The sequence below is a fragment of the Pongo pygmaeus genome, chromosome 2, assembly GCF_028885625.2.
Source record: "Pongo pygmaeus isolate AG05252 chromosome 2, NHGRI_mPonPyg2-v2.0_pri, whole genome shotgun sequence".
Taxonomy (NCBI): domain Eukaryota; kingdom Metazoa; phylum Chordata; class Mammalia; order Primates; family Hominidae; genus Pongo; species Pongo pygmaeus.
Window position 1 is genome coordinate 174,017,847 of NC_085930.1, and position 144,179 is coordinate 174,162,025.

General features: G+C 31.9%; 1 protein-coding gene across 1 annotated transcript; it reads right to left on the reverse strand.

The window, feature by feature from the left end:
* Positions 1-10,967: 10,967 nt before the first annotated feature.
* On the reverse strand, positions 10,968-109,017 carry SI (sucrase-isomaltase). The gene is made up of 48 exons (XM_054482007.1): positions 108,954-109,017; positions 106,407-106,524; positions 105,048-105,184; positions 101,448-101,568; positions 101,092-101,201; positions 99,701-99,852; positions 97,630-97,801; positions 95,814-95,913; positions 94,708-94,820; positions 92,291-92,416; positions 91,557-91,688; positions 91,348-91,467; positions 87,574-87,687; positions 82,171-82,255; positions 81,503-81,620; positions 79,178-79,349; positions 75,402-75,518; positions 73,268-73,422; positions 72,234-72,318; positions 71,422-71,478; positions 70,231-70,355; positions 68,639-68,727; positions 65,655-65,704; positions 64,778-64,948; positions 63,003-63,158; positions 55,848-56,054; positions 53,515-53,669; positions 51,895-52,063; positions 50,263-50,359; positions 50,054-50,166; positions 49,840-49,965; positions 48,240-48,368; positions 47,417-47,527; positions 45,281-45,343; positions 41,591-41,707; positions 40,222-40,309; positions 39,159-39,297; positions 30,799-30,932; positions 29,003-29,037; positions 28,800-28,916; positions 26,131-26,279; positions 24,197-24,281; positions 24,061-24,117; positions 23,228-23,352; positions 19,211-19,299; positions 15,076-15,125; positions 14,321-14,488; positions 10,968-11,507 (listed from the first exon to the last, which is right to left on the reverse strand). Exons 2-48 carry the CDS (start codon positions 106,522-106,524, stop codon positions 11,439-11,441), a joined length of 5,487 nt encoding a protein of 1,828 aa, XP_054337982.1. The 5' UTR covers positions 108,954-109,017; the 3' UTR covers positions 10,968-11,438.
* Between the last annotated feature and the right edge of the window lie 35,162 nt (positions 109,018-144,179).

A 144,179-nucleotide genomic window follows, 5' to 3' on the forward strand; every position in this document is an offset into this window, starting at 1 on the left:
ATGAAGACAAATTAAGATGATATTTGAAAATTATTAGCATACCACGCGATCATCATTTACCAGTTGGTGAAATATGGATTCAGAAACAGAAATTCTGATTTCACAGCCACCATCCTTAACTCACTCTCATAGCTTCAGGTTGCAGACAGCCTCACATAATGGCTCTTTCACGATGGGCTAACAGTTTTAGACTTTAACTGTGTCACAGAGAAATGAAGAACTTTTCAAGTATGGTGAGAAGTAAATGAGGAATCATGACAGTGAAATCTGGGGACAATTTATCTGGAGGTAGTGTTTAGGGTGGATTACAAGATGAAGGTTTGAAGGCAGGGAGTCTAATTACAAATTGTTTTCAATGATACAAACGAGGTAGTGAGGGTCTTCATTATGTGATCGTTGTTGTAAAGAAAAGGAGGGACAAAATTAATAAATGCCATTGTGCAAAAAAAGGATGAGGTTGGATGGGTGGGTGGAAGAAACTAAAAACAAATAAAAAATAATGTCAAAATTTTCAAGGGCCAGGCATGGTGGTGCACGCCTGTAATCGCAGCACTTTGGGAGGCTGAGGTGACAAGGTCACTTGAGTCCAGGAGTTCAAGACCAGTTTGGGTAACATAGGGAGATCCTATCTCTGCAGAAAAATTTTAAAATAGCTGGGTGTAGTGATGCTTGCGTGTAGTCCTAGCTACTCAGGAGGCTGAGTGGAGAGGATTGCTTGAGACCTGTAACTCAAAGCTGCAGTGAGCTGTAACTGTCACTGCACTCCAGCTTGGGTGACAGAGTGAGACCTTGTCTCTAAAATAATAACAATAATTAATAATAATAATACATGAATAAATAAAAATTCGAAGCATCTGTCTATAGAATTGTGAGTATGCAATGAAAGAAAGGAGGAGGAACTGTCTTGGGGGAAAGGTGAGAGTAAATGTGCTCAGTGACCTGCAAACATTCTCTAATCTTAATTTTATGACTTATAGATGTTACATGTTCAATTTCTGATTGAGTGAGTTTCAGAAGACTAAAGCACATGCCAGTCTGACCATTTGTGTAACTTAAAGGGGGTTGTGGTGGAAAAGAACATGAAAATAAGTTTTCTTGAATATGTATGAAATATCCACAGTGGTATATATAAGAAGATGATACATTGCTTGTAGGACAAATGAATACTTAGTGCCAGGTGTCTGAGAGAATAATTTCACTACTTATTTTTTTTAATTTTTGAGCCATGTGACTACATTGACATATAATAATACATTTTAAGAATTAAAAAGTATACCTTACCTCATAGGAAGATTAAAACATGAGTTTGAAATTGAGCACTAAAAAAGTATGGGGGTTGCTTATGTGATAGTTGTTCTCATTAGGAGGATACTTGAAACCAAAAGAATTAATAATATCATCAAGAGAGAACATGAAGCAAGAGACCAGCAGAAAACTATCTTCTGAATCTTGGAAAATGTCAAACTAATTTGGAATAAAATGACTTATAAAAAGAACACCTATCAGGATTTTATTGTATATTGTCATATGGTTTCAGAAACAAGTATATTTACTTCTATTCTACAGTTATTGCTGTTAAGATGATCTTTGTCCTAGATATAAAATTTAAGGTTATGGAGCGTGTTATGCTTATGTATTAACATTTTTTTCACATAATAAGACAAGGACTCCTTCAAGAAAGAATACACAGGAACTAAATATAAACCACCAAACGTGTTTCTATTTAACTCATCTTATAAATCCCTCAATTTTAGTAACTTTTTATTAAAATGTACATATAAAAATGCATGCAAATAGTAAACTACATGTAGAGCTAAAGAAATTTTTGCAAAAAGAATCCATCTTTCTTGCTTGCTTGCTTTCTTGATTTTTGTCACTATTTATTTATTTATTTCAACTTTTATTTTAAGTTCCAGGTACAATGAATCCATCTTTAAAACTAATAATGTAATCAAGAAAAATGTTACCAACACTCAGAAAGCACCTCTGTGTCTCTCCAGTTACTACCTCCATGAAGGCTGTCAATCATGGCTTCTATCACAATTAGTTGGTCTTGCCTGTTTTTTTATCTTTATATATTTGGCATCATATTGTATGTTTGCTTTTGTATATGACCTCTTTTATGGTAAAATTTACACTTTAGGTGTGCAGTTCTGCAAGTTTTGAGAAACTCATACAGCTGTGTAACTGTCACCAAATTAAAGATATAAAACTGTTCCATTATCTGAAAATGTTTTTCTGTGGCCTTTTGTAGTAAACCACTTACCATACTCCATTCCCCTGATAACCCTGGTCTAGCTTCTGCCTCTATAGTTTTGCTATTATATAATGTTTTCAAAAAGGAAATCATAAAGTTTTTGGCGTTTGAATTTGGCTTCCTACACTTAGTGCAAGCCATTTGAATTTCCAGGATTTTACAGGATTTTACAGGTATCAGTAGCTCATTTCATTTATGGGTGTATAACAATTTATTTTTTAAAATTTTAAATAGTTGCTTTATTAGAGCATATTTTTTTATTATTATTATTATTATTATTATTATTATCATTATTATACTTTAAGATCTGGGATACATGTGCAGAAAGTGCAGGTTTGTTACATAGGTATAAATGTGCCATGGTGGTTTGCTGCACCCATCAACTCATCATCTACATTAGGTATTTCTCCTAATGCTATTGCTCCCCTTCGCCCCAACATCCCGACAGGCCCCGGTATGTGATGTTCCCCTCCCTGTGCCCATGCGTTCTCATTGTTCAACTCCCACTTATGAGTGACAACATACGCTGTTTGGTTTTCTGTTCCTGTGTTAGTTTGCTGAGAATGATGGTTTCCAGCTTTATCCATGTCCCTGAAAAGGACATGAGCTCATTCTTTTTTATTGACAAATGGGATTTAATTAAACTAAAGAGCTTCTGCATGGCAAAAGAAACTATCATCAGAGTGAAGAGGCAACCTACAGAATGGGAGAAAAATTTTGCAATCTATCCATCTGACAAAGGGCTAATATCCAGAAAATACAAGGAGCTTAAACAAATTTATAAGAAAAAAAAAAACATCAAAAACTGGGCAAATGATATGAACAGTCACTTTTCAAAAGAAGACATTTATGGAGCCAGCAAACATATGAAAAAATGCTCATCATCACTGATCATTAGAGAAATACAAATCGAAACCACAATGAGATACCATCTCACGCCAGTTAGAATGACAATCATTATAACGTCAGGAAACAACAGGTGCTGGAGAGGATGTGGAGAAATAGGAACACTTGTATTGTACACTGTTGGTGGGAGTGTAAATTAGTTCAACCATTGTGGAAGACAGTGTGGTGATTCCTCAAGGATCTAGAACCAGAAATACCATTTGACCCACCAATCCCATTACTGGGTATATACCCAAAGGATTATAAATCATTCTACTATGAAGACACATGCACACATGTTTATTGCGGCAGTATTCACAATAGTAAAGACTTGGAACCAACCCAAATGTCCATCAACGTTAGACTGGATAAAGAAAATGTGGCACATAATGGCTTATTTATGGATCACCTAGTTGAGAGACATTTGGGTGGTTTTTAGGTTTTGGCAATTAGGAATAAAGCCACTATAAGATCTTACACATAAATTTGTTCCTGTGAACACATGCTTTTGTTTAAGTTGGATAAATACATGGAAATGAGATAGCTAGGTCAGATAGCAAGTGAACACTTAATTTTTAAGATTTGCGAACTCCTATCCAAAGTGGCTGTACTATTATTTCCTTCCCCGAAATACATCCTTTTTTTTTTTTTTTTGAGACACTGTTCACTGCAACCTCCACCTCCTGGGTTCAAGTGATTCTCCAGCCTCAGCCTCCTGAGTAGCTAGGATTACAGGCACCTGACACCATGCCCGGCTAATTTTTGTATTTTTAGTAGAGACTGGGTTCTAAACACATTTTAAAAAATTATTTACTTTGTAATTTTAATGGGTATGTAATATACGGATATATTTATGGGGTTCTTGAGATATTTTGATACAGGTATGAAATGTGAAATAGCCACATCCAGGATAAATGGTGTATTCATCACCTGAAGCACTTATCCTTTGTGTTATAAACAATCAAATTATACTCTATTAGTTATTTTCAAATATATAATAAATTATTATTGACAGTCATTCTGTTGTGCTATCAAATAGTAGATATTATCTATTTTTCCTAACTATTTATTTTTACTCATTAACTACCCCCACTTCCCCTCGACCACCCGCCTACCACCCTTCCCAGTCTTGGTAACCATGGTTCCTCTCTCGACTTCCAGAAGTTCAATCGTTTTAATTTTCATCTCCCCAAATAAGTGAAAATATGTGAAGTTTGTCCTTCTGTGCCTGGTGTATTTCACTTAATATAATGTTATTCAATTGCATCCATGTTTCAAATGACAGGATCTCATTCTTTTTTGTGGCTAAGTAATACTCCATTATGTATATGTACCACGTGTTCTGTATTTATTCATCTGTTGATGGACATACGGCTTGCTTCCACATCTTGGCTACTGTGAATAGTGCTGCAATAAACATGGGAATGCAGATATGTCTTTGATTTGCTTTCTTTTGGGTATATACGTAGCAGTAGGATTGTTGAATTGTACGAGAGTTCTATTTTTAGTTTTTTGAAGAAACTTTATATTGTTCTCCATACTGGCTGCACTAATTTACATTTACATGAATAGCATAAGAAGATTCCCCTTTTTTCACAACCTCACCAACATTTGTTATTGTCTGTCTTACTGGGATGAGATGATATCTCATTGTAGTTTGGATTTGCATTGCTTTGATGATCAGTGATGTTGAGTACATTTTCATATGCCTGTTTGCCATTTGTACGCCTTCTGAGAAATGTCTATTCAGGTCTTTTGCTCATTTTCATCAGATTATTAGATATTTTCCTATTGTTTGAGATTCTTATACAACCTTGTTATTAATCCCTTGTCAAATGGATAGTTTGCAAATATATTGCCCCATTCTATGAATTATCTCTTTGTTGATTGTTCGCTGTGCAGAATCTTTCTAACTTGACGTGGTCCCATTTGTCTGTTTTTTACTTTGATTGCCTGTGATTGTGGGATATTGCTCAAGAAATCTATGCCCAAAGTCCTAGGGAATTTCCCCAATTTTTTCTTTTAGTAGTTTTATTATTTCAGGTCTTAGATTTATGCCTGTAATTCAGTTTGATTCAATTTTTTATGAATGAGATTATGTCTTTTGCAGGAACATGGATGGAACTAGAGGCTATTATACTTAGCAAACTAATGCAGGAACAGAAAATCAAACACCATGTGTTCTCACTTATAAGTGGGAGCTAAGTGATGAGAACTCATGAATACAAATAAGGGAATGACAGACACCGAGGCCATCTTGAGAGTGGAGGGTGGAAGGAGGGAGGAGACGAGAGAATGAGAAAAAATAACTATTGGGTACTAAGCTTAATATCTGGATGATGAAATAATCTATTCAACAAACCCCCATGACATGAGGTTACCTATATAACAAACCTGCACATGTACCACTGAACCTAAAATAAAAGTTAAAAAAAGAAAATACTTTGAGATGAATGAGAATAAAGGCAAAATATAAAATTATGCTTATGGGAGTCTGTTACAACTATGATTAGAAGGAAATTGATACCTGTAAATATCTATATTATTTTTAAGAAAAGAAGAAATACTTTAAATAAATTATCTAACATTCCATCTTATTATGTTAAAAAAGGAGAGAAAAACTAACCTCAAAGCATACCAAAATAAAGAGATAATAAAGAGTGGAATGTAAGTGGAATAAAGAGTAAAAATGGAGAAAAATGTTTTGAAAAAATTAAAAAGCTGCTTCTTTGAAATTTCAAAAAGTTGATGAATCTATAGCTAGATTGACCAAGAAAGAAATAGAGAAGACTCAAATTGGTATCAGCGGAAGATATACGAGTTACTTCAAGTTATTGGCAGCCTATCCTTTCAAATCCGTAACTTTAGTCTTGCCTCCGCAGAAGAAATAATTCAAGTGAGGTGCATAAAGCAGAAAAAGAGGCTGAGGAAAGTTCCAGAGCAGGAATAGAAGTTTATTTTAAAAGGCCTTAGAACAGAAAAGAAAGAAAGGCGTGCTTGGAAGAGACCCAAGTTGGCACGTGAATGTTAAAGAGAGAAGGTCAAGTGCCCTGTTTAACTGTGATCCTAGGACTTTTATGAGCTCTCCTCTTTCCCATGATTCTTTCCTTAGGATGGGCTTTCCACATGCTTTGGAATTGAGCAAAGCCTTCCTTACCCTTTGGAATTGAGCATGTGCGTCATGTTTAGGGAGTTATGTAAATCCCCATCTGAGGCTTTCTTCCCTTTTCTGGTGTAGTGTGCCACCAGAAGATCATACTTTATTATTTTTGTCTCTTAACATGCATGCCCAGGAAGTTGCTTTTTCCTGAGGTCTGCATTCAATTAACATTTTGATGTTAACAGGTGTGGACCATCAGGAAATTGCCTCTCCCTGGCACTGCCAAATTATTTTTAGAGAGGTAATTTGATAATTGCCGAACCATCACCTGACATTCTAGTGGGTTGGGAGGGAGCTCTTTCCTGCCCTGCTCATGCCTAACTACCTGTAACAAAATTACTAAACTCAAGAAGGAAAAAGGGGGCATAACTACTGACATTATAGCAAGAAAATAATTAAAAGGAAATACTAAGAACAACTATTTCTCCACTATTTGCCAACCTCTCTATAACCTAGATGAAATGGATAATTTTCTAGAAAGACAAAAGTGACAAAAGCTGACACAAAAAGAAAAAGAAAATCAGAGTAGACCTCGTATTAGTACAGTCTCATGCTGCTATTACAGACATAACTGAGACTGGGTAATTTATAAAGGAAAGAAATTTAATTGAGTCACAGTTCAGCATGGCTGGGGAGGCCTCAGGAAACTTACAGTCATGGTGAAACGGGATGCAAACACATCCTTCTTCACACGGTGGCAGAAAGAAGTGCCGAGCAAAAGGGGGACAAACCCCTTATAAAACCATCAAATCTCATGAGAACTCACTCACTATCATGTAGCAGCAGCATGGAAGTAACTGCTTCCATGATTCAATTACCTCTCACTGGGTCCATCCCATGACACATCAGGATTGTAGGAACTACAAGTCAAGATGAGATTTGGGTGGGTACACAGCCAAACCACAACAGACCTATAAGCTGTAAGAAGTAAGAGGTAAGATAGTAATAAAAATATTGCCCTCAAAAGAAAGCTCAGGCCTAGATGTTTTCATTGGTGAGTTCTACCAAACATTTGAACAAATAATACCAAATCTGCTATCATTTGTGTATTTTTCCATTCCAAACTCATGTTGCGATTTAATTCCCGATATAGCAGTATTGAAGTAGGACTTTTAAGAGGTGATTTGATCATGAAGGCAGAGCTCTCAGAATGGATTAACCTATTTATCGAGTAACGGATTAATGAGTTATCATGGGTGTGAGACTTGTGGCTTGATAAGCAGAAGAGAGACAGGAGCTAGCATGCTTAGTCCTCTTCCCAAGTGATGCTCTGTGCTACCTCAAAACTTCAGAGTCTCCACCAGAAAGAAGACTCTAACAATATGCCGCTCATTGATCTTGGAGTTGTCTGCCTCCACAAATGGAAGAAGTAAATTTATTTTCTTTATAATAGTTTTAGATATTCTGTTATAAACTATGACTAATTTGGGTTTCTCCCAGGAATACGATTGTTTAGCCTCCAATAAACAACCAATGTAGAACACCATATTAATAGAATAAAGAACAGAAACCATATGATAATCTGAGCAGATACAGAAAATGCACTTGACAAAAATCTCTTAAACTTTTACGGAAAAATACTCAATAAATTAGGAAAAGAAAGGAAATTTGTCAATCCGATAAAGGGCACCTACAAAACAAAAGAAATGCTAATAGTTATCATACTTAATAATGAAAGTCTGAATATTTTTCCCTTCACAGGAGGAATAAGACAATGATATATGTTCTTACCACTTCTATCAATATTGAAACGAAGTAAAATTATCTCTATTTGCCGATGTCATAATCTATTTTGTAGAAAACTCTATTACTTCCAATAAAGCTGTTGTAACTAATAATATACAAAAATCAATTGTATTCATATACACTAGCAGTATATAATCTGAAAATGAAATTAAAAGACAATTTATTTTACAGCACAAAGTGAATAAAATATCTTAGACTAAATTTAACAAAAATAAATTGAAGATTTATATACTGAAAACTACAAAACATTGTTGAAAGAAATTTAACACTTTTAAATAAGTTGAAATCCATCTTATGTTTATGGACGGGAATGCCTAATATTGTTAAGATGGCAGTACTTCCCCTACTGAGCTAAAGATCAACACATACTCTATCAAATCCCACCTACTATTTTTATAGAATTTTACACGTTGATTCTCAAATTCATAAAAAAATCAAGAGACACAGAATAGGCAAAACCATTTTGAAAAAGAACAGAACTGGAGGACTTGTACTTGCTGATTTCAAAACTTAACCACAATGCCAGAGTAATCAAAATAATGTGGTACTAGCATAAAGGTGGACATACTGTTCAATTGAATAGAATTGAGAGTTTTTAAATAAACCCATTAATTTATGGTCATTTGATATTTAAAATTGTGTTTATAATTCACACATAATAATTGTACATGTTTATGGAGTACAGAGAGATATTTCAATACATATATACATTGTATAGTGATCCAATCAGGATAGTTAGCATGTTCATCATCTCAAACTTTTATTTCTTTGTGGTGGTAACTTTCAAGATCTTCTTTTCTAGCAACCTTGAAACATGCAGTTGATTATTATTGGCTATATTCACCCTACTACCTGATAGCACACTAGAACTTATTCTTCCTAACTGTAAGTTTGTACCTGCTGACCTATCTCCCTTCATACCCCCTTCATTTCTCCCATTCCTAGCCTCTGATACCCACTATGGTACTCTTCATTTTTATGAGATAAGGTTTTTTTTTTTTTTTGTATTCTCTTAATAAGTGAGATTATCGAGTATTTGTCTTTCTCTGCCTGATTTATTTTACTTAACACTATGTCCTCCAGGTTCATTCACGTTTTCACAAATGACAGGATTTCATTCTTTTCCATAGCTGAATCATATTAAGTTGCATATATATACCATTTTTTCTTATCCATTAATCCATTATGGCCATATAGGTTGATTCTTTCTCTTGGCTATTTTGAATAGTGATGCCATAAACAAAGGGGTACAGATATCTTTTTAACACACTGATTTCAATTTTTTTGAACAACCAGTAATGAAATTGCCAAATCATTTTGTAGTTTTACTTTTAGTTTTTTAAGGACCTTCCGTACTGTTTTCCATAATTGCTATATTAATTTATATTCCCACCAACAACGTAAAGTGTCCCTTTATTCTGTATCCTTGCCAGGATTTGTTATTTTTTGTCTTTTTTATAACAGACATTCTAACTCAGGTGAGATAATATCTCCTTGTGGTTTTCATTTGCATTTTCGTGATGATTAGTAATGTTGGACATTTTGTAACATATCTGCTGGCCATTTGTATGTATTCTTTTAAGAAATGTGTATTCAGGCCTTTTGCTCATTTATAAATTGGATTATTTGTTGTTTTGGTATTGAGTTGTTGGAATTCCTTGTATATTTTGGAGGTGGACCTATTGTCAGATGCATAGTTTGCAAATATTTTCCCTCATTTTGGGGAATATCTTTTCACTTTACTGATTGCTTTCTCTGCTATAAAGATAATTTTTAGTTTGATATAACTATATTTGTCTCTTTTTGCTCCTGTTGGCTGTGCTTTGAAGGTTCTATCCAAAATTTCTCACTCAGACCAATGTCATAAAGTGTTTTTCCTATGTTTCCTTCAAGTAGTTTCATAGTTCAACTCTTTAAGTCTTTAATTATTTTGAGTTCATTTTTATATATGCTGAGAGATATGAATCTGGTTTTATTCTTCTGCCTGTGGGTAGCCAGTGTTCCCACCACTATTTACTGAAGAGACTGTCTTTTCCTCAATGTGTGTTCTTGGCACCTTTGCCAAAAATCAGTTGGCTCTAAATGCACCAATTTATTTCTGGACTCTATTCTGGTCCATTGGTCTGTGTGTATTTTTTTTTTTAATGTCAGTACAATGCTATTTTGGTTACTATAGCATTGTAGTATATTTTGAAGTCAGGTAGCGTAATGCCTCTAGCTTTATTCTTTTTGCACAAGATTGCTTTGGTTATTCTGGGTCAATTGTGGTTCAATACAAATTTTAGGAATGCTTTATCTATTTCTGTGAAGAAAGTTACTGGTATTTTGATAGAGATTGCATCAAATCTGTAGATCACTTTGGGTAGTATGAATATTTTAACTTATTTTTGTATTCAATTTATAAGCATGGGATATCTTTCCACTTATTTGTGCTTCCTCAATTTTTTTCATCAATGTTTTCTATTGTTACTTGTACATATTTTTCCCCTGCTTGAGTAAACTTATTCCCAGAGGTTTTTTGTTGTTGGTGGTGGTGTGATTTTTATGTGTGTGTGACTATTGTAAATGGAATTGTTTTCTTTTTTCAGATAGTTCACTATTGGCATATAGATGTTCTACTAAATTTTGCATGTTAATTTTGTATCCTGCACCTTAGTGCTCTTATAAAAAGAGACATGAGAGAGTTTGCTTCCTCTCTCTCTGCCATATGAGGATACAAAAAGATAATTGTCTGTAAGCCATAAAGACTGCCACCATCAGCACTGGATCTGCTAATGCCTTGATATCAGGCATCTCAGCTTTCAGAACTGTAATAAATAAATGTTTGTTGTTTAAGCCACCCAGTCTATGATAAATTATTACAGCAGTGCAAGCTAAGACAATTTCCATTGGGAAAATAAAGACAAAATGCACATTTTATACACTTACATATTTTATTCTCTTTTTCTAATTAAATGTACATACTAAGAAATAATTAAATCTTGAGATAATTGTTGTTACATATCTTAAATCTGCTAAACGTTGAGAAAAATATAGTATATAATTTATAATTACATAAAAATTTTATTTAATTTAAAAATCATATGTTTAAATTATATCTTAGCTATTTACATACATGTTTAGTAACTACTTTACAATTGTAGCTGATACTTAATGAGGATAAATAGGGCTATTCAAATTTTGTTAAATATGCCTTAAAATTGAATCCAAGTCACATTACTGTAATAAAATTAGCATTATCATTGATGTACGCTATGAAATAGCTTTTCGATGTTATGAAAGCTATATTTTGTAAAGTACAAGAACCAAGTGAAGAAGGAAAGTTGTAAGTGCTGTGAAACTTAAATCCTGGTGTTTTTTCCCATTGACAACTGAAATTGATGGTGATCTTCATGACCAGTTGATTTCTATTGGTTCTTCTAGAGTAACATTGTGTGTGGTCAGATCAATATTTAATATCTAAAAAAGTAAGATGATAATTAGTTGTTTAATAAGAACCACATTTTTCTTATTTTCATGAATGCTATTTCAAAAAAAGCTTTCTAATAAATAGTATATACCTTTATTTTCTTTTATATCTTGAGAAATTTTTACTCTCAGAAAGTTTGCAACCATTTCAGCAACAATTTCACCCAACCTATCCGTTTTACCTAAGGTTAAAATAAATCTCAGAAAGGTGAAGTTGCTGTCAAAAGATACTGAAAAACCCAAAACTCTCAGCCAATTTTATTGATTTCTATGACTTTACTCTTCACATAATTTCGAAATATGGAGTTATTTATAACTGCACTGCCTGAATCACAATGCATCCCTTTGTCAAGTATTATCCAGTCATTTTCAGCCAAAGTTTAGATTTAAAAGTGTTATTTTACCTCAATCAAAAAAGATTTTATGATGCTTCATTTATTGCCAATGATTCAATTTTGCATGTGTTACTTTATTTCACTGGAGATAATCTGAAGTAGACTCTAGAGAGATTATTATCTCTATCATGGAGATTATTAAGTTGCTGTAGTCAAATGATCTTCTGTCATAGTTTTATGATATGATGATTTCAGGAGACTTTACCATTGCTGCTTTTTGTCCAATGAACTGACAAGATTTTCTGTGTTTTAGCTCAGAAAGTTTGGATTCAGTCATCAAATACTCAAGAGAAGGGGAGGTGAATCCTTTACCACCTACTACATACCAGGCCCTTTCATAAGGGCTTTATAAAATTTAATCTTCCTTAAAGCACAGCATATTTGGATTAATTTACCACATTTGATAAATTAATTTAAAATGTAATAGTTAAATAATTGAGTGTTCGTTAGACAGGTTTAAAACAGACCTATCTTATAACGAAACCTAAACTATTTTTTTAACTTAAATGTAGAAAGCAAAAATACACCACATAGATTTTAATACTTTTTACAAAAATTAGCTGGATATAATTGTTACTAGAAAAATGTTTTTAAAATTATATTGCTAGAGCAATTAAATAATCTCTTGCATAAATTAAAGGACAAGCAGGGTGGAGAAAGAAACTGACCATCCTCTCTTCCTTTCCTATGTATCTATGAAGGCTTGGAAAACAGTAATTGCTCATAAATATTGAGTTTATTTAAATGCACTTAGAAGGAACTGCCCAGAGTTGTTGGTTAAAGTAAATGTATATTTCTTCATCACTGAGGTAATGAAATGCTGTCAAATATTTGTTCTCAACACTTAAAATTCTTTGTGAATGTTTTTAAAGAGAATAGAAAAAAAATGATTTTTAATGGTTTGTTTTTATGCTACATATTTGATCAAAACAACCTGGAAATAACACCCCAAAATATTAAAATATCTTATTTGGCATTGTTTATTTACTTTATTTTTACCATAAAAGTTGTAAGCTTAATTTTCACCATTGTAATTTAGTAAACAAAAGGTAAGATATTATTGAAGCCAAACCATCTTTTCTTTATCTGATTGAACGTCGGACCATGCAAAAAAGTGATTTCTAATTGTGATTGATAACTATTGAGTAGTTATTCTGGGGAATTAATTTCCTTCTTTGGGGACCTAATTTCTTTGTCAGCCACGTAAGACTACTGGACTAAATCAGGTATTCTGGAATTTTATAAACCAGTCAAATTTTAAAAATAAAAATATGAGTGTAAGGCACTAGGATATTAAATTTTATTTTAGCAATGAAGGACAATAAATATGTCAAAATTGGGAAATTATATTTTATATTTCCCATCCTTGATATAGTTTTAAGAAAAATAGCGAGTTGTAGTGCAAAAGCAGTAGGAAAAACATAGTTCAATATTAAACGGAAACCCCACTTGTCAACAAAACAGCAGTAGCAGTAGGATGGGTGCTAAGTTTCAAAAAGATGGAACAGACTTTCAGGTGCTGTTTAACTCTGACATCCTCTGACACCTACAAGGACCTAGGACTGTGTCCAAGATGCATATATATATATATTTTTTTAGGTTCAAGTTAGTCAAACAACTGACAATTTTAGAACTTAAGTTCATCTAAAGTGACTGATTAATGGCTCTTTGTTTTTATCCAAGTGTAAACAATTAAGGGTGGGAGCACACACATTTACACAGTTTTAGTAGTGCATAAGTAGGCTTAAACTTAAAATGAACACCTAAAACAGTTAGCTGTTTTCTAGAACATGTGTTTGAAATTCACCTTTGCAAGCCATGGATTCACAGAATTTAGAACTGGAAGGAGCTTAAGAGATTGATCATTTACTTGCATTTATTTAATTCAATTGGATAAAATAATAGGCCTAAAATTTTTTGTTCAAAGTAAAGAGCTAAATACTCGCAGCAATGATGCTTTAACACAAGAATCCTGACTCTTTGTGTAGTATCTGTATCATATGTATCACACTCCTGTATTAATGGGTGTTGACAGTTTTAGTAAGTTTGCAAGAATTTTCAAATACGTTTTCAAGACATAGTCAATGTGTAAATGCAGATATCTTGTTTTTAAAAAGTATTTTCTGAGGCACTTTATCATATAGGGATAACAGTTATTTAAAGTTTTAATTTAATTTTGTTTTGATTGTATCATAATAAAAATAAAATAGATGTCATTAGATTGATTTGTATGACAGTTTACTAAGGATAATAATAAGGAAATAAATATGGAGGCCTAATGAAAAGGAATATATGAAGAATGTCATAATTGACTCATAATTATGTTTCTTATGGATGAGGGATATAAGAAGTCCATGTAGATGCTTTAAATATGTACGCTTTTGAAAAATATTTTCTTACATTACTTACCATCTTGGTACTGTCTTCATTGAAAGGAAGTGAATTTTTATTTCCGTTATACGTTAGAGTAACTGCATTGACAGGAGTAGCTCCTTTCCCCCATACATGAATGGACCCAAGCCTCGTTTCACTTTTATTTATGTAACCTCTCTTCAATATAGTGCTCGTTAAGGTGGTCTATAAATAAAGAAAAAGGAATAACATAAACACTTTATTTGCAAAAGCAATTAAAACTTTAAAAATATGTCTGTTAACCAAAAATGTATTTCATAGTATAATAAATTATTTGTGTATTTAATGTAACGTATTTTATATAATAAACATGAATAAAACTTCAAATATTCTTCCTTTTTTCCTATTTATCTATTTATTGAGACAGGGTCTCCCTCTGCCACCCAGGCACAGAAAGTTTGGATTCAGTCATCAAATATGCAAGAGAAGGGGAGGTGAATCCATCACTGCCAGGCTGGAGTGCAATGATGCAGTCATGGCTCACTGCCATCTCGAACTCCTAGATTCCAGCGACCCTCTAGCCTCGGCCTCCTATGTAGCTGGGACTATAGTTGCATGCCACCATACCCGGCTAATGTTTTTATAGAAATGGGACCCCATTATGTTGCCCAGACAGGTCTTGAACCCCTGGCCTCAAGCAATCCTCCCATGTCAGCCTCCCAATGAACTAGGATTACAGGCATGAGCCACCCCACCCAGCTGTGAACTTCAAATATCCTTTAACAGAATTGCATATAAATAATCTTACATACCTGGTTTAAATTAAATTGTACAGATAAATATAGGTCTCTTTCATAGGTGTCTGTAGAGAGAGAAAAAAAGTGATATATTGTTATTTCCAAAGAGGAACCATAGTAAATACCTGTATACTTTGCTTCTCTTTCCCAGTATAAAAAGTAGCAAATAGTATCAAGGTGTACCTATTTTTTCTCTAAGCCTGTTTAACTGATTCAGATACAATCCAAGGAGCCCTGGAAATGAAGGATGAGTCACCAGGTAAGGTCCTAAGAGGACAAGCTAGGTGGTTATGTGTGTGTAGGGGTAATGATAAAGCAGTAACAGGTTGAAAATCATTTTCACACACAACACTGGGAAGGTGGCAAGAAGTGCACAAGTAATGCAAGAATAAACAGAATTCAGTGATGATAGCAATCAACACTTACTTGCCACCTTAGTGACTGACAAAATAATATAAAGGAAAAAAGAACATGGTAGCAACACATTCTAGTGTCATTTGAAAAAACAAATTCAATAGTTAGAGATTGTTACAGGTCAACTAAAATTAAACTGGGAAAATATAGGTTTATAGCCACCTCTTTAAGGTATAATCATTATTTTTTAGTTTTTATTTTTTTGAGACACAGTCTGGCTCTATTGACCCGGCTGAAGTGCAGTGACACAATCATGGCTCACTACAGCCTGGACCTCTTGGGCTCAAGCAATCCTCCCACCTCAGTCTCCTGAGTGGCTGGGACTACAGGCATGCACCACCATGCCTGGCTTTTTTATTTTTTTATTTTTGTAGAGGCAGATTCTCCCTATGTTGCCCAGGTTCGTCTTGAACTCCTAGACTCAAATGATCCTTCCGCCTTAGCCTCCCAAAGAACTGAGATTACAGTCATAAGCCACCATCACCAGTTTAAAGGTATAATCTTGCCATATTTAAAACCCATTTTAATGATCATCCTAGAGGTAAAACTTGTTAAGTGTCACTATTTGTCAAATTCTAAATACTTTATCACTTTACTCTAAAAGATATCTTATTATTACTCCCACTGTATAGAAGAGTAAAGTGACTTTCAAAGCAGTTAAATAAATTGCCAAAAGTAAAAAAACAAAAAAGCTAATTACTGTCAAGGTCTGGAATCAAGCCCAGTTTTTCTTGACTTCTAACATTGTGCTTTTATGTAAAAAAACAAATAAGCATACATAAGATAGAAAGAGCAAAGTAGAGTCAAATAAAAGAAGTATTGGGGTAACATCGAAAAAGCAATATATTTTTATTCTCTTCTCTACTTATACATATCAGGGCTGTATCCACTAACCCACTAAAATTAATTTGCTATTGATTTTACCTATACTAAAATGGATATTCTGCTTAAGACTTTTTTATGTATGCAATATATGTATGGCTAATTTAATATGTATTATAAGACATATTAGTGTCAATATTCCTTAACCGTTTTAGCTCTTATTTTGAAATATAAAATTACAACTTACGTTTTCATGAACAATCTTTTAAGTATAGAATTCTGAGTTAAAAAAGCAAAAGTGATAGCTATTACGAAGATATGGGTAGCTTTGTTGTTTTTAATAAGAGGAAGAAAGATCTCACATATGATCTTGGTCAAGGACACACATATAACTATTTCATTAAGATAAGTAGAAAATTAACATTTTACTAAGCTATAACTTTATTAATCAAGAATGGTTAAAATTTACTTAATGTTAACAAGTTTTAGGAGAAGTTCATTTTGATTTACCTTTAATTATTTCAAGATAATTTGTTACCACATTATAATATATCACAAAATTTGAACATATTTGTTTAAAAGAAAGACATCATTTCAGATTGGATGCCCATCAACTAGATTGTTGTGTTTGCTGTGAGAGAAAACCTCTTTGGAGATTCTGATCTAACAAATCCAGAGAATAAGCATTTGCTATATATGGTTTTTGCTGTTAACTCAAGAAATTTCAAGGGACTATTTAAAAATATTTATACTTAATGATATCAAATATACTGATATTGTGAAACATAACAAAATAAGTAGATCCAATTGGCAAAAAAAATCAATTTTTTATACTTGCATGAGGAGATCATAAAGAAATATTTGGATTATGCTCAGGTACTTTCCAGTGATTACAAAAAGTCTGCCATGAAACTTGAATAGGGTAAAGTCCACACCAAATGTTTTCATCAATGCTGTAGTTGGATAGGAAGAGCTGGAGAAAATTCTAAGAGAAGCTTTGTCTACCTAACTGATGAAATGAATTAACTTAATTTGTTAATTATGAGATTCAAAGATCCCAAGTTGCATACTTAAACTTTACACCCCTGGGAAATTGTAGGCAAATTTCCTGCTGGACACAAAGGGAAAGGCTGAAAACTTCATAGACCCTCAGTCATTGCGGTGATGAAGGTCAGAGCTCTAAGAGCAAAGGACTAACTTGTGTTGATATCTTCACTTTCTAAGTCACAAAATGTTAAAAAGAGGGATTTATTTTTCCCAAGAGTCTTGCTGTCTAGCATTTAATTTTTATATCAACTTTATTACACTTATTTACTAATGGATTATTTCTTATGGTTGCAGAATATTAACTATGATTTACCTTAAAGATAAAAGATGCATGTCTTTACTATTAATGAAAAAACTATTATCTTCGGATAAGTTATTTAAATTGCAGAGAACTGTCAACTTCACACAGATGTCAGTTTTTACGATTAAAGTTTGTGTCGAGAAAATGTTCAGAATGCTCATCTAGTAGTACTGACACTATTAAATGGCAGTCAATAAACCTATCCTCTATCAGTGTTCACATACAGCATAAAAATCTCCTATGGGAGATTTCTGAGTTTCTCCTAAAATTAATGAAACTTGAATGAGTCCTATAATCTGCATTCTTAGCAAGCTGTCCCAGCTGTTTCTGATAACAACGGTTAACGAATTTCACATGGCTAGGAGTTTAGAAATGTAGTATGGTCTTGAGGAATAGTTATGAATGGAATAAGCCTAGATCTGAATTAAAATATATCTCCTCATGTAAAAAAATGTTAAATACTAATAACAAAAACAAGCAAACAAGCAAAAAGAGTAGATATAAAAACACAGAAATCAAATTTACTTGAGATTGGTTTCTGGACTACCTCCTTGTTGTAGAGGCACCACTTGTACATTCTGGGGGCTCAAAAAGTGATTTCTCAAAATAAAGGTCCCAGAAGCAACACTGGAAGTAAAGTTCCTCTCTGACCTTCTCCTGCTCTCCTATCTCTTGCTCCTTATTCTCTAGTGATAGAAACTAGAATTCCTTTTCCCAAAGGCGAGTCGCAGAAACTAGAATCCTTTTCCCCCAAAGCTAGCTATAAAGCCTAGAAATGTTACTCTCTTTTCCTGCTTTTCTGTGTAACAGCTGGACATGAAGAAGTTAACAACCTCCTTCCAGAGGGGTCTTACCCCATACCTGAGAGGAAGAAATGCTACAGTTAATAAGCCAACAAGAATGTGGACAGGCCTTGCTAGATTTCCTCACTCAATTTCCATTAGCTTATACCCTTTTTGTCCAATCACATTTCTACATGGCAGTTCCTGTTTCATTGAACCTAAGAATAAAGCCTGAGAGCATTCTCTGTATCTTTGGGCCTTTATTCTGAAGGTTCCTGTTTTACATAAATCTATGATTACATGTTTGTTATGCTTTTCTCTTGTTAACTTGTGTTTTGTTATAGAGGTGTTGGCTGTGACCCTTATGATAAATGAGGAAAAGTATCACCCCTTTTTGTCCCTATAGCATCAATATTTTGCACATATAATAATGTGGTTATTCAGCTAAGTTAACTTTATATATATGTCAAGTGTCTATTATGTGAATAGCACTGTGCTAGCTTCTGGAAGTACCAAGATAATAGATACATAATTCTGCCCACACAAATTTCTTACCTAGACACTTACCATAGGGATTGACTATATTTAGGATAAGAGAAGTCTTTAAATGTTTGTGACATTGTTTATCTATTTAAGTTGATTCAGTGAATTTAGTAAAATCTTTTAGCCTTGAATAATATGAATAGCTTTGTACTCAGCTTCCAAAGAACAATAATAGATAACATAAAAGTAATGTGATAAAATATGTCATCAATTAAATTTATCTACTCAATCGAGCACTCACCTATACTCTCTCCATCATCCCAAAACAGAGAACCCTGTGCCATCTGATTATCATCTGCAGCAACAATGAGCTTCATGTGTTTTTGTCGACTATAAGAAAGAAATATATAATTTTACCCATGTTTGTAGAATAGCATATGTCTAGTTATGATATGACATCCACATAAGGATCTACAGGAACCCAAGCATTAAGGAATGTGCAAACTGACTTAGACTAAGAAAATTAAAGCATTTCCATTTTTCTAAATTAGTTAACAGGAATGATATAAAATAATAAAATTCTTCATATTTAGGCCGGGCACGGTAGCTCACGCCTGTAATCCCAGCACTTTGGGAGGTCAAGGCGGGTGGATCATGAGGTCAGGAGTTTGAGACCATCCTACCCAACATGGGGAAACTCCGTCTCTACTAAAGTACAAAAAATTAGCTGGGCGTGGTGGCAGATACCTGTAGTCCCAGCTACTTGGGAGGCTGAGGCAGGGCAATTGCTTGAACCCGGGAGGTGGAGGTTCCAGTGCAATCCAGCCGAGATTGCACCACTGCACTCCAGCCTGGTGACAGAGCAAGACTCCATCAAAAAAAAAATTATTCATATTTAATAGGAAATATCGTGCATGTCTTTTGCTCTCAAGATTTCATGTAATGTAACAAATCAGAAGTGGCCTCATTGAAAGTAATTAAAACCACATTAATTTTATTCATATATTTACTCATGCTTCTCTTGGGTAATCCTGTCATTAACCATTAAACATGAAACAATTTTAATAGCATTTTAAAATCTTTTATGACTTAAGCCTTCCTCACATTTCCATACATAAATCGTGGAGTTATCACTGGTTATAATTAATAAGAATGTATAAAGTAGCCACCAATTTCTAAGTTCTGTCTTTGTAATAGAGAATACCTTTCAAGCATGTTCCTGCATAGGGCTATTTGTGAACTAAATACTTGCTTCCATGTTACATCTCCAGCAATCTTTGAGAAGCAAAGATTTGACAGGCTCATATTCTTTGAAATAATTTACCACACCAATTGTTTCAGCTGTCTGCCTTTTCTAATCACAAATGTTGAAGAATGTACAGCCATGGAAGTCTCCTAAAATTTCCAGAACCTCTAGAGTTCAAATCTCCACAGTAATTAGATATTTTCCAGTGAAATATATTAACATACCTTACCATGAATATGTATATGAGTTTCAGCTCACAGTCACTGAGGTTTAAATATAATTTAGAAACATCAAAAATATGGCTTAACCTGCAATTTCCCAACATATACTAAAACTTGTGATTAGAAAGAGTTTTACAACTTTCCATACTGTCAATGATCTGTCTTCTCTCTCATAAAAAAAATAAGGATTATTCAAGGCACACCTTATGAATGGTCTCTTCCATGAAGCCCTCACTTTTCAGGTGCAATAATGTCTCTCCTCTTTAATTGATGTCAGGATAGAATATTAGTAGAAATGGACCTGGGTGGGTCCAGGAGATTACAAGATTCTGTTCATGCCAACTGGGGCTGTCAGCATGTAGATCACCAAGAGAGATGATATAGCATAAAAAGAGAAGAAAAACAGATACAGGGTCCTCTAGAATTTGAATGTCAAAGCAAGGAATTTTGCAATGGAAATAAAGACTGTGACTGGAATAAGAGATTTACACCTATGTCAGTCTGAGAAGACAGAGCAGATCCATTGTCCCTGGTAAATTGGACATATTGCTGAATGAGAGAAACAGAAATCCAGGTAGAGGCTCTCAGGCAAAGAAGAGAAGGGCCTGGCCAGACAATCAGTTATAAAAACGGTGACAGACAGAAATCTGGGATAGCCTTCATCTTTATATGGGACAAGGTAATTAAGAAACAGGTCTGGAGTTCCAGACCAGCCTGGCCAACATGATGAAACTCCATCTATACTAAAAATACAAAAATTAGCTAGGCGTGTGGCAGGCACCTGTAATCCCAGATACTTGGGAGGCTGCGGCAGGGGAATCGCTGGAACCCAGGAGGTAGAGGTTGCAGTGAGCCAAGATAGTGCACCCCAGCCTGAGCGACAGAACAAGACTCTGTCAAAAAAAAAAAAAGAAAGAAAGAAAGAGAGAAAGAAAGAAGGAAAGAAAGAGAAAGAAGGACAGAAAGAGGAGAGGAGAAGAGAGGAGAAGAGAGAAGAGAAGAGAAAGAAGAGAAGAGAAACAGGTCTGGTTCCTCTTGGACAGCAGGACACTTAGTAGTTTGATGGAGTAGTGATACTGCCAGGGAATGTCTACATTTTCATGTACTATAATGAGTCAGGAAATACATCACAAGACAGACGAAGAGAGGCAGAGAAAGGGAAACAGCAAATTAATGGAAAGGAAAGAGACACCTCCAAGCAATACTGACTTAAAGTTTATAAAAAGGTTCATCAAATGGAATGTTATTCAGTGCTAAAAAGAAATGAGATACAACCAAGATATCTCATGGAGGAATCTTAAATGCATATAACTAAGTAAAAAAAGTCAAACTGAATGTTACATACTGTATGATTCCAACTATATGACATTCTGGAAAATACAATATTATAGAGATAGTAAAATATCAGTGGTTGCCATGGGTTGAAAGAGCAATGAATAGGTGCACACAAAGGATGTTTAGGGCAGTAAAACAATTCTAAATGACACCAGTGGTGGATGCCGTTCATCATACATTTGTTTAAACCCAGAAAATCTACAACATCAACAGTGAACCCTAATGTAAACTGCGGTCTTTGGGTGATAAGTGTTAGTGTAGGTTCAATGATTGCAACAAATGTGCTACCCTTATTGGGGGGTGTTGAAAATGAGAGAGAGGCTATGCATGTGTGGGAGAGCAGGGGGTAAATGGGAATTCTCTGGACCTTCTCAATTTTGCTGTATAAAACTGCTCTAAAAAATAAGTCTTTGAAAAACAGGTTCATAAATATTTCACGTTTTCATAAAGTGATCTTCATATTACTAGATCTTCCGCATGACAGAAGCAGAAAAGTTGGGTAAAAACCTTGTTGGGGCAGCCATTCAAAATATAAGACATTAATTTGTCATTACTTCTGCATATTATAGACAGAGATCATAAAGTTTTCGTTTATATTTTTATCTGGGAAGCTTTCTTACTTTAAGAGGGAATATCCTGTTGGAGGACAGTTTTCCATGGGTCTCTTGCATTTTTATATGTCATAGGCAGAGGCATTGACAGCCTGTCTTCTGAGCTGTCTTTTCAGGGATGTTTTAAAAATGAATTGAGTTCATGTCCTTTGTAGGGACATGGATGAAGCTGGAAACCATCATTCTCAGCACACTATCGCAAGGCCAAAAAAACAAACACCGCATGTTCTCGCTCATAGGTGGGAATTGAACAATGAGAACACATGGACACAGGAAGGGGAACATCACCCACCGGGGCCTGTTGTGGGGTGGGGCGGGGGGAGTGATAGCATTAGGAGATATACCTAATGTTAAATGACAAGTTAATGGGTGCAGCACACCAACATGGCACATGTATACATATGTAACTAACCTGCACGTTGTGCACATGTACCCTAAAATTTAAAGTATAATAAAAAAAAATGAATAGCATTGGACGGCAGGGTTTTTAAAAAAAATTCTTAATATTTCTTTTTGCTGTCCAATATAAAAAAGATAATATCCTTTTTTGAAGCAAATAATGGATAGATTTGTTTGTAGTCTTATTAAAGACAGGGTTTTCCTAAACTTGGGGTTCCTTATTTGTGACACAGACCTCCTACATGTGCAACGTCTGCCTGGGTCACTCCATGTCATCCCCATGGGACTTGGTGGAAAAGAAAACCTGACGCTAAGATAAAGTTCCTGTTTCTTGCTATGCCATAAACAACAAATACTTTTGTCTCTGACCTGGCATTCATGGTACTGAGGCAGGCTAATGTACTAGCTTGGCGATGGGTTAAAATTTCAAGCCCTTTCTATTTCTTAACAATGCTAGCATGTTGTATCTCAAAATTTAACCTGAGCTTTGTAAACAGTTCACTTACCTGTAAAATGTGTTTCGAGCTGGCTCTTGACATGGTAGGATGTGACCACCACGGACATGTAGGTTTATTGTCTCATAAGGAGCATCAAATGTTTGAAATTGTCCTCTGACACCAATATCTTTGCCCTGGAAATGAAAGGGATGGAAAGAAGAACAGGTGGAGCAAGAAGTGGAATCATCAGCAACATTGGTACTTGAGGATATACATTTAAAAAAATCAAATGATACAGTTTTAAATTAAAAAATTAACATTTATTCAGAAAATCTTAATTTGTTTCACTATAGTAACCATTTTACTATATATATATATCTCTCTCATAACATGATGTTGTATACCTTAAATATACACGGTGAAATTTACTTTTTAAAAAAGCATATCTTTAGAATCTAGTTAAATATAAGTCTTTAAGATAGCTTTGAAAATCATTTATAGCGTTGTTTTTGTGGAGCTCACATGTCTAAAGTGTGTGGATTTTTGAAAGGTCACGAAAGCTCTGCTTGACTTGCCATGTACATTATTCTTAGAAGGACTGCACTACCCTTAATGATCATTTTACATATCCAATAAAAGACAATTATCTTTTTGTATGTAATGTGTAATTACCATGTTTATTTGCTAAAATAAATCAATGACTACATAACAAACTGTAGCAGAATAAATTAACTCTCTTTCACTGTGGATTAATTCAATTCAGCTATAATTTACCAGAAATATGTTACTTTCCACTCTTTTTAAGTGGAAAGTAAATCCAACATACCATTAATGAAAAGCCTAGGGCCAAACAATTACCGATTTCTGTTTAGTCAATTTCCCAGAATTCCTTAAATACTTACTGTATGGTAGTCAAACCACCGAGCATTGGGGACGTAGGCATTTACAGTTTGAACATACTGGAATGTAAATAAATAGCCATTAGTTGTATATAAACCAAAGAAAATTTTGTAAACAAAAATATGTGGTAGGACTTACAGGTTCCAGTACTGGGGTAACCATAAATGCTGGACCCCATAAGAACTGCTTGAATATATCCCAGGTTGGTTTTTCATCAAAGAACCTTGACAAAATTATCACAAATAATTAAATTAAAACAAATAACTTTCTTCTGAATACCATAAAATCATTATTCAAATTACATTTTGTAGTATGGACTTTTGTGGATTAAAATACAAACAAAACTGTAAAAAAATTAAAAAAATATATCAGTTGGAATGTAATAGTACAATGCTCAGCAGTATAATACTTTATGAGTAAATCTAGACTATGACTACATTTCCTGAGAAAATAGAGAATTGTGATGGACATGTAACATCATCTAAATGAGAAATTACTTTGGAAGAGAACTAATAGAGGTGCAAATATTAACTTTGCCTAGTATATGATCAACAAATTAAAAAACAAATTAAAAACACTGGAAGAAAATTGTGAGACATACTGTAAGAATTTTAATTCATTAATTTTAAAAAGAGTTTGCTTATCTTAATAACTCTCTAAACTCTCTAAATAGTAGATTTACTTGTTCCTAAAGGCTCTGTAACATGTTAATGGATTTCTGAATTTGAGATACAAATGGCTAGGCAAAACAAAGGTTTTGTTTTGTTTTGTTTTTTAATGGTTTAAGAGCCACTGTTAAATGTTCACATTTCTTCTCCGATTGAAATGAAAAAGAAAAGCTGTTTCTTAAAATGTGTTTGTTCTTTTGTTGTGGTTTTGTTTTGCCTTATTAAAAGCTGAGATTAATGCTGAATTGGAAAGATGGGCTTACTCCTCCATAAACTCATGAAAGTAGAAACCCAGTGTTCTCAATAGAACAACAGTCTGTATAGTTAATAATAATATTTCTGACTAGTGACTCAGCCCAGAGCTGATACTCCATTATCCTGGGAAGCAAATAGGAATAACAAAAAGGGGTAAAGTCTGTAAATAAAAAGGAGATCAATAAAATGTTATCAGAAATAAAGAAGGGATTATGGTAGATGATAAATTAATAAAGCAACCAGAACATAATTTGAATCCAGAAAGAATCTTTTGTTGTTGTTTTAGGAAAACTGGATCGCTTATCCTATCATCAAAAGACAAAGCATACCAATTCACTTCTTATTTTGGTAAATTTACTTTGGGTATTGTTTTAATTTGGGTAAATATTTGCCTTTTTTAAATGGGCTTATCAATAGTGAAATCTAACAAATAATCTCATTCAATTACTCTGGTAATATAGGGTGCTCAAAAAGCTAAATATACTGTGATTATTCAGGGTTTTTTTGTTTTTATGTTTGATTGCATGTTTTGCTTTTTGTAATATCTACAATAAGAATTTGGTTGTATTCAACTTAAAAATAAAATGGGTGAAAATTTTTGCAAATATGCTCCATGAAATAGAATTTTTAAGATTTGGTCATATGTAAGTTTGAGCTTTAAGAGGTGAATCCGAAACAAATTTATATGGATAATGTTGAAACTGTTCCTGTGTATCTTATTGGGATACATCAAGGAAAAGGTGGAATGGTCTCCAGTAAGACATCTGTATATAGTAGATTTACATAACTGCAGTAAACCTTCATTAATTAAATCATGAGGGGCATTACTTATCTCCCTAGAAATGTTGAGAATACTCAATGTAAGCACATATACAAAGCATGTAGAACAATACCTAGTATACAGTAATTATTCTGAAATAGAATCATTACTTTTTAATAACTAATGTGGCTCTTTCTTTAATGGCTTATGCTAGTCTATTTATTAATGGACATATTTGTGTAAATGCTTTATTAATAAAAAATGTATGCTAATATAACAATGGAAAAATTGCCAATCTAAAATATTTTATATTGCACTATAAGAGATCATGGGGTAAATTAAGTGAAAAGTATCTCTCTGTGATAAGAGAAAACAAACTTTGTACTTACTCATGCAAAAGGGGTCGGATAACAGTGCCACCAAGAGCATGAATTTCATGCATTTGTGTGTAGAAATAGGGCAATAAGGTGTATCTAATATTTAGAATATTCCTTGACATTTCAGCAAAAGTTTCATTCCAGGAAGCGGGATCTTGTCTCTGAAACAAAGCAAAATAACATAGTTATAAGCTTTGGTCCTTGTTTAAGTCATAATATTCATATTCATACTTGAAGAACTAAAAAGTAAGAAATGATATTAATTGATTGTCATGTGATGTGTACTTTCTTCCCAAAATCCTACACAATAATATTTCTATCACATGATAAAGAGAAAAGGTACACAACATTTTAATAAGAGAAATTCAAATTAAATCCATGGCTTGATTTAGTTTAAGTGAACATACCCAAAGAAAAGTTCGCATTTTAATGGATGACAAATATATTGTCAATTAGGTGATAGTTAGTGTTAGAGTGATAAGTATAGGAGATAAATGAAATGATAGGCTAGCCAAAGTGGATTGAAATAAACACAGACGAGCAGAGCAAATGATGGTGACCATGCACATTGTGGGTCCTCAGGAGAAATGAACAGATTATGGTACTAAAGAATACTAAAGAATACATAGTACAGATAGAAGAGAAGGCGTAAAGTTGAATGAAAGGAAATAACGTGCCTGAGTATGCTCTGGAATGCACACTCCAGCTCAAAAGACTAAAATTTTTAGTCTAAAATTTAGAGTGGAAGATTAAAAGTCTACAAAAAAGTTCTTGCACATATTAGTTAAAAAATAACAGGCAAGAAAAGTTATTACTATTTTATTTTTTTTTTTTTTTTTTTTTTTTTGTTTGTTTGTTTTTTTATTATTATTATACTTTAGGTTTTATGGTACATGTGCGCAATGTGCAGGTAAGTTACATATGTATACATGTGCCATGCTGGTGCGCTGCACCCACCAACTCGTCATCTAGCATTAGGTATATCTTCCAATGCTATCCCTCCCCCCTCCCCCCACCCCACAACAGTCCCCAGAGTGTGATGTTCCCCTTCCTGTGTCCATGTGTTCTCATTGTTCAATTCCCACCTATGAGTGAGAATATGCGGTGTTTGGTTTTTTGTTCTTGCGATAGTTTACATGGATGAAATTGGAAATCATCATTCTCAGTAAACTATCGCAAGAACAAAAAACCAAACACCGCATATTACTATTTTATAATTTGATTTGCACCAGGGGAACAAGCAAGGCTACCACAAAGCTCGAGGTAACATTTAAATGTTTTTCGTTGACATCAGCATGACTGGGGCCCTTTATAGTTGTGTCATATCGATGATGATTCCAATTTTTCTGTATTTTAGGAGTAAGAAAGTTTGAATGAAAATTTAGTGTCATAGCTGTTATATGCAGTATTAGAATACAGAAAATCTTGAAAGTAAAAATGGTCCAAGAACTGTTAAGCTGTATGTGATCCTATTGCTGGTATTTCCAAAGTTAAATAAGAAGAAAAAAGGCAAAGATCATATCTGTTGCTTATTGACCTCATTAATATGATTTTAGTTTTAACATGTTGATACACAAGCATCTAATTCTAAACCATGCAATTCGAGTAATATATTTCAATAGTTCATTTGTACCAACTCATATTTAAACTTAAGTAGAGCTTTCTATCCTCTAGATTTTTATTTAGAAATACTTCCTCAGTCTTTCCCTCCTTCTGCATTTGAATTTTCCTCAAAAACTCCAACCACACTACAATCTTTGGGTATTTTACTTTGTTCCTCCAATGTGGAATTCTCCATACATTTATATTGGTTACTGTTCCCCAAACCCATCTCTGCTCTAGTATTCCTTCATTTAATACCTTTCTGAGCACTTTCCTAAAGCAGAATCTCTATAAAACTCTAACACTTTAGCTTAATCTATTTTCCCTTATGGACATTTATTTGTATCTGACCTATTACATATATAATGGTCTATTATTTATATCCCTTTTTAGAATATATAAATCGTTTGAGCAAGGACTTCAAAAATATGAAATAGTATACTCTTGATAATGAATCTCTGTTCAAGCTTTCATTGATTCATGTTCTACTTTCCCAATACTACAGCTTTCTAAATTGCATTATTGACAGCAAATTTTCCTGTTGCGATATTACTGTTTCATCAAGTTATGTCTCTATTGTCCAACTTTCAAATTCTTTCAAAAAACGGTTCCATTCTCCCTACAATCCTTGTATTTCAGCATTTTCTAAAATAAATCCTACTCTCTATCTCTACCCAAGTTTCCAGTGGGGGGACCATATAGATTTCACAGCACATCATGAGCTCTGCCATTTACTTACTATAGGCAGAGCACATCTTTTAAAGACCAGCTCTGTCTTTAACCTTTCCATCATGTGCATTTTGCTAATTTATCATTTTTCTGCATTTCTTCACTGAAAGTCAGCATCATGAAATTTAGTGCTTATTTAGATATTGGCTCTAACTGTTCCTACTCTTCCATAATTTTTAGTAATGTCTCCCCAGTTACTCAAAAAAAGTTCCTCCAGACAATTTCCTCACTATGCCAAAATTATATATAACATCAATAAATATACCAGCTAACCAAGCCATGTACACTAAAGTATAATGAAGCATAGCCCAAGTAAGAAAATATTGAAAGTAAATGTAGTAATTACATACCCTAGTATTTGCAATGTTGTGATTCCTTGAGTATGGATAAAATGCTCCAAGTTGCATCCAGCGGGTACAGAGATGATATTCTGAGTTGTTGAAAAAACCACAGATGTCTGCTCCAGTCTAAAATATATTGCTATATTTAGTTAAATTTGAATAGCTTATGAATGTTTATAATTCATGAAGATAAAAGGAATAAAACTACTTACATATGATATTCCAAACAGACTAAATTCCATCATACCTGAAAAAGTTAGAAAAAATATCTTAGAAAGTTATTATTTCATGTATTTTAATACTGTTTTTATTTCTATTTATGATGATGTTCTCTTTTTAATATCAACCTCCAAACGTTAAACATTTTTCAGATTATTAATATAATTATCTCATAATGCTTCTCATAATGCTCACACATTTTGACTTTGTAGCATTTATGATATTTACAAAAATAAGATACTATAAGCTTCCTGACACTTGCAAGGTGACATATTCAGAGAACAAATACGTTATAAACACATTATAGTGTGAGAAGAAAGTGGTGTCCACAGTTTCATTTTTGAAAATAAATATGCTATTTCTGCAGTTATTTAACTATAGGTCTGATTGAACTATAGGTTCAATTTGTTTCAGACTATCATTTGAAACAAATTGAATCATTCTTATTAAACAAATGCTCTAAGGAGTAATCAATTCTATAAAATAGAATGAATGTGATTTCTGAGCTCTTATTTTAAAGGAATATTTCTAAGAATTAATTGTTTTCCTTGAATTTATTTATCAATGGTGAATAAATTTTAAGACTAAACATGGAGCACAAAAGTATCTATTTCCCTATTAAAATGATAATGTCTTATTTAGCACTTATTCAACTATTGTCACAAATTTCTTTCCAAATTTGGTTCGAAATGTTTCTTTTTTTTAGCATCTATCGGTGATTTATATTCCCTAGAATCTAGAATCTTTTAAATTTCAGTTTCAGAAGTACATTTGCAGGTATATTATTTAGGTAATTTGCTTGTCACAGGGGTTTTGTGTACAGATTATTTTGTCACTCAGATAATAAGCACAGTACTTGACAGGTTGTTATTCAATCCTTACCCTCCTCCCACACTACAACTTCATATAGGCCCTGGTGTCTGTTGTTCTCTTCTTCGTGTCCATGTGTACACAGTGTTTAGCTCCCAGTTATAAGTGGGAACATGTGGTATTTTGTTTTCTGTTCCTCTGTTAGTTTGCTTAAGATAATGGCCTCCAGCTCCATCCATGTCCCTTCAAAGGCCGTGATCTCATTTTTTATGGCTGTGTATATTCCATGGTGTATATGTACCACATTTTCTTTATTCAGTCTACTATTCATGGGCATTTAGGCTGATTCCATGTCTTTGGTGAATAGCGAATTGGTGAATTCCATGTCTTTGGTGAAGAGTGTCTTTTGTGAATAGTGTTGTAATGAAACTTCTTGTGCACGTCTTTATGGTAGGATAATTTCTGTTCCTCTGGGTATATAACCACTAATGGGATTTTTGGGTTGAATGGTCATTCTGTTTTTAGCTCTTTGAGGAATCATCATACTGCTTTTCACAATGGTTTAATTAATTCACACTACCACCAACAGTATATATGTCAACTTTTCTCAACAATCTTGAAAGCATCTCTTATTTTTTGACTTTTTAATAAAAGCCATGAAATCTGGAATTTCTATTCATTTCTCTTTATTAGCTCTAGATGTTACCTTTGCCAGCTCCTGCGCTTTTCAGCAAGGAAACTCAGGCCAATAACAATGACACTATTTCCTCAAAATAAACTAGTTGAAGATCATTAGTTTCTACACAGCACCCTCAATCCAGCTTCCTGGCCCATTGTCTTTTTCTGATGCTATATGTCATAAAGTATGATGTGAAGAACAAAATTCTGAGGACTTATAAATTTTATGACCTAGCACCAGCAAAAGTGAGTATCTAATAGAAAACACAAAATAATAATAAAGATGGTGACTTTCACTTACCAATGATCGATTTGTCCATGTTGTCCCATCGTGCATAGTTGTCTCCAAGCCAGTGTCCTCCCCATCGTCCACTAGTAGGATACGTGGAACGAGAAATTACAATCCCTCTTTTTCCAGTTGTCTTCTGCAATGCACTAATATAGTAGAGAAGTATTTTTGAGTTTTTACTTGTGATATTTTCTCCAAATATATCTACTTATGACTACCTTGTAAAAAAATAGTGATTTGTGGTGCTTATATTGTCACTTATTACAACTGGCTCTTGATAAGTTTGTCTTCTCTCATTAAATTATAAAATCCTCAGAAGCATAAAGGACGTCTTTTTCCCTTCCAACATTTACCAGAGTGACATGCAGATACTAAGAGGCCTTTATATATTCCTTCAATGAATACAAGTTAAATCAACTATTAATTGAATTAAATCAACAAATTCATCACATTGAGCTTTTTATTTTACTTTAATGTATTTTTAATAAAGGCTTATGCTCTAACTATTCATTGCCCAAACACCTCTCAATTGTAACATATCAACACTTAATGTACATATTACTGTGCAGACAATGCCTACTATCATACTCTTTGCTTTAAAGGTTTAATTTGAAGAGAGCAAAGTATTCTTGGGTCTTAAAACTAAAAAGAATTGCTCCATTTCAAGTGTAGAATCTATTGGGAGTAAGATCTTCTCAGCAGAATGGGTTGTGTAAATGAAATCATATGATTTATTCCCCTTCTCAGTCTTTGGAGAATGAATTTAATGACATGCATGTTAAAATATGTTCTAGTTTTAGAAAAAAAAATAATTATTTTTATATCATCTTCATCTGTTTTCTTCTATCTCCCTTTCTTTTCCCTCTTTCTCTCTGACTGAACACAGATTACATTATAAGAGTATTAACACTTTAATATTAGTTGGAAATAAAAATTTTATTTTTATATTACTCAAATAATTTGAATATGAATAAGAGCTACAGAACTATCTTAGAAGAAGATGCCACAAATACATAATTAGGCAGACTTTGCTGGGCACTAACACATTATCAACAGTATTGAATCATTTCCTTGTTACAGCTGGATCCCAGTGTTTGTATGTATATAAAGCTCCTTCTATGACACCTTGAGATTCCTAAAATCAAGCACTATACTTTAATCTTCCTTGCATCCCTTATATCTAATGCAATGCTTGGCATGTAATAGTAGCTCAAGAAAGTTCGGAATTAACAAATGTCTCAAGTCAAAAGTACAGGAAACTAAAAATGTATTAAACAGACATAACATATTGAACCATCGCTTGCTAATAAAGGCAATATTGTGTTAGTTAACTTAAAATTTTCTACTTCTAAATTGTCACTCTTTTAAAAAACCAATAAAAGAAAATGATCTTCACTGCTTTATTTTTCCATAACAAATATAAAAGGGCCATTTAGGAATATTAATCTTTTAAATATACATTACATTTTTTAAAAATTTAATAAGAAATAAATATATAAATATGAAGAGTAATAATTGGTGATAATTCTATAAATCTATATGAAAATGTATTTTTGGAGTTCAGTTCATTTGCTAACAAAACTAGTTTTTTTAATATAAAAATTATTTACAAGGACAGGGTTGTCACAAATTCTTCACGTGTTCACATGCAAGAAAATTATGTTTCTGAAGGATTTCTTTTTTTTCTCTATTATATATCTTACACTTGAAAAAATTATTTACTGATGTTTTAAACTAATAGCTGAATATATGCTTATCAGGTTGATAAGGATTCTACATAAAGTAGTTTCACACAATGGGCACAAAGTTACAGTTAGATAGGAAGAATAAATTTAGCAAGATGACCATAGTTAATATATTGTATATTTCAGAATAGCTAAAAGAAAGAATTTTAAATGTTCTCACTACAAATAAATGATAAATATCTGAGAAGATAAATAAGCTAATTAGCCTCATTTGATCATTTCACACTGCATAATGTATGAAAACATCACAATGTACTCCATGTTTACTATTGTTAATTGAAAATTAAAATAAAACTATAAAATAAATGAAGTATTTTCATAATAATTTTCTCTTAAGGTAATTCTAAACTCTTATATAAGAGGAATTTCCTCTGTAAACCCTCACACAGAATATGTATTTGATGCCACTGAAGAAATAAAGTTCAAACATGGTAAATATATTCTAATTATTTCCAACAGTGTTTCAATTTTACAAATTGTTCAGTCACAATTAACTTAGTTTAAGTTATTCTTGAGAAACAGCTTTAAGCCAGAAGACTTTGTTCTTTGTTACCACTTGACATTGGAGAGTTCAGCTTATAGGAAAGGATATTTTTGTTGTGTGTTTATTATTGCCTACAAGAGCATTTTCTTGAAATATATTTTAAAAATTAGAATATATCTTCAATCATTTTAAAAAAAGTTTTTTATAGAAGTAAAACCAGAAATTCTACATGTATATTACAAAAATGAAATACGTGAAGAGAATATTAAATTTAAAAATTTAAAACATATTTTTAATCTTCCAACAATAAATTAATATCTTTATTTTAGTCATAGTTTCTAAAACAAAATGTTAAATTAATTAATGTGACTATTATCTTTAATTGCTGATGAAATCAATTTATAAACATTTTCCAAACACTTCTATCTCATGATTGGACGGTGTTCTCATGATTGGATGGTGTTAAATTATTTTAGAATATAGACTGCTGTATAGTAGAGAAAAGAAAGTTATTACAGAACCGTTATCCTCATTTTTATGAAAACAACTCTTTGAAAAATCAAAGATATTTTACTGAATTATTTTTGAAGGCAATATATTTAGTATTTATTAGAAATATAAATTTTCCCAATTCACATTTCAAATAGTCACCATTACATCAGAAACTGTAATATCTGTTTTAATTTTGAAACTGGATAACAAGTATTTTGTAGGCTAAAATATTTTAATTATGTTTTAGTGTATAACAAATTAATGAAATTTGAAATTTCCTTTAGCAAGAAGACAATGTGAAAGACTATATCATGGAAAGAGTTTTATAGATTCATATCTCAAATTTTATATTTTGATATACCAGTTGTATCAGTGTTCTATTCATCTATATCATTCAGAATCTAATGTCTGGAAGACATGCATTTACTTTCTGGTCTTGAGACAAACAGCAGATTAATAGAAAGTTACAGCTATAACTAAAGTAACTTCTAAATTAGTGAATGAGGTGAGGTATACTGTGTTTGTTTTTTCATAGACTAGTTTTTGTTTATTTAAAAAAATATATACAAGAGACCACTTCCCATAGTTTACAATGCCCCCACTTCAAAAAGGCACTCTTATTTTTCCAGAAAGTTACATTAAATATAATTTTCCAAGTTGCAAATTATCCCAGTTTATAAGAATATCTGCAAAAATAATTTATAAATATTGACTTTTTCCATTCCATTCTATGATTACAAAACCCTTGGGCACTTATTTAAAAATTACATATTAAAACACAACCTAAGCATTCAGAGGGAGTCAAAGATGTTTAATTTTCTAAGTCCTCTCTAATGAATAGTATGTACTAATCCCTAACATCTTTAAAGCTTTTGGTAAAAATGAAAATATAATATATGTGTAGTTACATAATCCTTGAATATTTGTCTGAAATTTGAACCCATAATTTGAAGTAGATTTTTGAATGTATTTCTTTCTACATTTGAAGAATAGGCTTTATTTCAGTACAACATTGAATTTTAAATTACAAGAGATGAGAGCAATTGAAGACTCAAAACTTTTTGTGCGGGATTTCTATATGAAGCTTTTTTTATTTGCCATTAGTGTCCATGATTCTTTGTGTAAAACTATCTGCCATTTCTCAAGCTGATTAAATCCCATTTCTGAATCCATGCATGCTATTCTTTCGTTGGGTTTCTTGTTTGTTTCATGTTAAGTGAAAGAGCACAGTAGCAAGAAATAGCTAAATTTCAAATATGTGGCAGTTTGTAAGACAGAAAATAAGTCACTAAAAAACAAAATGCTATGGTCTGTATAACTTGAGAAAAAAATGTGTGTTTATAATTTGTTCAGTTTTCCTCAATGATAAACAGAAAGACTTTACTCTTCATAATTTGCTTAAATGTAACGTGTACCTTATTTATAGTGTTCTTTTACATTTGTCAAGGTCTTTATACATGTAATTAATTATTAATCTCTAAAATTGTCTGAGTTCAACACTTTTTTGTAATTGAAAAAATTAAAATATTAAGAAAGTATCTGAAACATATGAAAAATCTAAGACTGTATAAATTAAGCTACTTAATCCAATTAATCTACTCAATTTAAGTAATGTGGTTGAAACTTGCACTGAAAAGTTTTATGAACAAGAGCAAAATTAGCACTAATAAGTATATGTATATTGATTTCATTTTCAAGGATATTCCATGGAAGATTGTGCTGACTTCCTCCTCATAATTTTACTTAAAAGTGGAAATGCACCTTACATATGCTTAAATATCTCTGCACATGGACTATTTGGAAATTTACCTGTATCTACCTTGAACTTATCAAAACAACTTTGATACTTGTGATTATAACAGGATAATGATGAATTTATTTAAATTTACTAAGCATCCACAATGTGTCAAGAATCATGTTTGACTCTGTAATGTGCTTCAGAAGTATACTTATTTCCTGTCTTCTGTGGAGAGGAATTTTTTTTTTCTCAATTTTTGTTAAGCTACATACTTTCAACTCAAAGCACATAATTTTTGCCAATAAGATCATCTAGTCAATTTTCAATATTTTTGTTCTTTTTAATGTCTACAGTTTTAGTTAAAGTAAATTTAGCTGTGGATAATTATGCCCCAATATTGTGTTCCAGAAGGGTTAATCAAAAGTAACATTTGCCCCAGTGAAAAGGCATTGTTCAATGCCAGTTTGTTCACTCTTAAAATAACTTAGTGTTTTATTTTTGGATTTGGTGAACAAGTGAGTTTTTGGTCATACATTCATCTATTCTGAGTTGATTAAGAGTTAATTGCTAGAAATAAGTAAGTTTTACTAAGTGAGAAATTTTATCCATACTCTTTACTTCAAAATGCTTTTTATTCTTTTATCAACTTCAGTTATTTTTTAGAACAGAAGTTTTCAACCCTGTACGCTCATTAGAACTGCCTGGAAAGTTTTTAAATATTCAGATGCTTAGGCTATAAAAGAGACCAATTAAATAATAATTTATTTAAAAATCACAAGCCTTCTGGTAATTGCAAATGAAAAAACATACAACAGATATACAAAATATAAAAAGCAAGAAATCAAATAACACCAGAGAAAAGGGAAATAAGAAGAAATGAAAGAGGAATGAGAAGACCATTAAACAATCAGAAAACAAATAACAAATGGTGGGAGTAAGTCCTTACTTATCAGTAATGAAATTGAATATAAATGGATTAAACACTCCAATCAAAAGACACAGAGTGAACAGATTAAAAATCAAGACTCGATGAAACAGTCAACAAAGTGAAAAGACAAACCACAGAATGAGAGAAAATATTTGCAAAATAATCATTTGACAAGGGATTAATGACCAGAATATATAAGGAGCTCAAACAACTCTATAGGAAAACTTCTAATAATCTGATTTAAAAATGGGCAAAATATTTGTATAGGCATTTCTCAAAAGAAGACATACAAATGGCAATCAGGCATATGAAAAGGTGCTCAACATCGTTGATCATCAGAGAAATGCAAATCACAACTACAATGAGACATCATCTCACCCTAATTAAAATGGCTTTTATCCAAAAGACTGCCAGTAACAAATGCTGTTGAAGCTGTGGAGAAAAGGGAATGCTCTTTCACTGTTGTTAGGAATGTAAATTCACACAACCACTATGAAGAGCAGTTTGAAGTTTCCCCAAAAACTAAAAATAGAGCTACTATATGATCCAGCAGTCCTGCTGCTGAAAATGCATCCAAAAGAAAGATATATCAAAATGATATCTGCCCTGCCATGTTTATTACAGCACTGTTCACAATAGCCAAGTTTGGAAGCAACTTTTGTGTCCATCAACAGATGATTAGATAAAGTAAATATGGTACATATATACAAGGGAGTCCTATGCAGCTATAAAAAAGAATAAAATCCTGTCATTTGCAACGACATGTAGGAAACTGGAAGTCGTTAAATGTTAAATGAATTAAGTAAGACACAGAGAGACAAACTTCATATGTTCTCACTTATTGTGGGTGCTAAAAATTTTAAAAAAGCAAAACATTGAATTCATGTATATAGACAGGAGAAGGATGGTTACCAGAAGCTAGGAAGGGTTGTGTGGGGGTGAGGGGAAAGCAAGTGTTATGGTTTGGCTTTGTGATCCCACCCAAATCTCATCAGGGATTGCAATCCCCACCTGTCAAGGGAGCGACCTGGTAGGAGGTGATTGCATCATGGGGGCGGTTTCCCCTATGCTGTTCTTGTAATAGTGAGTTAGTTCTCATGAGAGCTGATGGTTTTAAAGTATGGCAGTTCTCCCATCACTGTCTCTGTCTCCTAAAGTCATGTAAGATGCACCTTGCTTCCCCTTCACATTCTGCCACGATTGTATGTTTCCTGAGGACTCTCCAGCCATGCAGAACTGTGAGTCAATTCAACCTCTTTAAATTGCCCAGTCTTTAAACAAACATCTTTAAATTACCCAGTCTCAGGTAGTATCTTTATGGAAGAGTGAAAATAGACTAATACAGCAGGGATGGTTAATGGGTGCTATATATATAGTTAGAAAGAATGAATAATATATACTATTTGACAGCACAACAGGATGATAGTCAATAATAGTCAATAATAGTTTAATTGTTTACTTAAGAAAAAACCTAAAAGTGTAATTGGATTGTTTGTAACACAAAGGATAAATCTTGAGGGGATAAATACTTCTGTTTTCTATGACGTGATTGCTGTGTATTGCATGCTTGTATCAAAGTATCTCACTTACCCAATATATATACCCACCTACTATGTGCACATGACACTTAAAAAAATCTAAACCCTAAAAAGAAAATCTCCAAGTGATTATAATGTGTAGTCAAAAGCCAGGGATCTACAACTGCAGTGTCTAATATGGTAGCCACTAATTATCTATTATTTCATATTTAATTATTGTATATTACTATTTAAAATTAAATAACTTTAAAATCCCATTCCTGAGTCACACTAGACACATTGTTCCATGGCCATATATGGCTGGTGAGTACCACATTGGCACCCAGAATTATAGATGATTTCTATGTATTTATTTATTTTTTCAGACAGGTTCTTGTTTTGTTGCCCAGGCTGGAATGCAGTGGTAGGAGCACAGCTCACTGCAGCCTCAACCTCCTGGGCCCAAGTGATCCTCCCATCTCAGCCTGCCAAAGTGTTGAGATTACAAGTATAAGCTACTGTGCCTGGCCAGAAGATTTCAATCATTGCAAAACTTGTATTGGAAAGTGCTAATAAATAATTGATTTTCAGTGAATGGTCTGTATTCCATCATCATTGGCCTTACATAAAAGTTTATTAAAAATGCAGATAATTAGTATGATCATTAATATTTGAGAAGTTCATTAAAAGTGCTCTAATTTACTAATAATGAATTTATTTATTTTATGTTTTTATTTTTATTTTGAAACAGAGTCTCACTCTGTTGCCAGGCTGGAATGCAATGGCACAATCTTGGCTCACTGCAAATTTGTAAAGTTGCAAATTATCCCAGTTTATAAGAATCTACAAAATACAGGTCTAAGCAATTCTTGTGCCTCAGCCTCCTGAGTAGCTGGGACCACAGCTCTGCACCACCACTCCTGGCTAATTTTTTGAATTTTTAATAGAGATGGGGTTTCACCATTTTGGCCAGGTTGATCTTGAACTCCTGGTCTCAAGTGATCCGCCCGCCTCAGCCTCCCAAAGTGCTGGGATTACACGCGTGAGCCACTGTGCCTGGCCTGACAATGAATTTAAATAACAGATTTAGCCAAATGTTTGATGCTTTATGTCTTAATGATATCAAATTATATGTTATTAATTCATTTATTAATATTAATCCAATATTATTTATTGAGCACCTACAATTGGCCAGGCACTATGCTGGGCACATAGAAACAAAATAAAAATGGTCTAGGATTTATTTTGCAATAGTATAAAAATTAGAATAATAACAATAAAGATATTTAGATAAATTAGATAGAAAGAAACACATTTTTTCTAAATGCTATGAAGGAAGAAGTTACAGAGAACAATTGGGAAGTAAAGAGATATAAGAGAAGATTGTCGAGACTGTTAAAATGATAGCATTAAATGTAAGATCCAAAGAATAAAAGAGTCAGAGAGCATAATTCAGAACATTGCTTACTCATGAGTAGGTTTCATTTGTGACCATCCATAGAGATTGTGAACATCGTAATGCAAAACTGATGTTCCATCACTAAGAATCTGCTCAGCTTCCATGCAAATTGTTCTGAAATGTAATCCATCGGTTCTTTTTGTGAGTTCTGGAAAGAATCAATGAAAAAATATTAATATATTATACAGTGCCCTACAATGAAACGTGTAACTCATAATTATGTATTCCTTGACAAAGAAATTAATCAGTGTTTTATAAAACCTGTGTATATTTTAACCATTTGTATACTTTGTATGAGTTAATTATCAACTTAAAATGGCCTGAAATTGTGACTGAATTACATGAATTAATAAAAACCTGAAAAATAAGTACACTCCTCAATGTCTACTCTTTCTAGTGCATTTAGATGGAAAACGCTGATTAGAGTTTTATTAAAAATTCACTTGGTATCACAAAGCCCAGAGTTTAAGGGCGAGGCAAATGTTATAACACTGCCTTTTGATCCACATTTTCTCAGTTTAAGATTTTTTTCCAGAGTTTTGCCATCACTTTATATGCTAATAGTTTGTGACGTTTTCTGCTTGCATAAGAGAATGATGATGAATATGAAACATCACATTCATCTTCATTTCCTCCTATGTCAAAGGTAAACAGAAAAGTGTTAGTATTCTTTCCCTTATCCTTAGTAAAGAAACATTTATAAAAACTTCCTTTCAAAATCATTTTATTTTTTATCTTAAAGAGTATTTAACATTTTTTGAATTTGGGAAAATTATTAAGCAAACCAAAATAACAACTTCAAACAAATTTAGAATTGTGTTCATGTAGATATTCCTTGATTTTTTTCCCAAAATAGTGTTAAATAATTTTGGTAATGGGTCAAGGTGTGGTCCATTGTGTGGGTGGGTAGTGAAAATTGGGTGTGTGAATCCTATTGCCTACATTCTACATATATGGAACTGATTATATATATTCTATGTATAGCTAACTGATATATATCAGTTTATATTATATACCTATTAATATATAATAATAACATGATAATATCAAAGGCATACCAACAATATTGTACCTGGGAAATAAGGTGGATAATTTAGTTTCTCATTTCTGCATTGATTAGTAGTTGTTCCATTTACAAAACTTGATGGCTCATTCATATCCTTAAAAAAAGATGACAGAAAAAGGTAAACAAAAAATAAATTTACAACGTATATTCTGAAAAGAGCTAGTTCAAAAAGTAAGTAGGTTAACATATTTGAACAATGTTACGTATACTCACTATTCTAAACAAACAAAATTGTAAAACATCTCAATGATATGAGTTTATCTCATTGATTGCTTTTTTCGATCAGTTTCCTTTTGAAAAATAAAATGTTCTATTTTCTCTGTATTATGCATTATACCCATAAAAATAGCTTATTTTCATATCTTTAAGAGATAGCATTATAATAATATGTGCCCTATCATCTCCTTCCCCTCCACTCCTGCCCTGAGCCTGATATCAATTGCTTTTATTGTTAAAACTACAAGATATATTAATAGTTTACAAATGCAGATAATTTCAAGAAGTATCTCTGTTGAGTACATATCTCAGAATCTCAGTAGTCATACTTAAAAGAATCATGATCTAAATAAATAAGTCAGCTACCATTTAAAATGGATTGCCTCCACCTGAAAAAGATAATTTTCTCTGGATCCAGATGTCATTCTCAGGAATATACTTAAGAGAATCCCTTACAGTATACCAATTGATACATCTAATAAACATAGATGTTCCATGATTTTTTTAACAAAATATATGCTTTATATAATCTTATATCTACAAAGTTTCCACATAGTGACAGCTGTATAAAGCTTTCTTCAATTTAAAAAATAAGTAAAGTAATGCTTTACACTGGAAAAGTCAACAAAGTAAAAAACTTTTCCTCCAGAAATTGAAATATATTACATAAAATTTTCTGTATTAAGCATTTACTTGTAGCAAAGTAAATTATTTTATGCTGTCTCAAAAAATATATTATTAAAAATCTTACTACTAACATTTTAAGGTTACATCAAAAAAGAAACTTTAAAAGACTGTTACCAAATTTAAGAAATTTTTATTTCTCATACAAAGGACTAATGGTTATTTAATCCTGAGACTTATTCCTATATTAAATAAAAGTGAAATAAATATTTACAAGGATTTATTAATATATAGAATATTTTGCTTTTTGAATTTTGCAAATTGAAAAAGTCCAGGAAATAGCATCCATACACATAAATTTAATTTTTAAAACTTTACTTTAGCAGTCGTTTGCGTAAGAAAGTTCTGTGGGGGAAAAAAGTGGACTAGTTTTCAAATAAAATATTTTGTTGACATTATTTGAGCCAAGTACTAATTTTGCATAATCACTGCACAATAAATAACTTAAAACATAGATTGTTCAAAGCTTACTTACAATCCACAAACCATCAAACTTCATCTTTTCATTGTAAAAGTCCAGAATTTCTCTGGTCCACCACTCTGCTGTGGAGGTCCTGAAGAAATCTGGGAAAGCTACATGAGCTCTGGAAGCCTGCAAAACGAAAATTTAGGCTCACGTGTGGAAAGTCTTAAGAGAGATTATATACATATAAATCTGAATGTATCTGACAGATTCACAAGTCTTGTATGACTAATAATGAAGGAAATTGACATCAACCTTAATTACATAAATGTGTTTGGTTTCATCCTCAACACTTTAAAGAGGGACATCGGTGGAGATAATAGAGCCATCTTGGAATCCTATGTGAATTATAAAGGAACAGTTCAGAACCCAGAAAAGCATTATTTTTAGTGCTTCCTAGAGTAATGGGGAAGCTTTTTTTCTCTGTTACTGCAGAGCCCATACTTCAGGTTTACCTTTGTGGAGCACAATGAAAGAGCAAAGGGCCATAGTATAAAGCCTGTTTTTGTATAGCTTTCTCATTTCCCAGAACCATCTCACCACGCTAATCAACTGCTTCTTTTTTTGTCTCTCACATCTAGCCCTTCCCATCCCAGCAGAGAAGAGGTGTTTTATTCCAATCTATACTAAGAATATTCCCTACTTGCCAGTCGAAACATAAAAGTTCCAGTGTCAGAGTAACCGTGTGTTAGCAAAAGATTGACCTGCAGCTAAGTTAATTGGGTATGTCTCAAAAAAATGACATGACAACCTGGATGCTTTTTTGGCACATGTTAAGATTCTGTTGTAACTGCCTTAACAGTCTTCTCCATGAACAGGATATCGGAGGACATAAAATGCAGAGAGTAGGGATTATAGAGATTTACAAAATACGTATGATGGATTTTGTTTTCTTTTAAGATAGAGTTTTGCTCTTGTTGCCCAGGCTGGAGTGCAATAGCACAACCTCGGCTCACTGCAACCTCTGTCTCCCAGGCTCAAGGGATTCTCCTGCCTCAGCCTCCAGAGTAGGTGGGATTACAGATGCCTGCCACCACGCCCGGCTAATTTTTTGTATTTTTAGTAGAGATGGGATTTCACCATGTTGATCAGGCTTGTCTCAAACTCCTGACCTCAGGTGATCCACACGCCTCGGCCTCCCAAAGTGCTGGGATTACAGGCATGAGCCACCATGCCTGGCCTATGATGAATATCTTTAAGAGTAGAAAGGGACTTAATTTTAACATCTTACCCATTAGTTACATTTTACTTATAAGGACAGAAGGCTTGGCGGGATTATATTGAATATTTTCAACGCAAGGATCTCCCGTATGATAATTAATAACAAATGGTAGCACCAGATCTTTTTTATTAATTTTCACTTTTCTGATCTTTACATAATTCATTTTTTAGTTTAACTTATTCTATTAGCTGGCTGCTTCTATCCCTTAAATAAAATCATTGATTATACCCAGAAAATCAATCAGGTACATGTAATCCAACACTGTTGATACTTTTTGCGGAAGAGAATCCCAAGGAATTCTGCATAAGCCATTCTACGTAAATTGACACTGTCCTCCAACACCTATATAAAAATCCATGCTTGTCTCTCTAGTAGTTCTCAAGAATAGTGGGCGGAACTCAAGTTGAAATAACACTTTTTTCCTCAATGACATAGTTCAGTAGGTTCAATTATTTGACTCTGTTTTAGAAGTAGTTTTGGTAAGTTTTAAGCTCCCAAATTTTTCAGTTACCTAAACTTGTATAATTTAATGATTATAAATTCATCTGACTAAAAGAAGGATCACCAACTCTTAGTTTTGTTGATATTTTCTATTTATTTTGTATTTTTCTTTTAATTTTTACTCCTCTAATCTTTATTTTCTTCCCTCTACTAACTTTAAGTTTATTCTTTTTCTAATTCATTGAGAGGTAATGTTATTTATCTGAGATTTTTATTATTCTTAATGTGGGTGTTTCTTCTTATACACTTCTCTCTTAGTACTGCTTTTGCTGCATCCCAGAAGTTTTGCTATGTTGTATTTTTATTTTTGTCTGAAGAAATTTTCTAATTCTCTTTTGATCTTTTCGTTGTTCCACTGGCTGTTCAAAAATGTGTTGTTTAATTTCCATGTATTTTTGAATTTACTTATTTCCCCTCTTTTTCTGATTTCTAGTTTAATTTCATTGTGGCTGGGAAAGATAAATGGTATGTTTTCTATCTTCTCACAACTTTTAAGACTTGTCTTGTGACTTAACATGTGATCACTCTTAGAAAATGTTCTATGGGCACTTGAGAAGAATGTATATATGGTTGCTTTTGGGTAGAAAGTTCTACGTATGTCTGTTAAGTCTATTTGGACTACAGTGTTGTTAAAAACTGCTGTTTCTTTGTTGATTTGCTCTCTGGTTGTTCTATTTATTATTGTTATTATTTATTTATTATTGTTCTATTTATTTATTATTATTTATTATTTATTCATTATTGTTATTTATTATTTATTATTCTTATTATTTATATTGTTATTATTTATTTATTATTGTTCTATTTATTACTGAAAGTGTGGCAACAAATTCTTCAAACAGCATTGCTGTTTCTCATTTCAGTTCTGTTAATGTTTGCTTTAAATATTTAAGTGCTTTCATGTTGGGAGCAAATATTTATAATCATTGTATCTTCCTAATGAATTGGCCCTTTTGTCCTTATATAATGACCTCTTTTGTCTTTTGTGACAGTCATTGTCTTAAAATTTATTTTCTCTGATATAGCTATAGCCACTCCTGTTCCCTTCTGGTTATCATTTGCATTTAATATCTTATTCATTCCTTTTGCTTTCACGAATGAATGTTTAGGATGTTATACTGAGTGAAATAAACCAGTAACAGAAAGACAAATGTTGTAGGATTCAACTTACATGAAGTATCTAAAACAGTTAAACTCATAAAAGCATAGGGTAGAATGGTAGTTGCCCAGGACTGTAAGTGGAAGAAAACAAGGGCTTGCTAAGAAATAGGCACAAAATCTCAATTACGCAAGGTAAATAAATTCTAGAGATCTGCAGCACAACATTGCCTCTGTAGTTTACAATGATTTATTATATGAATAAACATTTATTAAGAGAGTAGATCTAATGTTAAATGTTATTAGTGTAATAACTTTTTGTTGTTGTTGTTTTGTTTTGTTTTGTTTTTTGAGATGGAGTCTCGCTCTGTCGCCCAGGCTGGAGTGCAGTGGTGCGATCTAGGCTCACTGCAAGCTCGACCTCCTGGGTTAACACCATTCTCCTGCCTCAGCTTTCCGAGTAGCTGGGTCTACAGGCTCCCGCCACCACGCCTGGTTAATTTTTTTGTATTTTTAGTAGAGATGGAGTTTCACCATGTTAGCCAGGATGGTCTCAATCTCCTGACCTCGTGATCCACCCACCTTAGCCTCCCAAAGTGCTGGGATTACAGGCATGAGCCACCGTGCCAGGCCATAATTTTTTAAATAAAGGAATGATTGCTTGGATTAAATAAAGCAAAATATAAAATTGCTTAATAGGCTGACTGATACTTTGTTATTTGGGAAAATTATGTAAATTTGATCTAAATATGGTCTGATATAGATAATTTAAAATGGCCATCTATTTTTAAAGAAAAGCATTCAAATTTAGTTATTGATTAAAATAATCGAGTCTAAGTTTTGAATTTCTTTTCATTGTATAGTTAGCCCGTGTAACTTACATTAACAGCTTCATCTTCAGTTAGAGTTTTATCTATTGTTATGTTGGGCAAATCTGGCCAAACCTACAAGAGACAAGATATGCAAAAGCCGATCAAAACATAGTCAGCATGATATGATTGCTATGTAAATGAAGTGTAATGGAGTATTAGAGACATATTATTAACTCAAAGTCTTCAGATCTGTAACCCCTTCAAATATCATTATTATTGACATACATATCATTTGCCAACTATTCCCATTTTCTATGTTAGTCTACTCTTTAATATGGCAAATACAAAATAGCATTGTTAACCTTTATGGTAGTTAGTGATTTTGAAAATGATACATATAACCAAAAAGTTCTGGTCAAAAACTAATATGAAAAATATAAGTTAAATTTAATTTAATACAGTATATTAGAACTATTTCTAGAATTACTACAGGGTTAAAAACTAAAAACAATAATTTTTTTTGTTTGAAAGGAAGAAAAGATCTGATTGAATGATGTCATGCTGAGTCAAACATCCCAGTGATTTTCAGAATTAGTACTAAATCCTCCTCTCCCTTCATCCCACCGCTATTCCCAGCCTGATCTCATTGCCTACCAACATTTTTTCCTTCTACTCTGACCAGAAACACACAAAACAGAGCTGAAATTCAGTTTGCTGAAAGCTCTGGAAATTTGGATCTATATTGTAGAAGTTAGAAAGTCCTATATAAAAATATAAATAATCCATCAAAAAGGAATTATTTACAAGGGATTAGCTGATGGTAGAGAATAGTGCTCTAAAGGAAGGGGAGATGGTAGAAATCTGACAAAATATGTAGAAATACAGAATGAGGAGAAAGTAGGAAGTCAAAAAAAAAAACCTTCTGGATTAATACGCCTCTCAAGTAGCTGGGTCTACAGGCATGCACCACAATACCTAGCTAATTTTTAAATTTTTTGTAGATACACAATCTCCCTATGTTGCCCAGGGTGATCTTGAAGTCCTGGGCTCAAGCAATCCTCCTACCTCAGCCGCTCAAACTGCAAGCATTACATGCATGTGCCACTGTGCCCAGTCCTGTCTATATTCTTCACTCAGCTTTCTCTAATGTTAACATGTTATATAACAATAGTGAACTTATTAAAACCAGGAAATTAATATTGATACAGTACAATCAACATTTATTGAACATGTTTGCATTTTGCAGATTTAATCACTAATGTCTTAATTTTGGCCCAAGATTCAAAAAGACTCTCACATTTCATTTAATTGTGTCTCTCATCATAGATTTTTTTTTTTTTTTTTTTGAGACGGAGTCTCGCTCTGTTCCCCAGGCTGGAGTTCAGTGGCTCGATCTCGGCTCACTGCAAGCTCCGCCTCCCGGGTTCACTCCATTCTCCTGCCTCAGCCTCCTGAGTAGCTGGGACTACAGGCACCCGCCACCATGCCCTTCTAATTTTTTTGTATTTTTAGTAGAGACGGGGTTTCACCGCGTTAGCCAGGATGGTCTCGATCTCCTGACCTCATGATCCGCCCACCTTGGCCTCCCAAAGTGCTGGGATTACAGGCGTGAGCCACTGCGCCTGGCCCGCATCATAGATTTTTTTGAGGGTTTTATCATTGTTGTTCATCCTAGTTTTTACTATGAGATTTTTTTCTTGATTGCTTTATATAGAAGCCAAATCAAAATATTTTTGTAATATATTAATATATTGGGTCTGAATATACTTGCTTATATAAAATACAGTGAATTATAATTCATGATCTAAGTTTTAACTGTAAGTATAGCTGTCAAAACATGTTGTTGCTACTATTAACAATATGTTTTTAAGAGAATTGAACATTTAAATAACTTGCAGTACAGAATAATGAGTAGCCATCTTACTAATGGTAGTTTTATAATAAATTACAAGTGGTACCAATAAATATAATAAAAATGTCTTAAAGATGAAACAAATCATATTTGGACATGTGACTTATATGAATTCTTTCTTTGTGTCTAATAATTTGGATTGAACCAAAGACTATACATTATTTTATTAGTTATTAAATCATTACATTTCCGTATAGCTCTCCAGAGCGTTTTTAACTTTTACTAATTAAATGGAAAGTTTCATTGAAATATAATTTTTGTATTTATTCTATTTCAAGATATCGATTTAGTACCTTTGCCCAACAAATGTCATTGGTATTTGGCCATTTGACAAAGACATCATTCTGCTGTCCTCTTTCAAATGCAGGGTAAGTCTTTGTTTCATTTCCTGAAATTGCTGGATCCTAAAATTAAAAGGAAATATAAACTAGGTACACATGAAAAAAGCATAACTACTTGGAGAGTGATTATGAAGCATAAGTTTTCATTACTACATTATCGTAATAATGTGCTCTCACATGAAATGACAAATGATATAAACATCAGTGTTCTAGCTAGATTACCCCCCAAATTTCTTAGAAGGAAATTCTAAGGACTCTTGGAAATGCATCAGCTATCATTTCAAGCAAGATTAGTAGAGGTTTTATTTTGTTTTTATTTCTATGGTGAGATATCTGGCTATCTAGCTTACTTCCTATAAGATAGTGATAAAAAATTATCTTCACTGAATCACCAATCTGAAGGCAAATTTTTAAATATGAAAAACATCAGAAGCAATCCCAGAGAATGAACTAATAATTGTATAAAAATAGAAAATCTACCATTACATTTCGATAACTCCCATAAATAGAGGCCAATTTGTAGCTTGGATGATAACTAGAAAACAGCTTCCCTTTAACTCAGCTTTGGTTTTAAATCTCTAGGGATATACCTAAATACAAAGGTAGCTGATCACAACCCATGCAAATAAAATGAAGTGCTAAAGGAAGAGAGTTCTAGATTTGGGAGTATTACCCAAAGTTATATACTTTCTATTTTGAAACATCTTTCCCCCCCTCATTTTAGGTGAATTAATGGAAACAAGAAATAAGACTCGGATAAACTCCAAGTACTGACCAGGATAATAATGTATCTCATTCCTTCTCCTCTTATTTTGTCAACAAACTGAGGAAGATCCTGGAATGCTTCACCAATTGTAAAGTCTAGCTGCCTTTCCATGTAGTCAATGTCTGTGTACTGAACATCCTGAAATATACAAAAAATCATCACAGTAGGGCAAAAAATACAAAATAGTAAGTGTATCATATTTTATCATACTTATAAAAGTAACAGCAGTATCAAAGTTTGAGTTCCTCCTCACTAGATCCTAAAAGAATTAAGCAGTTTAGTGTTCAAGGAATAAAAGTAGCATGTAAAGACGTAAAGTATTCTAAGAACAACTTTCTATAAATGTTCTGTTTTGTCAACAGTTCATTTAGTCATTTAGATTTAGAGGTAAAAACTGTTCTAAATTGGTATATATTATGTAATCCTCAAAGGAAACAGAAAGACACTGAGCAATAGGATTTATGATACTATGAAATTAGGTTAAATGACAAATAGGACTTTTGTACAGTATATACAGAAAGAGATGTTGCTGTTTCTGGGAACTATACAGCAAATATTGGATAATTTCAAATAATTCTAATATTGGCAAAAGAGGTTTTACAAATTACATCAATTACTATAATCTTGTTCTTGTAATATCCATCAAAGTCATTTTTAGGATAACATCCCCTCTTATGTAAGCAAGAATTGCTTTAAGATAGGTAATTGCAAGTATGTTTAAACCAACAAATATTTGGATTATATCACGGAATATTCAATTTAAGCCTAAATACAAAATTTGTTAATTATTTTCTGTTACTTGACATTATCTCAATTTCTTCTTCTATGTGTTATAAAAGTATGGTCAATAATGTATACCTCCTTTTAAATAATAAATTTCCACTTGCATGTTTCTGTATTGTCAACATATATAATTAATTTCCCATACTAGTTATTCAGGAACCCTGTATTGGACCCTACTATAAATACCAATGTTTTATAATGAGGTTTTTCTGATTTTCCTTAGAATAAACTCTTATATATCAAGTCTTCTATATTTTAATGTTTAGGTGTTCTCAGCAGCATCCCTAGGATTCCTTAATTTTGCTAAAAAATTGAGGAAATTCAGAGATTGATCATTTGTGAATACTTTGGAATATTTAGCTTCCTGAATATTGAGTGAATCTGTATTATATATTACAACTATTATCTATTCCAGGGCAAAAAAGAATTAGTTCCACCTCCAACTTGTTCTCTGGTTGATGATACAGATTTCTTATCTTATTGACGATACATATTTCTGTGAACTTTAACATGAAGAGAACGTAGTGACTGCCCGTACAACCCAGAGTTTGTGAGGGGAAATCAAGTGCCCAGTGACTTGTTTAGCACAACACAGCAGGTATAATTAGGGAGGGAAAAGGAAAAGGAATGGTATTTCTTCCTCTCCTTTATCAGTCTGACAAAGACACTGTCTATAAATCTCATATCCAATACATAAGGTGCTAGTAAAAAAAACTAAGCATTATTACCAGCTGCTTAAATTAATTTTAAAGTATAAATGTTTAATTGTTTCATTCTACTTTTACATATTCCATATTTAACATTGTTTTAAAATTGATATACATACATAGGGGATGTTAGCAGCCACCATAGCGTCATATAATTCCTGAACCTCTGAAGTATTTGCATATCCATAACGACATAATTGGAATCCCAAAGCCCAATAAGCTGGCATGACTGGATGGCCAATTACCTTTAAAAAAAAATTAATGTGTGAACTAAGAGGATTACTTTATGCTATAAAAATTTTTAATTTTTTTAAAAGAAATATGCAATCATACTTCATGGTATTGCTTTGTTGCAACTTCTGGAGTTGGGCCCAAAAACATATAAAAATCCAAGATTCCTCCAACTGTACGGTAAGTTAGAGCAGGAGTTGGCTGGAATGTAACATCTGGAAATCCAAAATAAGATTCCATTTTTATCTATGTATACTACTTTATGAAAAAGTCACATAAAATAAGAGACATTCAACAAATGATTGTTTTACCCATTGCATTGCTGTTGAGTAAGAAAACACCATGAGCATTGCCCTCCTCTTCCAAAGCCATGTAATAGGGATGAAATCCATAGGAATTAAGTTTGTACTGAAATATGAAAATGAAGCACAATATATTTTAAGTAACAATAGCATGTGAATTTAATCAGTTATTTTAAAATTTATTATATAATCGAGACTTGATATTTAAATTCCCATTTCCCAACCTTAAACTACGCTTCAGTTAAAATAAATGTGTCTCCCTAGAAAATAATTGTTTAAATTTTTCCTGCTTTCGTGTAGTTTACAAATATGTTTCTATAATATTTGTATATTAATAGAAATTAATATACAAATATGTATATATTTGTATTAATATACAAATATGTAACAACTACAAATGCTTCCACATTAAATGATGTAGAATACTATTGCCATTAGAGTAGTTTAGTTTATTTCCAAAGGTTATATGTTTAACTTATCTATAAATTGGTATTTTTTCCATAGTAAAATGTCCTAGAAATGATAAAAGTGATGAATACAATTAAACTGTCCAGAAAATATCTTGTTTATATATTTTATATTTATAGAACATTTAAAGTTTTATATTTATAAAATATTTAATTCATTGTTTCATACTGTAATCATAGTCAGATTTTATTAGATTATATATTTTTGATTCTTACTATATATAAAATTACCAGTGAAATATATTTTATAGTAATTTATTTTTAGTAATATACAAAATTACTAGTGAAAGTAATTTTAGATATCAAGAATCAAAAGTATATTAGTCTAATAATATCTGTACAAATGCTGAGGGGATTTTAAGAAATCAGTTTCGGTAAAACGTACTCTTTCAAGTTAGTGTTAATAGAAAACAGCCTTCAATAACTTAAATTTGGAGTATTATGATATAAAGGCAAGCTGTTTGAGCACCTAACAATAAAAAATGCTTACGATAGTTCACAGACTTATAGTATGGTACTGAGTATATCCTTTTAAGTACACATCACATGTGAAAAATACAAATAGAATAATTTTTATTAAAATATATTTTTTATGATATGTTTGGAATATTATAGATAATATTATTTGTTGTACAGTACATTAAATATTCATAAAATGTGTTGCATTAACAAGACAAATCTTTGGAAAAAGTGTCATGAGTATATAAAAACACATTGTAAAGATGTAATTAGCAGTTTGGCCACATAAAATTACACAACTGCAACTGTGGGTTATAAAGAGAAAAAAGATCAAATCAGTACCTGAGAAGTAAAAAACAATCAAGGAAAACTTTAGGCAGTTATTTTCTAAAAGCTGGAGTAAAGGTAAACTTGACAGGGAATACAGAATCAGCATATTCTTTGTATGCATTTGAAACAGTTAAGGTATTGAGTCAAAGCCTGGCTTCTCACAGTAGTCAAGCAAATTGTTATCCATCCACTCCTCTACTTCCACCTGTAATTTATGGTGACTTTTTGGGTTTGTTTCTCAGAAAATTGCTATAGCTGCTCTGGAGATCTCTAGCTAATGCCTTTGTCATTACTTCAATCCTAAAGCACAGGCCTATAAAGAAGTGGCTTGGATTCTACTCATGGTCTTAGTTGCCTCGTGGAGTGGTCACATGTTGGTACCTACACCAGGGGGTTGGTCTCTTGTGAACATTCCCCAAGTATTCCAGTTCAGATCTCGCTTAAATGCTGTATGTTCCACTTCCCCAAAACCATATATATATTCTGATGGCAGGCGAGTTGATATTTGAATGAACTGGTCATTAAAAGCAAATCCAGGCAGCCAAGAATCCCAACTGAAAACAAAAGAAAATAAAGCTATGTCTGTCAAAATATATGCAAAGTAGTGTCACAAATAATAATGGTAATTCTTTCTTAGATTATCTAAAAATCAATGTTTTTTTCTATATTCCTAATTATACCCAGGTACCAAATGGAAATAGATGATTAATCTAGTACATTTTTTCTTTTAGCTAAGTTAAGGAATATGTAAAATATGTTTCATATACTTATAGGAGAATCATAACATAAATAATATGATTGTACATGTTTTTCTTTAGACAAGTATTCCTTTTAAAAATAAAATTAATATGAAATCATAAATGACTTAGTAATGTGTGATCTAGAAATTAAAAGTTCTCAATTGTCCTGCTCCCTTGAGATAATCACAATACATTTTTTTCTACATATGGAATAAAAATAAATCAATATTATAATGAATTTTAAGTTTAACGGATATTCAAATGTTGAACTCTCTCCAATTACTACTCCCAATTGTGTTTTTCTTCCTTTATTTTATGTTCATAAAAATAGCTGTGTATGAAGAAATGTGTTACAAGAAACATATTATTATTCAATGCATTTGCAAGAAGAACATAAAGAGGAAGGAAAGTAACATTGGCAAAGAGAGGAAGCATAAGTATTACAAGTAATCTGGGCATATTTTAACTTTTTATATTTATTATTTTGGAAAACTATTTAATGGAGAATAATGCTTGTCAAATGACAATAAATAATGCCCTTGCACCAGGATATTTTTATAAAATGACTTAGCTTCCCACGTTGTTGAACAAAAATATTGTCGTAACAACAAAATTATTAAAATAATCCAGATATAGTTTTAGGTATTATTTGTACATATCTTGGCAGTACCAGAAAACATCCTGATAACATCATCTAAGGAATGGTATGGCAAACTTAAATTACATAAAAATATATTTTAATATATTATAGTTTATAGATCTTTTGAATAAAGACTACAATTTTAAAATTAAATTTATTCATTGTAACATAAAAATATATCTAGACTTACGTGTTGTAACTTATTTTCACTAATACCTGGCAAATAAATTATTAATTCTATCAGATTCAAGCACCAATAAACTATTTCAACAGTTTTAACAAAATATTTACTTCACTTGTTTCCAAATACTTATTTTGCCAACACTCATCATGCTTTTTAAAAGAGGTTTTGGTTTTGGTTCTCAACTTGATTAGAAGAATGAGTCTGATACTGATAGTGAAATTGAACACCTCCAAAGTGTAGATAAATTGTGGGCCAATCCTTTAAAATAGTCCCATGGACTATGTTTAGCTAGAAATATTAAAATGGGCAAAGTCATTTAACACGACTTCAATTTTTTTGTGTGATGCTACTTTAGGACAGTGAAGGCTGTTAATCATTTTACTTTTCCGTTCCTAAGGTAAAATTAAAATATCTTTTATATCAAATAATTCAATTACTTACATGACTGTTCCACTGCTTCTCCGTCGAATCTGGATGCCAAAAGGATTTTCCTTGATTTCAACATCATAAAGTCTGTCTTCATAAGTACTTATTGGAGTGGTTGGAATGTTTAATGGTACTGGTACTTCATATCTCTTCTTTTGGGGATCATAAATCTATTGCAGATAAGTAGTAAAAAAGTTTACTCTGATTGCTGACATAGCATGTATATATCATGAACTAATTTAAATAATGGCTCAAACAAGAATATTTAGAATTTTTCTCCATATAATTTCTAATTCTACATTCATGGTCCATATAACCATATCAATATAGAATTCCACATACACATTTATAATGAGTCCAAACTGAGTACTTCATTTTTGAACCTTTAAAAAATGTTTTGTGATTTCTTTTCCATATAATAAGAAATCAAAACAAAAATTTTAGAGCTAAATATTCTATTGTATGGGTATACCAAAATTATTTCATGGTTAAAAACAGAAGTTGTTTCAATATTTTTTGTCATACATATGATTATACAATAAACCTAATGCTAATTTATGTTTATTTGTGTTTTTATTTTTTCAGCACATTTCTTAAATACCACTAGGGTCTGAGTATACTTACCGTTTTAGGGTCTTTGATAACTATTGACAAACTGCTTTCCAGAATTTGTTTACTGATTAATATTCTCACCAAATTGTGTACTCTAATGCTAATTTATGTTAAATTAAAAGCATTTATTTTTCATTGTTTATCATTTCCTTTCTTACTTATGAGGTTTCATTTTTTTCTACATTATTATTCAACATTTATGTTCCACTGTACTTTAAATTGCATTTTGCTCCTGGAATTTTTAATGAGTGTAATTATGTTGATATTTTAGTTTCTTCTTTTAAATGTCTTCTTATGAGAGGTCTTGATATTTTTTCTTGATTACATGAGTTGAAATTGCTTTCCCTATGTCACATCTTTATCAGATATTTACCCATTTTTTGTCCTCTAATTGTTTATAGTGTTTTTTGATGTGAAAACATATTTTATTTTTATGTTAGAATATAAATTTTCTAACATAAACATAAAAAACATGTAGATTTTTACCTATGTCACGCCTTTTTATCTGTGGCTTGAAAGGCTTTTGCTAGCCAGATACAAAATAAATATGCCGCTAAATTTGTTTTAGGCTTATGTTTAGTTTTCACATGGAACTCATTCTAAATTTTATTTTAGCGTATGATTAAAAACAGACACTTTTCTATATAAATTATTAAATAACCTACCTCTTCATTATTAATTTGTGAACCTTTCTTCACACACAGACATCTTCTATGCTTTTCTGCCATCTCACACACACACACACACACAATCTTCTATGCTTTTATCCCATCACACACACACACACACAAAATCTTCCATGCTTTTGTGCCATCTCGCTTCAATAAACAATCAGGCAATGCTATCTCCAGTTCCACACTGTTTTAATTATACGAATTTTTATTCTTTACCCCTTGCTGAATTTTAACAATTGCAAGGTGTTTATTTTTTCAGACAAACTTAAAAGTTATTTTATGAAGTCTCAAAAGATATTTCACTAAGATTTATATGAAAATACTTTAAAAGCAGCGACTGAGCTAAAGTGAATTAACATTTAAAATATCAGTTACTCTTATTTATAATTTTAAAATACTTAATATGAACATTTTTAATAGTTTTTCTCCTTACAGATAGTCCACTTAGTCCTATAATTTTTGATGATTTATTATTTGATTTTTTCATTTGAGTTTGCTAATGAGATTTGTTGCCATTTCTGCTTCTAAATAGTGAGCAATAATGCACAAGAAAATATCTTTGGAAATATAACTTTACATCTAGTTATTTTGTTGATATTTAAAATTTCTGGCACTATTCTTAATGGATTCTTTTGGAATTCTTAAGTTAAAAAATGCTATCTCTAAAAGTTGAATGAAATTATTGCTTTGGTATGTCTTATTGCATTGGCCAGAAAATTAAGACCACAACTTAAAAATAATAGAAACAGTAGGCATCCAATTTTGTTTATTTTAATAACACTATCAGCATAGTTTGATAATAAATGACTTATGTATTTTGTAAGAATTTCAATTTATTTTTAAAATCATCATTGTATTAATCACAAAGTTAGCAAGAATGAGCAGTTTCATTTATTGGGCACCTAGCTATGAGTTGTGTAGGAAAAAATATTTTTATGGTATCAAAATATTATCAAATCTGTTAATAATCTTTAATATTACATTAAATATCAATCACAGGATTATTCAAAATCTCATCTCAAAAGATGAGTTAAGCTTTGGGGTAGTTTATATCAAGCATACCTTAAACTGCAACATATCATTTTTGTGATATTTCACCTCCACACGAAGAGTTGAGATGGGGTCAGAAGGTAACTTTATTCTGGCATTTGCAGTATTTAATTGGAGGTCAGCTGTTATACCCATTGATGAATAGCGAGCTGAGTTGACTGAATAAGAGTTATCTTGTCTGGGAAAGTAACACTCAGGTGCTTTGGATAGAGAAGAACCCTAAAAACACAATGCACGTTCATTGCCAGAAATTATAAGCCTTGTAATATTTGACTCTTTAAAATTATACTGATGTTTAGTCACACACAGTATGATTTACAAGTTTCATTAATACAAAAATGAAATAACAGTTATAACACAAAATATATTTTATGCAGTTTGGGATCCCATGTACTAAAATTTTATACAAAATATTTACATTTACACTCTAGAGAAAGAACGGTAGAGCAGAAGGATCAAACGTCATACATTTTTTAACTGAAAAAATAGCATTAAATTGTGTTGTCTGCAAAAGCAAGTATATTACTAATAAATTTTGATTCCATGTTTGTTCTTACTCTTCATATTGATTGTTGATTATTGTGGATAAAAATGGCATTATAACATGCCTCTCAAGGGCAAGTGCTAGAATCCTGTTACTTATAATGAAACTCTCAGTCCTTCTTTTTTTAACTTGTTCTTATACTGGTCAATTACTTCCTGACCTGGATTTGAAATAGGAACCCTGGCCAAGAATCAGAGTTGATTGGTTTAACATAGAAGTGAGAGATAAAACCTAAGAAAAAGAATTATAAACTGTGGCATTGATGGCTGGTTGCCTTACCACAATCCATTCTCCCTATCTTCCTTGTTTATTAAATGATTATATTTTGCAGAGAAATATTGTATTTATCTACATTTCCAATTTCCTTTTAAAGAAGTTGTGTAAGTCCTCATAAAAGCTCTTTAAAAGCAAGGGACCTAAGCTGACTAAATTGAGATACTCTGTTTGACTCATCTTCTTGAGGGTGTACTGTCTGGCTTCTATCTAAAGTGAACAATTTCATCTGTGTACCCTATCCCAGGCCTCCTTACCTATAAAAATATTTCTCCCTCAATTCTCCACCCCCTCTCTTGCATCAATAATATTTCATTCATTATGTTATTTTTAACAGCATAAACTGATTTTATTTCTCTCATTTTTTTAAAGTAAATGTCACTTCAGTAACTTCTCTGACTACTATTCTATTTTTTCTTTCTTTACAGCAAAACATAGAAGTGTTCATCATACTCACTATCTCTAATTTGTCCCTTGATTTTCTCTTGAATTCACTCTAACCAGGCTTTTATCCCTAGTACTACATCTAATGTTTGCATGTCAAAGTTGCCAAAGACTTCCATGTTGCCAAATCCACATGTCAGTTTCCAGTCCTTATCTTACTGACAAACAATTTGCATAGTTGATCATTTCTTCCATTCTAAATGTTTGTTCAATTGGCTTCCAGGACCCAGCATGTTATTTCCAACCCAATACTTGAGCTGTTCTTTCTAAGCCTCATTTGTCATTTCCTCCTTGGCTAAAGTTTGTAATCGCCCAGGATTTAGTCTTTGAACACTTCTCATCTATTCAAGCCTATTTCGTTGGTGATATCATCCTACCACATGGCCTTAAACACAGAAATGAAAGTCTCAGCAATAGAATCATACAGGCAGAGGAAAGAACTTCAGAGCTTGAAGATGAGGTTTTTGAATTAACTCAATTCAATAAAGACAAAGGAAAAAGAAGAAGACAATATGAACACAGTCTGCAAGAAGTCTGGGATTATGTTAAATGACCAAACCTAAGAATAGCTGGTGTTCCTGAGGAAGAAGAGAAATCTAAAAATTTGGAGAACATATTTGAGGGAATAATCAAAGAAAACTTCCCTGGCCTTGCTAGAGACCTAGACATCCAAATACAAGAGAGCTCAAGGAACACCTGGGATATTCATCACAAAAAGATCATTGCCTAGACACATTGTTGTCAGGTTATCTAAAGTTAAGACGAAGGAAAAAATCTTAAGACCTGTGAGGCAAAAGCACAAGGTAACCTATAAAAGAAAACGGCAGATTTCTCAGCAGAAACCCTACAAGCTAGAAGGGATTGGGGCTCTATCTTCAGCCTCCTTAAACAAAACAATTATCAGCCAAGACTTTTGCATCCAGAGAAACTAAGGTTCATGAATGAAGGAAAGATATAACCTTTTTCAGAGAAACAAATGCTTAGAGAATTGTCCACTACCAGAATCAGTACTACAGAAACTGCTAAAAGGAGCTCTAAATCTTGAAACAAACCCTAGAAATACATCAAAACAGAACCTCTTTAAAGCATAAATCTCACATGACCTATAAAACATAATAAAAAAAACAAGTTATACAGGAAACAAATAGCACAATGAATGGAATGGTACCTCACATCTCAATACTGACATTGAAAGTAAATGGCCTAAATGCTCCACTTTAAGGACACAGAATTACAGAATGGATAACTATTCACCAACCAACTATCTGCTGCCTTCAAGAGACTCACCTAACACATAAGGACTCACATAAACTCAAGATAAAGGGCTAGAAAAAAACATTCCATGCAAATGAACACTGAAAGGCAGCAGGAGTAGCTATTTTTATATCAGACAAAACAAACCTTAAAGCAACAGTGGTTAAAAAAGGCAAAGATGGACATTATACAGTGATAAAAGGCCTTGTCCAACAGTAAAATATCACAATCCTAAATATATATGCACCTAACACTGGAGGTCCCAAATTTATAAAACAATTACTAATAGACCTAAGAATTGAGAGAGTCAGCAATGCAGTAATAGTGGAGGACTTCAATAGTCCACTGATAGTACTAGACAGATCATCAAGATGGAAAGTCAACAAAGTAACAATGGATTTAAACCATACCCCAGAAAAAATGGACTTAACAGATATTTACAGAACATTCTACCCAACAACCACAGAAGATACATTCTATTCATCAGCACATGGAACTTTCTCCAAGACAGACTGTATGATAGTGCACAATAGATTTAAGAAATTTGAAATTATATCAAGCACTCTCTGAGACCACAGTAAAATAAAACTGGAAATCAACTCCAAAAGGAACCTTCAAAATGATGAAAATACATGCAAATTAAATATATGCTCCTGAATGATCATTGAGTCAAAAATAAAATCAAGATGAAAATTTAAAAAGTCTTCTAACTGAATGACAATAGTGACACAGCCTATCAAAACCTCAGGGATACAACATACACAGTACTAAGAACAAAGTTCATAGCCCTAAATGCCTATACCGAAAGGTCTGAAAGAGCACACTAGACAATCTGAGGTCAAACTTCAAGGAACTAGAGAAACAAGAACGAACCAAACCAAAACTCAGAAGAAGAAAGGAAATAACAAAGATCAGAGCATAACTAAATGAAATTGAAACCAAAAAATACAAAAGACAACTGAAACAAAAATCTAGTTCTTTGAAAAGATAAATAAAATTGATAGATCATTAGCAAGATTGATTAAGAAAAGGAGAAATTCCAGATAAGCTCAGTTAGAAATGAAATGCGAGATACTACAACTGACACCACAGAAATACAAAAGATCATTCAAGGCTACTATGAACACCTTTACACACATAAATTAGATGACCTGGAAGAGATGGATAAATTCCTGGAATGACACAACCTTAAATCAGGAAGAATTAGATAACCTGAGCAGATCAATAACAAGAAGTGAGATTAAAATGGTAATAAAAATTACCAACAAAAAAAATGTCCAGGACCACATGGATTAATAGCAGAATTTTACCAGACATTCAAGGAATAATTAGTACCAATCTATTGACATTATTCCACAAGAAAGAGAAAGAGGGAATCCCCCCTAAGTTGTTCTATGAAGCCAGTATCACCCTAATACCAAAACCAGGAAAGGACATAACCAAAAAAGAAAACTACAGACCGGTATCCCTGAGGAACATAGATGCAAGAATCCTTAACAAAATCCTGGCTAACCAAATTCAACAACATATCAAAAAGATAGCCCAACATGACCAAGTGAGTTTCATACTAGGGATACAGGGATGGTTTCACATATGCAAGTCAATAAATGTGATACACCACGTAAACAGAATTAAAAACAAAAATCACAGGATCATCTCAATAGACACAAAAAAAACATTTTAAACATCCAGCATTCAGCAAAATCGGCAAACAAGGGACATACTTCAATGTAATAAAAACCATCTATGACAAACCCACAGCCAACATAATACTGAATTGGGAAACGTTGAAAGCATTCTCCCTGAGAACTGGAACAAGACAAAGATGGCCATTCTCACTTATTTTCAACACAGCACTGGAAGCCCTAGCCAGAGCAATCAGACAAGAGAAAGAAAGAAATGGCATCCAAATCAGTAAAGGGGAAGTCAAACTGTCACTCTTTGCTGATGATACGATTGTTTACCTAGAAAACCCTAAAGACTCCTCCAAAAAGCTCCTAGAATTGATAAAATAGTTCAGCAAAGTTTTTGGATACAAAATTAATGTGCAGAAATCAGTAGATGTTTTATAAACCAAAAACAAACAAGCTGAGAATCAAATCAAAAACTCAACCTTTTTTACAATAGCTGCAGAAAATAAAATAAACTAAAATATTTAGGAGTATACCTAACCAAGGAGGTGAAAGACCTCTACAAGGAAAACTACAAACACTACTGAAAGAAATCATAGATGACACAGATGGAAACACATCCCATGTTCATGGATGGATAGAAAGAGTATTGTGAAAATGACCATACTGCCAAAACAATACACAGATTCAGTGCAATTCCCATCAAAACACCATCATTATACTTCACTGAACTGGAAAAAACAATCCTAAAATTCATATGGAGCCAAAAAAGACCATGCATAGCAAAAGTGAGAATAAGCAAAAAGAACAAATCTGGAGGAATCATATTACTTAATTTCAGACTATACTATAAAGCCATAGTCACCAAAATAGTATGTTACTGTATAAAAATAATCACATAGACCAATGGAACAGAATAGAGAACCCAGAATTAAACCCTGTTACTTACAGCCACCTGATCTTCGATAAAACAGACAAAAACATAAAGTGGGGAAAGGACATCCTATTCAACAAATGGTGCTACGATTATTGGCAAGCCACATGCAGGAGAATAAAACTAGATTCTCATCTCTCACCTTACACAAAAGTCAACTCGAGGTGGATTAAGAACTTAAATCTAAGACCGGAAACTACAAAAATTCTAAAAGATAGCATTCTAGAAATTGGCTCAGGCAAGGATTTGATGACCAAAAAACAAAAGCAAATGCAATAAAAACAAAGACAAACATCTGGGACTTAATTAAACTAAGAGCTTTTGCAGTGCAAAAGGAACAGTCAGCAGAGTAAACAGACAACCCACAGAGTGGGAGAAAATCTTCACCATCTATACATCTGACAAAGAACGAATATCCAGAATCTACAACAAACTCAAATAATTTAGCAGGAAAAAACAAACAAACAATCCCTTCAAAAAGTGGACTAAAGGCATGAATAGACAAATCTCAAAAGAAAAGATGAACAAATGGCCAACAAACATATGAAAAAATGATCAGCATTACTAATGATCAGGTAAATGCAAATTAAAATAACAATGTGATACCATCTTACTCCTTCAAGAATGGCCATAATCAAAAAATAAAAATAAAAAAAATACATGTTGGCATGGATTCAGTGAAAAGGGGACACTTCTACACTGATGGTGGGAATGTAAACTAGTACAACCACTATGGAAAACAGTATGGAGATTCCTTAAAGAATTAAAAGCAGAACTACTATTTGATCCAGCAATCCCACTACTGGGTATATACCCAGAGGAAAAGAAGTAATTATACAAAAAAGATACTTGCACGTGCATGTTTATAGCAGCACAATTTGCAATTGCAAAAATGTGGAACCAAACCGAATGTTCACCAATCAATGAGTGGATAAAAAAACTGTGGTGTATATATATATATGTATAAGTATATATATGTAACATTGGCATTATATATAATGTTATATATATAAAGTTATACATATAAAACATTAAAATTATTTAATAGGAAGATAAAATTTCACACTTTCATGTTTAGAAGATATTTATTCTTTAGTAAAATGAATTGTTCCCACCTGTCCTTTATATTTGTTTTGATAAAGTTAGCATACTTTGAATGCAAAGGGGAATGGATGTGGATTTGGCTGAAAAGAGGCAACTTATAGAGAAGGTTTAGAGAAGTGAACTTCACTATTTAACTTTTATTGATTTTAGAATCTTTTCTTCTCACTTTTTCTGTTCTTATATTCTTCTCTATTCTTCACTAGTGATACAGATTATGCTGCTTTAACAATTAATGGAGAGAAATTGGGATAATTTCTCTGGAGGCAGAGATTCTATGCATCTCTTTATACAAATGTAAATGTCTCTGGGAAATTGCTGACAAATATGTCTTGACTCGCCTGAGTGATATAACAAATGCATTTAATTATTTGGTTATATTAAATAAATATATTTGTTGACAAAACTCAATGATATAATGAAAAGCCCAGAATTTGAAAAACAGGCATAGCAAGAGGGAATGTTTTACAATGTCCTTCCTGTGACATTGGTAAAAACATGTGCCATCCTCAGCCATCATTATTGTGTTAAAATGAAAGCCAAAATAACTGGCCAGAGATTATCATCCTTAGTGGAAGAGAAGTAGCCCATTACTCAACATCGTATGTATTAATAACTTGAGACAATGCTTTCAAAATAGTGTCCACTACTGGCATATTTTACCCAAATGAGCAAATCAGCTACAGTCAACACCAAGTAGAGTGTAACTCTCAGATAGAGTATTATTTTATTAAGTAAAGTTACACTATCCAAAGTGCCTGGAAAGCAATTTACACATCAATTCAGCCTGGCATTTACTAAGATATGTCTTTGGATAATTAAGATAAAAGTAAATTGCCTGTCAGAGATGCTAACTTCAAATTCCAAATGATTATCTACTTGAATTTAGTTTATATGCTGCAGATTTAAAATTATAATATGTAAAATTTGCATCAAAATGCTTATGTGAAAACCATATCATGAGTAATAATTAAAATTATTATTACCGTTCGCCATACACAGCCACGTTGTCTGCACGTTTGTTCAGTTGCCAAATCTGCGTCTGGATAACAATTAAACATTTCATTTTCTGAGAAAATTTGATTCCATTGAACACTAAAGCTTCTTCCAAGATTAAGGTTGAGATCTGCAATTAGGAGAACCTTTGAAGACAAGAAAAAAAAAAACCACAAACAAACAAAAACATTAAACACTGTATCTGATCATTGGATGATTTAAAAAAACATTTTACATTTCACAAAATGTGGCAACGATAGCAATTCTTCAAATTAAATCATTAATAGTTTTCATAAAATACTTGAAAAACAGAAAATATATATGCAATATATATGTGTGTATTTATGTATATATATACATATATACATATATGTACATATGTCACACACATAGAATTGTGTCTATAATTGGGATTTCAAAATTATGTTTGATTATTGCTTATATACCTTGGGAATAATGTGAGCAAGATTTATCCCACACCTAGATTTTCATCTGCATAGCTTACTTTTTGATACCCACCAAACATAGTTGCAAAACTTTAAGGAATGAAAATTCATATAAAGATCAATCTATACACAGCAGAATTATGAAGATTTTATATATATATATAATATATATTTATAAGCATAAAAGTGGACGTACAAATAGCCACAGATAGACCTTTATATTGCATACATAACCAATACAATTACTTTTTATTATTCCCTCTTTTAATCTCTATTAGAGTCATAAAGTTCACAATAAGCTTGTATTACTTAATTTATATCAATTTATTCTTACAGTGCTAGGAAGTATAAATCATAATATGCCTATTAAATAAAAAATAATTGACCAGTACATATTTTCTGAAAATTAATAATTGAAAAGCCCCGGGCCAGAGGTCTTATGGGTTGGACAAAAATATTATAAGACATGTTCTATATCTTAAATAATTTAGAAATTATTTATGGTAATATTTCTAATAATTTAGTATTATATAAATGGAGAAAAGGTAAATGACAAAAATAATTGCTTTCTTGTTTTTAAATATTAGTCTCTTTTTTAATACATCAATCTACTACCCAAAGCAACATTATGATTGAAATATTACATTTTGCAAATGATAAAGCTAAAATAATGAGAGACTTATTTAACGTGTTTGGAAGCAGAGACAGCAGAGCTGGAATCTGTGCATCCAATAAGAGTGCATCCAATTTTGTTATTCTTTTCTCCTCTATACTACAACTGTAAAAACAGACAAAGATCACAACACAAGGAAGGCTTTCTACAGGAGAAGAAAAGTGTAAACACAAAATTAAAGTCAGAAAAGTACAAGACATATTTTGAGGACAATGCGACCTCACTAAAAAAGAAACAGGAGAAAGACTAAAGAAATGAACTAAACCAATATGTTAAAAAGTCTAAAGCAGCTAAAACATTTGGGATTTTCTTTTGTGTGCAATAGGTAGGTTAGAGTTCAGATTTGAATAATTTTTATGGAAAATATTAGAAAGGCCCATATAATTAGAATGTATGAGAAAATGAAATATATAGCGAGAAATAGCAAGGAATTCCCTTCATGTTGATATCTAAATACTAATTGGATTGACATAAATTGGAATATTGTTCAGAAAAAGTGAAGAAAAAAATGAAGGGAAGAAGGAAGCAATGAAGGGAAGAAAGGAAGACACATTGTGAGGAGAAATAGGATAAGTGCCTGAATGGTTATATAACATTAAATGTGAGATTATATGATAGCTAAAATATTTTAAAAGATTGTAATTACCTGGTTAGAAGCATCATAAGTGAAATTGGAATGAGCGCTCATTGGTTGATTATTTTCCGCCACTCTAACTTCTGTAACAGTGTCTGTCAACCCAAGGATTTTTACAGTCTGAAATGCTAAGGTAGTTCCTTCCTGATATGATGAATGTGTGCACACAATATCTAATGTGTTCTGGGAAAAATAGTATAAGATATTATATATTAGGTCAACAGATACAAACCTGAAATAACAATACCGATATGAAATAGCAAAAAAAGGTCATCATCTGTATCTCTATTCCCACCAGCTCTCCTCATCCAAGTAGCACATAGAAATATACTCATTAATAGCTATTTTCATTTATATATATGCCAGAAAATTTTGTTTTCAGAGATAACCTTAATTACTCATATGCAGCACACATATACTCATTCTTATTCTAGCCCTAACATTGATGAAGAATAATTTAGCTTTGCTAAAAAAGAATGTATGAAAAAACCCAACATCTATGAAAAAATCATTTCTATTAGCTAGTCAAAATTTAATAAACCAAAATCCACACCAATTATTACTGTGACTAATTCATTAAAACATTTTCAAATATGTTGAAATTGTTTTCCTAGGGCATGTTGCCTAAAACCAAACATAACATGTCAAGAAGTCTAAAGGTTTCTTTGCATCAATTACATGGCCACAGACTTTATAAAATTTTAAGGTAACAATTTGTTTATAATTTAACAATTTAAATATAACAATTTAATTGAACAATTTATTTCATTACATTCCATTAAAATCTGCAGGCAAATGTAAACACCTTTTCCAAAAAATTCATCATTAAAGAATAACCTAGGCATGAACAAATTATACATTTAACTATATGTACAAAGAGAATGCTTACATTAGAAACTGAAAACGTATATAATATGTAGCTGCCATTTTGTATAGTATCTGAAATGAAAAATATCGTAATCAGTACAAAATGCAATGTTAAATTCTCTGCTCTGGTTTTACACTTATATAACACTTAAGAAATTTGAGCAAATTAGATTCTGTTTATTAATGAAGCATCCTGAACAGATTTTCTTTTTAAATTTTTTAATTGTCTCTAAATAATAATGGTATTTTATTTTCACAGCAAGTAGAGGTAATGAATACATATTTGCCTTGTTTACTTTTTCAAAGACTACCAAGATATTTCTGGAAATTAAGAGAAAGCAAAACTTACAGTAAATAATATATAATTAATAATGTATTATTTTGAATGATATTCTCTCCCTTGTAAACCTCATAACAGTACATTTTTCTTAGGAAGACATGGCATACTAGAATATATTTTGCATCTTTTTGTTTATTTTTTTATATTATTTTTGTATTCAAGGAAAAAAATAAATCTGAAGACATGTTGAAGATTGAAATAAACTTTAATCTGTAATTTAAATAAACTTTAATGAGGAAAATGGATGAATACAATGATTCTGTACCATATAGGTAATACAACTTTTATTCAACATATCTCTTTAAAAGAAAAACTGAAGATAAGCGCTGAAACGGTTTGTCATAAACAGTGTTAAAATATAAAGGGAATCCTAGGATTCATATAATATACTTTCCAAAACATTAATTTGCTTAAAATTTTAGTCCTAGGAAACAAAATTATATTCAGAACCTGAACTGAAGATCACTTTACTGTCTCCATGTTTGCTTACAATCCGTTAATCAGAATTCTGGTTTTCTTTCACTTTTTAAATGCACATAGCTACATAGGTATCATATTAGATAACTGATTGAATTATATTATTCATATACTTGACTATTTATATGAAAGTAAGCTATTCATATGCATCTTTAGCAGTAAACAGTATGTTGTTGGAATGTTTATATAATTTGAATAATAAGAATAATCTTATAATTGCACCACACATGCTATCGATGGAGTTATTATCTCAACAACATTGTTTGATTGATGACTACAAGTAATGTAAGTTCAGCTGAAATCCACTTTTACAAAACTTCTATGTAGTAAGTTTTGGCTTACTACATAAGCCAGAGAATAGGTTTGGAATCTAATCTCACGGGAGAGCTCACCCTAGTGTGCTTACACCCCAGGGTATTTAAGAAAGAGCAAGAAGACGGGTGTGCTAAAATTGAATGAGAAATAGAAAGCAATACAGGATAATGTGTTTGTGTGTGTGTGCGTGCGTGTATGTGTGTGCGCACATGCACGTGTGCACATGTTAAAGCACAAATAATAAGCTCTCTAGGTCTCGATAAAACTCTGTCTCCTAATTGAGTAAAATGGAGGATCATTAGAAGGTTTTGTGAAGAGATGCAATTACTGGAATCACCTTTTAAAATGATTACTCTACCTGCTGGATTGTAATAAAATTTAAAAAGGGGTTAAAAAGAGCTACAGGCCAGTTAGGAAGTTATTGCCCTAAATTAACATGAAAGATGGTGGTGACAGTGGGGGAACTGATGAGAGGCTTCAGATCAAAGTAGAACCAATGAAATCCTTAGGTTGTGAGAGATAATAGCCCATTCCAAGGTGTTGGCATCTGTAGCAATGAAGTTACCATCAACTGACAAAGGGAACACCATAGATGGAGCAGATATATGGTGGTAAGATCCAAGTTCTATCTTGGCAGACTATGTTTTAGATTTTTATTAGACAAACAAATAGAGAAGTACGTAGAAGACTGGTTTGGAGATGTAAATTTGAAAATCAGGTAAACGGTATAAAAGACTACATTTATCAAGGAAAGGACTACCGGTAAAGAATAATAATAATTAAAAGACAGAGAATATTTATGATTAATAGCTGTTAATGATACAAGTAATTCACAGCTTGCATTGAGAAAATCACCCGGAGAATAGATCTTTCCTTAGAATAAGTTTGATTGCTAATACATTGATATAATGCCATAAATAAATGTAATTTATTTAAACGAATGTTAACTGAGGGTGAATATAGTCTTAGGAGAGAATTATAGAATTTTTGGTAATTTTTAAATATACACATTTTCAAAAATAAATAAATATTCACATGTTTCATATATATTTAAAGGCATTTAGGATAGTCTTTTTCTTCTTGTAGTCCTTCCTATATTTATCTGTAACTCTTTAAAATTTGTACAAAGATATTCCTTAATACACCTGAGAAGTAGTTAATTAAAATAGAAGATAAACTATAATTTTTTATACTCATTTATAGAACACATACCTAACAGCCCTCTATTAGAAGAAACAAGATTTTTCTAAAAAATTTCTAAAAATTTGTAAGGAAAATTGTAAGTGAATAGTTATATACAAATAGACAAACTTACTATGGCATAATTAGAAATACCATAGCATAAAATTACTTTTAAACGTTTTGTTTGGTATATTGAAATCCCAAGTTTGGAGTTCAAGAAATGCAATTAAAGATAATAAGGAAAATAAATTGTAAACAATTGACAAGGTGACATTCTTACCTCAAATAATTTGACATTAAATAACTAAATCTTTAAATGTTGGTTTTATTTTCTGTTTACAGTAACAAAATTTTAATCACTATCTTACTTTAAAACAGTTGAAAATATAATGCAATTTGTATATCTGAGAATTTATTGACTTTTAATCTAAAAGATAAAGTTAGATTAAAAAGTCTTGCCAAAGACTTACAACAAACAGAAGCACAAAACTGGATATTTTAGTTAAATATAGATAAAGCAAATAACAATGTTAAAAGTTTTAAAGTAGCCTAAAAGCCTGCAACAAATAGAAAACATTAGGAATTAAAAATAAAAATTTGTGATATTTTAAAAATGATACAACCTATATCAATAAAGCCAAAACTTCCCATTATCAGAATGAACATTTAAAGCATATTGCTTTCAGACTTACATTTAGTTTCTCCATCATCCCAGAAAAAGTCTCCTTTGGCTGTGTTGTTTTCACCTAATGCGACTATAAGTCCTAGAGGATTCTTACGGCTGTTAAGAAAATTAGGTGCATATATGATTAAAAATAAATCCATAATAATACAATATCCTATAAATAAGTCCACTTCAACCTGTCTGTTTTATGGGCCCTGAATTCAGTAAGGACATTGACATCAATAAATTTGTATTTATATGTATTAATAATTTACCGATATCAATGTTCTTGTGTGAATACTGAAATAATTTATACATGTAGAAAATGAGTCAAAAAATAAATGTAATAAATACAATAATGGATTTTTTGAAGGCTGAGATACTTGCAAAATTGAAATAATGTAGTATTTTAATTCAAACAAGAAAAATTAAATGTGTCTCATTAAGGCTCAACTCAACCTGTATAACCCTAAATCTCAATGTATTAAGTCTACATCTTATGAGCAAAAAAATAAAAAATATGATTAAAATTAAAAAAATGTTTAGTGGAATCTGTAAGAATCTTATAAATGAAATGATTATAACAGGAGAAATGAGATGTAGTCAAGAAATATGGTTTTTTTTTTTTTAGTTACATTTTACCAGGCATCTCCTGGACTGTATAGGATGTATTCCTTCCAGTATGCATTTACCAAAGTGTTTGTTGCTGTTGATCATTACAGCTCTCGTGTATAACAATTTTTTGAGAACATATTCATGGATCAGTTACGTTATGATACTAGTCCATTCTAGAATGCCAAAACAGTTAAATTACTAATTACTAATGCATATCACTAACATACTACATACAAGAAAAGAGTAAATAATATAATTTCAGATATTCTTAATGTTATGAAGAAAATACAGTAGGGTAACGAATAAAGAGTAACTTCCTGTTGGGTTGTGGCAGAATAGGGAAAAGTATGTGAATTCAATACAGCACTTTCTGTGCTCTTTGTACTCAGAATGACTATGCGAAATGGAGCACCAGCATTTTCAAGTTTCTTTTATTTTTAGAAAATATTTCTGAGATTTACACTTAGTGAGCAATTTAGTTTCTCTCTCGCTCTTTACCTAACATGAAATATCCAGTTCATTTATGACCTTAAAACATTTTAGCAGAAAGAAATACATTGAGATTTATTTATGTATGGAAATTCAAATATGTAAAAATTAACAAATACTTTACTCAATTATATAACTGTCACATTTTGTATAGTTATTAATAATAAAATATTATGTTTAATTACGCTAATATGAGTAAATTTTTGATACAAGAAGTTAACTTCTCAGCCCCGCGTGTTGGGCCCATGGAAGTTAACTTCTAAATAAATTAGAAATTTTGAAAATCAAGAATATACTTATATCAATTTACTTATAAGTAAATCAAAAAATACACTTATAATAATATAAATAATTTCATTCTTTTTATAACTACAAGGGTTATACTTCAGTGTTACCTCTGTGTGTCAAATATCTTCCAGTGAAGAAACTAAATATTATCTCTAATTCTTAATGCAAATATGAAATATTAAAATTTGAATTTTATTTTAGATTTCAGTTAATGATTTTTCATTTTACCTTGCTGTTGTTGTTACATCTGGTTCTTGAATGGGGATGATATAACCTCCTCTAAGATGTAATCCTATTTTGTCTGCTGGAAGATACATATCAACACGTTGCTTCCTCCATGGCCTTTTTGCACCCTAATAATTGGAAGATTAAAAACATACTTAATATTATTGAAGACTTTAAACTCTATTTCCCAAGAATTAAAAGGTATGCATGGAAGCAATTTTTATTATGAGCAATTTATGTCATCCAAATGAATACAAATATATTGTTTTCTAACTTTAGGAGAATTTTTTTTCAGTTTGCTGAACAAAGCAGAGGAAAAATAAGTTCACTTTCTCAAAAATAAAAAAAAATCAACAAAAAGAGACTCATTTTCTTTCTACAATAATTAACAGTACTTTAATTAGCTTTTTTATTCTTTGTTTTGGTTTCAAGTTTATGCCTTTAGGAAGGATTTTCTTAAAATCATTATTTCTGTAAAAATAAAGGGTATACTTAGCCAATGTAAGTGATATGCAAAATAATATCATTTAAAATAAATATTGCGGGCCAGGCGCAGTGGCTCACGCCTGTAATCCTAGCACTTTGGGAGGCCGTGGCGGGCGGATCACAAGGTCAGGAGATCGAGACCATCCTGGCCAACGTGGTGAAACCCCATCTCTACTAAAACAAAATACAAAAAAAATAATAAAATAAATATTGCTCAAAAGGTCTTGTTCAATTGAAAAAATGGATGGTGTATTTGAGTGCTGTTATTTTGCCTTTTCAAGGTTGAAATAAAAGCCTTTTTCAAATATTTGAATATACCATATAAAAACAAATATATAAGATTAGCTCACTACTCAAGTCTTCTGGCAATAAGATAAATATGTAAAACAGGAAAAAGCGTTAAAATAAGTTGCCACTCCTTCCTAAATTACTGCTAACCTTTTATTTCCAAAATTTAAAAATAAATAATATCTCTTCATGCTAAATAATATAACTTCATATTAGAGTGTAGCTCATGTGCAACAAAGGGTATAGTTACACAAATTTTAACACATTTTTAAAGTTTGAAATTACTATTTTCTATAGTAATAACAGAAATTCTAAAAATATGTATGCTATGTAGTTAAGTTTCTATGGAATTAAGTTTCTATGTAGAAATGTTTGAAAATATAATACTTGTGAGTCCATTAGTATGTTAAGGTTACTTACAGATTCATAATCATACCAAATAGCATCAGGGATGTAGGCACTCACAGTATCTGCTCCCTAAAATAAAGAAAGACAATATGCATTTTTTAATTTCAATTTTTAACAGAGAGGATCTTATCAAATATTAAATTGGGTTTTCATAGTCAAGGGAAAAAAACTTTATGCTGTTACACTCCAATATTTCCTATAGATAATAATCAAAGAGCTATTTTACTAGCTTTAGATAATATCATATTGTAAAACTTGCAAAAGCAAAGAAGTAAATAAATAAGTAATTCAGATAGCAATTAAAATAATGTATGCATATATGTGTATTGTTATAAACCACATGGTCATTGTGAATGTGAGTATGTTTATTTCTGTATACTTCCATGGACACATACATTTTTTAAAAATAGGTAATAATTATCAACTCACTCCAGTGTTTCTCCAACATTTTCATCTGATCAGTGAGTTTTCCAATTCCTCTTTATTTACAATTGAGCAAAATTTCAATGTATATGTCTGCTTAAATGAGAGCTCTTTGTTATTATGATTTGATTTTGATTTGATAATACATTTTTTTCAGGAGAACAATAACTTCATATAATTTTCTTGTCTCGAGTTAGATATTACGTATTTGGTAAGCATAGATCTACTTAACATTTTTATAACTTTTTGAAATTTGTTTCACATCATAGAATTCCAACTTGATATTTATCAGCTTGAAACAGTCCACTGAGTAACATCTATTATTCAGATGTTTTGTAATGTAGGGTCGATTTAGTTATACAAAGTTCAAACAATAAGGTTATTAAATCTGTAGAGCCTACCTGTTTTAGAACAGGAGTAATAAGTAATGCGGGGCCCCACAAAAACTCAGTGTCCTCAATCCAGCTGTTTGTATCCTCATAAAACCTAAGAACAATGACAATGTTTAAAGTATAATAATGAAAAAATAAGTTTATCCAAATTCCTGGTTCAGTTTTTCAGTTTTTTCCTGGTAATTGTTATTATCTTGAATTGTACTTGTTTCAGAAGACATTTTGAATCCATAGTTCTTACATCCTTTATTGTTCATCATCAAGAAGGAAGGGAGGAAGGGAAGAAGGAAGAAGGGGGGAGTAGAAGAGAGAGAAACGAAAAGGAAGAAATGAAGGAAAGAAGGAGGGGAGGGAGGATAGGAGGGAGGGGTGGGAATAGAGGGAAGGAAAGTAGAAAGTGGGTAGGGAAGGGAAGAAGGAAGGAAGAAAAGAGAGAAGGAGAAAATTAGTTTATCTCATACTCAGAAAAATCTATCATAGATGAAAAGGTTACTTTTTATTCATACAAAAACTCTTCTGTTTAATTATTTTATCCTGTAAGATAGGTTCATAAAGTATCAGAAATCTTTCATATTCTACTTTCTTCACTTAAAGCTTTTTCGTGGTAAACTCTAGTTTTTACCTGAATTTAAAAGGATCATCCAAGTCAACACAGAAAGGCCCTGCTCTGGTCAAAGATATGTGCAAAGATAAGCACAATTTCCCTTTTTTGTAAGTATTATACTCTACTCTTGATCTATATTTAGTTTATCGTTTCAATATTTAGTTGATTTTATGCTTAATCTCTTTACTGATATAATATCTTAACATTTTATGTATCTTTTCCTTGTAAGTTCTATTTAATTCTCTCATTTCTACCTAAATATTGTCCAATTAATTATATTTACTGGCATCATTATATAGCTCTTCAAATCATTTATACAAATGTAAAAACAAGCAGCAGAAATTTAATTGATATCTTGATTTATCTCCATTAAACTTTTCTGTGTAAGTTTGAACATACTTTAAAAGGTATTATTATAATTATTGTACGTAGTACTCACTCATGAAGAACTGGTCTTGCTACTGTTTCTCCAAACACATGGGCTTTATAAAACAGAGTGTAGAGGAAGGGTAATAAGGTGTAGCGAATAGTTAAATAGTGCCTTGATGATTTAACCAAAAGAGAATTCTGCCCAAAAAATGCAGGATCCTGATGCTGTGCGATAGAAAGAGAAATTAAAATAAGAAAGCTAAAATATGAGTGAAAATCAAAGTAAAAGCATTTTAATCTGCTTTTTAAAGCAAACTACATAAATTTCAGCTTGTTTATGAGAAATTAAAATTATTCCTATTTCATCATCAAAGTGTCTGAATGACTATTTCTAGGTTTTGTTATATGTTTTAATTAACCTTAATTTTGAAGTGGACATTTCAACATATTTAAAGTGTTGCCACAGAAAAGATAATTTTTTTTAACAAAATAGAATTTTTATCTTGTAAATCAATGTTTCATGCTTCCTTGTACCCACAGCCTTTATCAGGGAATGTTGTAATCCCTACCAGTAAAGTGGAGTGTACCTACCTACGCTTTGACATGGCGCTCAGTCATGCAACCTACTCTGGCCAATAGGATGTTATTATATGTGACACATTAAAGCAGAGGCTTGAAATGGGCTTGCCTAAGGACTTACTGTCTTGTGCCATTGCTATTAGAATGATCACAGGTAGGTTGCTGGCTCAGGATCACAGTGAACAGGGCTCAGAAACACAGTGAACAGAGCTACCTGGACAGCCTGTAGACTCACGATTTGTAGTGCAGCCTCTCTACTGAGCTCAGGCTAGATAAGTGAATCCTTCAGCCAAGTAACACTGATATGGACAAGCCTGTTTAGACCTCTTGCTTTGGGTAACAATATTAACTGAAGACCTCAACTACTGTTTCCCTGAATCCACTATTAAGTTTGCACTGAAAACCATGTTTCCCAATGCTTCTCCCAGCCTTGAATGAGCATAGTAAGAACACCACGCAGGCCTATTCTTGGGAGATGCAAGAAAGGTCAATGGTCAACTTTCCCTGAAGGACTCCCCACTCACTTGATTGAAACTTGGTTAGAACTAGGCTGCAATTCGAGATTCTCCCTACCAAACCACCTTCCTTCCCTTCATCTTCATCAAGTTCAGACCTGAACGGTGGTCTGCAGGCTCTCCTCATTTTCTCGTGCCCACTCCCTTTGTCATTCACATTATTTCACCAATAAATTTCAAAATTTATTTCTGTCTTATCATCAGCATTTTGGAGAATATAAATGAACTCAGAGTGTCGTGTAATTTCTATCAAAATCTCCCATGGACACACATTTCCCAAAAGTATCATTTCGGTGTATTAGGAAGAAACTAATCTCCAATTTGTACCTTTTAATTCTTTTCTATCATGCCTCCGTCCAGGCTGAGCTCAGTAGTTGTCCCTCTTCTCAAACACAATATAAGTCCTGTATGCAACCAGTGTGTGAACATTGAATGGTTTCTTAACCAACAGATACTTAATTGACTTAATGGTTTAACTGAATTTTACTATTCTCTCTGAAAAACATGCCTATGATCATGAGCCCACAGTATGCTGAGTTCCCAGGGCTGGTAGACTAGCTTTGTATTGTCTTGCACTTCTGCTCCTACCAGTCCAAAACTGTGTTTTAAAAGTGTTAGTTTTGTTTTTGTCTCTATGCCAGTTCTATTTATTATTGAAAGACGCTGGACTCTAATTGTTTTGTGACTATCTTTAAATTCTTGTTTTACATGAACTAAACAAAAACTCAAAATCCATGACAGTACATTATAACTTTTCTTTGTATAAAAGTTACCTAGAACTTACATTGTTAGAATCCCAGAATTCATACTCTAAAAGCTTTGGCTCTACTTTAAAATACCGGTAACTTAATATACTTGTACAGTTATGTGTTAGTCTCAACTAAAATATTTGTGCTGTGAATACATTTCATTTCATGATTTCCTTATTTGACCATTTTTTTTAAATGTAAAAATATATAAAATATGTATAGGACTTGAGAGAGGGACTTCTAACAACGCTTTATAAATTATGCTAGAATCTTTCAGACCATATACTCTATAGATTTAAGAACATTAATAAAAACTATGGTTGTGTTTTATTTCACAACATGGAGAACAAGAAGCACTTACTTCATATCCATCAGAATTATGGTTTCTGGAAAAAGGATAAAATGCCCCAAGTTGCATCCATCTTCTGCAAAGTTCTTCCGTGGTTTCAGCCACAAATCCACAGATATCTGCTCCAACCTAAATAACAAATATATTTACTATTTATAATGTTAAGATTCTCAAATTTGCCTAGAGCATCACACTGTACGCCTCAACTGATGAATGTGCATTATATACAATTTGTTTTACTCCTTTTATATACGCTTCCTTAAACCAATTTATTTTCCATTTTTGCTCCATCCTTGTCTCCAGTTGCATTATTTTACAGGTTCTTTCCCTCATTGTCCCTTTATGCATTTTCTTATCCTTTTGTATTTACATTTTACTCATTTTTTATTTTGATGTTCTCATTAATTCATTGTAAAAGATGAAATTATTGTATTAAAATATGTTGCTTCTTAATCCCAAACTAAACTTCTTTGATTTGATTTTTCTTATCTATAATATAATATGTAACTGTAGGAATAAAATAACAAACTGTGACCATGTGTTCATGTTGAGCTTTGAAATTAATTATTCCAAATAAAATTGAGTTTTGCCCAATGTGTATCCATATAAGACTGCATTATCCTTATTCAAGGACTCTCCAGAAAATACTACCCTGAATTTAGTGTTTACCATTTACAAACATTTCTTTATTTTTTCTGTGTAAGTATATATGTATCTATAAACAATATATAGCATTGTTTTGCACGTTTTCTTAACTGTATAAATGACATGTTGTATGCATTATAATGTAATTTCCTTTTTATGTGACATTCAATTATATTAATATCGCTCTGGTTCTCCAATATATGGGAATTCATGACTATAAAAATTCTTCCGTGAAATTTATATACAGGCTGAGCATCCCTAATCCAAAAATCCAAAATCTGAAATACTTCAAAATCCAAAACATTTTGAGAGCCAACATAATGCCAGAAGTGGAGAGTTCCATACCTGACCTCAAGTGACAGGTTGCAGTCAAAACTGTTTCCTGAACAAAATTATATAAAATTACCTTCAAACTATGTGTGTAAGGTGTATATGAAACACAAATTTGCTCATTTAAGTCATTTCATTACACATATGTAAATATTAAAATATCTGAAAATACCTGAAATCTGAAACTCTTCTTGTCCCACACATTTTGGATAGAGGTTACTCACCCTGTATAGATATCCTTGTGAATATGTAAAAAACGTATTCTTATTCTATGGTGTGCATTCATAGGATTATTTTTCTGGTTTACTTATAATGTGCATTGTATAATCAGAACTGTTTGTAACCACTTGCAAGCACTACATAGCACATAAAGTTTCCCCTTATTCATTTTCTTGCCAATTCTTGATATTTTCAGACAAATTTTTATCACCTTTCTTCATAAAATATATCTCACCACGGTTTTTACTTGCATTTCTCTGATTACAGGGAAATTGAGAACTTTTTCATATTTTTATTGGGTCCCCATAGATTACTCTTTCTATAGAATTGCCTGTTTATATCTTTTACTTATTTTTCTATTGTTCTTAATTTTTATAGATTAAAGGTAGGCACTTCAAATTGAATATCATTTATAGACTATGTGAATTGAAAATAACATTTCCCGGTGAGTTGCTTTTAATTTTTAACTTTTCAAATGTTCCTTTGATGAACAGAAGTTTTCATTTTGTTGTAGTCAAATTTACATATGTTTCCCTTAAGATTTGTTCTCCTTGTATTCTGCTTAAGAAATTATTTCTCTAACCTGATGTCATATATTTACCATTTTATATTTTCTTCGGAAATGGATAAAGTTTATTTTACACACATAGGTCCCTTAATCTATCTGGGACTGTTTATTATGCATGGTGTGAGAAATTGACACATTTTATATTGTTTCTTAAATACTGAGTCAATAGTCCATATAAATAGTTGATACTTTCCTTCAGTGCTGTCATTTAACAAATTACACATGCATGGGCCTGTGTCTTATATTACTGTGTTAATCTATTTGTATATCCACAGTCCAGTATCATTGTGTTAATAACTATAGCTTTATCTGGTTAGAACTAATCCTCATTCTTTTCTCTACTTCTTTAAAATGTATTGCTTTCCATATGAAGTTTAGAGTCACCTTTTATGTTTCCCAAAATCCCTTTTATTGTTTAAATTGGAATTCCATAAAATTTTGATAACCTTTTGTAGAGAATGCCTATTCCTAATATATTGAGCCTTCTTATTATTGAACAGGGTATATCTTTAATTTACTTAGCTATCTCTATTTTCTCAAAAAGTCCTACATTTAGTTTTAATATTGACTGTTGACTGTTGGTTACATTTTATTAATTGGTTGCTATAATAAGTGACACCTTATACTAAAATACATTTGAATATTGCTTGTTTTTCCTTTTTTTTAACAAATATGCTATAAATTGATCTATTTTATTAAAATTTTTGAAGAGTCACCTTTGTATTTTAAAATTTTTTCTCTAGAGATTTTGTTTACATTGTATTAATTTTTTCTCTTATTTTAATTGCTTGTATCTTTCTTTAGGTTTATCGTTTTTCCTTTTCCACTTTTTAAATTCATGCACTTTACTCACTGTTCAGCGTTTCTTTCTTTTTAAGTATTTAAATCAGTAAGTTTTTCTTTAAATATTAACAGCTGAAATTTCCCAAGATTTAATCAGTAAAATCGTTAACAGTTAATTCTTAGGTTGTTTTTTTTTTTCAATTCTATTCAGTTTATCTTTTGACTCATGAATGAATTTGATAATATGTTTTTCAATTTTTTTTTTTTTTTTTTTTGAGATACGGTCTCAAAAAAGTGAGTCCCAATCTTGGCTCTGTGCAACCTCCACCTCCCAGGTTCAAACGATTCTCCTGCCTCAGCTTCCCAAGTAGCTGGGACTACAGGTGCCTGCTATCATGCCCGTCTTTTTGTATTTTTGGTAGAGACAGGGTTTCACCATGTTGGCCAGGCTGGTCTCAAACTCCTGACCTCAAGTGATCCACCTACCTTGGCTTCCTAAAGTGCTGGGATTACAGGAGTGAGCCATCTTGTCCAGCCTATTTTTCAATTTTCAAACACAAGATTGTGTGTAGGGGGGGTGTTACTTTTATTGATCAGGTTTTTGGTGTTTGTTTTATTCGTGCATATGAAAGAAAACAAATCACTACAGTTTTATAATACCTTCTACGTTATTTTTGTTATGTAGTGTCTCTCTTTAGTCTTGCATGTCAATATTGGATATTACTTTTTTGTTTGATAGAGTTAGACTTCTCAGATATTTATGTCTACAATTCCTAGTACACATTTTCTCCACTTTTGAAATTTTAAACATTTTTTTCTGTTCTTATGTTTTATATTGTAAACAAAATATTATCTTTTAAAATCTAAACTGGTAATCTAGTATTTTAAATAGACTTAGACTTCTGACATTTATTTTTATAACCAATATATTTGAACTTTTCTTCACCATCTTATTTTTTCTTTATATCTTTTATATAAGCTTTTCTATGCTGTTTATATTTATATTTGTTTTCCTCAATTATCTTGATTTCATTGAATTTTATTAGTTCTACATTCCCACTTCAATGGTTTGAAAATTATAGATACCATGTGTATTCTTATTTTCCTCATAAACTCCATAAAAACAAAAAACAATTATTTCTGTAACATGCCTTTTGATCATTTTACTAAAATTAATTAAGATTACATTAAAAATTAATGTAATTGTTGCTTTTCTGAGTAACACTGTATAAAACTGTCTTACCAAAGGTATTCCAAACAAACTGAACTCCAGCATTCCAGTTATAGACCATTCCATTTGTTCCCATGAAGCAGTATTGTCTCCTAACCAATGTGCAGCATGTCTTCCAGATCCAGCAAATGTTGAGCGGGTAAGAATGAAGCTTCTCTTATTAGGAAAAACTTTTTGTATAGCTCTAAAAATAAAACCAAAGTAATAAATACAATTTATTTTAAAAATAAAGTTGGTATTTAAATTCTAAAATTTCATAATTCCAAAGCCATGTGATATAGTTTGGCTGTGTCCCCACCCAAATCTCATCTTGAATTGTAACTTCCACAATTCCCACATGTTGTGGGAGAAACCCGATGGGAGGTGATTGAATTATGGGGGTGGGTGTTTCCTGCACTGTTCTTATGATAGTTAATGAGTCTCATGAGATCTGATGGTCTTAAAGAAATAGGAGTTTCCCTAAACAAGCTCTCTCTTTGCCTGCTGCCATCCACCTAAGATGTTACTTGCTCCTCCTTGTCTTCCGCCATGATTGTGAGGCCCCCCCAGCCATGTGGAACTGTAAATCCAATAAACCTCCTTATTTTGTAAATTGCCCAGTCTCAGGTATGTCTTATCAGTGGCATGAAAATGGGCTAATACACCATGCCATAATATTTATAATAATTATGTCAAAATTTTATATCAATTTTGTATTTCGCTATTAATATTTACTTATTTAAATGTATTCTGGTAAAATACAGTGAAGGGGAATTTTTAGAAATCACTAAATTTTGAATGACTTCAATCATCCTTTACCAAATTATATAAACATGTGCATTTGGTATCCACTCAACATTTGGTTTTGAAATATACTATTTAAAGTAATTGAATTCCCTTATAAATAGAAAATATTATACCTGAACTTGAACCCAATACATTTTTTGTAGTGTGGTGACTCCAATTATATATTCATTTCTACATTTTCATATATTAGCAGGCAAGGTTGGGATAAAACTTATGTATTTAAGAGGATTTTTTTTAGTTTCTAGAAGTTAACCACTGTCCACAACTACAAGCATCACTCATGTTACCTAACAATTATTGATAACATTTTCATAATTGGAAACAATTAGGAAATGTGTAACTATATTCTCAAGTGCTTTTCCTTGTTATAATCTTTATTATATTGAAACATAGCCTGTTTTTTCTTTCCTAGGCTATATTAACTTAAACACTGCTACATGTAATACTCTATTGAGTTTACAAAGTAAATTAAACTAACACCGTGAAGACAGTGGTTAAGAGTTCCGATATCAGTATGATTTAGGACCAGAAAAATATACATTTGAATCAACACTCAATCACAACTGTTTAATTATGAGAAAATCATAAGTATATTGAGAACAGTATTTGGTTTATTGACTATTGTATCACAGGACCATAAACAATGCTTGAAAATTAGCAGATAATGACCATATGATTGTTTTCTTCTTTTGTTTTCTATCATATTTTATAAAAATGTATTAGAAAATTACTTAGAAGGATATTAATTAGAAAACTACATTTTAATTAAAATACTTCTTTTTGAAAAATAGTTAAAGACCTGTTCTTGGGGCAATATTTTCCCTGGCCAATTGTGAGATGCAAGCTTAAAACACAGTTATTTTCAAAAATGGTAAAATTTTGAAGGATAATTTAAACCTAGGAGTTACAAAAAAGGGTCTCAGTTAAATATATATATACATGTATATACATATATATACATGTATATACATATATATATACATGTATATATATGTATATACATATATATATATATTTAGAGAGAGAGAGAGAGTCATTCTTTTTTGTTTATTTGTTTTTGGAGACTGAGTCTAGCTCTGTCACCCAGGCTGGAGTGCAGGGGCATGATCTCGGTTCACTGCAACCTCTGCCTCCTGGGTTCAAACTATTCTTCTGCCTCAGCCTCCCAAGTAACTGGGATTACAGGCACCTGCCACCTCGCCCAGCTAGATTTGTATTTTTAATAGAGACTGGGTTTCACCACGTTGGCCAGGCTGTTCTCAAACTCCTGACTTCAGGTGTTCTGCCTGCCTCAGCCTCCCAATGTGCTGGGGTTACATGCGTGAGCCACTGCACCCAGCCTACCATGTCATTCTTAATAAATGAGTCCCAAATTCATGAATATTAGTAAGATAACTGATATTTTGAATGCCATAACTTTTTAGCAGGCATAAAATGTTATCTTTCTTTTTTTAACTTTGCTATTTCCTAACTATGAATACATTGATAAATTATCAAAAACATTTTTCAGCAATAAATATGAAAGAAGTCTTTGAATGAAATTGCACTTACTGCTCTGTGGCTATGGCCATGCTGTACCCATAGAGGCTGTGAACATCATACTGTTTCCCCCAGTTCTGCACAGCATCCATGCAAATTGTTTTGGAATACATGAGTTTGTCAAGAATATCTTTGAGAAAATACATAAGAAACATTTCTTATATTTTTCCATTATAAATGTTATAATATATATTTCCATCATAAATGTTATATTCCTTTTCATTTGTGTTATGAAATCCCATATTTGGTCAAAAAAAATGAAAAAGGACAATCCAATTAAACCTAAAATAAGTTCCAATTAGGTCCTTATCTTTCACTCTTGCTAAACTTGGATTAACTATTAGATTTATATTTACATTGGCAAATACTCTGCTTCCTAACTTCAATAACAAATAATTTAATTTTAAAAATAGCCTTTAACAATATAGAAATATACCTATACCCAACTATATTGTACATCATATATTTATGGACCAATTTTAAAGCCTTATACTAGATTAGTCTATTTAAATATAATCCTAGGCAGAAAATATTTGGCTGAAGAAAAAATAAACAAATTGATTTTATGGTTTTAAAACTATACCAAAAATTGTAATTTAGAAATATATGTTAGAAATTACCAGTCAACTACAAAATTATTCTCAATTAAAACAGTAATTAGATAACCAAATAAATTTTACCAGGAGTAAATGGTGGATAATTCAATTTGTTGACATTACATCCTTTTGTTGAACCTTGAATAAAGCTGGAAACTTCATTCATGTCCTGAATGGATACAAAATGAAGAACAGCAGATTTTACATAATTATAAATCCTATTAGCAGAAACTCTCTAGTTGTTTGAAAATGTTTTATATAAGATAACCATAATGCTCGTTAATTCCTAGAAGATAAATATAAGCTACCAACCTAAAAATAAACAGAATGTCTATATCAGATAAGTATCTTAGATGGGATAGAGAGATTTTAAACAATCAAAATGTAGTTCATGTATCTAGTTTTGATTATATTTATATATTACATTAATTGTAAGTATTAAGTCATTTCTAAATAGCTGTTAGTCTTCTCATTATGAGTCCATTAATATACACATTCCTTGCATATTCATTGATTCAATATATTTTGTTTCATTTAACCTTTACCTAGTTTCTATGATGTGCTAAGCACATTGCTAGCAGCAAAATTTGCCTACCAACAGCTCCTATACACTCATAAAAGAATGAAAGTTTTAAAAAGGCAAATAGCATTTAGTATTTTAATTAAAATAGTTATGGCCTCACAGAATCTCTGAAACATTCAGAGAATCCCAGGTAAGCATGATCACACTCTGAGAACCAAGCCCTAAACAGCTCTTGAAGAAACAGTGGTGGGATATTATGTTCATGGATTTTCTAGCCATTTTAACACAGGCCCCAATCTCGTCCCACTACCTGCTAGCTATGTGACCATAACCCAGTTAAGTCTTTGCACTAAAAAAGATAAATTTTATAAAATCATATACCACAGCACATATACTCAAGAAATATGCATTTTGTCTTTCTTCTCTGCAAACTGTAAGCCTTATTTTTCACATCTCTATAATAGTCTCCTTTCACATAAAGGCATCACATTCAGTCACATCCTTGTCTGTGTCACTTGTATTTCCCTCAGAAAAAGTAGATTTTCTTAATTACATTTCCTTTTCCCCATCCACATCATGCCCATATTTTAAGACTCACTGCTTTTCACCTTCTTGAATCCTTCCCCTCTTATTTCAGCTTTCAATCCTCCCTTTAACCTTAACACTCCTACATTAACTTTGCAATCATTAAACCTATCTTTCATACTGCTTTCTGAGACTTCCCAAATAGATAATATTTATCAACAGATTAGAAAAGATCCGAGACCGATGGTGTCACTTAAAGACACTAATAAAATAATTTTTTAAAAACATGTAATGGTGAATCATTTGTATTGTAGTCATTTGTTTCATAAAATTATAATTATAACTAGACATACTTATTTAGTTTGCAAAAGCTTCCCTAAATATTGAGTTCCTCTGACCCAAGCACACTCAATACGATTATTCATCTCTATTATTCTCAAAATATTCTCATAAAAGTTTCTAACTATGGATATAAAAATAACCTAAGGAAATTTGATACATGGAACTGAAATGATAAATTAATGGTGCTCAAGGGAAAAAAGAATAGATTTGTTATCATGACACGTTTAATCGGTATATATTTCCACTTCCCAAATGTTTTCAGAGTAAGCAGAAATGAGAGAAATTAATATAGTTATTCCAAAGTACAAAAATATCTAAAGCTACATTGAGTTAATTTTTTAAAATCGTCTGGAATGTTATATTCAATTTTGTTTCCTGTGTCCAGTAGAAATTAATAATGGTATACCATAGTTACACAGCAAATAAGTGTAGGTAAACTATGTTTTTCTTCATGATTCCACCAATAACATTAAATTTTTAAAAAACTGCTGCTGAAATGTATAATTTGGGAATAGTGAGCTGCATTATTTTAAATTTTAAAAGAGTCTTTTTCTAAACAATTTTAACATCCGAGTATATAATATAGTTGAGGAACTGCAAGGGCAAAACACTCAACTATGATATTAATATCATTTCTATTTGAGTTAAATATATGTAAATTTGCCATAAATTTCACAAAATCTTTCATCACTGAAAGTAAACATTATTATTTAATTTAAGGATGAACACTTTTTTTAGAAAAAATTAATTGGTTTACTGAAAATAATTTTAAAAATATTTAAAAGTTTTATCGTATGATCATTTTAACATGATTGAATCAGAATGTGATTATTTTGCCATTTCACAATAAAAGGGAAAATAGTTTTTTGAACCAAGAATATAAATTATTAACCTACTGAGGCAAAAATTTTTTAAATAATTTTAACCATATTTTACATAAAACATGACATTTAATATTTTAGTAACCTTCCTTAAATATGTCTAAAGTATGTCTATATAGCAAGATTGTATTAAATTAAACTTACTACCCATATTTTAAAAGAATTTATCTATTGTGTTTTTTAAGTGGCATTTTGAAAATTATAAAAGCATTTTAATTCTCTAACTTATCCAAATGATTTAAGTGAAACTACAGTTATTTAATATCATATACCAGTGCGTTAAATTAAGATTTTTAATATTGCAACTAGTAGATTTGGAACATTGTAGTCATGAGGCAAAAGGCTCAGTGGATTGACAGTAATAAGAACATCTGAAGATATGTAGGTGTCATTCAAATCATCTTAAGTCTATTAAAAACTATTTTTTGAGGCCAAGGCGGGTGGATCACTTGAGTCCAGGAGTTCCAGACCAGCCTGGCCAACATGACAAAACCCCATCTCTACTGAAAATACAAAAATTAGCTGGGCGTGGTGAAGTGAACCTGTAATCCCAACTCCTCGGAAGGCTGAGGCAGGGAGAATCTTTTGAACCTGGGTGGTGGAGGTAGCAGTGAGCCAATATAGCGCCACAGCACTACAGCCTGGGTGACAGAGCAAGACTTAATCTCAAAAAAAAAAAAAAAAAAAAAAATCATCAACTTTGTTTCTGAGAATGTACCTCAAGCTTCTTTAAAATTCCTTAAAAATTGTGATAGTGATCTGACGGCATTTTATACTCACATTTAAACTAAATCTAAGTATATATAGCCCTGTTTTTAAAAGAATTTGTAAAAGAATTTCATTTTTATAAGATTCACATGAAATGTAGAAAGAATATAACCAAATAAGCTTCTAGTTATTTGGATATGTAAACTTACTTGGACATATCTTCTTAATAAAATTTATGTTTCCAAATACTATATATTAAATTATTCAGTTTTTTCATTGAATAATTTTGCTTATTAGATTTTTAAGAATAGAACCAAAATAACAACATGATATCAAAATATGCATATGTATTCAAAAAATGGAAATGGTATTTTAATTTTTAAAATATTGACTAACACTTTTGTTTTGAAATCATAGCTTTGATCTTAATTATATTAAGTACAGTAGGCTTTTGTTTCTCAACTATTCGATTATCTCATAAATGATGTAAAAAAAGAGAATTCAAATTTATTATATTTTATACGCAAAAACTATACTTCGATGACAATTAAGCTCACATCATTTCCCAAAGTGATTTTAATATTTAAACCTAAAATTCACAAATATTAGCATGGAAACTAAATTACAAATCTAGTAAATTATAAAACTACTTTTATACTTGACATAAATATTAAAACTTTATCAGTCGAATAACAACTTGTTTTAGCTGGATCAGAAACAATAATCTGAAGAAAGTGAAATAATTAGATAAACCACTTAGCAGTGTGATATGGCAAGTATTTAAGTAATAGCTAAAAGTAGAATAGCCACTGTTTATCCATGATATATATTAGTTCACTGATGTTCACTGATCTTTGAAATTATACTGCTTTTTATGTTGTGTTTTTTGTTTGTTTGTTTAAAGTTTAGTTGCAGTGCTTCTTGTAGCAGTGTTGGAAATACTCTGCCTTTCTCAGATAACCTTCTCTCCCACACTTTGGAGGTGAATCAGGAATTTCAGTTCTCAATGAATGCAAGAAATGCAACATTCTCTCTTTCTATAACACAATCAGGCTCTGTCTCACTATTCCTACAGTATTATTTATACTTGTAACTTTGCCGTAATCAAAGTGGCTCCTAACTAAGAAAAAAATAAAAGACTAAAGAAACTTTCAATATAGGTTAAATAATATAAGAACTAGAATTTAAAATAAAGCTCAAGATCACAGTAAATTTTTTAAATTTCTACCAATTGCTAGTTATTAGTGGTGTGATATCACTGATTTTATGTTAAATAACTGAAGCCTTTTCATCTTCATTTTGTTACTGTCATCATAGGAATCCTGAAGATTATGCTAATCCTTTACCCAAATCCATGTTGTCAGCAGAAACATAATTTTTCCATCTTTGTATTCCCAACATGTCTGATAGATACACAATGCAAAATAAATATTTGCTAACTAAATGATTGATTGATTTAATAAATAAGTGAATAATTAGAATAATGATTGAATCAATAATGAGCACTTAAGGAAAATAGAGATGGTATGGACCTAAAAACCAAAGAAAATACAGTCATCCCTAGTGTGTCCATTATGCATTTTTTCCAAATTCTTGCCAGTTGTAATTTAGTTTCTATCCCTAGCAGCAGGCCATCAATAACTACAGATACACAACTTCATTTAAAGAAACTCTTAAACACTTGTATTTTTTTTTCTTTTCTGAGGCAGAGTTTCACTCTTGTTGCCCAGTTTAGAATGCAGTGGCACCATCTTGGCTCATGGGCAACCTCTACCTCCCGGGTTCAAGAAATTCTTCTGCCTCAGTTACAGGCATGTGCCACCAAGCCCGGCTAATTTTTGTATTTTTAGTAGAGACGGGTTTCACCATGTTGGTCGGGCTGGTCTCGAACTCCTGACCTCAAATGATTGGCTCACCTCAGCCTCCCAAAGTGCTGGGATTACATGCAAGAGCCACCACACAAGACTGTATTTTTCTTTAATAAGTTTGTGAGCAAACTAGGATTCTGTTTGTTGCTTTTTTGAGATACAGTAATACTTAACCTATTGCCAATTTTTATTTGTTCTGTTCCATAGCTTACTAAAGAGAAGTCTCTACAGGACAGGGGCTTATTCAGATCATATTGCTGCTGTTGCTTGACTGTTATAAACTTTAATAAATGTTTTGCTAATTGCACTGCAATAGGCTTACCACCAAATCTTATTAACTAATTTTCAGGTAAATTATTAGTCATAAAGGAACAAAACCTCGCATACAGAAATAAAATTTATTCTATAAAGTGTATTGCTAAAAAAGATAAACCTTGATTGGCATTTTTTGTTTTGTTTTGTTTTCTTACTTATGCACACGACAGGTATATTTATCCGTTCTAGGAAAAAACATTATAGTAGCTTTAAATTTTATGTTGAATACATCAGAAAAAAATATATTTTGTTGACTTAGTAATTTTTACAGATAAATAATTCGATGGTCATTGACCAAAATCATTGGTTTAAAATAGCTACTTACAATCCAAAGTCCATCATATGGCACTTCTTGATGGAAAATACTGCATTCATTTGCCCACCAATCAATGCAGTTTGGATTAGTGAAATCAGGGTATACTGTTAATCCTGGCCATACCTAGAAGAATAGATCATTCACATATATACATAAAAAATAGAAAAATAAATAAATGGAATTTCAAACTAATGAAGTTGAGAATAGTAAAAAAAAAATAAAGTTATTCTACTTCTTTAGGTATATGTGACTCATATAAATTTACAAGAATATCATGACTATTTAAAATGCATTTAAAGAAGAGCAGTAAAAAAAAGGTGAAATCATGAAGCATTTAGGAAGAAAAAAATTATCAGAATATGGTATAAGGCTGCTATTTTGACTGTAAATTTGTTTTTGAGCATCCTTGTAGGATAGCTTAATAAATACACAATAAATATTCTATATATTTTATATCCCATAAAATAGCACATTAGCTTATTTCCAAAGGTGTATGCCTCCAAGCAATTTTAAAAACTGTCTTTTATGTTTATTTGTATGAATAAACATGAATATGATACATACTGGGCACTATTTCAAGTACTTTCGTAATTACTAACATATAATCTTCATTAGAATTTTTGAAAGCAGGTACTATTTTTATCACCACTTACAGATGAGGTAGGTACTGTAACTAAAGTCATTTTGCAGATTAGAGAAGTGATGCCCAGAGAAGTTAAGTAAGTTGTTCAAAGTCAAACCGCTAATAACAGGTATAGCAGCAATTTAAACCCAAACAGTCTTACATCTGAGTCCATGCTGTTAAACACTATGTGTATTATGCTGTGTTTTTCTGATTAGGCTTCATGAAAGTATTTTACATTATTTGACTTTTTACTTACAATAATCACATTAGGCAAGGAGAATTTAATTTCAGATAAATTGAGCTAAATTATATTGTTTTGTATCCAAACATTTCAAATTGGCTGTCTGATCTGTCCATAAGGAACAAAGCTGGTGTTAACATGTATTCTGTGAAATATTAATTAAGGGTAGGAAACTGTGTGGGCTTTCTTTTTTTTTTTACAAAAGGAGTTCATAATTATTTAAAAGACTTTCACCGGAAACTTTAAGTTGGATGAATGTGATAATAATGAAGCTTATGGCAGAGAGACAGAGAAAAATGGCTGAAAAGAAGCCTCCAGTGACCATTCCCCCCTGCAGAAGCATCAAATTGAACAACTACCCATACACAAAAAAAGCACCTTCCTAAGAACCAAATTCAGGTGAGTGATCAAAGTACCTGATTTTAGCATCATATCAAAGGAAGAGTCATTGAAGAGGGTAGGAAAGAGAGTCTTGGATTGCATACACCACCCCTCTCACATTCCCCAACAGTGCCCATGGTGCATGGAGAGAGAATCTGTGCACTTTGTGAAGAGAGAGCAAAGTGATTGTGGTCTTTTGCATTGGAACTCAGTATTGGCCTGCCACAGCAGAAAGTACAAAGGGGCAGAAATCAGCTTACACCCATAGATGGAGCATTTAGAACAGCGCTAGCCATAGGCTATGAGTCTGCAAGAGCCATGGCATTTTTGGGCTTGAGGTGCCTCCTAAAGCAGATATAGCTGCAGTTAACAAAGACTTAGATCACAAAACCCGAGTCCCTTAGAATACCCAGAAAGCCTATGAATAAGGATGGGCAAAAACAAGCCTAGACTGTGAAGACTATAATAAATACCTAACTCTTCGGTGCCCAGACAGTGACAAACATCCACAAGAATCAAGACCATCCAGGGAAACAAGAACTCACAAAACGAAGTAAATAAGTTACCAGAGACCAATCCTGGAGAGACAGAGATGTGTGAACTTTCAGACAGAAAATTTGAAATAGCTGTTTTGGGGGAATTCAGTGAAATCCAGGATAACATGGAGGAGTTCAGGGTTCTATCAGATAAATTTAATGAAAATATTGAAATAATTTAAAAGAATCAAGCAGAAACTCAAGCTGAAAACTGCAATGGACATACTGAAGAATGCATCAGAGTCTTTTAATAGTCGAATTGATCAAGCAGAAGAAAGAATTAGTGAGCTCGAAGACAAGCTATTTGAAAATACACAGTCAGAGGAGACAAAAGAAAAAAAGAATAAAAAACAATGAAGCATGGCTACAAGATGTAGAAAATAGTCTCAAAAGTGCAAATCTGAGTTATTGGCCTTAAAGTGGAAATAGAGAGAGAGAGATAGAAAGTATATTGAAAGGGAAAATGACAGGAAACATCCCAAACTTAGAGAAAGATATCAATATTGAAGTACAAGAATGATATAGAACACCAAGCAGATTTAACCCAAAAGAGACTACCTGAAGACATTTAATAATTAAATTCCCAAAGGTCAAGGATAAAGAAAGAATGCAAAAAGCAGCAGGATAAAGGAGACAAATAACATACAAAGGAGCTCCAATATATCTGGCAGCAGACTTTTCAGTGTAACATTACAGGCCGGGAGAGAGTGGCATGACATAATTAAAATACTGTAGAGAAAAAAAAAAACCAACTTTTATCTCGGTAGAGTATATCCAGTGAAAATATCCTTCAAACATGGAAAAGAAATATAGCCTTTCTCAAGCAAAAGCTGAGGGATTTCATCAACATCAGACAAGTCCTATAAGATATGCTAAAGAGAATTCTTTGTACAGCATTGTACAGATCATCCAGACAGACAGAAAACCAACAAAGAAACATTGTCTTTAATCTTTATTATAAACTAAGTGGACCTCATAGATTTTTACAGAATATTGTATCCAATGGCTACAGACATTCTTCGCTTCAGCAGATGAATTATTCCCAAGGGTAGACCATATGTCAGGCCAAAAAACAGGTCTCAAAATATATTTTTTTAAAAATTGAAATCATAGCAAGTATTTTCTTCCACCACAATGGAATAAAATTAGAAATAAATAATAAGAATAACTTTGGAAGCTATATGGAAACATGAAAATTAAACAATATGCTCCTGAATGACCATTGGGTCAATGAATAAATTTAGGAGAAAATTTTACAAATGTTTTTAAAACAAATGATAATGGAAACACAACGTACCAAAATCTATGGGATAAAATGAAAGCAGTGCTAAGGGGAAAAATTATAGCAGTAAGTACCTACATCAAAAAAGTTGAAAAACTTTAAATAAATAACCTAATCATATGTCTCAAATAACTAGAAAAGCGAGAGCAAACCAAACCCTAAATTAGTAGCAGAATTTGAAAATGATCAGAGAAGAAATACATGAAATTGAAAAAAACAGTACAAAACAGCAACAAAATGAAAAGTTGGTTTTTTGAAAATATAAACAAAATCAACTAACCTTTAGCTAGACTAAGAAAAAAACCAAGGCCCAAATAAATAAAATCAGTGATTGAAAAGGAGACATTACAACAGATAACACAGAAATGCAAATAATTTTTAGAGGCTACTATGAGCAGCTATATGCCAATAAATTGGAAAACCTAGAAGAAATGCATAAATTGCTAAACACATACAATCTACTAAGATCAAACCATGAAAAAATTTATCTGGTGTATCTTTACATTTTGCATGACTTCTTATAAGAACTGTTTTTTAAATTCTTGGAATATTTTCTTTGTCCAATATTTTTCTCCACAATTAAAATATAAAATTCAGATTTGAAGGCAGACATACACACACACACACACACACACACACAAATGCACATCCACAGAAACTTTATGATTTCAGAGAAGAAAATTTGAGCAACACAATTTTAATAAATGGCATATTTTACCTCTCCGATAATTGGTGTACTTCCATCTGACTCATTTATCCACACATGTTGTGTGTTTCCTCTCTCATAGGTTGCATATGTTGTTCCACTGGCACGTCTACCTATGGAAATTGCAGGGTCCTAATAATAGAAAGAACAAACTATGCAAAATCTATTAACTTACACATGTGTAAACACTAAAAATGTATTAATGTATAATTGATTATTACCAAGATGATGACATATTTCTGTCCATGGTCATGCAAATCTTGCACAAATTGAGGGAGTCCATTAAATGCAACTTGATCATAAGTAAAGTCTTTCTTGTCTTCCATGTAGTCAATATCAGTGACCTGTGTATCCTGAAAGTTAGAAGATTGTATTTCAATACATAGTACTGAAAGAGCTCTCTAATCAGGTCAATCTTTAACTCCATTGAACGTGTATTATAAACATAACCCTTAAAAAATAAATGAAAGTCCATCCATTTCATTTCAGTAAAGAAGCAATTGTATTGTTTGTAAACTGGTTTTTCTAATTATTAAGTACAAAAGCATTAAGTGATTATTCATATTTGTCAGTGATAATGACTAGAATGCATTGTTTTTATATACATGGATTTCAACATACAAAAATCAAAAACATACATTTCAGAAAAATTTTTTTAAATATATAGATTCTAAAATTAAGGTCTATTTTAAAAACTAAATATGATTTTATTTATAGTGGAATATGTATTCTGTTCTAGTATAACTAACAATCGATTCTTCAAAAGCATGTATTTGTACTTTCAGGAGGCAAGGGCATTACATATGAGATAAAATATACTTTACAATTAAAAGGCAGCTTCGTAATTATATTATATAATGTATATAGTAGATATTCCTGACAATTTCCTACAGTTATTATTATGTGACAGTATTTAACTTGATATATATTCCCACGAACCCTTCATTCTACTTACAAATGGTATGCCAGCTTCCCGGTTTCTCCTTACCACTTCTTTCACTACATCTAGTGATTTATAATTCCAGCGACTTAGTTGGAATCCAAGACTCCAATATGCTGGCATTGCTGGTAGTCCAACAAGCTTAAAGTAAATAAGCATGTAATTAGTTTGAATAGAAATAAATATATTTAGCATTAATAACCAAGGTTAATGTGCCTCTTATTTTCTTATATCTCTAAAATTCATTTAAGTTTATATAATTTAAATAAACATTTAGTGTTACCTGGATTCTAAACAATTTCCTATTCTATTTGAATGTGTTATGAAATTTTTAACAAGTTTATGTCTTGTACTTCACGTTTTAGTTTGTGTTTAAAAATTAGAAAGTGCAGCATATCAGAAAGTAGCATTTGCCAAGATATGTTTTGTCTACTGTAGAAAGTTAAATAAGATAATACAAGAAAAGCAACAAATAAATAATAAAAGGGAAAATTTTCTACCACACTCCTATTTTCTATTACAAGTCACCATACAAGAAAAACAGAAAAGATGTTTAAAAGTACAGAATTTCTGTTTCCTTACATTTTGGCAGTTATCTATCTCCTGGTTTGCAAAAATGTTAATAAAATATATGTTCTGCAATACTCCCACCCAGTTATTGCACAGGCTCTTTCTTAATCACATGCAGTGCCTCAGCTTCATTTCTTTCTCCTGGGGACAAATGGATCGCCATCTCTTCCTATTTCTGCAATGGCCCAAGCAATCTCAGTGCAAGAGAATATCAGTGTCACATTACAACAGATGATATAATTTTGCACATGGAAATTTGCATGTAACTGGTGTTATTTTTTTTTTCACCAGTTAGGTTATATATGATGCATAATCATACTCAACATAATAAATTTTCTTTGGTTTAGGCTTTTATATACATATTTTATACATATATTATATATATATATATAGGATCCATGATTTTTCCATGAGCTATATGTAAAAAGCTACTAGGTAACAATCAAAAAGAAATTAATTACTCATGTTGGGTTATTGTTTTGTATTCAAATGAAATACTAAACTTATTTCAAACTTGATATCAAATAAACCTGATATCAAATAAAGCTCTCAAGAATTAGTATGTTTTAAACTGTACTCCTAAACACTATATGTTCAATAGAATTAAATATTTAGACATGTGATTGAAATTTCTTCTCATATATGTGTGAAGAATCAACATATATGTTGACATAAATTTCTCTCATATATATGTAAAGAATCAACATATATGTAACAATACTCTTTTTGAAATAGTTTGACATTCTGCTGACTTTTCTTAACATGTGGGAGATAGCTATGCCAATTGATGTTTGACAATTGGAATGTCAAAGAGTATTGTTTCTCTCCCTTGTTCATGTGATAACCACACACAAAGTCTATATGTAGGCCAGCCTAGAACTGTAATTATGTAAATTTTGTGTGCTTCTTTTCTAAATTTTACATTTATAAACATAAATTTGGGAATGATTAGACATTGTAAATGATTAAACTGAAAAAAACCTTAGCTGCGCTCATTTCAGCTTTTTGGATCCTAATTTAAAATTTTTTTATAGTAATCAATTCTCTTTTGAGATCATTTTTGCAAATGGGAATTTTATGTCAAAAGGTATATCAAGAAAATAAGATTTTTAAAATAGGCATAATCTTAAAATCTTATACCAACGAAAATAATTTTCTTTACCATTATAACACCAGGAATCATATATATCAACAGTTAGAAGAGAGAAATTACATGAAAGTTTTAGAATCATCTTCAGTGTAAGTCCTGGGTTCCCTACCTCTCTAAAGCCCATATTGGGCTCAGGTATACAAGATGTTACTAAATATGTAAATAAGAGTTGCTTAGATAGTAATTTGAGATGTAAAGTTTCAGGCTAGGTTTCAAACTCAAACTTCTGAAGTCCCCAGGATAAGAGCCAATTTTCCTGGAGTTTACCTGCTATGAATTTATAGCTAGATTCATTGGTCTTCTCACAACTCAGTTACCTCTAGGATTTTGGCCAAAAGGATATATGACCTACACATTTATTGCCTAACCTCAGTGTTAAATAAGATAGTTCCTTTTGCTTTATCCCATCAGATAAAGTCATGAATAAGTAAATATTTAATTTTCAACATCTCAATGAAATCCAATTCTTGAACTCAGCTGCCTAGAAGTAAGAAATTTTGAATTCAGAAACATAGATACTTGGGTATATGTAGAGTTCATTGTATAGGCGAAAAAAAAGAAAACCACCCAGCTGCATCTTAAATATAAGATTTTCGAAAACATTTAGCTAAGAGGCCCCTACTATGTAAAATAAAGTCATCTAAATATGTGGTCATGTTAGATGAAATAAAAGTACGCAGAAAAAATTTTATAAAATAGACCTGAAACACACCTGTTGATACTGTTGAACTACTTGTTCTGGTGTATCTCCTAGAAAGATGTAAAAATCCAGAATGCCACCGGTAACTCTATATGTTACTATTGGAGTAGGCTGGATAAAAATCTCTGCAAAATAAAATGGGTAAACTTATATGTAAATAATGAAAGGGATTATGGTAACTAATTGCAAAGTCCATTTAAATTAATTTGTATTAACTACATTATTTTACAATATTTTTAAATAATTAAGGAATAATGAAATATTGAATGCAGGAATAACATAGGAAAAAAAGTAAAACGCCAACATGTCTGAGGCTTATAATAAAATATCCCAGCTATTTTCTTTCACAGATGGTGGCAAAAGCTTCCCTGGATATTGCATTGCAAAGGGTTAGTTGCAAAGGATTATTTCTCTGACGACCAAAAGATTTTTCTCTAAAACTGCATTTTTAATTAGTCATTTAAATTGAAGATTATCTGAAAGATCATATTATCACATATTAATTTCTGAAAGACAAAGTGTCAAAAGTTTTTCTTTTGACACTTTAACTTTTCTAAATGTTTAGAAAAATTTAACTTTTCTAAATGTAAGACACAGTAACTGACCGGATAACCATGTAATAAACTGATCCTGCGGAAATGTGATTAATTTCTTTAATTTTTTATTATCACCAATTCACCTATTAGATATTACACTCATAATATTAAAAAATAAAATACATTATATGAATTATGATAAACTAAAAAAAAATAGTCTTTTTTCTATTTCCATAGACATCTTTTTTGTTTTCATTTGCAGTGGCATGTTTACTTATCTCGACAAATGAGATTGTGGGAATGAAAACACCCATTGGCATGGATGTGTTTCAATATTCCTTTGAAAGGAAAATAGAGTGCCTGAATACCACAGCGTAGCACACTCTCCCTAAAATAGATGCACTGGCATGCAAAAATTGATTTTGTCTTTAATTTCAAAATCTTCTTATAATAATTTCACATGTTAATATTAACTATAACAGAGTTTACTCTCACATACAATATGCATGATTGAAATAAAGAGAGCAGTTAAAATATTTCAAGTGAAATCTATAAATATATTATCAAATAAATTATTCTTACCCATTGCATTGCTATTCATTAAAAAAACACCAAATGACTTTCCAGATGTATCTTCAATACACATAAAGAATGTTTGATGGCCATATAAATTATTATTATTCTGTAAGGCAAGAATTTGAAAATACAATTTTCAAATATATTTAAAACAAAAAGATTATATATTTTATATGCTCTTCATTAATTAATTTGTTGCTATAATTTACTTCTCCTGTTTCTACACTAATTGTCTTCACTATATGTACCAATGAAACATTATAGGTAAAACAAAAAACTTCAAACTTTTTAACATTATTAATATAGTAATGTGTAAAATATATAACATATATATTATACTATTAATATATTACTTAACTGTCCTGTTTTATTTTAATTACATTAATTTTAATAACTTATGCCCAGGTGGGTGGATCACGAGATCAGGAGATCAAAACCATCCTGGCTAACAGGATGAAACCCTGTCTCTACTAAAAATACAAAAAATTAGCTGGGGGTGGTGACACGCACCTGTAATCCCAGCTACTCAGGAGGCTCAGGCAGGAGAATCGCTTGAACCCAAGAGGCGGAGGTCACAGTGAGTTGATATAGTGTCACTGCACTCCAGCCTAGGTGACAGAGCGAGACTCCATCTCAAAAATAAATAAATAAAATAAATAAATAAAAATAAGTAAAAATAATAACTTAGTCATTATAAGGTAATGGCATGTTTATCAATTAGGCCCATGTATGCCCAAGGTACTGCAGGAGCTTCCAAAATGATATGTAGCCTCATAAAAATTTAGTAGTCTGTTTCTTGAGAGCTGATGAGGAGCTGACATGATAGAGACAAACTGGAAATACACTGATATGATGAAAGGAAAAAGACTTCCTGACTAATTGGATATGGATTTTTAAAGGAAAGGATGTATGGAAATTAGCTCTGACAGTCTCACTCTGATGTTGATTATAGATAGTGATGCTGCAAACAGAGATTAGTAAAATTTATTAATAATTCTGTACCAAATGAAACTCTTTAAAACAACTACTCACTGGTTTATTTTTGATATAGAAATAATATTGCCATTTAAAAAGCAATAACTGACAAACATTTGACCCAAATCAATCATGAATCAAAAATTTTTTTTTAAAGGTGTGACGTTTGGTCTCAAAAATCTACATTTTTGAGCAACAAACATAGAAACAAACATATACAGGAATAATACACTAATAAGATTATTATACTAAGTCAAGTATAAAGATAAAGACTAAGTCCTTATGGGAGAGTTTGGGAGAAGTTCTTATGAGATAAAATTTTCATTGAGTGCTGAATGATATATGAGTGATAAAGAACATTAAGTTTCAGTACTTACCAAAAAAACAAACTGTGCAAAGATTTGAAGTTATGGAAAATGACCATACATTATAGAACAGTAAGAAGGACAGAGATGGGTGAGATAATATCTGGTAGCTAGTCAGACATTGTATTATATGAAGACATGTAAAACAGTGTTTGGAATTATTCTAGTGCAATGGCTAGCCATTGATGGATATAAGTACAAGGTGTGTGAAAAAGGAATAATAAAGTACGATCATGAAAGTCAAAATAAAACATTTATAAACTGGAAATCCTGTGAAAACCTTTACAAAATCTGTTAGTCACTGAGTCAATTTAGAACCTATCAATTGTCCCTCCCAAGCTAAACAAGCTTCTGTACTGGTATCAGGGACATTCAAATAGTTTAGTTGATCAGTTAAAATAAATGCTGTTTTCAAATATGCTAAGATTATCATCTGCTGCAATATAATTATTTTATTTATAACAAGAAAAATAATTTCTTACATCACCAGGAAGTTGGTCTCGAGTAAAAATGGGCCATGTTTTCCAGGATAAATCATGACGAAATCTCTTATGAACCTGTTCTCCAATACCATAAATATAATCACTTGGAAGACGGGTTGAGATCTGTAAGTACTGGTCAGAGTACACTAAGGGACCAATGCTGGTGTCAAACCTGCACCATAAAAGAAATGAAGAAATAATCTAATATATAGATATATATAAAATGTTCTACCAGATACAGGTTTATGTTAACGTCACCCAGAATATTTCATTTTAAACATGCCAGTGGTTAGCTTTGGTCACTTCTTAGAAACACACAAATTACCCCATAAAAGAAATTTGTTCACTGCATCAACACAATTTTTGCCAATATATTTCACATCCATTTCTTCCTTTACTTTTCATCACAAGATCAAAGCATAACTACCATTATCAATCACATTTCAAAGATGACACAAAGTGGGATAATTAATTGATGTTTTTAGGGGTCACAAACTGGTAGGCAGGAGAGCCAAGTTTCAAACCCAATTCTGCTTGCTCTAGGTACTAGATTTTAAAATACAGTATTTTACTGGCTTCCACACTTAAAAATCAAGTTTGAAAGCATTTTTCCCCCAAAAGGTTTTATGTTTTATGCAGATGAAATATGTACTACAAGAAATGCTAAATGATGTTTATGATTTGTATGCTTTTATTTTTATTGACAATTAGTCATTGTATATAGAGTCAGCCCTCCACATCTGTGAGTTCTGAATTCATGGATTCAACCAACCAGGGATGGAAACTATTTGAGGGGAAAGAAAAGAATGGTGCATCTATACTGAACATATACAGACTTATTTTTCTTGTCATTCTTCACTAAACAATATAGTATAACAACTCTTTACATATAATTTACATTGTATTCATTATTATAGGTAATCTAGAAATGACTTAAGTATACAAGAGGATGTGCATAGTTTATATGCAAATACTACACAATTTTATATAAAGAACTTGACCTTCCATGGATTTTGGTATATTCAGTGGGGGAGCGGGGGTTATCCTGAAAGCAGTCTCCCATGGATACTGAGGGAGGTCTGTATTAATGGGATACAATATGATGTTTTGATGTACATTATTTGATGATAAAACTAACTAACGTATACACCACACCACATACTTTTTACCGCAAACATTTAGAATTTATAGTAGTCTCTTAGTACTTTTGCAATATACATTGTTATTATTTTATTATTAACTATAGTCATCATGTTGATTGGTCTCAAAAACATGTTGTTTCTGTCTAATCCTTTGACCAACATCTCCCCCATTCTCCTCCACTCCCAGCCTCTGGGAACCATGATTCTACTTTCTGCTTCTATGATTTCAACATGTTTTAGATTCAACATACAAGGGAGATCATACAGTATTTGTCTTTTCGTGCCTGGCTTATTTCACATGGCATTTAATATTTTTATGATTTAACACAAAGTCATTAACAAAAATACTAAAATACATTTAATAAGAGTAATTGCTGAGATTTAATCTTGACAATTGCTTTATTAACAATTCTTGGGGATACAAGAGCATTTATCTTGAAACCATTCATAGGAAATTACCAAATCTGTTGCACCTGCACCCCTCATACAATCATAATGAAAGTGTTCAGTCTATATTGGATTCTACATATATATAAATTATTTTAATATTAATATGGGAAATAACTCCTCTTTGGTCTTTGAATAGTAACTGTCTGATTCTACAAATTGGCAACAAAATACGATAAATATAAAGGGGAAAGATGCAAGAGCTATTCTAGGTATGTACAAATATATGCAAGGCTAGCGTTGCATTAGTGAAGCTCTCCACCTTCATCTTTGTTCAACCTTTATTTGTAGATTCTAATTTATGTTCCAGTATACTTCATCCACAAGAAACCAAACTCCTTTATCACCATAATTTTTATAAACCTATCCACCCACCCTCTTTTGGGAGGAAATTTATTTCTACTGAAAATGTCTTGAAATTAAGACTTTCCAATTCTATAATAATAGAATAAACTTATATAATTGTAAAATAATACACTTACAAAGTTTTACCATTGCTTTTCCTAATAACTTGGATGCTAAATGGGTTTTGGGTAACCTTCACATCATACAATGTATCAGAAACTGTGGGTCCAGTAAACTCTTTTACATACTGATGAGGAACTTCATATCTTCTACTATTTGGATCAGTAATCTGGAAAGATTTAAGCAAGGTAGCATTACTTGATTCTAAACTATTACTTAATACTCCAATTCTGAATTATTAAATGCAAGTGCCAAATAAAAAATAACGTGGTGATTAGTTTCATAGAAGAGTATTAATCAACTCAGAACCTTAATTTTAACATTTTTGAATGGCTATGCACAGATAAAGTGTATAAATTTTAAAGAAATACATAGAATTAGTTGGTTATGAAGTATTATGTATAAAATTAAGTACAGATTTTTATTGACTGATATAAAAATGACAGTACTACCAAATTTTGATTACAGAATATTAGACCTTTGTGAATTTAATCAATCTCAATGCTTTTCAGTGTTTGGGTCCTTATATAACTATATAAAGATAAGAATCTTATCCATAAAGATAAGAAATTTTGTTTAAAAAAATTTTAGAGAAACTAAAAAGAAGCACTGAAATAAAGCTGAATCACTGAGAAAAAGAAAAATTTAGTTCCAGTGAAATTATTGCTAAAAAGGTGATTACAAAGAATTTGGTGCTGTTTCTACTTCCAAATCCAAAATATTTATACTAGTAAACTACATGCTAAAAAAAAGAAGAATCATAGTTTTTAACATCATGAATAAAATTTATAATCAGTGAAAGTATTATGTTGCATGTATACAACACTAACACTTTTCTCAAATTAAATTTTAGATTAATCTTCTATCATAGTCTGTAGTTTAAATAATAAAAATGTTCAAATGTTTCTTGAGAATGTTTATTTTCTTCAAGGCATTGAGCTAAATATTTTACATGAACGATATTATTTAATGCCTCCAAAAATAAGTGCAGAGCACACTATTATAATTCGTATGTTACATTTGCATAAACAATCTGAGAGAAGTGCAGTTTAATTAATCCTTTGCCTTGGAATAAATATTTCTCAAGAGAGAAAATGTATTTTTAGGATGAAAGGTGTGTTCATCAAACGTCTCACTGAAAGCCCCGACTCCCGGGTTCTCGCCATTCTCCTGCCTCAGCCTCCCGAGTAGCTGGGATTACAGGCGCCCGCCACCATGCCTGGCTAATTTTTCGTATTTTTAATAGAGACGGGGTTTCACCCTGTTAGCCAGGATGGTCTCGATCTCCTGACCTCGTGATCCGCCCACCTCGGCTTCCCAAATTGCTGGGATTACAGGCGTGAGCCACCGCGCCCAGCCCATCAAATATCTTTCAGTATTAAATCTTTGGAAACCTTAAAAACCGAACCTTGAACCGGAAACGATTGGGTGTCTGATTTTGAGTTGTGAAGAGAACACTGTTGATGTCATTTCCAAATAGTGTAGGTGAAGGTATCCTGTTTAATTTGGCTTCAACTCCTTAAAGAATAAAAAAAGCTGCCATGAGTGACTTGATGTATAATGTTAACAATTATTAAATATATTTATGTTATTGTATTTACCACAAATTAGTACTTTTTAAATTTGTTACAATCATGCAAAAATAAGGAATTTGAACATTCTCAGGAACATATTTCTTATTGGATTCTATTTAAGGTATTTTTCCACATTTTCGCTCCAGTTAGAATATATCATATTGAATCATTATGATAGAGGACTTCTTACCAATACTTGTTGTTGTTGTTGTTCCTTGAACATTATAACCATGATTATCAACGAAGAAGCACCAAGGAATAAGAGAGTCATTCCATGGCCTCCAGCAGCAGCCTCTCTGTGCACAAATTCCCTGATAAAATATTTTTAAAGGAATTATATCATTAGTACTATTATCAGATGTCCCAGTCTCTATTTTTCCAATGAATGAATATTTTAAAATAATCTAATTTTTTCAAATATATAATATGCCAAAATAGCATTTGCTCTTTTGTTTCTTCTACCTGGAAGAAATACAAGTATTTAATAAATTGAATTAATTACACCCTGTCAGAAATTTATGACCTGAGATGTGATTATTAAAATCACATATCTATACAAATTTTTGTAAGCTCATGTATTTTAAAGGAAACTGATCTCTAAATAATTATAATTTATTCTGTTGTCATGGTATTTACGTGGAAGAACTGAAATACTTATTTTGTACTAATTATGTATCAAGCTGAAATTTAAACTAGGAGGATGAAAATATGGCCCTGAATTTAAACCCACTTAAAATGTGTAAGGGATTTAATTCTACCTACTTACTAGTTCAATATTTAATTATTTAAACTATCTTAACTAGTTTATGTGCCAGGTATCACAATTGCAATTGTGATTGATGCTGCAATTGCATTCAATCAATAAAGCAAAATACTGAATTCTCAGTAATTTTATCAACCATATGGAAATACTATGTGAAGTGAAAGAAAAATTATAAATGTATATTTATAAATAGTTTAGCAAAATAGTGATGCTATGCATGAACAGCAGTATAATTATAAATCTATGTAAATTTAAGTGTGACACACTTTCATAATTTGAAAAATTGTATGATTTTCCCCTTTGCTTACTTTCCATGAAAATAAGTTTTTAAAAGCCTCCTTTTTAAACAGCTGAAAGTGTGCACTAACCTTTCTCCTATTTTATCCTCAAATTAAAATGGTATCAGATACAGACACACACACATATATAATATATATAGTATATGTACTATATATTTATATATTTTCTATAATATTTAAATAGATAAGTATATAGGATATATGTATATTTATTATATATATAATATATTTTATATATTTATTTATATATTAAAATATATATTTATATAAAATAAAAATACACATAGTTTTATTTTATATATAATAAGTATACATATATGATTATATACATATAATTATATATAATATATTTATATATTATATATATAAAATCTCTCTAAACACCATATATATATCTATATATGTGTGTGTGTGTGTGTGTGTGTGTTTGGGTATGTATTTATATATTTATACCCAAACACACATACACACATATACATTGCAAACTGGGGTACAATTGGATCTAATAACTTATTAGAGTCTAAAGTGTGTGCAACTTTTGATCAGGCAATTTTATCTCCAGTTATCTAACCTGCAGAAATACCTAGCAATACAAAGAGACAATTCTACAAAAAAAATTATTTACAGCAGTCTCTATCAAAGATTTGTATATAAAAGTCTAAATACATTTATATAAATACATCTATAAACACATAAAGGTGCTAAGTTTAAAAAATAAAATGAAAGAAATAGGCACACTATAATCACAATTTAAATAATTAAAAAATATATAGTAAAATAGGCTTACGTTAATTTCCTGAAAATATGCCATATTAGTTTCCTATGTCTTTCATAACAACCATGGAAAAGGTGACTTAAAGCAACAGAAATTGACTCTCTCACCGTACTGGAAGTTATAAGTCCTAACTCAAGGTGTCAGCGGAGCCATGCTGCCTCCAAAGGCTTCACAAAATAATTCTCCCTTTTCTCTCTCCAGCTTCTAGTGGCTCCTGGCAATCCAACAGTCTAAGCTTCCATATAAATCCAAAACTTTACGAATAAGTTACCATTTAAATGATAATCTCTTTAAAATCATTTTGTTAAGTTGCACTTTTCCTAGTTAAAAATGTCAAGAAAACACTCAAATTCTTTTGAGATACACTAAGTTAAACTTTTAAAACTGTAAGTTGTCTTTTTATAAATAACAAGCATAAATATATTGGCTGAGGTTTAACTTGCTTACTTCACAAATATAGTTTATTTCACAATGAAAACATTCTTCAGCAATCTAACAGTTTAGGTTGACACTAAAGACTAATATTAGGCAGGAAAACTGTAAACCATTGACTTTCAAATATTGTTTCCCTATAAGACCTTCAAAACCCATATTGTTCCTAATAGAATTCTATGTTCAGCTTCAATAATTTCTCTCTCTGTCTCTCTCTCTCTGCCTCTTTCTCTCTCTCTCTCAAGAAGGAGTCTCACTCTGTCACCCAGGCTGGAGTACAGTGACGCAATCTCTGCCCACTGCAAGCACCGCCTAAGAAGGTTAAGTAAAGAGAACATCTGGCCACTTTCCTCAGTGTATCTCAGTAGATACTATGTTATTTAGCTCTTCTATCAGTAGGTAAGCTATAGGACCTATTATTTGTAATGTTACTCAAAGGAAAATCTCATCACTTTCAAAGTTTTTTCAAATTAATTAGAAAATTATATGCATATTATGATGTAGGGAAGACAGAATAGGGACAAAATAAATTTTATAGTTTATTCAGTTAATTTGTGTGTGGTAAGGTGGAGTGGAGAAGGTGAAATTTGCAATTGCATATCATATTTGCAAATGCAAATCTTTGCAAAATGTCAATATACAGAGTCAGCCTTCTGCATCTGTGGATACAGCAAACTGTGGATCAAAAATATTTCAAGGAACAAAAATTATCAACATGGTAATAAAAACAATGTAAATAAAAAATACATTATAACAATTATTTGTATAACATTTACATGGTATTAGAGTTATAAATACTCTACAGATGATTTAAAGTATACAGGAGTATGTACATAAGTTATATGCAAATACTGCCATTTTATATAAGAGATTTGAACATCTGCAGATTTTGGTATCCTCAGAAGTCCTGAAACGAGTTCTCCGAGGATACCCATGAAGGACTGTACATATACACCCACACACATTGACCTTTATTCCTACTACACAGGTTTGTCGGGAAAAAAGGAAGAGTGAACTTGGGTTACATGAATCCAATTGGTTACTCCTAATTTTCTCCATTTTCTCTTCTTCACTTCTAATTGCTAAATTAAAAACAATTAATAATTTTCATAAAATGAGTATCATTTTATTTTCCACAGATACTTCTTAATGCTATCATTACAAATACTCTATTGGAACATATATACTCACTCTTAAATGTTCTATATTATCAAAGGTGTACTTTCTTCAAGAAGTAGATTTGAGATGACAGAATTTCATGAAGATTCATAAAATTAACAATAACTTGTTAAATATGGATGAATATTAACTTGTTAATTTTAAATTGAGCAGAGATAAACGAAAGCAAGCTCAGTAACTTCTATTATCTATCATTTTTAATAGGGAGCTATAATAAAATGATAAATGCAGCCTAATTTATGTCTAGATCTTTATTAAATAAGATTGATCCAATATTCAGCAATTATCTTAATATAATAACGTATATATTCATTAAAAATATTAAAGACTTTTGCTGCAGACCTCTGTTGGGAATTGTTCTGGAATGCAGTTTATTCTCACATTGACAGGATCATTTAACGCATTTGGACATTTTCCGAAATCAGAAGGATTTGTAGTCACACGAGTAGTAGCTGGAGTTGAAGTAGAATCACTAATTTCTGGGGGAGGAAAAAACTCAATAAAATAAAACATGACATTAAATTAATTTTCTCAGATTTTTCAAGTAATAAGTACTTTTTGAAAGAATACATGAATTCATATAAAATGAAAATTTTTAAATAAATTTTGCATTTATAAAGACCCACAAATTCAAGCACTAGTCATCAAAATGAAAAGATCTAATCACACTTTTAAAATTGACAGTGTAGAATCCTACTGACTGTTTCTTCAGAAATACAAAATATATTTACAAAAGGACTTGGTGTAGATTCAAAGGGTAACAAAATATACATTCGTACTGTATTTACAGTTTGTATTTTATAGCTGAAGAAAGAAGATGGAGCAATATGAGTTATGAAAAACATGTAGAGAAGGTGAGAAGAAATTAGAGAAGAGGAAAGTAGGTGAAAGTAGGTACTTGCAAGGGAATAATTTGATAGGTAAATTAGAGAAAGCTGGAATAGCGAAGAATGGTAGATACCAACTCCATATAAATAACATTCCAGCAATGAGATATTATTAAAATATATTGCTTCATAATACAGTAAGCTCTCAGTTTCTGGAAGTAGGTAAAACAAAAGATTAACAGGAATAGGAAATGCTAACTATAGTCTAGAAGATAATGTGTAACATCCTTTACAATGCTGATTTGCTCAAGAGAGAATAATGAAGAAAGAGATTCAGCATTCCGTATGTACCAACTCTAAATTAGAATTAAAATATTCAGAAAAAGATAATTAAACTATCCAAGCCTTTTTTCAACTTTCCTCTACCGGCCTTCCTCATACAACCTCTCTCTCTCCTTAAAATAAAATCTAACCAGAACAAAGAATATTTGCTAAAATCCTTATTTCCTTTGCAAGTGTGTGAAGGCTGGAGCAAAAACCCAGGTTTTCCCACTAATGAGATGATGCTCACGCCAGTAAGCGATTATTCCACCTTACATTAACGATTTGATCCCTTTGCCTCTTTGCTCTTTGTCAAGTAGCTAGGGAAGGCAATTAATGTCAAAGCACATGGATTCCTTAATAACAATAGTTCATCATTGAAATAAACGGGATATAATGAATAGAAAAAGTTGAAGTAATTGTGTAACTTATCCTGGATTTTTCTATGAGTGTTTCATCTTACACAGATTATTTTTTAAAACCTACAACTATTGTGGAGTAACTTCCTCCTAACTTCACGATAATGTAGACATGCTTTTAATGTACTACTTACCATCAACAGCAGGTGTCTTAGTTGCTAAAACAACAATTAAGGCAATAGCTATTATAGTAACTATGACAAAGAGGACAATCAGAGAGATTTCTAATCCACTAAATTTCTTTCTTGCCATCTAAAAACAGAAAAGAATATACATTTAAAATGTAAAATATATAAATATAATAAACCACCACCAATTCTCATGAAATTACATACATTCTTTTTTTTAAGAATTACATACATTCTTTTTTTTTAAGTACAATGCAGAGTTGCAGACAGCACTTACATAATATCCTAAATTAAGCACTTACTTAATAATATATTAAGCATATACTTAATAACCTGAAACTTATACTGATATAAAATGTAAGCAACACATGCAATTTAAAGTGAAAGGAATGAATTACTGATGCACATTACAGTAGTAGTACACTAAGACGAAAATACAGATGGAAAAAAAAATCTTCAAGTAGGTGTGTCTTGCCTTCTCATTTAGAGCATTTTGCAAGGCAAAGGCTTCCACTTGCACTGTTTCTCAATTCTCACAACAGTTCTATGAAGGAAATAGTTATTCACATTTTACTAATTAGGAACTTTAAGCTTAAGAGAGAATAAGTTATATTTCAAAGTTAAAAACTTGTTTTTTCTTGAACTCTCGTCTCTCTAATTCCAACACTACTTTCTACAATAATATTGTTGAAAAGAACATAAATACATATATTTTATAGAATAGTACATATTTGGGAGTTGCTACTCTGTTTAAAAATCTTTTGTATTTTCACCAAGTTCCTCCATCAAACAGCAGCAAATGAGATATACAAAACTCTCATATCAAAAATACATATTTATTATTAGATGACATTATACTTTTGAGGTAGCATATAGAATATACCCAAATGTAGACTGGAAATAACACATCTCCAATAATTATCTGAAAGCATGTTTATTTAATTTAATTTTGACCACATATGTCTTATTTTTCTTAGTTCTCAAGTTTCCATGGATTATCTGTATTCTATGATTTTAGTATAAATCTTAATTTAAAGACATATACCAAAGTATAACTTAGAATTTCTACAGTAAATGCTTTAATAAATTATTGGGTTTAAAAAAAATTTTTTTTCGGTCTCACAATGGTCCCTGTTCTGTAACTATGTCAACTCATGTACCCAGTTGTCCCAACCTAAACACCTTTTTTTCTTCTTCCATATGTTTTACAACATGCAATCATTCAATAAGTCCATTTGACTTTATCTTCAAAGTGTTTTTAGAATTATGCCTTCATTTTATCCCCAGCACCACAGCATAATTTTAAATAACACATTGCCTTCATATCTGCTGTTCAATTTCAATCCCTCCCCATCCACTCTTCTAGGTGAATTCTAAATTTTGCTCAATTCAAATGCCATGGTGAGTTCCTTACCACTCTGAGGCACAGTTAATCTAGCCTTTCTTCATTTACCATAGCATATTAAATGTCCATTGCAATTATTTATGTATATGTCAATTTCCTCAATTAGATCGTTACATTCTTGTTAGCAAATATTATAAAAGTAGTTAGAAACTAATATTAAGTAAGCAAAAACTTAATTTTTTAGTATAGCTTATAAATGAATATCTGCAGATTAGCATTTATTCTTAGTATATAATTTTCTGTTACAGATATGTAAGCTGTTTATTGCATCAGTAATCTTCAAAGAAAATGAATGTAAACTAAACAGAGCAACAGGTAACATACAAAGCTGTTCAAAAAATTAAGCCCAGTTGCGTGATGTTATGTTGAGAAATGACAAAGTTACATTTAGTGTACAACTTTAAATAAGTATAAATCTAGTTTGAAGTGATAACCTACTTTGCTACCAAGAAGTCAATAATGAGAATTGTGCTTTCCTTTTTGATAAGGGAAGTCTTAAAAAATGCATTTTTGTCATGAAACAAACTCTCCTTTGTCTAAAAAAATCAAAACAAAATTTAAAACAATTGCTTAAAATTACTGTGATAAAAAATATGATCCCTGTAATTTTGGATTACAGTAATTTTGAGCAACTCTTCTTGGAAAATATATATTGATACCCTTTCTCTGCATATTTATTATGAAGATGAATAATACTTTATTGTATAACAACTTGATAAATGATCTTTAAAAGGTCAGCTAGGAAACAGTAATGTTTTATAAATGTAGCATTCTATTCTATATAGATTTTCTTAAAATATATTTCAGCATACTTTATTAGAGTATTCATCTATTTTTTAAAATCTTAATCAATACTTATTTTCTTTCATATAGAGTCATTAAACAAAACTTGCTATGATTCCACCTAAGTCTTACAAAAGTTATAATGAAGAGTTGGGCCAAAAAAAATCCTGTCTTTAAAAAAATTAGAAATATTTTTTCCTGTTTAATACAAGGTATTACATATTTTAAATGGCAACTCAAAATATATGATATTGCTATTTTAACCTAGTGCAGATAGACGGGAATACTGCTAACACAAATTAAGAAAAAAATATAATTAGTTGAAAACATAAAAATAACAAAAAACATATGAGCCATAGACTTACCTTATTTCATAGCCTGTTTTGTTTGCTAGGTTGTACCAGACTTGGATAAGGCTGCCAAAATAATGATCAAGGAAAGTTGCTTAGGTATATATTGACCTACTCATAAAGTTTTATTGCACCCTCACCAGCCTATCAGTATTTAATAATCTTCTGCTCAACATGCAATTGTTAAAAGCCTTAACCCTGAAAGTAGTTTACATAAATGTTTCTCTCTGGGAATCTAAGTTAATTAGTAACTGTACTGTCAGATACTCTTTGATTTCTCAAAGCTGTGAACTATTAATATCTTAAGAACATAAAAGTAGTTCTTTCTATTTTTTCTCTTTTCAAAATTATATTTATTTTATATTTGGATTTTGTTATAATAACTATTTTGTCTCATTGTGTGCAACTTAGATCCTCACTGGAAAGTAGAAACATATTTGAAAGACAGAATCTGTAAAAAATTTTCAGGATATAACAATTAGAAGATAATATTTTAGAAAAAGTAATGATTAAATAAAAATTATTCCCTATATCTTGTCTTCGATCTTAAGGTTGAAAAAGTGACCAAATCCTTAAGTATATAACATAAAGTAGAGGTGTACAGAGCAGTAATTTAGAGATAAAATCAACATTTTTATCTATTTATTTACCACAGATAGCACTCATTGAATTATAAAAAAAACATACTGTAAACCTTCTCATTTCATGTAGTAAAAAATGTATAAAATTAATTACACTACTGGTTTAAGCTAGCATAATGTTTAAAAGCAAGGGATTTGATATAATAAATTTGGATATAAATGCTGTCTGTACTATGCTTACCTGAGAAATTGTGGGCAAAATACTACCTATAAAATCACTAAGAGAATTATATGAGCTAATATTGCTTAATTATTGTTGACCCCAATTTGACTCTGAAATTGTCAGAGTCTAAGCCTTGCATACCATGTGGACACTACGTTTTCAACAAAATATATATTAAAATAATGTGTTTGCATAAAGTAGAGCAATTAGTTTTTGAAGCAAACTAAATATGAGTCTAAAAAGAAAATTTTTTAAAATTATGCATGGATTGTTGTAAGACTCAGTAGCTATATAAAGGAGAAATTTCAGTATATGAAATCAGTTATATAGCAATAAGTTTAAAATCAGTCCAGAATGATGTAAATAGGAAAAATATAATAAAACTTTTGAGTGATTTACTCTCTATTCATATGCCACATTATTTTATATGTGTAAAATCTCACTAAATCAACTCAAAGCTCCCAGAACCAATAGGCAAGCAAAGCAAGGTCACAGGATATAAGGTCAACATACAAAGGTCAATCATGATCCTACATAATAGCAAGGAAGAATTGGAAACTGAAACTAAAATATAGATATAGACAGAGATTTAAGTTGATAGATAGCCAGATTATCAATTAGAATAGCACCAAAAAATGTTGATGAAAAAGTTAAAGATTTTAAAAATTGAGAGATGTGCCATATTCATATATTGCAAAACTCAGTATTAAGCTGCCAATTTGCCACTATTAGATCTACATATAAAATATAATCTAAATCAAAACTCCATGAAGTAAATATAGACTAGCTGATTGTAAATTTTGTATACCAATTTGTATAACAGCTTTATTGATAATTTCCTCAAACTGGAAACAACAAAAGTGTCTGTAAACTCTGGCATATCCAGACACTTAGAATAGCAAACTACTCAGCAATGAAAAGTTATAAACTACTGATTTATGCAACAACATTGATAAATCTTATATTTCAAATCAATTGTTTTCATTTTAATTTTAGTTGTCTGATAGATTCAAGAGAAATAGTAAACAAGTTGTCTTTTTATTTCTTCTAAAAGTGAGAGCAAAGATTCTTTCCAGCTTTCCGCATCTTTGAATTGAAACGATAAGCCTCTGTGAAGTTTTAATTAGTCCTCCTTTACATGTTCCTTTATTTATAGAAATATTTCAAGTAACAGCTTTTCTTCTCTCCAGTTAAAAACTTTCTGTGATTTTCGTGCTGCTAAAAAGACACATGCACACGTATGTTTATTGCGGCACTATTCACAATAGCAAAGACTTGGAACCAACCCAAATGTCCATCAATGATAGACTGGATTAAGAAAATGTGGCACATATACACCATGGAATACTATGCAACCATAAAAAAGGATGAGTTCATGTCCTTTGTAGGGACATGGATGAAGCTGGAAACCATCATTCTCAGCAAACTATCGCAAGGACAAAAAAAATCAAACACTGCATGTTCTCACTCATAGGTGGGAATTAAACAATGAGAACACTTGGACACAGGAAGGGGAACATCACACACTGGGGCCTGTCATGGGGTGGCGGAAGGGGGGAGGGATAGCATTAGGAGATATACCTAATGTAAATGATGAGTTAATGGGTGCAGCACATCAACATGGCACATGTACACATATGTAACAAACTTGCACATTGTGCACATGTACCCTAGAACTTAAAGTATAATAATAAAAAAAAAGAAAGTCTTAAAGAAACAGACAGAAAAAAAAAAAAACTTTGTGTGATTTTGAATTTGTGTATCTTCTATTTCGTATCTTTAACTCCCTGTCGTGTGCGACAAACTGGCCTTTGTTTTAAGCAATTACTTCTGCCACCCTAGCTCTGGTTCCACCAATGAACCTCAATCAATAGAATAAGGTGTTCAAAAAATGCTTAGAAGGTAAATTCAGATAAAAATCACAAAATAAACGTATTCAATTATAAGCATAAGGAAGTTATGTACAGAAATTAAAAAGGCATTTTAACTTAAAACATATTATTTTATTTAAAAACAAATATAAATTCTTAAAATTTCAATTATTAATATAAAGTTGTCCAAAAACTTTAAAACTTCATAAGCAAAATGATCCCCAAATTGAGTTGGATAGTCAGTAGGCAGGATAAGTTGTGAACACCAAAAGTGAATCATAACTGGTGATTGACACCTAGTGTAATTAGAACAGATTAATGTTCAACTACTCTCTTTATGGAGTATTATGTACTTTGTCTCCGAAATGTACATGTCAGAATTTCAAACATATGGTAGTTAAATCATGGACGACTACAGTAGTTAAATCATGGACATCAAATATGCACTTTAGGTTAAAAGTTACATGATTTAATATACTAGTTTCATATGTTACTTGCCACCAGGATGCAACGAAGAGACAAAAATCGAATTTTCACAGTGATAATGCAGAGATACTTCAAAATATTAAATAATAAAAAATGTTCTGCTTCTTTTAGAGGCCTGTGAAAAAACTAGAAAGAAAACAGCCACATGACAAGAGAAGAAGGAATGGAAGAAGGCTCTAGGAGGTGTTGAATTTGTTTGAGTTCTTTCTCCTAGAAGACAGAAGCAGGTGCAATAGAACACAAATATAAAAAGGGAAGCCAAGGTTCCTGTCTGGGTCATAAGAAATATTGGATACAGAAGATTTTAGAAGGCGAAGGACAAGACAAAGTCAGGGGCAAGACACCAGAACCATTAGAAAGACCAAAAGATTGTGAGTTACGTGAAGAGCTTCCAGAAAATAGGACATATACAAGTGCTGGTATTCCAGTCTTACACACAGATGCATAGATAAATAAATAATAGCACACATTTGCTAATAAATAGCACAGATGACTTTATAGATACATCTCTAGATGTAAGAATTCTTAGAAGCTTCATACCCAAATTTCCAGATATCTTCAGCAGTCTAAAGTAGAACTCTTTACCAGTTCCATCAAGACCATTCTTTATCTAGCTCTATCTCAATTGATATCTCTACATCTCCCCAAGCAACGTGAGCTCAAGACTTTTAATTCCTTTTTGTTAAGCGTTATATATTGACATTTAATTCTGCAAGTGCTCTTCCTCAATGTCTCATACGTAATTCTATTTACTTTACTGCTACTGGTATAACAATTACATTATTGTAATTGTTTCCTAACTGGTCTCCCAAACTCCAGTTACTCAACTTTTCTCTTTTCTCTAAAGTAAATCCACCCACCTCTCACCATAAAATAATTCAACTCATTATATTCCCAGTGCAGTAGTCCAATGATACTTAATGCCTAGAGGTGGAGAACCAAATTTCTTAACCTTAGATTTAAAACCCTATAACTTTCATATTTGCCATTTCATCTCCCCTGCTTTTCCCTTCATAACAATGTATTTCACACTTGTAATATAGTGCTGTCTTAGCTTGTCTCATATTAAAGCTATCCATAATTGCTTCAATTGGTCACGTGAGACTGGAAATGCAGAGAGACCCAGGACAATGCTTTCCTTAACTTTACCTAATTCAAAATGCTTTTCAGGATGTTTTATATGGAGTAGAATATAGCAGTGACTGCCACTTGTATATCCATATCAATTCTTCCTTATCAAAGCTCACCAGTCAAAGTCTATATAGAACACAAACGTGGTCAAACAAGGAAGAGTAGGGTGTCTTAGTAACAGGAAGTTGGAGGAGGCTTATTATAGGATTTAGACTTGTGCTGTGTGGCTATAGAGGTTAGAGAAAGGAAGGCTAGCTTTGAATTGAATAATGTCCAGAAGTAAGAGCAATTCAGTAATATAGTTGCCAGGTATCATGATCTTTGTTCAGGACATTGGAGGAACAAAATCATGCTGGGGATATTGTTGGTAATAAAACAGCAACACTCACAAGTCAATTTTTGCAGCTACAATATGGCCTTATTAAAAACATGGTTTATTATAATCTGACCATTAACAGCTAATTTTTCATTTCCTCTCTTTTCTTTCTTTTAGTGATAGACCCACCTAAATTTAATAGGGTATGTGGCTGTCCAGACTACGCTATTAAACCCTTCATGTTGCTAATTTTGTGTATGTAGCTAAATTCTAGTCAATGGGATGAAACCTGATTTCATGCTTGTGATTTCCATAGTACATTTTATTTTTAAAAAAGAAACAGATTTCTCTCATTCATCCTTTACTTCATTCTTTGAACCAAACACATATGTATTTCTGTAAGTCAGCTTTGACCATGTATTTCCTTGGAGATAGTGCAGTAAAAAGTTAGAAGGCTCATAAGATTCCACGACAACTTTGTGGGACATAGCTACCTGTCTACCCTAGATTGTTCACCTTCTTCTGAATAGTAAATGAAAAAGAAATAATCTATCTTCTTTTACCCAGTGAAACTTTGAATCTTTTCATTAGAGTAGCTTGTTTCATACTCATCTAATAACATATGACAAGATACTGGCCATTGAATTATGAATTCTAACAATAAAATGTTAAGTACCTCTACTATGGATCTAGAGGTTCTTAGTTGGATTATGTGCATTATCTATTACCTTCTTTGGCCTTCCATTATGTAACTTGCCAAGTATTTTTATGAATTAGGAAACTATTTGCATAGATACACTGCATAAACATGTAAGACTAAGAAGAAATAATAAAAACCAAAAACCTTAAAAGGATTATAATATCATTATAGATAATCGTAAAATGAAAAGGAGTTTCACTCAAGCTTTGCTGTTTGATGACAAAAGTTTTATTTGTGTTGTCAAATCTGCATTTTTGAAATGTGAACTGTGGACTTGGATGGTGCTATGGTCTGAAGGTTTACGTCTCCTCCAAATTCATATGCTGAAATTCCCACCCTAAAGATGATGCTATTAGGAATTGGGGCTTTTGGAAGGTGATTAGGTTATTGAGATGGAGCTCTTGTGAATGAAAATAGTGCTTTTCTATAAAAAAGGCCCCAAAAAGAATCTATGTCCCTTCCACCTTGTGAAGTCACAACATGAACGCACCATCTATAAACCAAGGATATGGGTCCTTACCAGACATCAAATCTGGCAGCATATCGATCTTGGATTTCTCAACACCCATAATTGTGGGAATTAAATTTCTATTGTTTACAAACCACCAAGTTTATGGCATTTTGTTACAGAAACCCGGACAGACTAAGATAGATGGAGAAGAACTGGTTGATTTCAAATATAAGTTCTTGGAGAACTTCCTTCCAGTTATATTTAAAAACCGTTCTTTAATCTTCACTGAAGCAAATTGACAAAACAAATTGCTACCTAGTAAATTTCAGTCATTTGATATGTAAAATTTTTTTTCTGTATATTATCCATGCTATGAAACACACAAAAATTAACAACTAATAAAAATGAATGTCTGAGAATATTTATAATTATCACTATAAATATTATAAATATAATTGAAAATACATTTCCTTCCTGAAATATTCCAGTCCTAAAATATTAAACTTGTTAATAATTTTCTTTATCCTACTTCCATATTTTATTCTAGGAAATTTATTACAGAAAATATCACTTTTGGAATATGAAATATTTGTTCACATATTGGAAACAGCTATTCTAAAAAGACTAAGGACAATAAGAAATTTAAACAGGACATGATTTCTCTGTAATGGTTATTAACTTATACATTCCTGAAATAGAAGTTTCACAAATAACAGTAAACATAAGTAAAAATAAAGTGAGGCAACTCTGAAATTAATCCACTCTCCTTAGAGCACTGTGAGGCTTACCTACTTTTAATTAAATATTTGACAGAAACTTATGGCCATATTTCTTTTGCAAATAAATTGAGAATCCTAAAACCAGCTTAGCAACTTGTTTTTTCTTCAAATTTCTCTAAGGTTATTGCTATACTATTAAAGTTAATTGGTAAAACTTCATTGACCTGGGTGTTCACCAGACTCTCTCAAACTAATTTTTAATTCTAATTCTATGAAGGTTTTAACAATGATAGTAAGTTATCGATGAAACAGGGATTAAATAAACATTTACTTTCTCTTTTCTTCTCACATAAAACCTAATTGGAATAATATTTCTTAATTAACTAGCAGTTACTAAAAGTACATTTGAAATCAATTCAAGTATAAATTTTTTGAAAGTAATGAAGCAGTCTCTATGAGTAAGCATCTCCAAGATGCGGAACTTTCTAATTCTTCAATCAAGATTACAGCAATCATCTTCCAAAACTCCTTTTTGTATTCACCCATATAATCAATTATTTCTAGAAACATAAGTTTTTGGGCACAAAATATGGGTTCAATTGCTCATTTAGCTCAAGTGTTTTCTAAGCCAATGGCCACCAACATAATCAAGGAACGCTGTCCAGCTCTAATATTCACATTTACCACATTGTGAGATTTTTATGACCATTTTAACCTATTGGTATGTTAAATAATGCCATATCTGTATTAGGGAGAATAAATGAAAGAATAATATTCCCTTTCTACAGTCACTGCCTCATAAACAATGTGTGCACTTCTACTGGATGCAAAAGTCTCAATTTATTAAACTCTTTATGAAAAAATTGGAAAAGTGTTCAATTAAAATGAGAGAATAAGCCATTGTGAAGACATTTTATGCTGTTAAAAACTTCTTTGATGTTTTCAGAATATACAAGACAAGTGTTACAATACTAGCATTGTAATTATTTTCCCCAGAATATGAGAAGTTCTATAGCTACAATATGACATCAGACTAATAGTTGGAGTTCATTTTAGGTTTACAGTAGTACTCAAATTATATTAAAAGAAATCCTGGCCAGGCGTGGTGATTCACTCCTGTAATCCCAGCAGGTTAGGAGGCCGAGGTGGGTGGATCACTTGAGATCAGGAGTTCGAGACCAGCCTAGTCAACATGGTGAAACCATGTCTCTACTAAAAGTACAAAAATTAGCAGGGCATGGTGGTGCACACCTGTAATCCCAGCTACTTGGGAGGCTGAGGCAGGAGAATTGCTTGAACCCAGGAAGCAGAGGTTGCAGTGAGCTGAGATTGTGCCACTGCACTCCAGCCTGGGGCAACAAAGCAAGACTCCATCTCAAAAAGAATAAATCCTAATTGAGAATAAAATCCATGTTACATGTCACCATAATACATGAACCTAATTAATTGTTTCACTCTTACCCAACAAAAGATCCTAGAAACATCTAATGCTGTGCTTTGGATAGGAACTAGGTTGCTAGCACAAAACTGAAAACACCACATCAAGACATGCTTTAACGAGAATAATATGTCAGCATCTTTCACAAATACAGAATTGTTAGGACCTTCTACTTTTTCGTTAGGTTAATTTGGCAATAGGATTTTTCAAAAAGTAGTTTATGCTTCAAAATGTCTAGATTCTGCCTTCTGCACAAAATTTAGAAAGTTGGAAAGGTCATAAGGCTACCACATTTATAAGAAAACATTTGAATACTCTTCAAGATACAACTTTTCTTGAACCCATTTGGCAGTTGGAGTTACAGTAAAACTATTAACTCAAAATCTAAGTAAATCCAGAAGAACTCAAAGAGTTACAGGATATTAGCTCTTGTGTTCTTGAAGCAGATGGGCATTAATGCCATGGAAGCAAGTAAGGAGAATGCCACTGAAACCTGTAATGAATTGCTAAAGCTGAGTGTGGGCAATCATGAGAGTGTGGAAACTGTCAGCCAAAGGCATAGGAGAATTTGCACACACTCACAAGTTCTCATGCATAGAACTGCAGACTGGGTGGAGAGTTTTGTGAATCCCTCCCTTATGAGACAGTTTCAATGGAAATATATGACTGCTACTGCAAGAAAAGTACAATATCCCACGTGCTCCCCCACAGAGCGAAGGCCGTAGGATGCTGGGAAAAGGTAACAAATCTGGTGTCCCTAGGACACAGGTGAAGACCTGAAGCTAGGGGAATGAAATAGAAACAAACAAACAAATAAACAAAACAGAACAAAACAAAAAAACCCTCTTGGAGAATGGGTAGAAATATGTTTTGGACCTGGACCACTAGGAACGTCTCCCTGCCCCTGGGTTGGAACGGAAACACTGAGAAGGCCACGCCCTTGAGACCCAGGGACACAGCACCTGCTATAATGGAGGCCAAACTAGAACAGAGAACGACACCCTTATCAAACCACGTAAAGAGCATTGAGAAACAGGGAACAGTAGTCTACTGTTAAGGGAATGGTCAGGAGCGTAGAAAGAGATATTCTCTGAGGCACAGAGGAAAATATATGACCTAAAAGCCAAGGGTCAGCAGATATCCAGAAAAACACACTCTGCAAGCCAACCATCCTTACAACCACCCCTGCTTCAATCTTAAGGAGATTCTATAGATATTTGAAGCTTATAGTTCAATTAGGGTACTCATAGCAACAACAATATCCAAACCCAGTTTAGCACCTGACTAGATTGACACAACATTCCACAATAAAGGCCTAGCAAAAGCAAAAATATAACCATTTCCAGGCATAAGTATTATACTATTTACCTCAGGCTCCACTACCCTACAAAAGATATCCCAGTTTAATTTTACTATCAGATTTATATTAATTATCCAACTATACTAAATAATGTGTGCCCATAAAAACATGGATGGTATAGTATCCTCCTTTATTTACCTTATTCAGTAAACATATTAGTGATGGCACATTAGCTGATTAAAATGTACTGAGGCAAATTTTTGGTGATGCAATGAGATACATACATTCTATGAAGTTTTAATGCCAGAAGGTATACTACAGGAGAAATGATAACCCACGCTTATTTATGTATATATGTAGGAATTACAATTCTTCATGCAAACAATTTTACTTAAGACAATAAAAAATTCATATGTATGTAAAATTAAAATAAAAAATAAAGGGCCAGGAACAGTGGCTCACACCTGTAATCCCAGCACTTTGGGAGGCCGAGGAAGGTGGATCACCTGAGGTCAGGAGTTCAAGACCTCCCTGGAGAACGTGGCAAAACTTGTCTCTACTAAAAATACAAAAATTAGTTGGGCGTGGTGGCACATGCCTGTAATCCCAGCTACTCTGGAAGCTGAGGCAGAAGAATCCCTTGAACTCAGGAGGCTAAGGTTGTAGTAAGCCCAGATCACACCACTGCACTCCAGCCTGGGTGACAAGAGCAAAACTCTCTCTCACAAAATAAATAAATAGGCCAGATGTGGTGGCTCACACCTGGAATCTCAGCACTTTGGGAGGCCGAGGTGGGTGGATCATGAGGTCAGGAGTTCGAGACCAGCCTGGCCAATATGGTGAAACCCCGTCTCTACTAAAAACACAAAAATTAGCTAGGCGGTGGTGTACGCCTGTAGTCCCAGGTACTCAGGAGGCTGAGGCAGGAGAATCTCTTGAACCTGGGAGGCAGAGGTTGCAGTGAGCTGAGATTGTGCAACTGCACTCCAGCCTGGGTGACAGAGGGAAGACTCTGTCTCAAAAAATAAATAAATTAATAAATAAATAATAAATACATTTAAAAAATAAAACAACATGGGTCAAATTGCTGCTAGCATTAAAATTCAGAATTCAGAACCTGAACTGAATATAAACATTTTAAATGTTCTTTTTTAAACTTTTTAACATGATCTACCAATTTCTGACTAGATTATTTAGAAAAATATATTAAGAAAATGGACAAATATTCTTATATATAAATACTAAGAACTAAACTTTAACTATGATTGGGATTCAGGTTGTATTGCTATTTACTATAAAATCAACATTGCTTCGATAATTAAATTTTAGCTAACATTATCAAGCTAAAAACAATATTTTTGACCGTCAACTTAGAAATGAGACCTTTGACCCACATTCAAATGAACTTTTTCACCTCCCAAATTTGCTGTCTTGGTTTTAACTTTTTACGGCCTTTTCTTTCTTTTTTTTTTTTATTAAATTGGTATATTCATCTTCTTTGAAGAATATTGTTATGGCTGTCTTTAGTTTTCATACTGGCAAATTTAAATCAGAAGACACAAAAGAAAAACAGAGATGTCCTTCTAGAATTTAGAAGGAAGTCATAAAGATATAAAACTAATGAGAGAGCAAATATTAAATAGAAACAGGAGAGATTAAACTATTGATTTATAAGTAAAAATAAAGATGTTGGGAGAGAGGGTTAAGAAGTCACGACCCAAATGCCTCACTGAGGTGACATTTATGTTATGACCAGAATGACTTTAGAGAGCCAACCCTATACAATTCTGGAAACAGTGTCAAAGAGAAGCCACCCCTGGTGCAGACACTCACAACTGGAAGTGAATCTGTCAGAAGTGAATAAGGGACCAGTGTGGCTGTGGAGATTCTGAGGGTGGGGAGCAGGAGCAGAGAGAGGAAGGATCCTGGGCCCCGGAAGATGAGGTTAGCGATCTGCTCTTCTTTGATAACATCACCCCAAAGCGTAGCATTTTAAACAACTACTTAATATTTCACAATTTGTAAGGACCGGAATCAGCACCTCTTAGCTGGGCACCTTTCCTCAGGGTCTCTGATGAGGCTGGGACTGTGGTCTCAAATGAACCTGGACTGGACGAGCTACCAGGATTCAGTGTGGACTGAATTACTCTCTGCCTGAGTTCCTCCATGTCTGTTGGCCTAGGCATTCTCTCCGTTCTCCAGCATGTAAGCATATACACAGGGCACCTTATAACATTAGAGCTCACATCCTCAGTTTGAAAAATACAACAGAGAGGCACAGAGAGAAACAAGAGAGATAGACAGAGACAAAGACAGAGATTGAGGAAAGAAACATAGGACAGAGCAAGAAGGTGGAAAATGACAGCTCTTTTTGCAATGAAATCTTGGGAGTTGCAATAGACAATGTTTTTCTCCCCAAAATGCATGTGTGGAAATTTTAACCTTCAATGTAATGGTATTAAGAGATGGGAGTTAATTAGGACCTGAGGGTGGAGCCTTCATAATTAGAATTACTGCATTTATTTAAAAAAAAAAAAAAAGAGACAGAGAGAACCACCCCCACCCCCACCGTCTCTGCCAGGTGAGCATACAATCTGAAGTCTGCAGTCTGCAACTCAGAAGAGAGTCCTCACCAGAGCCTGACCGTGCTGCCACCGTGATCTCTAACTTCCAGCCTCTAGAACTGTGAGAAATAAAATTGTGTTGTTTACTAAAATATACATATATATTGCTTTATATGTAAAAATTTTAAACTTTAAATGAAAGGAACTTTTCAACCATTGATGTACACTTATAATGAGGCCACAAAGAAGAACATACATATAAGTATACATAATTACATATGTGACATATATATTCAATGTAATGTTATTGTATAATACAGAATATATGTAATAATTAAAATAATCATATGTGTTATATATAATCAGTTATATAATTTAAAATATCGAATATGTAACTAATATACTTATGTATGTAGTTATATAAATAAATTTATGCATTTAAAACAGATTTACATAGCTGACTATATATTGATTATATATACTATCAATGTAATTATACAGCTTATATAAAATATATTATGTGATTATATAATGTATATATAATTATACAAAATTTTGTATATTTTTTATATATTTAATTTGCAAAGACCATGTGAAATTTTCATTTTATGTAACACAGTTTTAATTGTCTTAATTTTTTAAAGTTTAACTTCTTTTGTAGCTGTTGGTTCATTGCCTCAGTGTCATATCTACAAAGTCTTTGCCTAACCCATGGTGACTTAATTTTTATATACTGTGTAACATCTGGGAAGATTTATTTTTGCATATGGATGTACAGTTTTTCCAGAGCCATTCATTAGAAACCAATCTATTCTTTCTCGATTGAATAACTTTCACACCTATATTTAAAACATATTGTCTATATAAGTGTGGGTCCATTTCTGGACTCTATTCTGTTCCAAAGATCTATGTCCAGCATTTCTTAAATATTACACTATTTACTGTTTTAGAGTAATTCTTGAAAACTGGTAGAGTTTATCCTCTAGCTTTGTTCTTTTTCAAAATTGCTTTACTTATTTGAATTCTTTATATATATGTGTGTGTATATATAAATATGTGTGTATATATATGTGTGTATATATATGTATACATATATATGTGTATATATATATACATATATATATATACATGTTAGAATCAGTTTGGACATTTCTACCAAAAATTCCTGCTGAGATTTTACTTGTGATAGCCTTGAATTTATAGGTCAGTTTCAAGAGGTATTACATCATAACAGTATTGAGTCTTTCAATCCATCAACATGGCATATCTTCCCATATATTTAGGCTCTCTGGTTTCTTCATTCAGAAGTTTTCAGCATGCAGATCTTGTTTATAGTTTTTAAAAGTTACACCTTAATGTTTCTATGTTTTATGTTGCTAGTGTAAAAGAAATTTCTTATATTAAATTTTAATTTTAAGTATTAATTATAGAAATATGAATTTTTGTATATTGATCTTGTATCTTGCAATTTTGCTAAACTCACAGAGTTCTTGTACCATTATTGATTATCACTGAGACTTTTACAACAATGACCACAGTTGTCTTCTTATAGAGTAAGTTTTATTTCTTCTTTAAAAATGTTTGCGTCTGTTATTTCTTTTCCTTGTTTTATTGCACTGAGACCTCCAAAACAATGTTAAATAGGGGTGATGTGACTAATCATTTTTGCCTTGTTCCTGACCACAGAGGAACCCTACAATCATTCACTATTTTAAATAATGTTATTTATAGGGTTTTTCTTTGTAGATACTCTTGATCAGGTTGAAAAAGTTACCTTTCTTGTTTGCCTAAATGGATGCTAATTTTTACTTGAAGCTTTTCAGCTTGTATTAAGATGATCAAATTGCTTTTCTTTCTGTTAAACTGGTGAATTTCCTTGATTAGTTTACTAATTTAAGAAAAAGTCTTGCATTTATAGAATAAATTCTACATGATCATATGTATTACATGCATTATTATATATTTATCGTAATCATATGTATTATTATATGTATTATTATACATGGTTCATATGTATTATTATAATACATATGGTTGGTTTTATTTTCTAGTATTTTCTTGGGCTTTCATGTGTCTCTGTTCATGAGGATACTGGTGTCTAATTACTTCGTCTGGTTTGATATCTGTGTAAAGCTGACCTCACACAATAAACAGGGAAGTGCTTCCTCCTCTTCTATAATCTTCCTCCTCTTCAGTATTTATAAAGCATTGGCATATTTCTTTCTTAAATGTTTGTTAGAATTTATCAGTGAAATAATCTGATCATGGGGGCTTCTTTTCAGTTGTATATTTAGCCATAAATTATTTTTTCATAGATATTGTAGTCTAGTAGCTTATTTAGAATGTAAGATCAGACGTCATCGTCCAATATAATGTAAAAGATAAGAAATTTGAGTTCACTAAATTCTGAGTGGAATTGTTTGTTCATCTATATGGTTTAGACTCATTAAAGACTGCATTCACATCTGAGCAACTAGAGTAGTAGTAATAAATTTACCAAGTGTTTGATTAAGTAAATTGATCATCACAATTTAAAGTAGAACTGCATAAGTTAATTAAATTATGCATAGAGATACTGAAAAGATATTTAATAAGACTATGTAACAAATAACATTAAATTTTAATTTCCCACATAAATGAAAGTTATTCAAAATCAAAATTATTGCTTTATTATATATATATATATTTTTTTCAATTTTATGGATGTAAATTTACATAGCTTTGCTTTTTCCTGGGCAACTACCATTTATTGTGGGGTGAAAGGTACCTAAAATGTAAAACGTAAAAAAATTAACCATAAGTTAAACATTTTCTGTTAAAAAAAGGAAAAGTCAAATAAATACTAGGCAGGTAATTTAGTTCAGGTAAATAGAGTAGGTTAATAATAGCATTATCAATGCAGTTAAAATATTTTGGTAGATCAGTTTTGCTTCAAGATAAAACAGAAACACCTTGATTTCAGCCTTGGAGTCTAATTTTATAAAGAGTCATAAAATAAGTAGAGAGGCAACTTCTAGAAATTCTTGTTTAAATCACACTTTTCTTTCTTTACAATTTGCCACATACTTTTCATATTAATGACACCACAAAGCCCCTCAAAAACGGCAACTATATCTCAAATGCATCCCTTATTTCTCTAAATTAGAATAAATATTTAATTAAGTAAATTGAAGTGAGAAAGAAAATCAGATTTTTTTAGTTTTCAAATACTTTATAGAGTAAGTGCAATTTTTGTCACAAATACATTATGATTTCCAAGAGACCTTCAGTTCTGAAAGCTAATTACTATGAGATAGATTTTGTACTTTAAATTTATTTATTCATCAATATTTAGCAACTTTTTATCAGACATTGTTTTAAGCACAAAGGATAAATAGCAAAAACGACAATACTTTGCTTTACACAATTAAGTGGAGAAGACAGCGAGACAAACAGTGGTTAAAATACAGTAATATTTAACTCTAATATCCTAAAGACTTAGTACATAAACATCTCAAATCCAATTCTTTCCACTTCTCACTCTGCTTTATGTTATTTTCATTTTATTTTGTTTTTGGTTACAGCCTTTAATAAGTACAAAGGCATTTGTCGGAAACTAAAAGAGTTTGCATCCTCATTTCTTTTTTTTTTTTTTTTTTTTTTCTGGGATCTCTTTTATTTATACTTTAAGTTCTGGGGTATATGTGCAGAATGTGCCATTTTGTTACATAGGTATACATGTGCCGTGGTGGTTTGCTGAACCCACCAACCTGTCACCTACATTAGGTATTTCTCCTAATGCTATCCCTCCCCTAGCCTCTTACCCCCCAACAGGCCCTGGTGTGTGATGCTCCCCTCCCTCTCTCCATGTGTTCTCATTATTCAACTCCCACTTATGAGTGAGAACATGTGGTGTTTGGTTTTCTGTTCTTGTGTTAGTTTGCTGAAAATGATGGTTTCCAGCTTCATCCATGTCCCTGCAAAGGACATGAACTCATCCTTTTTTATGGCTGCATAGTATTCCATGGTGTATATGTGCCAAATTTTCTTTATCCAGTCTATCATTGTTGAACATTTGGGTTGGTTCCAAGCCTTTGCTATTGTGAATAGTGCTGCAGTTTGACCCAGCAATCTCATTACTGGGTATATACCCAAAGGATTATAAATCATCCTATCATAAAGACACATGCATACATATGTTTATTGCATCCTCATTTCTAATACTAAAAATAAATCAACATAAATAATTATTGTATGTTTATTTAAATTTTATCTTTGTGTAAATACTTCATTGAGTTTAAGCCACAAATTCAGTTCTTCCTATCCTGAGATTATGTTTTCTTGTCTTTTGATACATTTGATAATGTATTTAAATATAACACATTTGATAATGTATTTTAAAAAGTAAAGTGCATTAAGATCAAATAAGATTGGGTCTGATTATCACTGGCAGTCACAGTGCTTTCCAGAATGAAAGTCTTTGCTTTTGCAGATGGTTATTGATTTTTGCATTGATGTTTTTATTTTGATACTTTATCCTCTTAATTTCTGAGATCTGATGCTCTGTACAAATAAGTAAGAAAAAACAGATGCTTCTTATTTTCTCCTTATTTTATACTTGTACAATAATTGTAACAGAATAAGATCATGGGGTTTTGTGTTTGAAGTTTTGCCTGTGTTTGTTTTTTTTTTCTATAAGTTCATATTTTATTCACTTAAGTTATTGTAATTGAAGTATTTCTTTAGGATAATAAACACGAAATAGCCTGTAATTCACTATATGATTTTTATGTTTTTAATTTTTTATCATGTTTTCATTTCTCACAGTGAATGGCATGCCTGACACATGTAAATTGGTAAATGTTAGACAGAGTTACTTAGTAAACCTGAACAAAACAAACCTTCCTAAAATCTGCTGATGTTAGGAAGGTTACCCTATCAAATCAGTGAGGGGAAATTTATTTCTCTTACTTAGCTTAAAATATTTGGACAGGCTGCTATTATAAGAAATGTAAATTTAAAATTTTAGAAGTAATTTCACTTGAAACTTCAATAAATTTACAAGAATTATATTTCATATAGCACAGCACTGATATTTAAAGTCTGAACTCCTTAAAGATCAAGTCTAATGCCCTCACTGTAATGGAGACTTTTTTGAACTCCTCCACCCCACTTGATTTACCCTAGCTAACAGCCATTTTGTCTCTGAAACCCCATTATGGTACATTAGATTCCTCTTATCTCCCTTTTCCTGTTTTATAAATATTTGTGTATATTTGCCAACCATCTTAATAACACTCTTTCAGTGTTCCAAACATCACTCAATGTGTTAGCAAGTAATCCTTCTTGTTTACATATGATTACCTCAGTGAATAACAAAAAGAACTTATAGTTTGCTTAAATATAAACAACATCATAAAATAGATTAACATTTGAAATGAGTGTATGAGAAAAGCAGGAGAGAGAGAAAAAAAGAAATATGATAGAAAACATGAAATATGATTAGAAGAAACCAGAATTGATGATAACACAAATATTGATGATGTAATTTCCTCAATATTCCAACAGATCATAACAAATGTTGTTTTATGCTCTCTAGTAGTCTCTGCCAAATGAGTCAGACTTAGTTACGTAATTTCCAGTGTTCATAAATAAAATCAAACCAGTTGTCCACAAAGCTCACATCAGTTTCTTATATTAAGTTTCTTATATTCACTTATATTAAGAGTGTGAATATATTTATCTCATGGGTCTTGGTGTATAGGGTACAGGAAAGACACCTCACCTTGTTACAGTGTCTAAGGCAATAAGTTTCATCCATTTGTCCTCTCAATATAGGCCCAAACAAAAATGGGTCAGATATGGCTGGCTGTGTCCCCACCCAAACCTCACATTGAATTGTGATAATGCCCATGTATCTGGTGGAGATAATTGAATCATGGAGGCGGTTTCCACCATACTGTTCTCATGGTAGTGAATAAGTCTCACGAGATCTGATGGTTTGATAAATGGAATTTCCCCTGCACAAGCTCTCTTTCTGTCACCACATAATACATGACTTTGCTCCTCATTTTCCTTCTGCCATGATTGTGAGGCCTCCCCAGCCATGTGGAACTGTGAGCTATTAAACCTCTTACCTTTATAAATTACTGTGTCTCAGGGTATGTCTCTGTTAGCAGTGTGAGGACAGACTAATAAAGGGTCTATTCAGGGAGGTAGTTCAGCATAATCAATTTTATGGTCAAAACCATGGCATTTTATGATTAAATTTCTGCTTATTTTGCTTAATCCAAGTATAGAGAGTAGAATGCTTAATCTTCCCGTTTTCAATTTTTTATTCTCCTACACGTTCTCCTGTATACTGGCACCACAAACTACCTTCATATTCCAATCTAGACTTGTAGACATCAGCAGATGAAAAAATATTCTAAGCAATTACAAATTGAGCTACTCAATGCTACCTAACAACTGTGGAGTAATCTTTGTTAAGCTACTATATTTGAATATCTTCTTGAATTTTTCTCATACTTTTAAAATGGAAAAAAAGAGCAAGTTTTAATATCAGTGATCACAAAGTAGAGGTTTCATATAGTTAGGATATTTAATTGGGATAGTCCAGTTAGGAGTATTTGGAAAAAAAAAAAAAAAAGATATCCTTAGGTGTGATTAAAGCTGAAAAAATTTTCCTCAATCTAAGGCTCAATGAATTTAAGTAAACTAATAATGATTTGAAATGTGAAAAAAATATGTATGAAATGCCAGAAATACATATTATGGTATTAAAAGAGAAAGATACAATTTGGATTCATTTAATATGTTTTAAATCTCTGGAAACATAAAAGGTTAAAACCAGAAGACTAACTCTATTACTCATTATCAGGACTACATTGTGTTTCTTGCTCTCTGGTCTCCAAAGTGAAAGATGAATAAATTTGAGTAGCAACAATTCAACTGTATACCCAAGGAGGTTCAGTGTGTGTGTGTGTGTGTGTGTGTGTGGTGTGTGTGTGTGCACGCGCGTGCGCGCAAGTACTTGAGATATAAATGTAAATATTATCCATTACCCTTTTTGTCTTATTTTCTCCTTCCTTAAAAAAGGTATTTTTGAAAAACATAAAAAATAATACTAGAAAAGAAATTTATGAGAATGTATATATTAAGTTTATGAGATGAGGAGAATTATTAAAAGAATATATTAAGACAAGTATCTTCAATATCAGAAAAAGTGATATTGAGAATTTGGATTACACTTGAAAGTAGTTAAAGATATTAAGAGACATGGTATAACTAAAATAATAATAATAAATGATGAGTCCATCCTAGCTTTTTGGTGGTTTAAAATATATTTAGGTGTACAGCATAAATGTAAAATTATTTGTGCAATTTTAGAGCAAAAATTACTAGTAAATAAAGCATTTGATTATATCGATCCTTATAATATTTACATCTTGAATGCACAGCTTGTCTTAAAGGGAAAGCATCTGATATGACTATCTCTAATCATAATCGATTGCTGATTAATAATCTGTAAGAAAATGAAATCATCTGCATCAGATAAAACTTTCTGTCATGAACTGGCAATAAAAAATTTATAAATAATTTTCTTTTTCTTTTCTTTTTTGTTTTTATTTTTGAGATGGAGTCTCTCTCTGTCGCCCAGGTTGGAGTGCAGTGGTGTGATCTGGGCTCACTGCAAGTTCCGCCTCCTGGGTTCATGCCATTCTCCTGCCTCAGTCTCCTGAGTAGCTGGGACTACAGGTGCCCGCCATCAAGCGCGGTTAATTTTTTGTATTTTTAGTAGAGACGGGGTTTCGCCGTGTTAACCAGGATGGTCTCGATCTCCTGACCTCGTGATCCGCCCGCCTCTGCCTCCCAAGGTGCTAGGATTACAGGCATGAGCCACCGCGCTCGGCCTATAAATATATTTTCAGTTATAACTTAAGGTGATGAAAAACATTACATTTTCTTTTATCTACAATTTATCTTTACTTTTGTTTTTTACTTTATAATTTTTACTTTACCCAGGATATTTTTAGAAAGTGTACATTACCAGGAAATAAAGATACTTTACTGCTTCTCAAGGATTGGTTATACCAAATGGATAAAGTATTTGGGAAAGAAAAATTCCATTAGAAAAGATGTAGCTAGCTGATTCATAAATGAAGCATTTCTTTTTACCAGTATGTTAGCTAAAATGAAATTAGATTTATATTTGTGTTTTTCAGATAGGATTTCATGGAAACAACATTTGCCTTTTAAAAGTGGAATCTTTTTTCATTATTGTGAAGGGAATATTGAGCATGTCTTAAAAGAACAGCAAAAATAATATGGTTTATTGAATTTAAAATTACTTTAGACCTCTGTATTTTCTTAAAATCCTACCCCTCAGAGAATATTTTCTTTAATTGTTGTATGTATGCTGAAAACTACTAAATGTTTTTCTAATTTTTCTTCTTATCAAAACTATGTCCCAAACTTTCTATTGTACTTTTTTGTCTAGTATCATCTTCTTACCTAAGCTACAATATGCCTAACAAAATGCCACACGTTTTTACTTGAATGTGCTTCTATGTTTCAAAGTTGGCAGTTCTGAAACCAAATTCAGTATTCTTTTTCTCAACTTGCTCCTAAAATGTTTCAAGACCTTTTTAGTGCCACTATTTCTAAAGTAACCATCCTCAATAGCTATCTATCATCTTTTATTAGATAGGTGAATTCATGTCAGATCTTGCATGAAGCTTCTGATCATCTCAGCTCTTAAGCTTTTCCCCTTCTCAGAATTTCTGTAGAATTTTAAAAATACGTTTAATACTAGGTAATTTTGTTTTGTTCCCTAATGGTTTTATGTATGTGGACTTAGCTATGAACATTATGTGCTAAATGTCTTACCTAAATAACTTTTAATCTTAACAAAATTATGTTAAGTATAACCCGTAATTCCCATTTTAAAGACAGTTTGATGAGATTGAGAATAATAATATGCCTATTTCAAAGTTACACAGAACTTTGGTTTAATTCTACTCTGATGTATAATTTGTAAAATTTTCTATAATCATATTTTCTCCTAATATATCATGGAATGTTTTATTTTTCCTTAAACCGAATCCAACTCTGAAAATAAAGCAGATAATGAATGGCTGTTGGTAGATTAGTAAAGAAAATCAGTCTTGCAAAAAAGAAGCTACTCCTTTTTATTGCTGTTGTTGTTTGTTTTGTTTTGTTGTTGTTGTTGTTTGAGACAGAGTGTTGTTCTATCACACAGGCTGGAGTGCAGTGGCACGATATCGGCTCACTGCAACCTCTGCCTCCCAGGTGCAAGCGATTCTCCTCACCCTCCCGAGTGGCTGAGATTACAGGTGCCCGCCACCATGCCCAGCTAATTTTTGTACTTTTAGTAGAGATGGGGTTTCTCCATGTTGGCCAGGCTAGTCTTGAACTCCTGACCTCAAACGGTCCACCCGCTTCGGTCTCCCAAAGTGCTAGGATCACAAGTATGAAACACCACACCTGACCCTCGAAACTATTCTATTTGATGATAAATAAAGCAACACCATTCTGAGGGAATAATAAAATCATTGTTTATATTTGAATATATTCTAGGTTATTTATGGACACAATTAAAACCCACTGAATCATAGATAATAAACACAAAGTAATAAAACATAAAATCAAAAGGCTGACTGCCAAATGTGACCATAAGAAAAGATAAGACAAAATATTTAAGGTGTTAAAAAGGACATCTTTGATTAGTTTTAAATTTTGTATAACGCCTCTTGTATATTATTACTAGTTAATGTCGTTATTGTAGTGAAGCATCAAGCTCAGGAAACACTGAAGTTTGTTCAAGATATTCTCTTTTATCTTCAATAGAGATTGGCTAAATGAAATCATAGTTATAAAATCTCAAAAATCTTTCCTATTAATGGAAAGATCCCAGACATGGGAAACAAGAACTGTCTCTCATGATAAAAGGGAGCATAGAGTCTTTTTCCTTGCTCTCAGCAGCAACATTAACTGCCAGAGATAATTCACTGGGAAGCAGCGAAGTTGTGGGTCCAGTAGTGCTGATAGACTCCTAAGAAGATCATTCTCAGGGCATTATCATAGCTGTGTCTGGCACTACCTAGCATCCTTTGGTTTCTACCCATTTTCTGAATGTTTTGTTGATACTGAGAGATAAAGTCTGGTCCCTGGTTAAAAAACAAAAAAGCCATGCAAAAATTAGGTTTATGATCTCACTGAGCATCTGTATCTCCTGAACATAAACAATAAAGGAACCAAAGAATTACTAGAACATCTCCTCAGAATATTGGAGAATGAAAAATTATTCAGTTCACATAATGATGTTCAAAACACACTCTAATTTCTGAGTCTCTTTAGGATTTTAAAATGTCACACAATTTGTTTATCATGTAACAATACATACTTATTTTAAATTAGTGATATCCATATAGGGAAACAGTGCTTTACACAACATGTAGTTAAACAGAACATTCTGTCCTTGTCAATTTCCAGTGACTGCCTCCAGTCACCTGGGCAACCATGGTGTCTAATAGCTCACTTAGAGCAATTAAGCCACAATCCAGATGAAGGGCCATGAAAAGGTTTAGCTTTTAACCTCCCAGTTCATCAGAAACTCAGAGCAGCATCAGTTAACACAAATATACCTCCATTGAGGAGGAAGCTTACAAATAAGAAATTCTATACGCCTGTATCAATCAGCAGTTCAGGGGGATTAGCAGTTCCATAAACAGCTCATTTCACATCATTGCCATGTCCCTTCAGTCTGCTTCTCAATCCCCTGCCTCACTTCATTTTTTCCACTTCTACTTGTTAGTCAAGGTGTTTATTTAAAACAAAAAATTTGATATAAAGCTTATTTTCCTTAACCTTGGAATATAGACAGAAATTTACAAGTTTGTCTCTGGAGCTGCACCACAGTTTTATTTGAGAAGAACTATAGACTAATGTGACCTAATTATCTTTGTGGTTCTAAAGTGCCTGTACTTCATAAGCAATCAAAGGAAGAATGCTAAAATCATGCAACTTTAAAACTGAGTCTATTGATAAGAATTGTATTTCCTAACATTCTATAATTAAGTTGAAGTTGAAGAAATATAATAGTTAAAATGTAAGATATGCTAACGATTATGACACTGTGAAGTAATGATCAGTTTATTTGGTTGTATCCGCAATTACAATCTAGTTGTTTATTTACCTAATTTTTAATCAGTTTGGATCTATATGTGAGCATGGGCCATGTGTGTGTGTAGCTTAGCATCTGTGCTACTCCTCAATAACAGAGATCATTATATAAACATTTTTAAATTGATGAAATTCTTATTCAACAGGACTATCACATTCATAAACATGCAAATTTGAAAGTGTTTAATGTGAAAATTCAATTGAACTTTTTCTTTAGATATAAAGGAAAACAAAATCTAAAATCAAAAATTTTTTGAAAATACCTTTTTATGTTAATTTTTCAGCCTACAAAAACAACTTTTTCATTCTGCTTTATTGGTACGATAATAATATTTTGAGAAGTCTGGGACTCCAGGTACATAATAGAAGAAATAATGGTCTACTATTTGTTATACCTCACTTGATTTTGAACTATTATCCAGTAGTTTTATTTCATTCCTGAAAATTAAAACAATTTTCTGTTTCAGTCTTGCTAAATGAGAAAAAATAAAGAGATAGAACAGGAAAGAAAAAGCAAAACAAACAAAAGGAAAGAGAAAGAAAGGAAAGAAAAGAAAATGAAGAAAAACAGACAATATATTTAGATGTGTCTTCTTATCTAATGAAATGATGCTCCCATCAAACTATTTAAACCAATGAAATATTCAAATAATTATCTATCTCTCCCCCAAATCCTTAAGGGATAATATTCTGCATATTTAAAGTATGAAGCTCTCTATTGCTCTCCAATTGCAGATAATTAATTGGCTGAAATTATATTCAATTACCTACTGCAACTTTCTTCTGAAAACATTCTTACTTTGCTTGAAAAGCAAGCATCTGATTTTGATCAGCTGTAATTATCATCTTACAAGAGGATTAAGATTAATGAATGACTATACAGTCTTTTATGTCATTAACTTGTTGATTCCATGTAGGATACTTCAGAGAACATGATTCAATATTATCGGGAATTTCTCATAAACATAATTTTTGCATAGAAATCAAAAGCTATTAATGAAGAAGAAAATGAGAAGATAAAAAGAGTGATTGCAAGGACAAGTCTCACTGAACTTAGAGTTTACAAAGTGCATATTTAAATGATAGAAATAAAGGGTAAAAACGAAAACACATAGGTGAGTCACACAAGTTTTTAAGATAACTATGTGGACTCATAATGTTCTAAATTAGAAGTTTGTGAAAATTACTAAGACCCACAAACTACATTTGGACTGAAAAATGAATAAAGTATTATTCTTTTTGACAAATGGTAAAATAATATTATATATAATATTATATGACAGACACTACTTTATTCCTTTTGTAGCGGATTATCTTCTCTGGCAAATAAAATAACTTTCTCACTAAAATAGTACGGTGGAAGAATAAATCTCAAGATAGCTGAAGATATACAAGAGTGCCTGGCTTCTATAGTATGGGGTTAAATCTCATGTTCTGGATTAGCTGTACCTCAGATTACTTCAAAATTATAGAAAAAATGCTAATTTCTCATTGTTGTAGAAAGATAAAGAGATGGAGCTATCAAAATGAGTAAATATTTCTTCTTTCAAAGAAAGAACTAAAACTGAATCTATGAATCAAATAGTATTGACTTTGCATACTGATCCAGCTTAAAAGTCTGTAACTGTTTAAGAGCATTTCAGTGATTTTTTGTTCAAACTGATTTAATGAGGAAAAAATCTGGAATATATTATTTTGAGAATATTAAAATTTGTGATAATTTGATATCAGAAAAGCATCTTTGTTGCATTCATCAAGCCATTTATGAATAACATCAATTCCATTTAAACAACGTTTTTAAGTGGGTTGAGTGAGAGAATCAGGAAGAATTCAAGTGTCCACATATAAGCAATTAAAAATGTATCTGGCGATAATTTTATGGGCAATATGAAAGGTATAATATGTGACAATAAAATTAGGGATTCCATAACCATTAGAAGAGCTATACTTAAAGTGAGTGAGTTTCTAAGCTCACACCAGCCTGAAAGATAGACTAATGAAATTTATAAATAACATGAAATTGTGATTTCATAAATACATTTTATATAAAACAATCCAAATAAGAATTGTGTACTTCAGACAGAAGGTGTAATAAAATTTGATAATATCTTCTGTATCTATTCTGCTTTTTGCACTAAAGCCCTTTTATCCTTTTTGTTTAACTCAGATATGCATCACTTCCTGCCTGCATTCTTACAGGCTCATAACTGGTCTCTCTGATCTTGCAAGCTGACTCCTCTCCATTTCCCTTGATATTGAAATGATGTTTCCAATATTTACTACAACAAATAAGCACATGACAAGACTCTTGACATCATTGATCATTAAAAAGCTGCAAATTAAAGCTACCATGAGATACTAACACAAACCTTTTAGAATGTGTAAAATTTAAAAAAAAACTCATCATAACTGGTGATAGTAAGGACGTGGAAGAATTGAACTCTGTACAATCACTTGGGGAAATAGTTTAGAATTTTTAAAAAATTTTAAACATACAAGTACCATGTTACCAAGCCGTTCTACTCCTAGATATTTACCCAAAGGAAATGAAAGCATAGATCTCTATAAATACTTGTAAATAAATGTTTGTACCAGTTTTGTTTGTAGTAGCTAAATACTAGAAACAACCTAAATATCCATCAACAAGTGAATTGATAACACATTGTGTTATATCCATACAATAGAATACATCTTAATGAAAAAAATAGAAAAAACTGAATGAACTATGAATGGACTTGTAAGGATCAAAATACACCATGCTAAAATATGCCATGTTGGCATAATAATTATTTTAAGCTGGAGGCAAATGAGAATCAGCAGATACAGAAAAAAAGTTTTCTCAGAGCTTCTCTTATCTGACTAAAATCAGAAACTTCTGAAAAATGAGGACTGCCATAAATATCCTAGCTCAGGGAAGTTCTATGGCCATACAGCAGAAAGTCTGTGGGGTATGGACCTTCACAGATAATCTAATTAGTTTCCATTCCACCTCCCCATATATTACTATTTACCATCTCACAGTTTACTGCCCTTGAAATCATAAACTTCCTTTTCTCTAAAAACTTACCATTCTTTTGTTAAGTTGGTATGTAAGGCCAAGTTCCAGCCAATCCTTTCAATTACTCATCTTTTAATGCTACCATAATGCATGTTAATATTTTTTTTTGCTTTTCTCCTGTCAATCTGTCCTTTCTTAATCAAATTTACAGGGCCCCCAGTGAAGAACTTAACAATGAATAGAGAAAACAGAATTTTTCCTTCCCAATATATCCACAGCATGGATTAAACAAAAATGAATATATAGAGTATGGTTCAATTTACATAAAATACTAGAAAATGAAAACTAATTTTAGTGACAGAAAGTAGATCATTTTTTGCTAGAGCAAAGGGTGCTAAGGAGAAGGGTAGGAGAAAGACTGAAAGATTATAGAAGTATATAAGGAAATTTTGGGGTGATAGGAGTATTCATTTTTTTTGTTGTGGTGATATATTCATGGGTATATGTATACATCAAAACTTATTAAATTGTATAATAAATATATTGCCTGTTACATGTAAGTTATATTCCATGGGAAATTTGAGACTTTCAGCATGCTGTTACAAAAAACGAAAATAAAAATTATCCAGGACATTCTCACCACAGTTAAACACTGTTAATTAGACCTACTAATGTAAGCAGTTAGATAGAAGAAAGAAAACAAAGTTATTAGCATGGGAAGAGATTCTACTGAGATTTTAACTGTAGATAAAATGAATGTATACATGAAAAATACAAGGAAATCAAGGAAAACGTAGAAACAAAAAAAATTAATAGTGATAGTTGACTATAATGCTAATAAAATATTAATAGTAATTTTAGAAAGCATAATGGAATATAAATTCCTATAAATATTTAGAAAAGATTCTTCATTAAAAAACCAAATTTAAAATAAAGTGAAGTAACGTGTAGGATCTAACTTAAGAAAACTTTAGTACTATTCTCAAAGACATATAAGAAAACATGAATATGATAGTCTTTTTTGGTGGTAAATTTTATTAAATATATATCTTTAATATACACTATATAACCTGAATAAGCTAAGCTACCTTGGTGCTGGCAGCAGCATAGAGTTGTATTTAATACATACACACATACATACTCACATAATCATACACACAATCATATATATATACACACACAATTACACATACACAAACACACTGAGAATTCCAACTTCAGAACTTTTGAAGATTGAGAGATTAATGAGAGAATTATTTTCCTCAACACACACAAAATGTTCTAAAAGTACAATTTAACCATTTATTCTCCATATCACAAAACAGCTGTTTCCACTCACCACCTGGTCCCATTTTCTTTTCTAGGTCTGCATCCAAATACCAATCTGCTCTTTGGAACACCTCTTCAGCTGTCAAACCACTTTTGCTCGAAGACTGACCCAATTCGCTTTGTCTGTCAAATTTACCTGGCTAAATCCAGATTCCAGAGAACTTGAAACTGCTAGTAAGAATGGGGTGCCCAGAAATCTCTCAGAATTATATTCCCTCCTTATCCAGGAGTATATGTTTTTTGTTTTGTTTTGTGTGTGTGTGTGCGGTGAGTTTGGAGTACTGTAGTCTAATTTTTATTCCAGTACATACATCTTACAAAAGTGTAAAGGCACAAGTTAAATAATATAAAAAATTAGATAAAAATAAAAAATATTTACAATACATATATGATGCAATATTTTATTCACATTAAAAATATAACAAAATGTAATGTTAGACAATATTGTACACTGTGTAAATTGTATAGCATACTTATGTTTTTATTACGTTAAACAACGCTAAGCCAAAGGAAACTAAAACTACTCAACAAAACATATAAACAACATAAAACTAAAACAAATAGGTGCAGATAAGGAATATGGAGTGTTCACTTAATATTTGTTTTCCTGGCTACTGTAGGCCATTAGATAGTCTTCTGTGTCATGATCAAATGCATCTGTTTCTAGGTTTCCAAAGTTCTAGGAAGTCATGGGCTCTCACATATTTTATCCCATGATTAAAGACACTCTCAAGAGTTGGAAAACTAGTGAATAGTTGGTAATACTGTTTGTAAATCTTGCCAAGCTGGAGGCAGATTCGGAGAAACACAAAAGGTCCTACAAGGACTTAGGTTCTGGCCTTCAAGAAGGCCCCGTAACTGGGAGTGATTAACACAGGAACAGAAAACCAAATATCCCATGTTCTCACTTAAAAGTGAAGCTAAATATTGAACACACATAGACATAAACATGGGAACAATAGACACTGCAGTCTCCTAGAAGGGGGAGGGAGGGAGGGAGAGAGATGTGGGTCAAAAAAACTACATATTAGGTACTATGCTCACTACCTGTGTGATGGGATCTGTTTCCTAAACCTCAGCATTATGCAATATTCCCATGTAACAAATCTGCACATGTACCCCCTGCATCTGAAACAAAAGTTGGAATTTAAAAATTAGAAAACAAAAAGAGGAGAAAAATAAGTGGCTACCATGGCAATATTAAGGAAGCACAATCAAATTTTAATTTCATACTAGAGTTGTCGGAGTTACCCTGGGGAACCAAGTAACATAAATATCATTGAGTCCCTTGATATCAGATTCCCAAAAATCACAATTCTAGCAAATAGGAATAAGTGAATATGATATTCTAATGCAAAATTATACTGTTTCTATATCAAAAGACTCAATGTTATAAAGATACTTATTATTTCTGAATTAACCAGAAAAATCAATATAATCCTATTTAAACCAATTTTTAAGCTGGTAAAATGATACCGAAATGTAACACTGAGATTTTCTTGTGTTTCCACAGCCTTGCACTATTATATAGGTAGAAATTTGGGGAATGTTAATATTTCTTCAAAGCCTGTAATATTACTAAACTCAGAATACAAAACAACATAGATCAAAGTATAAAGCTGAATAAGAAATAACAGATATATGTATTCTAAACGTTCCTTTAAGTTACCATATGTGTTATCTAAGACTTCCTTTAATTTTCCATAGGTTTAAGTAAAATGATACAGATATGATATGAGCAAGATGCATGTTCGCCTGTTATAGCATTCTTTTCATCTGATAACTTTGAATTGAAGCTAAAAATCAGTTTATTATTGTCAGAAAGTTTAACTTAACACTTTATTGAAATACAATAATTTGCATTTGATACGTATCTTCCAATGTCAATGCATTCAACTACTTGAGAAAATATTTTGCTGCTACTCTCTCTTTGCAAAAACTAAATAGCAATAACATATTTTCAAGGGGTAATTTATATTTGAAATGAAATAAATACAAATGCATACAAATTCTGATTCAAAACCATTTTTTGCTACTTTAAAATGCAGAATTCTACTACATTAGCTCAATATGATTACAACTATTGGAGCATTGTAGTGGTGTGATAGTTCAACTAAATGGACAGAAACTACGAATCCTCTTCTGTGCAGAAGTAGAATACTCCCCAGGTAGGATATCTCTTAATTTTTAAATGTGCTCCACTTCATTAACATATGCAGTGTTTTGTTTATAACAAACAAGATAGAGGATTTTATTTCCAAGCAATTACTTGAGAATTCAAGTATAAACTGAAATCCAGAACTTTTAGGAAGTTCAGTTATAAGAATTTTTACTGAGCCCCTACTTTGTTTTAGACAATTTGCTAAAGACTTACATGAATCATTTAATGAAAATTTCACAACATCCTCTGGGTTTAGGCTCTACTGTTGTCTCCAGATTACAGAAACCAATTTTATATTAGAGATATGAAGAAGTTAGGTATATAATTTGTTATATATGTATTACCCTGATCTTCTATGCTTGCTTCCTGTATTAGCTGGATCAGTGGTCTTCAAATATCTTACTTTCAGGACTTCACTATGCTCTTAAAAGGTAGTACGGTACCTAAAGAGGTTTTATTTATGTGGGTATTATACATCAATATTTACCATATTTGACATTAAAATGAGAATTTAAAATATTATGTCATTTAAAAGCATTGATAATAGCCCATCACACATTAAAATAAATATTTTCTGGAAAAATGTTTTCAAAAAAATTTAAAAATAAGGAAAATTTTATTGCTTTGCATTTTGGCAAATCTCTTTAATATTTAGCTTACTAAACAATAGCTGGCTTCTAATATTTATTCCTGTTATTAATTTATTACATTACACATTGTATACACTTATGAAAAATTGAGAATAAAAAAAGCAAATAATATCTTTGTATTATTATGAGAACAGTTTTGAACTGAGGAGTTCCTGATTGGTTCTTGAGACCCTAGAAATCCCTCAACCACACTTGCAGAACCACTGTGCTAGGGCATCAGAAGTACCTAGGATACACCTGGGTACATCAACCTGTTACAGATAATTCTAATTTATTCCATAGTTATAAACAGACTTTTAAAAATATCCCATAAAATTTTTATGAACATGTAAGAGATAATAACAAGTTAAACAAAATTCTGACAATTCTTCACAAATTTCAATCTATTAATAAAAGCAGTTATTTTTCATAACATTTTGTTAGTAGTAGTAGTATAGTATTCTTACCCTGTAACCTAGTATGATCCCAAAACATGGTTTTAGGAAGAGAGCAAAAGGAAGCTATTGAATGATGAATGTATATATCGCATTTCTTCTTTCACTTGGCAAACAGCTGCTATGTACAAAGCCTGATGCTAGGTGGCAAGGATTAAGTAGAACTGAATCTGTTCAAAAATATTAAGAAATGCTTTCCAGAAAGTTAGAAAGAATAAATTATAGCTGAATAACCAAAATTGCCTGATAGAATCAGAGGTAGGTTTGCAAACTGATGCTGGAGAGCTTAACCTTAAGAAAATAAGCTTACTAGTGAAGTTTTCAAAGTTTTAATACTAGTTAGTAAAATATTTCTGAGTTATCTTATTGTGATGAGAGAAATTTCTGTATCATACCAAGCTGTTAAAAAGTGAAATATTATGCTAGTTAGTAAACGATGCCTTTCTCATAGTAACCAACAGATTTGGCAAAACTTTTCACTGATGGTAGAGTAAGTAATGAACGTGGACCATGCTTTAGATAGGAAGAAGGAATTTACTTCCTTTACTGTTCTTTAATAATAAAGGAATGGAAACTCTAAAGAAAATTATTGCATTAAGCCTAAAACCTAAAGTCTAACCTAACTACATTCATTTAATTATAATTAGCAGCATATTTTTTATAAGAATGAAATATTTTAATAAGGTAATGTGTCTTCAACCTTGTTTATTTGATTGTATATGAAAAACGATCAAATACTGACCATTATAATTCAGAAAATTATGTATGCCTAAGAGAAAAAAACATAATTGTCTTGCTATGACTGTTGGTACACTATATTACAATTAAATATTGTAAGTTCATGCATTTTAGTACAATATAACATTTTGAAAAGACATTTGTAATTTTTATAACTAACTTCCTACTAAGAAAAGAAGGAAAGATAGAATACAAATTGGCTTACAATGCAAAGTTCACTGTGATAAGAGGATCAAGGTACAATAATAACTTTTCCTCCAATAAATTATCTGTTTTATTGCAATTATATTTGATGAAAATATTTGAACACAAAGTCCAGTTTTCAAAGAATTATGAAGCATATGTTTTTTAAATTAAAATACAAATATTTTAACATTCTTTAAATATGTTCTAAAATGACTTCATTTACTCATTCAACCCTTTATTGAGATCCTGCTATTTGCAATGCCCTTTTCAGCTACTAGGCCTAAATCAGTATGAAGAAAAAAGTATAAGGACAAAAATATGTCTGTCCTTAAACTTGGAGCCTAGATTCTAATGGGAAAGTAATAGACAACCAACAATATTAAATAAGTATATTATATACTGTGTTAGAACACAGTAAGAGCTATGCAGAGAAATGAGTAAGAAGGTGATTGCATGTGCCAGGGGATAGCATTATTACAATATTTCGTATTTTTAAAATTAACACACATGAAAATTGCCTTTTATTGGTATATGCTTTTCTGAGTTTAGCACAGGTATAGATTTCTGTAACCACAACTGCAATCAAAATAAGAACAATTCCATCAACCTCAAAAAACTCTTTTGTGCTGCTCCTTTGTCATTAAATCTCTCCTAGCCCTAAACCTTGACCAATGCCGATCTGTTTTTAATCTTTATAGTTTTGTATTTTCAAGAATGCCATTTAAATTAAATCATACACTAGGTAGCCTTTAACACTGCCATTTTTGGCAGGGCATGGTGGCTTACACCTGTAATCCTAACACTTTGGGAGGACAAGGTGGGAGGATCACCTGAGTCCCGGAGGTAGAGGCTGTAGTCAGACAGTCGTGATAGCACTGTTACACTCCAGCCTGGGTGTCAGTGAAACCCTGTCTCAAAAAATTAAAAAAAAAAAAACTGGCATCTTTTACCCAGCATATAACTTTGAGATTTATTCAAACTGTTGTGTATACCAATACTCTATTCCTTTGTATTGCTAAGTAATATTCCATTGTAAATAATGTACCACAGTTTATCCATTCACCTGTTGAATCAGGTTTTGGCAATTATAAACAGAATTTCTATTAATATTTGTGTTCAAGTTTTTTGGACTAACGTTAAGTTCTCATGTATCTAAGATAAATATCTGGGAGTGGAACTCCTGGGTTTTATGGTAAGTGTATGTTTCAATTTAGAAGAAATTGTCAAACTGTTTTCCAAAACGGCTTTAACATTTAGCATTCCCACTAGAAATGTTCCTTTGCTTATTCATAAAAATTTTAGAATTAGTTTGTTTATAATAACAGAAATCTTGCTGGGATGTTAATTGTAATTTCACTAAATCTCTATGTCCGTTCTCCTTGAAGAGTTCTTTCACATCCCTTGTAAGTTGGATTCCTAGGTATTTTATTCTCTCTGAAGCAATTGTGAATGGGAGTTCACTCATGATTTGGCTCTCTGTTTGTCTGTTATTGATGTATAAGAATGCTTGTGATTTTTGCACATTGATTTTGTATCCTGAGACTTTGCTGAAGTTGCTTATCAGCTTAAGGAGATTTTGGGCTGAGACAATGGGGTTTTCTAGATATACTATCATGTCATCTGCAAACAGAGACAATTTGACTTCCTCTTTTCCTAATTGAATACCCTTGATTTCCTTCTCCTGCCTAATTGCCCTGGCCAGAACTTCCAACACTATGTTGAATAGAAGTGGTGAGAGAGGGCATCCCTGTCTTGTGCCAGTTTTCAAAGGGAATGCTTCCAGTTTTTGCCCATTCAGTATGATATTGGCTGTGGGTTTGTCATAAATAGCTCTTATTATTTTGAGATACGTCCCATCAATTCCTAATTTATTGAGAGTTTTTAGCATGAAGGGTTGTTGAATTTTGTCAAAGGCCTTTTCTGCATCTATTGAGATAATCATGTGGTTTTTGTCTTTGGTTCTGTTTATATGCTGGATTACATTTATTGATTTGCATATATTGAACCAGCCTTGCATCCCAGGGATGAAGCCCACTTGATCATGGTGGATAAGCTTTTTGATGTGCTGCTGGATTCTGTTTGCCAGTATTTTACTGAGGATTTTTGCATCAATGTTCATCAAGGATATTGGTCTAAAATTCTCTTTTTTTGTTGTGTCTCTGCCAGGCTTTGGTATCAGGATGATGCTGGCCTCATAAAATGAGTTAGGGAGGATTCCCTCTTTTTCTATTGATTGGAATAGTTTCAGAAGGAATGGTACCAGCTCCTCCTAAACAAATGGAAGAACATTCCATGCTCATGGGTAGGAAGAATCAATATCATGAAAATGGCCATCCTTCCCAAGGTAATTTACAGATTCAATGCCATCCCCATCAAGCTACCAATGACTTTCTTCACAGAATTGGAAAAAACTACTTTAAAGTTCATATGGAACCAAAAAAGAGCCCACATCGCCAAGTCAATCCTAAGCCAAAAGAACAAAGCTGGAGGCATCACACTACCTGACTTCAAACTATACTACAAGGCTACAGTAACCAAAACAGCATGGTACTGGTACCAAAACAGAGATATAGATCAATGGAACAGAACAGAGCCGTCAGAAATAATGCCACATATCTACAAGTATCTGATCTTTGACAAACCTGACAAAAACAAGAAATGGGGAAAAGATTCCCTATTTAATAAATGGTGCTGGGAAAACTGGCTAGCCATATGTAGAAAGCTGAAACTGGATCCCTTCCTTACACCTTATACAAAAATCAATTCAAGATGGATTAAAGACTTAAATGTTAGACCTAAAACCATAAAAACCCTAGAAGAAAACCTAGGCATTACCATTCAGGACATAGGCATGGGCAAGGACTTCATGTCTAAAACACCAAAAGCAATGGCAACAAAAGCCAAAATTGACAAATGGGATCTAATTAAACTCAAGAGCTTCTGCACAGCAAAAGAAACTACCATCAGAGTGAACAGGCAGCCTACAAAATGGGAGAAAATTTTCGCAACCTACTCATCTGACAAAGGGCTAATATCCAGAATCTACAATGAACTCCAACAAATTTACCAGAAAAAAACAAACAACCCCATCAAAAAGTGGGCAAAGGACATGAACAGACACTTCTCAAAAGAAGACATTTATGCAGCCAAAAGACACATGAAAAAATGCTCACCATCACTGGCCATCAGAGAAATGCAAATCAAAACCACAATGAGATACCATCTCACACCAATTAGAATGGCAATCATTAAAAAGTCAGGAAACAACAGGTGCTGGAGAGGATGTGGAGAAATAGGAACACTTTTACACTGTTGGTGGGACTGTAAACTAGTTCAACCCTTGTGGAAGTTAGTGTGGCGATTCCTCAGGGATCTAGAACTAGAAATTCCATTCGACCCAGCCATCCCATTACTGGGTATATACCCAAAGGACTATAAATCATGCTGCTATAAAGACACATGCACACGTATGTTTATTGCGGCATTATTCACAATAGCAAAGACTTGGAACCAACCCAAATGTCCAACAATGATAGACTGGATTAAGAAAATGTGGCACATATACACCATGGAATACTATGCAGCCATAAAAAATGATGAGTTCACGTCCTTTGTAGGGACATGGATGAAATTGGAAATCATCATTCTCAGTAAACTATCGCAAGAACAAAAAACCAAACACCGCATATTCTCACTCATAGGTGGGAATTGAACAATGAGAACACATGGACACAGGAAGGGAAACATCACACTCTGGGGACTGTTGTGGGGTGGGGGGAGG

Coding starts and splice junctions, on each gene's coding strand:
- SI (XM_054482007.1), bottom strand. CDS start 106,524: ATGGCAAGAAAGAAATTTAGTGGATTAGAAATCTCTCTGATTGTCCTC. Junction 63,159..64,777: donor CTTATGATGCTTCTAACCAG/GTAATTACAATC, acceptor TTGTCTTCAAAG/GTTCTCCTAATTGCAGATCT. Junction 50,360..51,894: donor CAAGAGACCAACCCCCTGGT/GTAGGTACCAAC, acceptor TTCATATTTCAG/TACAAACTTAATTCCTATGG.